At 38.0% G+C, this 144,179-nt stretch overlaps 1 protein-coding gene and 1 non-coding gene across 4 annotated transcripts; both read right to left on the bottom strand.

Moving 5' to 3' along the window:
- Positions 1 to 77,909: 77,909 nt before the first annotated feature.
- Trnav-cac (transfer RNA valine (anticodon CAC)) lies at positions 77,910 to 77,983 on the bottom strand. The gene has a single exon. It is a non-coding gene; the product is annotated as a tRNA-Val (tRNA).
- Positions 77,984 to 78,795: 812 nt separating this feature from the next.
- On the bottom strand, positions 78,796 to 142,158 carry Mkx (mohawk homeobox). 3 transcript variants are annotated; one of them, XM_047520959.1, is made up of 7 exons: positions 141,782 to 142,158; positions 139,466 to 139,735; positions 137,491 to 137,650; positions 129,988 to 130,141; positions 129,219 to 129,554; positions 81,423 to 81,456; positions 78,796 to 81,317 (listed from the first exon to the last, which is right to left on the bottom strand). In XM_047520959.1, exons 2-7 carry the CDS (start codon positions 139,651 to 139,653, stop codon positions 81,131 to 81,133), a joined length of 1,059 nt encoding a protein of 352 aa, XP_047376915.1. In that variant the 5' UTR covers positions 139,654 to 139,735; positions 141,782 to 142,158; the 3' UTR covers positions 78,796 to 81,130. The 3 variants fall into 3 exon arrangements, with proteins under 3 accessions (XP_047376915.1, XP_047376916.1, XP_047376917.1); XM_047520960.1 differs by lacking the exon at positions 141,782 to 142,158 and having other exon boundaries at positions 139,528 to 139,715; XM_047520961.1 differs by lacking the exons at positions 78,796 to 81,317; positions 81,423 to 81,456 and adding an exon at positions 126,565 to 126,923.
- Positions 142,159 to 144,179: the final 2,021 nt, after the last annotated feature.

Raw genomic sequence — 144,179 nt, 5'->3', positions numbered from 1 at the left:
AAAGTTTTATCTTTTTTTCCCTGATTTCTCTGTGGCCAAAAACAAAGGCAAGATAACAGATTCAATTATCTTACCCTTGATTTTTAAACCCCATCTCTAATGAAGGTTGAGTTGATATTAAGAATTTTCTTCACAAGTTAAATGGGAACATCACTAAAAGAAGATTATGCTTATGTAGTTAAGGTCCTGGTTTGCAGAGTTCAGTCTCAAAGGCAATGGCAGAAACAGGGTTGGTGTCACATCTGGAAATGAGGCACTAAGGATGAGAGGCCCATGTATTCCCTGGTCTCTGTATTAATGTACATCAAGGACCTGTCCTTAGGCCCTTCTGCACAGGGTAGGGTAGTGGTAATAGAAACTTGAAATGTAGGTCTATTTCATTTTCTGGAATAAAGTCACCCAGTCCATCACTTTGCTTCTAGTAAAAATGTTAAGACCTTTTGCTGTGATGCTTTTTTCAGGAATACACGGATTTTTAAAGAGAGCTCTACATGCTCATACATTACTGGTTAAAAGGCAAACCAATACAACTGCAGAGAAGGTGATTTGGAATTCTCCATCACATTTTGAAATACATAATCCTTTGACCCCATAAATTCTACCCCTCAATAGTAGCAAAACATTGAAAAAAATCTAAATGACCACCAGTAAAGAATTGATTATATAAAATATTGTTCAGTCATGCATTGCAACAAATGAGACATCTCTAAACATACTCATTACAGAAAGACTTTCAAATCATTTGCTCAAGGAAGGAAGCAAACTGTAGTCATGTATGCTTGCATTTATATAACAGAGATTATTTATGTATATACTTGAAAATGCAGGGAATGTCTAAAAAAGAATATAAAAATGGTATCACTGCAAGTTAGAGAAAGAAGGGAGACTTATTCATCTTTGATCTGTAAATAATCCAAATGTATTAATTTCCAAGCATCTGGATAAAGTTTAGATATGTTTTTGTCATTAATTTCAAATTTATTTCTATTGTGGTAAAAAATTATGTAAAATTTCAGCCTTTTGAAATTTATTGAGCTTTGTTTTGTATCCAATTTTGTATAATCTACTTCAGTGAACATCCTGCATATTGGGGATTGTGTTCTATAAGTATCAGTTTAGATAAAGGTGATGTATAACATAGCTCTTATATTTTCTATTCCCTAATGATTTTTTATTTGTCTAGTCATTCTATCCAATTACCTAGAGTGGGATTAAAATTGTGGATTTATTTCTTTTCATTCTTTTTGCTTTTGTTTCATGTATTTTGAAATAGGTATATAAACACTTAGGATTTTGTCTTCCTGATTAATTGGCCATTTTGTCATTATGGAACACTTTATATTTAGTAATTCTTTTTTCTTTTCCTTTTTAAAATCTGCTTTGATAACATAGACAAACCAGCGTTTTATTGCATGCAATATTTTCAGCCTGATAGATTTGAAAATATCACTCATCAGTGTTTTCATATTCATTGTGTGTCTCTTATGAACAGCACATAATTTGGTTCTGCTTTTAAAAAAATCAAGTCTGATCATTTTCATAAGAATATTTTGTATTTACATTTAATATTATTACTGATATACTCAGATAAGTGTCTATCATTTTATGATTTGTTTTCTATTTATCTCACTGTTGTTTTTGGTTTTCCTTGTTCATGCTTTCCCTCTAAAAGACAACCTCAACTTCAGAATTCTTCTTGAAAAAGAGAATCATAGACTTCATTCCATTTCTTGAATATTTTACTAAAAATATATGGCTATGAGCCTTACTCATCTTCCTAAAACATCATAGTGTTAGCAAATAGTAAACTAGTTTCTTTTTTCTAATTTCTTTTCTTCCTTTACACTACATGGACATCAGAGTCAACTTATCATTGGTATCATATGTTGACACTATAGTTTGTTTCTTCTGCTTATATTTTGTTGGACAAAAGGGGAATAGATTCAGAATTTGCTTTGAGTTTCTGTAGTTTGAAGGTTTTTAGTGTGAGTCATGAGTAGAGTCCTAAAATAAAAATTGATCTCTTTGGAAATGACAAAATTCCACCTTTGCTCCCTCAGAACTGCTGCTATGCTGGTTATGATCCCCCCCCCCCCCCCCCGCCACTTCAGTCTCTCAAAAAAGCAGAGAAGTGAGAAAACCCAGAATCCTTTTTCCCAATTTCTTCCAGTTTGGGCAATGTCTATTTCTTTATGATTTAGTGAGTTTTTTTTCCAGTTTGGGCAATGTCTATTTCTTTATGATTTAGTGAGTTTTTTTCCAGGACCTATCACTAAAGAGACTTATTGCTTTTGGTGTGAAATTTATAAGAGCAAAATTATAAGACAAGTTTTCCAAAACAGTTGCCACCATAATTTTCACCTCTGCATCCCAGAAACACAAATTGTTGTATAAGAAACACAAATAAGAGATTTTCTCCAATAACAATAACAACCAAAATCCCGTAAATGCAAAAAATTAAATAGATTATAATTAAGGAAATATTTTAAACAAGATTCAGCTGTTAATCTAAATGTTGTTGTTTTATCCTGTTCATAATAGCTTTGGATTGAAAAGTTTGAAGGAGAATGCCTCAGGTAGGATGGAAATTTATTAATTGTGCAATGGTCATCTATATTTTCCTGAGTAGAGGTGCATTTCAGTTGGCTTACATAATTGTCATGCTAAAAATAGAAGGAATGAGGAGTCTTTAGTTAAATAGACAATTGCAACTTAGCTCATGTCATCCTGGAATATTTTATAAATTTAAATATTTATTGCAAAATTCGATTGATTGGAAAATATTAGAATGAAATTTAATGTGATTTGGACTGGAAAGTAACTCAGTAGCAAAGTACTTGCCTATCATGCATGAGGTCCTGGGTTTAGTCACCAGCACTACAAACAAAAATTAACATAGAGTGAGACAGACATTATTACCTCATGTACGTGTATGACTGCATGACTGATGTGATCCTGCAATATGTATAATCAAAAAAATAAGAGATTACACTCTATTTATGTATGATCTATCAAAATGTATAAATACATTCTATTGCCAAGTACAACTAATTAGAACAAATAAAATAACATTTTTTTAAATCAATGGCATTTACTTTTAAGTAAATGGTGAAATTTGCTTTTCACATAATAAAGTCATTTGAGTAACTAAGACATAGAAAAGTATAAACAATCATTACTGTTTCCTAATAGGAATCATTACTGATTCCTATTCTTTATTCCAAAACACCTCTCAAAGGTGTTTTGATGATCAAATAATTCAAATTTAGAGGACAAAATAAGATGAGTCTCAAACTTAGAAACAATGCTAGTCACATTGTACAAATGTCATGGAATTTTTTGCTGCATACATTACAATGTGGACCAAGTGAAGGAACATGTGAAAAAGTCACAGGTCTCTTCCTTTTCTAAGAAAGCAGCACAGTATTTTTGGAAGTAAGAGGACATTCCAATATCACGTCAATATAATCTTATGGGATCACCACTGTATATGCTGTTCATCATTAGCCTAGGTGTAATTATGTGGTAAATGACTGTAAATATTTTATTTTCAAATGTGTAATAGTATACACATATACAAAATTCACGATGTAGCAGTGTATGATGGTGCCTGCCTGTAATCCCAGCAACTTGGAAGTCTGAGGCAGGAGGGTTACAATTCAAGACCAGCCTAGGCAAATTAGTGAGATGCTGTCTCAAAATTACAATAAGGGCTGGGGATATGGCTCAGCAGGAGAGCACCCATGGGTTCAAGCCCCAGTACCAAATTTAAAAAAAAGGGAAACAGAAAAAAATAAAAAGTCCTTGGAATGTAGCTCAGTGGTAGAGCACACTGGGTTCACTGGGTCAATCCCTAGTACCACACACACACACAAATCTCACATTGTTCAGGACTAATCTAATGATAAAAATTATTTTCTTTTTTATTACTTTTAAATGACATAAATAAATAAGTGCCTGTTATAAAAACTCAAACATATAAGAATGATCAAAGTTAAAAGTTAAAGCTGAGTTATGTTAGTTTTCTATTGCTGTTTTAACAAACTGTCACAAACTTAGGAGACTTAAAAAAAAAAAAAACACACAAATTTATTTTTGTCCCTTCTGGGGACTCTATGGAAGACTCTAATTCCTTGACTGTTCCATCTTTCAGATCCTGCCCTCATTCCTTGGCTTGTCACCACATCACATCACCTTTTCCACCCCTAAACCCATTGTCACCATGTCTTTTCCTCTTCTGTGTCACCTCTCCTTCTACCTGCTATAAGGATTGTGATTACATTTAGGGCCCATTTGGATAATTCGAAACAGTTTTCCCTTCTCAGTGTCCTTTACTTAATCATACCTATCAAGTCTCTTTTGCCATATAGGGCAGCATATTCACAGGTTCTAGGGATTAAGATGCCAACATCCTTGTAGGGGATCATTATTCAGGCTCCACTTCACTCAAGACCTGTCTCCGTTTGCCCCACGGTTGTCCCTTCCTTAGCCAGAGCGAATCACTGTTAACATTAGTGGTTATGTTTCAAGACCATTAATATGCTGCACCCAGATACTCACATGTGTTGAAGGGCTCTTCTCCATCTGCACAGAGAAATCAAGAATCACTACATTATACAAGAAGTTTTATTTGTGATCTTATCACTTGAACAGTCATAGAAATGTGAACACATATCCAAAATGAATGCAAATTATAAGCATTATGAAAAAAATTGAGGTGACATTCTTGTCCAATCACTGCTATCTAGACCACAACAGTATTTTAATTCATCATATTTTTTTTTATTTTGTTTCTGTAGCAGAGTGAAAATAGTTAAACCTATAAGAAACAGATCCCAGTCCTATTTCTTAGGTCTTAGGATGACAAATGAGAAGTAAATCTCTATTTCTAATTAAATCCCAGTGAAGTAGGTAAACTTGGGAAGAGCTAACCCAAAGTCTGAAGCCTCAAGGTGGTGGGAAAATACTAAAAGGTTAAACTATAGTCAGTGCTATGACACGCATCCTGATTTTCCTTTGATCATCTTAATGAATAAATGTCTTTTGAATTTTTAATTAGAAATTGTCATTTTGTTCTTAAATACATCATTTTAGAGAGCACAATTTGGTTGAGCCATGTAAGATGTTTGGGGAGAGTTCAGTAAAAAGATTTCCTTTACCAATTCAGGAAAAAAAAATGAAAAAGAATGATGTCTAAAGTAAAGATTCACTTCAGTGGATTACAGAACAATGCTGTAACAATTTCTATTCTCCTATTTTCCTTTGGCAATACAATCCCTGATTTTTTTTTTAAATCAAGAACATGAATGCTCAGAATAAAGTACATTTGTCAGCCTCCCTTGGTAGCTGTGTCCATATGAGTATTTTCTGGCCAATGAGATGGGAAGGAAAGTGATATATATAATTTTCTGGCTTGTGCCCTGCTTCTTCCTATATCCTGAGGCTTAAAATGTGAGCCCAATAGCAAGCCTTCTTGGACATATTATGAGGACAATGCTCAATGTCAGGACAACAAGGTAGACACAGCTAGGTCCCCAGACAACCTCAGCAAAAAGAACCATTCAGTTCTGGGCTGTTCAGTGAGAGAAAAAGAAACATTGATTTGCTTTAAGTCACTTTATTTTAGGTCTGGTTGCATGCATCCAAACTTAAATCCTAACTAATCCTTGAACATTTAAATTTTGGCACACAAGAATGAAATCACTGGAGAAAGTCCTCTCTTCTCGTCAGTTATTAGATGATAATCTTCAGAAGTTACGAGGTTGCTGAGAACTATTTTCTGCCAAACATCAGGAAGCTTGGAAGCCAGGTCCATGGCTTAGCAACGTGAAAGCTTATAGGTTTGTGGCAGGAGTGATGTGGCAAGCAAACTTGAAGGTGATCCCATGTTCTCTTCCTCCTCATAGTCATACTTTTGCATACTCTACTCCACTTGAGTGTTGGTCAGACCCATAACTTGCTTCTAAACAACAGAATATGGCCAAGGTGATGGCCTGTCACTCCCATGATTATATTACATCACCTGACTCTGTCTTGCTGGCTAACAGGCCCTAGAGACTTCTCCTCTCTTGCTGACTCTGAAGAAGCAAGCTGCCAAAACTCCTAAAGCCACAAGGAATTGATTGCTGCCAACATGAATTGGGAAGCAGATCTTTCCCTGGTTGAGCCTCCAGATGAGTGCCAGCCCTGGCCAACACCTTGACCTCAGTCTTCTAAGACCTTATGCAGAGGACCTCGCAAAGATGTGCTAGACTACCCATTCTGAGACTCTGTGCTGACTCAGCAACTGTGAGGTAATAAATATGTGTGGCTTCAAGTTCCTATATTTGGGGGTAATTCCTTACCCAGCAATGAAACAGAAAACAAGTGGCTGGGAAGTAATGGCATGTGACTTTTCAGTCAGCCCACACATGACTTTAAGGGAGTAAGAGATTTTAGAGGCAATTAGTCCCATAGAGGAGAGAGAATTTTTTTCTCCACATGGTAAACATTCCAAGTTGATTTAAGTAAAAGAAGAAGGTATTATGGAATACATTTCAAGGATGAAACACATAACTAGAGGACCTTGGGATGATAGTAAAGGATGAAGCATATCAAGTACAAAGTACTCTCTTTTCATTTCTATCAAGGTAAATGAATGAGTAGTATTGATACCAACAGTAAGACAGAAATATACTAGCTGGGAGCAAAATACATGGAAGAGATGTTAAGAATGAGACATTCTTGTGAGTGAACTTTTTAAACAGCATTTTGACTATGAAAATACACAAAGTTAACCTTTTCCAAAATAGAAACATTATGAGAGAAGGAATTGTGACATATAATTGCATACATGTGATTCATCAGGAGTTAATTATTTATAGATGTCCAGGGGTTCAAAAAATAATAATTGATTGGGAATGTACATTTTTAGACTTGAAATTTATAAGAGGTTAGTCTTGACAAGAGCAGGTTCCTTCCTACAGAATTAACTGGAGAAAACATATTATAGAACAAAACATGAATTCCAGAAAACATAAATAGCGTGAGAAACTTGTGCAGAGATAGAAGGAAGTCTTTGAGGGCAGAGGGTATCTCCTGTTATTAGGAGATGTTTAAAGAAAAACTGTAAACTCAGTCTTTTCCTACCAATCTTTAGTGGGATGACCATTGATGAATTGATTTCTGCAGAAATAAGCCACATCAAAGATGGTATGAACCTGTCAGGTGAAGAATTAGGGAAAATCTGGAGATTATCTAGCCCTGTTGGTCACCTTCCCCTTCTTCCCCCATAAAATGCCATCACTGTTGGGTCTCAACCCCAGAATTTTGATTTAATTGATTGGGGCTGTTCGCCTGAATGCCAGCATTTTTAATGCCCAATAAGTAATTATAACTCAAAAAAGTTCTGACCTGAAGATACTGCCTGGTGACAAATGAGGGTGATTGATTTTGGTTTTATAGTGTCTGGACCTTTCTACCCTTAGGATCATTCCTGCTCAATCTTTGCATTTGGAATTACAGATCCAAGGTTTGGGCTTTTGTAGGTTTTGAGCCCTTTTCCAACATACATTTTAAGGTAACTATGGGAACACATGGCTCCATTACCAAATAATTAAATGCTTATGGAGAATAATTATCTCAATTGAAAACAACAAATCAGACACCACTTGAAAGTATCAGAATAAGTGAACAAAGATACTTAAACTTAATAATACATTAAAAGACATCATGAGCAATATAGGTCATATAAAATCAAACCATAAAACACAAAATGAACCTAAGGCAATATTATGTATGAAAAGTAAAACAATTTGAAATATAAACATAAAAGATGGTATAGGGGATAGCTCAGTGTTTAGCATAAGTTTACCCTATATGAGGGAGGTCCTGGGTTCAATTCCTAGTACTTTTTTCTGTTGGTGGTGTGTGCCAAGGATTGAAGAGGGCACGTGACCACTGGGCCCACATTCCCACCTCTATTTTGTATTTTGTTTAGAGACAGGGTCTCACTGAACTGCTTAGTGCCTTGATTTTGCTGAGCCTGGCTTTGAACTCACTATCCTCCAACCTCAGCCTCCTGAGCTGCTAGGATTACAGGTGTGTACCACTGTGTCTGGCTTCCATTACTTAAAAAAAAAAAAAGGTATAAATAGTATAATGGATGTAGGTGAAGAACAAACTAATGAGTTAGAATAAATTGAGAAATAATCCCAGGAAGAAAACAGGAAAGTATAAAATTCAGTAGTGTTAAATTGTAAAATAGATCTCCAGAACTTATTCATCTTGGAAATCTGAAACTCTGTACCCATTAAACAACAATTCCCATTTCCCTGTACTCCCCCAGGCCCCCAAGGTAACCATCATTCTACCTTCTTTCTACGAGTATGTCTATTTAAGTTGGATCATACAATATTTGTCTTTGTGTGATTGATTTCATTAACATGATATTCTTAAGGTTCAGGATTTCCTTTCCTTTTAATGACTGAAGAATATTCCATGCATCACATTTTACTTGTCTAATCTTCTGTTTAAGCACTTTATGCTTGCTTCTACCTCTTGGCTATTTGTGAATAATACTGTTTGAGTTTAAAGGGCATCAAGAGCTAAGCAGTATTTTAATATTTGTGTCAGATAATGCTAAATAGAAAACTCAGGGTGGTTGGTAATTTGGGAACTGAGTTCGAAGGCCAGAGAATTAAGTTGATAGAAACAATGATTGGATTATGGTTCCCCAGTTGGCAACACCCTCATAACTCTTCATAATATGATGACAAACACAAGCAAACAAACAATGTAAATAAAGGAGAACTACATTTGAACCAATGATTAGCTTGCATTTTCTAGTGAAGGCAAACATTTTTATCTGGCTTTTTTCACTCACAATTATTGTTCATTCATGTTGCTGCATGTATCAGTAGACCTTTAGTTATATACATATATAATGTATAGAATATTATCTTTATATTTACTTTATTGATATGCAACATTCAACTTACTTCTCTCTTTTTTAGAGTTTACATAACATTAGGAAATATATGTAATTTTTATATATCTAAAATATTCATATAGCACTGAATCATACCTATAATACATTAAACTAGTGGAGAGAAAAGTTTGATTAAAAGGAAGCAAGAATGAATTTGGAAAAATATCAAAAAGGCTATAGAAAATAATTTAAACATAATTAGAAGAAATCAATTTAAATGTATACTGATACAATAAATGTAAAAAGATGACACTATAGATTAAAGACAAAGATTCTCAGGATATATATCATTCAATGATTCAGTGCTATTTTCATCATAGTGAAAATGCATTTCAAAATAAGAGAATAAGTTGAAAACAGGAAGCAAGAAATAACACCTATGTCTCAGTAAATGGAATTAGCTCTCAGTTGATTTCCTAACAGCTACATTGAAGCAAGAGAAAAGTGGTAAAATATAGTTGATAGGATGAGAAAAATAAACTGCCAATTGAAGTTACTTACCCAGAGAAGTTATCTTTCAAGAATAAGAGTATATAAAGTATTTTCAGACAAACCAACATAAGAGGATTACAATAGAGTGCCTCTCACTAGATGAAATTCTAAAGGATACTTTTTGGGAGAAAGAAAAATGATTCAATTCACCAAAATGGGTGAATTGAAATATAAGAATAAATAGAAATCTATTGATAAACAAATAAGCAGTGACTGCATGAACAATAATAATGTCTACTTTGAACTATAGAAATAATGTAGTATTGAAAATTGGAGAAAAAAATTATTAGAAACATTATAAGTATCTTCCATTACTCAGGAAGGAAAAGTTGAAAGAGATGGAGTAACATTGAGTTGTCACATATGCATATAAAATAGCTAGGGAAAACTGCAAAGAAATTCATAAAAAGCATTAAACTAGTGGATAGGAAAAGTCAGCCCAAAGAAGGCTAGAATGGAGTTGGAAAAAATATTGTAAAGTCTATAGAAACACACAAGAGGATCAATATCTAAGGATTAATATATAGATCTTGTTTTCTGATCCTAATGTCATTAAATTAAAAAGCAAAACCCAAACTGTAGGAAACAGTTCTGTATCAGTCAGTAAAACCAAAAATATGCATATCCTTTGATCCTGTGATTAAACTCTTAGTTTTCTATCTTTGAGAAAACCTGGTATGGATGAATCAGGAGACATGTACAAGAAGCTACATCAGTTTTAAAAATGCCACTAGAAAATGCATACGGAAAAAATGTTCACCAGTGGAAAATAGATAAAAACAATATGGCCCATTCTTACAGTCAACAATAATCATTTTTTGAGCATGTATCAACATAGACACAAATCTCAAAAAAGTTATTTTCATGTCCTTTCATCTAGACTAAATTTGAAATGGTATAGGGCTCAATGTTACATGCAAATGTGGTAAGAGGGAAAAGCTAGATCCAAAATGCAGGATAACAACGGGATAAATTCAGGAAAAGTGCTCACAGAGATTTGACATTGTTTTTGTCTTTTTACCTAGGTGCTGAATATACCATGTGGGGAGAATTTTAGGATGGTTCTAATGGTTTCTTCCCCCTGCTGTTATGCCTGTGATTATGTCATACAATATAGTTAGAGGGGTTTTACAGATGTAATTAAGGTCACTAATCAGTTGATTTTGAGTTAATCAAAATGTAATTTACCTGAATAGGCTAACTGTGACTACACAAACTCTTGAAAGCAGAACATTTTCTGCAACTACTTGCAGAACAGGAAGTCAACGATTCAAAGCATGGGATGGATTTGACATGCCATTGTTGGCTTGAAGATGGAGGGCTCCAAGTCAAGGAAATGAGAACATAAATCCTATGCAAGGAAATGATTTCTGCCAACTAGAGTGAACTTAGAAGCTAAGTCTTCCCCAGAGCCTCTGATAAAAATTCAGCCTGGCTGACATCTTGATTTCCTCCTTGTGATACCCTGAGCAGAATTTCTGTCTCACCAGGCTAGACTCCAGACCTACACAACTGTGAGCAATAAATGGGTTTTGTTTTATGTGTCTAGGTTTGTGTTAATGTGCTATACAGCAATCAGAAAGTAATACATGTGGAGGTTTATATTATTGTAATTGTACCTTTTACATACATTATAAATATTCCATAGTGTGATTTTATTATTTAACAAACTTTTCTTATAGAGTAAGGCAGCAATTAAGTTTCTTGACTTCAGTGGTCCTTCTGAACAATTCAGATGTAAGAAGTGGGTAGGGATGGGTATATGAAAAGAATGTAAAGATTTGACCCACCAAATAATGACAATGTGTCTTAAGATAAACCATGAGTTGTAGACAATGCCTGAGACCTTTTTATAATAAGTGTTTATTATAGTGCATAAGTTACTAAGCAGAGATTATAATATTGGGCCAAGAATGCACACTACTATTTATGGAGACCCAGATTTGGGAAAATGATTCAGTACTATTTATTCTATGTAATGATGTTATTACTGCACTAAACATAGGGGTTGTAAAGTGATTCTGTATGTTAGTTTAAATGTGTAAATATTTCTCTTATGGAATCCTTATGTACACTGATGATGAATATTTTATTTTATAGTGTTCTTGAATTAAATCCATTACAATCAAAAGAGGCATTTGAACCTGGCACAGCTGCTAGTATCCTGAAACCATCAGGCATGGAATTGCTACTAATAATACCAGTGAAATAGGGATGTAAAATTCTGGAGTCTTAAAAAGGCAACTCTGCTGACTCCAAAAACATTTTAACAGATGTGAAATGAATGGCACCAAATAAATAAGACCTAATGTGAATAATCAGCCACAAGATGGCATCTGAATACAGATGTATTTAAAATCTAGGACAATACTGTAACTTAAACACTTGCATAAATCAAACTCTTCCCTTTTCCATTCCCTTCTTCTCATATCACAGTGAGATTATTTCTTTGGTAGTCTAGCAGTCATGAAATGTCTTACTTATTTTTCAACTCATTGGTTTCTCTTGTGATTGTTAATCTTATGTGTTAGCATGACTGGGCCATGGGATGCCCAGATATTTGATCACACATTATATTCTGTGAAGGTGTTTTGGGATGAGATTAAACTTTTAAATTGGCAGGCAGAGTCAAACATTTGCCCTTATGATGTGAGTGGGCTTCATCTAGTCAAAGGCCTGAATGCAAAAAAGACAAAAACAAAAACAAAAAACCCGAAAAACAAAAATCAAATGCTGACTTTCCACAAGTAAGAAATCTCCTGCTTGACAGCCTTCTAGTTAGCTTTCCAGCAGTCTGCCAGCCTTTGTATCCAAATGGGATATGGGTTCTACAGATTTTGGACTTTTCCTGCCTCTGATATTTCAAAGAGCCAAACCTTTCAACAAATATCTTTACACACACACACACACACACACACACACACACACACAATTGGTTATGTTTCTCTAGAGAACCCTAATTTCTCAATTTGTTGATTTGTTTATTCTCCCCACTGTAATGATAGTTCCATAAATGGAGGAATTTTGTCTTGTTTATTATTAAATCCCCAATATTCATAATTTTCCTTTGTAATTGTCCGATTATTTGCTAGGTGAAAATATATTGTTGGAGTAGTGATGCTTTAGGATGTGTTGGGTGTGATACTGAAGGGGCCAAATATGTGAGCTTGAGGAAACAGCATTTACTTGGATAAGTGGTGAAATAATGTCATGTATTGATATTAAAAGTAAACTTGATGATTTTTAAAAGAATCAAGGCATGCTTTTATTAATAAAAGGGGAAGCTAATGTAAACTCTGCTAAAAAGGAAGAGCCAATATATTCATCAGCTTTAAACACAATTTGTAGATATTTGGAAATTACTTATGTTGAGATTTTCACACAGAAGTCATGCAACTAGAAATGAAAAATAAAGGAATCAGTGTCAGTTGTTAGAGAGAGATGAGTAAGATGGAAGGGAACTTTAAAAATGTTTAATCGATGGTTGTCAGAACTATGAATGTGAAGCAAGGGGATCATGTGTCATGTTTGTGAGTTGCAAAGTCTACTGCAAATCACCATGTCTTGGTACAAAAGTATGTAGATATTTCATTAAAATTAGTCTTACCAAGTAAAATAAATAAATAAATAAATAAAAGAAATATGTCTTGGGTAACTTACTCATTCGATGAGCTGTCAGAAAAATGTAATTTTTCTCTGAGCACAAGTTCTTGCTGATGCTCATTGATGGCATTTCTAGCAGATCCTATGGCTTTCAGTTCCTTTTCAACTGTGAGAAAGGTAACATTTTTGGATATTAAGTCTAGTTCTAAATAATACAAAACTTTACAGCATTAGTTTTTTTGTTGCTATTACAAATACCTGAGAAAAACAACTTAAAGAAGGAAAGATTTATTTTGACTCAGAATTTCAAATGTTTCAGTTCCTGGTCAGCTGGCTCCATTGCTTTGGGTCTGAGGTGGAGCAGAATAAAGTCCCACCTCTAAACATTGGTGTATCAGGTATTAAACCTTCAACACATGAGTCTTTGGGTATATTTTAGAATCAAACCATAACATTCAATCTCACCCATTTTATCACAGATTATTCTTCAGCTCCAACATTTCTATTTGGTCGTTCTTACAGTTTCTATTTCTTGGTATTTCTATTTTATGGTGTTTTCACTTGAGTCATAGTGCAATAGATTGTAGCAGGATCACGTGGCTATTTCTGGGGTTCAGAGTTGGCAGACCTGTTACCAGAGTCTAGGAAGATGTGGATCCAGCCTGGTTCTTGGATAGACAGGACTATTTCCATGACCTTGGCCAGTAGGACTGGCACTGGAATAAAGTTTGTTTCAGGGTTCACAGTTGAGCCTACAGATGGTGGACCTATTACCAGATGCACAGATGGATAGGGCTCCCACTGGGTCATCTGGTGGGTCCTTAGGTGGGCAGGACTGGCCCTAGATGGTAGCTAAGAGGGACCAAGTCACAGGAATGCTTCAGTGTCCATACCTAGGAATGAGATCTGAAGGATTGCCTCATGGGGTATGGACAGGAGTGCCTCTTACTGGGTCCCTGAGAAAGTTCCTGGGCCATGGCTGGGAGATGCTGCAACTGAGTTACTGGGCTGTTTCAGGATCTACAGTTGGACTGAAGTTGAATAACCTATCTCTTAGGTTACACATGGGTGTGTTTCCCATTAGATTCCTTAATGAAACAAACTTCCCTTGTACTGCGGTTGAGAGGAGGTAGAACCAAGTCACAGGGTTGTTTCAGGATCTGCAGTTGGGTCAACATCAGCAGGCCTGCCTCCAAAGACTTGGACAAGTATGCCAATGACCAGGTCCCTTTGGCAGGCAGTACCACTTCCAAACTAGTCTAAAAGGGACTAGCACCAAGTCATAGGCTTTGAGAGTCAACATCCAAGATCAAAGTCAAATGGGCCTGTTACCCCAGACATCAATAAGCATAACTATTCCTGGGTCCCTTGGCAGATAGTGCTGTGGCAGGACCAAAGCCAAATGATGCTGTAGCTGACTCCATGGGAGAAAAGGGCTGTTTTGGGGGCCTTTAGCTGGGACCACAGTCAGTGAGTGCCCTGAGTGCTGGTTCACCTTCTCAAAATGACCTTCCGTGGTCTTGGGCTTTTCTGAGGCTTTGCATCCTACTCCCTGGATGTCAAAGCTCCCACAAAAGCACTCAGAAATAAGTGCTTTTGTAAATGGCTGCCAAATTGTTTTTTCCATGGGAGGATACAAGTAGCCTCCTATTCCACCATCTCACTATCACTCCTGCATTTATCCCTACTGATTGAGAGTTAGGCTGTTCCAGTGTTTCGTTACTATAAACATCATACTTTCTATTTTTGCAGTCTTAAAAATACCAATTTGCACTAGCCAAGAGCTATGTGACAATACCCATTTTCTCACACTTTTGATAATACCTATAAATCTTTTCAATTTTTGCCAAATATACAGACTCCAAAATTTATTTCCTTCTTTTTGATTGAAAAAAAATTACAAATGAAATTGAGCACTTTTTCATATGCATATTGAACTTATTTAACTTTTATTTCTTTTTTTCTTCTGTAGTAAACTGAAACTTTTTCCTCCCCAAACATTATGATTTTGGATGTTCCATCAGGCCAGTGTTGGTGTACATTAAGTGGATAGGTTAAAGCTCAAGTTTTCAAGAACCTCCTTATCCTGTGGTAGGTTACTGTACTTAAAGTGGTTTTTATTCACAGACATGGGCTTATTTTTAACCAAACAATTATGCAATGTCTTTGAGGGTGATATTATCCTAGTGCAATTGATGTATCAGTCAGTTGTACCCCTAAGCACATAGCAAGTGTTCAGGCTGAAATGAGGGGAAGAGCTTAGGATGAGGCATGATATTTTTACTGGAACAGATGTTATTAGGAAAGACTGATGTAGGATTAGATCTCCTCAGGTATTGGTGGGTGGTGCAATATTTATTGCTCTTAGATTATAAGAGCACTGGGTTCATGTGGCACCAGATTAGCTGCTCCAGAAGTCATTTTTTATTCAGGGGCAAGGAGGGAAGTATGGAGGACTCCACCTTGAATTAAAGTGACTGTCCTCAGGCTGAAGTGTCACCTCCACCACATGGTTTCTAGATTAGGATTTAAAATTGAAAAAATAAGACTATAGGATACTCAATAAAATTTGAATTTCAGATAAATGAAATTTTGCTACTCTAAGCATATCTTATGCAAATGAAATACACTAAAAAGTATTTGATATTTATCAGAAATTTAGATTTAGTTGGGTATGCTTTGCTTGATCTGGCTAATATCTACTAGACTGATGAATTAGACACACTTCTGACATAACTTTAGATTCCCAGGACCCAAGTTGTGCAGCATATTGTATTTAGAAGCAGCCTTCTTCAGGAATAATTGTCCTGCAGTAGGGATCTAAGAGCCCAAATGTCATACTTTGATTTTCCAGCTGAAGTAAACTTTAGGAATGAAAGATAAGCCAACCCTGGAGGACAAGTATTATAGGCTTTGGAAGAATTGCCACTGTAGCAAGCACCAAAATTGCCTGTTCACATGAGAATATGACCAGAGCCACATTAAATAAAATATTCACGGCCACAGACACAGAGCCCAAAGAGAAAATAAGAAATTAAGATGATTCACTATTCTGGGTGGGAAATGAGGGTTTGTTCAATAGTTGCTGGGGCTATACTGCAGACACATTAGCATGAACATAGCCTTTTTTAAAGTACCACTTTCTGAAGGGGGTACAGTATAGATAGTAGCTTTATTGCTTAGATATGTTCATGCCCAGTGCTAAATTTGACTTCCCATGGATGATTTCTTGTAATGGAATTTAAATTCCCAGGTTGTGGACACTAAACAACTGACATAGAAAAGTCAGTATTCTGGTGAATTGGGTCAAAATTTTCTCCATTTTCTCCTTTTTCAGACAGCAATGAGTTTTTGCTTTGGACTTTGGCAACAACAATCACTGGGTTTTGGTAATCTAATTTTATTTAGGATAATTGCCTTTAGGGTCTATAAATTTGCTTACTTACTAAAGTTGGTAGATGTAAAATCAATGCTGTGATATTCTTACATTTCTTTGAATACATTGTACCTTTTAAAGGCAGGACATAGGAGAGGCTGATTCAACTCTATGGTCCAGAATCAACTATTGCCATGCAGAAGAAGGCAGCCCAGTCTGCTGCTGCTGAGCAATCTTTACTCCAACCAAGACTGAAGACCCTCTAGTACTGAACAGAGTCTGACATTAGGGAGCAGGATGGACATTAAACTTTAATTTCTTTGGAATTTTAACTCATGAGGGTGCAAACTTTATATTATGTCTTTTGGACTGTAAGAATTTGGAATTTCAGTCTCTTTGGGATTTAATCTTCAAATTTTAATTTCTCAGAAGGAAATTTATAATGGGGAGGTTTAATGTTAAAAATGGAAGCTACTCTATATTACTTTACTATTTTACTATTTAATTAATAAAGAATTTTATATAAACAGTATTAGAGTATCTTTTTAAAAATTTGTTATTTGTTCTTTTTAGTTATACAAGACAGTGGAATGTGTTTTGACACATCAGACATAAATGGAATGTAATTTCTCATTCTCCTGGTTGTATATGATGTAGAATCACACCTGTCATGTGGTCATATATTGATAATAATGTCTGATTCATTCTACTATCTTTCCTACCCATATATCCTCTCCCCTCCTTTCTCTTCCCGCCTGCCAAATCCAAAGTACCTCTATTCTTCCCTAGCAACCTCCCACTTATTAGAGTCTCTTAACATTACTGAAGAATCTCTGACAATAGGGCTGAATATAATTGGATTGGAAAAGAGAACAGGGAGTGAATTTTTCATCCTCAAGTACAGATTGGCCCAAAGAAAGGCATGAGAGTATTTAAACTATTCCAGACCAAACCAAAGGATGCGAACCTTACTACTTAATTGTATATTAGCATAAACTAAATATCAAAATCTGATATAAAGGTTGCAGATAAAGATATATAGTTGGATCTCATTGTTTTCAGTAGTTTTGTTCTATAAAGTTGTCACAAATACTGAATTAGCAATTTCTGAACCATTGCTCTTAGAAGAAAGGCAGGATGAAGTTCCTGTGAGTCTCACAATATTTTTGTCAAATCAATCAATACTAACCTTGATTTATGTGTGCTTCTGTTAGGAGACACCTTATTTAATGTATACTGTTGGTCCATTAACATTGAATTCATGGACAACTCATTTCTATAACTCATGCCTGATCAAAGCTTATGTAACCCATGTATTTTTCCCTGTGAGGCACATTACAGCTGACTATTGCTCAGAAATACTGAACAGCATGTCAACACTGTTTGTAGGCCAATTTGATCAGCCAAATCATTAAGAAAAACCACAATAATGCAAAAAACACAGCATCAAATAAACTGCAAAAAAGGACATTGACTTTTTCTATGGAAGCTTGTTCAAATCCATCTAGGAATGTGTCCATCTGGTAATCTAAAAAAATTTTTTTTTTTTTGCTTTTCCACATATATCTGTGAATAATTGCAACAGTGCAGTGAATATTGATTGGGTCTCAAAGCATTTTAGTAAGTTAATTTGCAAATGCAGAATCTTCAAACAACAAAGATTGATTTTATGGTGAAATTTAATTCATATTTGCAATGCAACCCAACTTGTGAACTAAAAACCCAGACGAAGACAAATATAAACCATTCTGAAAGGTATTAAACAAGATTTGAAGAAATGGAAGCCTACCATGTTTCTGAATGAGAAAATTTAACATAAGATGTAATTTCAATCAGAATTCCAAGGGGTAATTTTTAAATAGACAAATTATTTCTAACTTTCTGTGTACAAATAGATATACAAGAATTGTCCAAGGTTTTAGAAAGAAGAGAATACTAAAATCTTCTATGAAATTATTATAAACAAAATAATCATTTCAATTCATTAGAGGATGATATTGTTCCAATCTGCACACCGTATATACAAAAATAAATTTAAGATAGATGGGTTAAGGTTGGGATTGTGACAGAGTGGTAGAGTGCTTTCCTAGTATGTGTCAGGCACTGGGTTCAATCCTCAGTACCACATAAAAATAAATAAATAAAATAAAGGTATTGTGTCAACTATAACTGAAAAAAATTTTTTTAGAAAAACATAGATGGGTTAAAGTTTTTGATCTTTTTAATTGCAAATATTTTACTTATTTACTTACATACTTTCATGGTACTGGGGATTTAACTCACTGAGCTACATTCCTAGTACATTTAATTTTTTTTTTTTAATTTTGAGGCAGGGTCTTGTTAAGTTTGAGATAAAAGTAAAATCTAAAAGACAAAACAAGTCTGGGAAAAGCTCTTTCACATATATGAAAGACCAATTGTTAATGTTATTCAGCTCCTACAAATCCACAAGAAAAAAGTCAACCTAGTATGACAAAAGATGTGAATAGAAATTCATTAATGCATATGAAACAACCAATAATCATACAAATATCCTCAACCTGACATATAGAAATGCAATTAAAAATAATAAAATGATCTTATGCCTTATCAAAGTAGTAAAAAAAATTTTTTTAAAGACAAAAGAAGTAGTACTCACAGAACTGTGGGAAAACAGGTATTTAGATCTACTATTGGTTGTTTTCAGCCTTGTTCATATAATTTTTTAAAATAACATGGCAATATTTATTAAAATGTTAAATGTACATGCTTAACCCATCAACAGCAATCGTAGGAATCCACTTTCCACAGTAAAAGCACACCCACACACATGTTTATTATCCAGTATGGCATTGTTTATAAGAGGAAAAAAAAAAAAAAACAACTGGAAACCACTTGAATGTTCACCAATAAATGGTATGGCCATACCATGGAATAGTCTGCATCTATGAAAAAGACTGTCCACATACATTTTTTGTTTTTGTTTTTGTTTTTAAATGCAGTGACTCTTTCTCAAGATCATGCCTTTAAGAACTTGAAAGATCTTGCTCCAAATTTCTCCAGAAATTCTCTTGGCTTTGCAGCGCTGGCAGCATTTCACATAGGATAGTATTATGGAAAAATTGTGTTTGTGATCCTGCATTTAGTAGCAAAACAGGTGTCCCTCTCTGGGGCCACCCACACGGTGCTGCTTATGTACTTAACGGGTTCACAGCTTTTCCCTCGCTCCCCCTGAGAGGCAGAGGAAATAGCATCATCCTTCTACCATACCGTTTTGGGTTTCACTGGCCTGGTGTGCATAGCCCCAGACCCTTAGAAATATGACCACTTGGGTGGAACCATGTTTAAAAGTTTTTTTAAAGAATGATTTAAGAAAGCCCTTGGGGGAGCGGGTCAGTGGGGATAGAAAAACACTGTATGGGTTTTTCAATAACATCTTGAACTTATAACTCTGTGAAATATTGTCCTTGAGCCATTAATGAAACCCATATTGCACCAGTGGCCTTGATGTTGAGCACAGGGGGGGTGGGCAGCTGTATTTACTGTCCTCCACTCTGCGCTCCTCGTTATGTTCTGTTCCTTTTTGTATGAGACAACTTCTGGGACCTCCATTGCTTATGTGACATTTCTCCTAGGAAGAAGTGGTTTAGAAATTCAACTAGGATTTGTCGCATGCCTGGCACTGCCACTTGTGGAGCCCAAATAACTTCTGATGGCCTCTGGTTCTGCCCAGTTTTTTCCAGTTGGAGTCGATGAGAAGCCCCCTAGAGCTTGAACTGTTAAAATGAGCCCAGTGGAACAGCAGTCCTACAAATTAGTGGAGGTACATGGGGCCCAGAGGAAATTAGAAATCTTAAGAGGCTGCAGATTTCTAGACTGATAGAGACAAGAGATATTTTCCCCCCACCTACTTTATAGACTGAAAGGAAATATGAAATCAAGAAAAGAAGACTTACTTCAAGCTTCTGATAGTTGCTATCGGCTTGGGGGTCCCTCAGCAAAGGCTCTCTGAGTGTGGTCTTTGGACAAGCTGCACCAAGTTTCACTCAGGAACTTATTAAAAATGCAGATTTCACAGAGGCTCCAATTCAGGAGGTCTGGAATGGGACCCAGAAACCTGGATTTTAAAGGCTTCCAAAATATAAGGCTTTCTAAAATGTAAGAGCAATTCCACTAGGCTCAATGTACGTGCCCCAAGTACATTTCTGCTTGAGCCAGTGAGGCAGACCTGCCAGGCCATCCAAAATAATTAGATGGCTAAGTTTTGAACCTTGAGCCCTTAAGTTGTCCACAATATTTCATCGAAAGGCAGAGTTGTTCTTCCTGATATTTGAAGGCTTGTGACTTCTAGTACTGTTAAAATAAAAGCTGATATTTTGTCTGAGTTCTATGCCTACATAAGCAAATCAATGATTCTGGCCTTCTGGAGAGTTACTGGTTTTCTTTGGGTGAGCAGATTTGATTCTTTGTCCTCATGGCCTTTCCTTTGTCTGCAGAAGGCATAAGATGCTGGCATCTGCTGAGGCTGGGAGAGAACAAATAAGAATGACTGATTTTCTTCTTGCAGGGAAATGGATTTTATCTTCTGAATAAACTGTGGACCCATCCTATGGGAACATTTACATACACCAACTTTCACATAAATTATTAAAGATTTTGGAATTCCTTAACTCCAATTTAAGAGCTAGGAACTTACCAAAGATATTTTCTGGTGGATCTAGAATTTAAAATCTCTAGTCTTCAAGAAAACAGCAGGTGGGATAGAAACAACACAGTTTATAAAATTCTGACAATTGTTGAAACTGCATGATGTTTGCATGAGGGCTCATTAATCTGTTTTCTCTGGAGTTTGCAAGTGAAAACAATGAAAAATATTTTTTAAATGCCCAATTTTCCTCTATCCAGTTTAAATATGTTATCTCAGTTATTGAGGGAAGCTGGAGTATCAACTAAATGTCAAAGAAGACCCATCAAGACACATGGCTAAGATGCAATTTCCAAATTCTGCAGCTGTAAAAAGAAATTCTATATTACACAACAAACATCAGGTTCTACTTGTAATTTATAACCTATTCTAGTTTCCATGAGAACTTATTATCAGTTAACTATTGGTTGATATAGGAAATTGCCACAGTGTCATATGACACACCATCTTCAAACTTATTAATTTAAAAAAATAAACTTTTTTTCTGGATCATGTATCTGCTTATTGACTGGGGTAGGTTAGCATCAAACTTTTGACTGATTGGGGCAGCTGTGAGGATTTCAGCTGTTCAAGTGTGTCCCAGGTATTACTCATTTTCCTGGGATTGGTGAGCTACCCAGGGCACGTTCTTCTCATGACAGAGGCTCTAGAAATAAAGTCTCTGCTGGCACTTGCTGCTAACATGCTGTTGGTAAAAGCAAGTCACATGGCAGAACCCAAAGTCAAGGGGAGGAGATCATTCTGCCTTTGAAAGGAAGAAATGGGAAGTCATATAACAAAAGGACAGAATATAGAAGGGTCAATAATCTATTTACCATAGGGTTAGTCTATTGGTTTTTCACTTCCAATAAAAAAATAGTTGCTTCCCATGGGTATTGGAATTGATCCAAGCCTCAGTTTCAGGCAGAAGGGCCCATGGGAAGCCTCTTTCCCCATTCCGGATCTCCCCTGATTTGGCTACACTTGGCTTTGGCAGGACTATTTCCAACCTGGCTCTGAATTCTCCTAAAATTACTGTGTCAGTGACTAGATGGTTATAATACATAAAATCCAAAAGGCTGTCAAATTGGATGCAGACGTGTAGGGGATGAATAGGCACATTAATAGGATGGATGTACATGTTAAAACCCACTAGTCTGTGCTTTCGGAAAGCTATACAAAGTCTGTTAAGGAGATGAACTGCTTACCCTCTGTTAAAAGACATCCCAAGAAGTCCATTCTCTCCTCTGGCACAGTTTCTTTTCTTTAAGTCCAGAGAGGAAAAGGTAACAAACTTTAAACCTGAAGTTAAGGTGAAAGTTCAATATATTTTCTTTCTCCCTACCCTCCACAATCAACTACTGTTAATGAAGATTTTTAGTTACTAGAAGGCATATTCCATATATATCAGTTTTCCTTTGAGGGCTTTCTGTTACAAATTTCCATAACTGATAAATTGTTACCTTTGAGTTTAGACAGGCAGAACATCTGGGCTAACATGTAAAAATAGTTACTGTTCTTTTCTAATGAGAAAATGTAAGCCTTGTTTGTTCTATCCATTTAGGGAAAAGTTGTGGTAGGTGGATTATAAAAATGGCCCCAATTTCCACCTCTTCACTGACTCACACACCAGTGTGACATGAAAGCAAATTCCTTCCACCACAAGATGAGTCTGTGGAGCCAGCCTTTTGATTTGTTGGTCCGATGGAATGCTCTAGAAGAATGATGTACCAATTCCAAGTCTAAGTCTGAAGAGCCTCTGTGTACTTTTGCCCTCATTCTGAACCCTGCCCTTCAGCCATGCAAACTAGCCAAGGCTAGCCCACTGGAGTATTAGAGACCACATGGAACAGAGATGGCTCATCCCAGCCTTCCCTCAGCTGACTTCCTAGCTGACCCACATGAGCCTAGTTAAAATCAGATAAGCCTTTCAAATCAGCCTCTGCCCAGTTCACCCATAGAATTTGTAAACAAATATCAATGTTCAGTGTCTTATGTTACTAAGACTTTGTGATAATAAGCAAGGGATATGAGGAAGGGACTCAAAAAAATCTGAACAGAGAAAATAATTTTCTCTTCTTGGTGGATTTAGATGACCTTGAGAGCTAGCCTTAAAGAGAGAATATCAATATAAAGAAAATGGATTAACAAATTTTAACATGCCTCTATGTTGGCTAATGATTACATATGGCTCCGTTAGCAGATAATCAATTTCACAATATATTCATTCTTTATTATCCATGGGGAATTGGTTCCAGGCCCCCCTGTGTACACCAAAATCTATGGATGCTCAAATCCTTTATATAAAATGGAATGGTATTTGCATATAACCTATACAATCCTCCTGTATATTTCAAATCCTCTTTAGATTATTTATAATAATGTATTAGGCCAATATCTGTTGCTATAATTTTAAAAAACCTGAGACTAGGTAGCTTATGAGGAAAAGAAATTTTATGTAGCTCCCAATTCTGGAGGTTCAAAGTCCAAACACCTCAGTACTCAGTTGGGCAAAGGCCTTGTGCTGATGTTATCATGGTGGGAATTGGTGAAAAGGAGAGCTCACATAATAAGACAGGAAGATAGAATGGGGAGGGGGGGAGTCTTATTCTTTTATAAAAACCCTCCAATCAGGGTCCTATGAGAAATACCTTAATCCTAAGAGTAGCGCTTCCAATGACCTAATGATCTTCCTCTAGAACTCACCTCTTAAAGGTCCCTCCGTCATCACCCCAATGGGGACCAAGCTTCCAATACATGACTCCTTGGAGAAAAAACTATATTCAAACCATAGTAAGTACAAATGCAGTGTAAATGCTATTTAAATAATTGTTATATTTTATTGTTCAGGGTTTAATAACAAGGAAAACCGTTTGTGTATGTTCAGTATAGATGAACAATTTTTTCCCAGTATTTTCATTCTGAAGTTGGCTGACTTCACAGATGTGGAACACACAGATATGGAAAGCTGACTGCATTTTACAAATATTTTAGTGCCAGGATACTTATATAGAACAAAATCCTAAAATGAATGGGAGCTAACGTGCTGACGGAAGGACAGACTGAATGTGGGGGAAGTGTAGTGACATAGGGAGGCATGCCCTGAGTCATTGCATTCAAACACCCTGTTCCATCTTTACTTGCTTTGTGGGAAGAGTCAAGAGGATTCCGTCAACCAACTCCGGGTTCTTGGGAGACTTCTTCTCAGGAGCCACAACTTAGCACGGTCAGGTTATGTTATGAGAACTCAATTCGTTGTGGTCATTAGCATTCTGGGTAGGCCTTAGATAAATGGAGGGACTTTGTCTTCTGAACTGATGGGAAGTCCATCAAAAGGCTCATCTATTTTCCTCCCAAAGCATAATTCTGAATGGGAATTGAACTCTATCTATTCTCAACGATGGAAGACAGATGGGTCTGAAACATGGGGCTACAATTCTGGAAAGTGAGGCCTCCTCTGAGTTCCCTATTTGAAAACGACATGCAGGGCATTATCAGTCAAAGCCACTGACACCCAAACTCCAGTCCCTCAAGTCCAGCGAGCTGCATGCACACCCAGAATGGTCACCTGTTCTGTTCTTTACGTTCTACCTTCCATCCCATAGTGACCATCAAGAAAAACGGGGAAAGTCAACTCTGCTTCATGAGAGGGTAATCACCTGCCCTACATCCCCTACCCTCTACTCAAGCTGCCTAGAGTAATCTGGTAACACACTGCTTGTATATAAAAGGCACTTCATACTTTAAAATATCTTATTTTCTAGTATCTTATCTCATTTTAACTTAAACATAAAAAAAAATGATTCAGCAGGAAAGAACAGTTATTTCATAGACAAGGGAAACTGGGACATAAAAACACAGGGGTGACCCCAGAAATCTGGTAACTAATTTTCAACCTGATTCCTGGATGACCCAATAAACAGTCAGCTTGTACATGCGATGTTGACTCATAAACTTTTAAACATTGCTCTAGTGTTGAAAAATCACTGCAGAACACATCTTCCCAGAGCACCAGAATTTTCTGGTATGGCTTTTTACTTTGCTGATTTGAAGCTTTCTATTTTGATGCCTTAGAATGAGTGACAACAGAAGAGAGGGGAAGTTTATTGTAAATGCTGCCGAATACAAGCAATCAGTTCCACAGGTATTGTTTTCAGTGATCTTTTTCCACGTGCAGCTCTCAGGAAATCTCATTACTATTGATTCCCTTCAATTTTAAGGTTACAATAATGTTCTTCCTCTTCCCAAGGGAAATGATGATGTGCTCTGACTGCCACATTTGGAATTGTATGAATAATTGTACAATATCTATATACATATCTTTGTTGTCACAGCAAAATACTCAATGCAGTTGAAACGATTTGTGAATGCCTTTTTCAAAACCCTTCCAGATGTGTCAAACAGTAAATCAGATTTTCCTCCTTCTCCTCCTCCGTTTTTGTTTTTGTTTGTTTGCTGGTATTTGGTTTTAATGTGGCAAGCATTTTGGGGTTCTATAGAAGAGATTACTGGAAGAGGTTTACTCTCTGCTACCACTGCCCCCCTCCCCTTTCCAAAGAACTCTCATTCAATTTTAAGAAGTCAAAAACTTCCTGTGTTATTTTTTTTGGATTTGCCCTGCAACATTCAGACCTTTGTCTGGGCCAGAAGAAGAGTCAAGGAGGCTCCCTCCAGACTGGCAGCCAGCTTTCAGTCTCCCCTTTCCAAGTGAAGAAATAAATTAAAACTGACACTTGAAGTGTGAGAGTGCCTGCTGTCTTTAGTTTTGCATCCATGCAAGCTTACTTATTTTTGCTCCAACGTGAAAAGATTTATGACCCTAAATTATAAATCCTGACACTCTTGTGTTACATGGATGCACTTAGATTGATTTCTCACTTTCTGATGGCTTTGAAAAGTTTTTCCTTTTCAACTCTAAACCCTCAAGATCAAGAAGGGTCCCTTTTTAAGGAGGACCTGGCCAATGCCATCTCCAAGAAAGGCTGTGCTTTCACAGCTTGTCTTTAATTAGGGCCTGGGGATTGATGGATGGATAACCTTGGCTGCTGCTATATTTACACTTTGTTGGCCCCTTTTCTCTCCCAGAGAATTGAAGTGAATATATGAAAATGTGTTTCTAAATAAAAGCTGGCAAGTAAAGTGTCAGCCTGGAAATAACTTTTTCAAGGCATTAAAAAAAAGTAAGAGTACTTCATTATTTGAAGTTTTCAAAAGATAACAGATGATGGGTGATTTGGCTGAGCTTATGGTATTGGCTCAGCAAGTGAGAAATTGCATTGATTTTGCAAAACAGAAAAACTGACAAGATTTTTATGGACAACTCATCCAAATAGACATAGGAAAGTGGGAGACCCTTATGTGCTCTTTTGCTAATGCACAGCTCATGACTTTTCTTCATAACTAAGCAAGAGGAGAAGTTGGTCTAATGGGAGCAGTAGTTTTAGGAGTTAGAATTGGCCCAGGCCCCATGGGTCCTGTTGGAAGCATAAGAGCTCACCCTGGAGAGCTGGGTATAATAAACTTAAGCATCATTGAAAACCTGGGCATATTCTGAAACCTGAGCAGAATTCTTGGCTTCTCCCTTCCTGCTTCCTTTACTCAGGCCCAGCCTCCACCTTCCACCTTTGTGGTACATCAACCAGATTCTTGGGGCTGAGGGAGATGGTGGTGATGAATCTGGAACTTAACCTTTACACAGGAGATCAGGTGTTCAGAGTTAGGTGGCGATGTGTCAGTTTACCTGTGACCTCTTGAAGGATGGAGATACACACACACACACACACACACACACACACACACACTCGCACACACACACATATCAGAAAAAGAGAAATAATTTAATTGGAAAAATGTTTTATAACATTGTACTTCTAAATTTTAAAACAAACCTAGGTATATTTTGCAGAGGGGATAGCCTCAAATGCCTGGACCAGTTTCATGAAGTCTGTAATCGAGGTTTCTGAAGGATTGTTCTAACCACCAGGAATCCTGCATAACTTGCTTCCAAGTTCCCCCCAAATGAAATAACTGCCATGAAGAGTTCATTTGGAGAGCTCTTCTACTCACAACAACAACTTTGCTATTGGGATACTTCAACCCATCAGCTAGGATAACTGTCTAGATGAAACCCAGTCATCTTTTTAAAAGGCCATTTAAATCATGCCAACTCTCCTGCTCACTTAAATCTCTCTGATGATTTCCTATGAGCAGAGAACAAAACCCAAATACTGTGGCCTATATCACCCACATGATCTATCCTGCTTTTCTTTCCAACTTCATCTCCTGTCTCCTCCCCACATCCCACCAAGCTTGATACAGTGGTCCTCTCTCCCTCTCCCATGAGTGGGCTCACTTTTACTTTAGGAGGTGTGCATTGTGCAGGATGTTCTGTTGCCAAGACCTTCATGTAATTGGCCACTTCCTATCACCCCTCTCTCTGTTCACACATCTCCCTTCAATGAGGCTTTTGACAACCCCCTGAGATGGTTTCCAACCAGTTCTCCTATCCCAAGGCTGCATTCAGAAACATATCATCTTTTGCTACCTTTTTTCATAGAACTTAACAGTATCAGAAGCTAACTTGCTCATTTAAGTGTTGACTTCCATATTGTCCTTCCTCCTCCTCCTTCCTTGGCCCCAGAATTAAACACTGGTAGAGCAAAGAAGGCCTTTTCTACCTCATCCTGCACAATATCTTCCATCCCTGTGATAACTCCTGCTACATGGAAGGAGCACAGTGAACATGGATGAGTGAATGAGTAATGAATGAATGAGCGAGCCAGCAGGTACTCCCCCGGTGACTGATAATCAACAGTGAGCAAAACTGACACCTACCTACCTTCATGAGGCTTGCAGGCCAGTGGAGAAGACAGAAAGCCAAATGTTTAGCCCACATACTGTTCCACAGTAAATGCTGTGAAGAAAAAACTCAGGGCTCATGAAAAATTTTAATAGGAGTCTGGTCTAGTCAAAAGGAGTCAGGGAGGTTTTCCTGGAAAAGTGAAGTTTGCAGATATTTGAAGCATAAAAGAGAATTTTTCCACTTGGTAACTTGGTGTTAATTTGGTTATTAGTCTGTTAAGAAGATAATATACCAAGTGAAGGGAAATCAAAAGCAAGTAAATGGCCCCCATGTAGCTGCTGAGCCTCCTCCAGCCCAGCAGACCAGATTCACAAGGGTTTTAACGCTTGAATTCACTGACTTCCTCGTTTCAGTTCTTTTTCTCTCTCCTTTTTGAATTTCTAAAAAACATCAAGAAACTCTCCTCACCAAGTAAACTGATATTTTTCTACCTACACTTGCTTTTAGCTCCTTGAATCGTTTGTTTCCACAATGATACTTTAAAAATGTCTTTCCCCACATAATTTGATCTTTTTATTGTATCAAATGGTGCTGATAAAAACCCAGCCAGGCGCTGCCAAAAACATTTTTGTTTTTCCTTGAATTCAGTTTGCACTTCAAAGGAAGTTTCTTCATTTAAATCAACTCCTGAGAAAGGTGGCTACTTAGAGCCATTTGAAGTTAGGCAAGTGTGTTAACTTTCTGTTGCTACAATAAAAATACGCAAGAAAATCAACTTAAAGGAGGGAAGGTTTATTTTGCCTCATGGTTTCAGAACATTCAGTCCATGGTCGCTTGGCTCCATTGTTTCTGGGCTGATGGAGAGGCAGAACCTCATGGTAGGGAGCACATGCATGGGGGAAGCAAAGCTGCTCACATGATGGCAAACAAGAAGGAGAGCCAAAAAGAGAAAGATTGAGCTTGCAGGGCGTCAGGGACAAAATATCCCCTTGTAGGACGTGCCCCCAGTGACATGCGTCCACCAATGAGGCCCACCTCCTAAAATTTTCACCAATCCCCAAAACCCATGGAGCCATAAATCCATCAATGCATTGACCCATCGATGAGATTAGAGCCCTTAGGATCCAATCACCTTTCAATTCCCCAGCTCTGAACACTGCTGTCTTGGAAACCAAGCCTTCCACCCGTGAGCTTGTATGTTTCAGATCCAAACCATAACAGCAAGTTCTTTGGCACTCTTTAATTTTGTTTTTTCATTTTACACTGACAATTTATAATTGGCTATATTTCTGGGGTACAATGTTATGTTATGGTTCATTCATAAAGTGTGGAATAATTAAACCAATTTTGTTAATAATTAAATCAACCATCACCTCAGATAGCGAACACTTTTTGTGGTAAAATTTGAAATTTACTCTTCTAGCAATTTTGAAGTGTACAGTACTTTATTATTTAACTATATTCACCAATTGTTCATTAGATCTAAAAAAACCCTCTTTTTGTAACCTTTCAGATTTTGTACCCTTTGACCACCATCTCCTTATTTCCCCAATTTCCAATATCTGCAACCATCATTCTACTTTCTGTTTCTATGAGTTCTGTTATTTTAGATTCCATGTATAAGTGAAAGCATGCTATATTTGTCTATGATTGGTTTATTTCACTTAGCGTCATGTTTTCCAGGTGGTTCCATGTTGTCACAAACGACAGAATTTCCTTTTTTTTTAAAGGCTGAATAGTATTCCACTGTGTATGTGTACCAGATTTTCTTTATTCATTCATTGGTTGATGGACACTTAGGTTGCTTCCATTACTTGGCTATTGCAAATAATACCACAATGACTGTGAGAGTTCAGCTATCTCCTTAACAAACTGATTTCAAATACTTTGGATAAATACTCAGAAGTGGGACTGCTGGATTGTATGATAATTTTATATTTAGTTCCTTCAGGAATATCATATGGCTGTTTTCCATAATGGCTATACTTATTTTATTCACCAAAAGTGTGAGGGCTCCCTTTCCTCCACATCCTCACCAATATTTCTTACCTTTTTTTTTTTTCTTTGAGAACATTTATTCTGACAGGTGTGAGATAGTAGTGATTTTAATTTTAATTTCTCTGATGATTACAGAGGTTGAGTGTTCTTTCCATATATATGTCTTCTTTGGAGAAGTGCCTATACAGGTCTTTTGTCCATTTCTTTATTTTTATTTTTTGATTAATTGTACCCAATTTGGTGCAACTTTTCATTTCTCTGGTTGTACATGAAGTAGAGTCACTGTTTGTGTAATCATGCCTGTACATAGGGTAATCATGCTTGTCTTATTCCATTATCTTTCTTTCCCCCTGACCCCCCTTCATTTCCCTCTACACAATCCAAACATCCTCCATTCTTCCCTTACCTTCTCTATCCCCTGTTATATATCATCTTCCACTTATCAGAGAAAGCATTCAGTCTTTGGTTTTTTGGGGATTGGCTTATCTCACTTAGTATGATATTCTCCAACTCCATCCATTTACCTGCAAATACCATAATTTTATTCTTCTTTATGACTGAGTAATATTCCATTGTGTATATATACCACAGTTTCTTTATCCATTCATCTATTGAAAGGCATCTAGGTTGGTTCCACAATCTAGCTGTTATGAATTGAGCTGCTATAAACATTGTTGTGGCTGTGTTACTGTAGTATGCTGATTTTAAGTCTTTTGGGTATAGACCAAGGAGTGGGATAGCTGGGTCAAATGGTGGTTCCATTTCAAGCTTTCTAAGGAATTTCCATACAGCTTTCCAGAGTGGCTGTACCAATTTGCAATCCCACTAGCAATGTATGAGTGTACCTTCATCTCCACATCCTCACCAACACCTATTGTTAGCCATTCTAATTGGAGTGAGATGAAATCTTAGGGTAGTTTTGATTTGCATTTCTCTTATTACTAGACATATTGAATATTTTTCCATTTGTCTGTTGATTGCTTGTAAATCTTATTTCATGAAGTGTCTGCTCAGTTCCTTAGCCTATTTATTTATTGGGTTATTTGTATTTTGGTGTAAAGTTTTTTGAGTACTTTATAAATTCTGGAGATTAGTGCTCTATCTGAAGTGCTTGTGTTAAAGATTTTCTCCCACTCTGTAGGCTCTCTCTTCACATTCTTGATTGTTTCCTTTGCTGAGAAAAAACTTTTTAGTTTGAATCTATTCCATTTATTGATTCCTGCTTTTATTTCTTGTGCTTTGGGAGTCTTGTTAAAAACGTCTGGACCTAAGCTGACATGATGAAGATTTGGGTCTATTTTTTCTTCTATTTGGTGCAGAGTCTATTAGTCTAGGACCTAATTCCTAGGTCCTTGATCCATCTTGAGTTGACTTTTGGACAGGGTGAGAGATAGAGGCTTAATTTCATTTTGCTGCATATGGATTTCCAGTTTTCCCAGCACCATTTGTGGAAGAGGCTATCTTTTCTCTATTGTATATTCTTGGGACCTTTGTCTAGTATGAGAAAACTGTATTTATGTGGGTTTCTGTGTCCTCTATTTTGTACCATTAGTCTTCCTGTCTATTTTCATGCTAATACCATGCCATTTTTGTTACTATTTCTCTGTATTATAGTTGAAGGTCTGGTATTATGATACCTCCTGCTTCACTCTTCCTGCTAAGGATTGCTTTGGCTTTTGTACATTTCTTAATTTTGTTTTGTTTTCTTATTATTGAGTCTTTTGGACTCTTTATTTATTTTGAATTTTAACCCTTATCAGATATATGGCTTGCAAATATTTTCTCTTAACCTGCAAGTTATCTCTGTGCACTGTAGTTTTCTTTGCTTTGCAGATGCTCTGCACATTTTTGTCCTTCTCAGAGCACAGTCCCATTAAAAGGGGGGAAATTAAGTTGAACCTGGAGCTACAAAGGCTGCTTTAGGTTTTGGATATTTTCACCTGGGAAAAATCCATTGTTCCTTACCTATCTCTTAGGGCTCTGCTCCGGTGAGGTAGGGTCTTCTTTTCACCTGTGTCTCTACATCAAAGTGAATGAAGCGTTGAGGTGCCTGCTCCTGTCCTCCATGCCTGGGTTAGCTGTACATTTCAAGGGAAGGACTTCCTGTCACAAATCACAGAAAGAATTCTTTTATGATCAGCTAGGAAATGCGAGTCCTCTGGACCAACCGTTTGAGGTCTAGCTGCAAGATGGAATACACAAGTTTTTCATTTGTTTCCCACTCTCCAGCTGGGCAGAGGATAGAGCACTGGAGCCTCCTATCTGCGGAAAGGGCTCTGTGTCATGGACCCGGTATCCTAAGCTCTGAGGAGCTCCGTACCTCACATGCCTGCCTCTTAAATAAAAAAGCAATGTTCCTCTTATATCCCTGCCAGGGTCTTGTGGTTACATTAAGGTGCTCACTCCTCCAAGGAAGTGATGTTTAAAATCTGTGACCTTTGAACAATTACTTGAATGTAAAGTCAACGTTATCTGAAAAACACAAACTTTCAGGTATAAAATTCCAATCTTGTAGGCAGCAATTACAAATAAAGAGCTCCCTCCCACTTTGTGGGCAAGTATGCTTAGAAGTCAAGGAGAGAAAATATTCTCAGATGAAAATTTTTCTGAGATAAACTTTGGTCTTTGCTTTAGGTAAAAACTGAAATGGAAAGAAAACATGTCCAGAGAAACAAAAACCTTAGAACAGAGTTTTGGAAATGAAGTCCTTTTAGACAGATGGATATAGTTTTGGAATTGTTTTTGGAAATTGTTTTTTAACCCTGTGACCTGAAATTTTGCTTCAAATGTTGCAGAATAAAGAATTCTTTTGGTGTCCCAAATAATGTTCTGTTAAGAATTCAACATTTATTTTATCAAAAGATATATTTGATCTAAGAAGATAAGAATATTTTCTTTCTCTTTGAGTTTCTTTAGACTGAAAGAATCTCAATTTAATATGAAAAAAAAAAACTAACTCATGTGTTCACACTTTGAAGGGCAGCTAGCTCATTTAGCAATGACATCTCAAATCAAATTGAATTTATATTCATAGCACTAGGGTAAGTCCTTCACCCTTTGTTTCAGCAATTTATAACACACTGGAAATCAGGTATTTTTAATGGATTTTTTAAATTCCACCAAAGATCTTCCACATGCTAAGTATCTCAATATATGTTTCTTGTTAGAAGTACTCAGCATGTTTTAGCTTGTGGTTGTTAAAGTTATTTACATGGCCCAAGGTCAAATGGTGTTGTTTCACATTTTGCTCCTCAGAAATGCCACTGGACTTCATTGTTTTTATAGCAAAAGATCAGTTTCAATGAGGTGGTGGAGAACTTCACTTCTAATGCGTCTGTTCAGCAATATATTCACCAGGCATTCAGTCTGCTGGAGAAGATATAAAAGCACAGGGTCTGTATCTGGAGTTTCAATGTGGTGGTTCCTGATCTGAGTTGTGCTGGTTCTCACATTGTCTTGCTAGCGCACCAGCAAAGGAGAAGGTCAAGTGTAGCATTCTTTCCAACAGAGGCAATGGAGCAGTGACTTTGCTTTGCTCGAGGATTATGGAAGAAATTGAGATGTCTGGAGGTCATTGATGGTAACCGGAGGAGAAAATTGAACTGAACAGGCTGCTTCCACTTAGTGAGGCTCCTTTAGGAGATTATTTACAAGTCTCAGAGTCCAGCTCTGGTTGAGCTCAGTTTTACGGAGTTGGAGCAAAGCTGTAAAGTAAGCTGAATTCAGCCCATCCAACATTTGAAAGGGCAAGGGAGAGAGGAGGGGAGAGAAAGAGAAGAGGGAGGAGAAAGAGGACTCATTCCAAAATCGGCCTAATTTATTCCTTTCCTCTGTGTCTTTGTCCTCTTGGCTCTCATCTCTTTCACTAAGTCTGCGAATGGAGTGAATGGGGGTGAATGGCCAAAATGGTAGCCTCCTTTGCTGCTCTGGTATTAAAGCCTAGAGATGTAGGCAGCCATTTTCCCTTGGATCATGGATGTCCAAAGTCACATTCTATTAGCTCAGCAGCACATGCAAAATAATAACCATAAACCCAGAAATGTGCTGTGGAATTTTCTCCAGCTCTCTTAACGAGCTTTGCAAAGCTCCTCTGTCAAGGAGAGTGGGGAATGTGTAATTTCAAACACATTTTTAATAGTTTCTCTTGGCTCTTTCTGAAGAAGAGGGAGGCATGCTGACGCGGTTCTAGGAGAGGCAGCAACTTTACAAGAGTAATGTTAAACAAATCACCCAGGTGCTGGTAGCACTTGGAAAGCACGGGGAGCTGCCTGGGAAGCTGTGGATCATCAGACAAAGAGCAGCACTGGAGTCCAATGTGTGATTCTGGAAGTCAACCTAGTGTGGCATGTGGTGGATAGAAATGCAGACAGGCAGCTCCAGTGATCTCTGTCCAATTCACTCTCAGTTGCATCCTCTTTTCAGAGACCCTGTTCCTCTTATAACCAAACAAGATGTTGGGAAACAGAGAAAAGAGGTAGCACAGTGGAACTTGTATCAGGTGGTAGACCACCAAGGAACATGAGCTGCAATGCCTGAAGCTCTTGGTTCTCAGATGCAGCAGCAGAGGCCTGATACAGTCCAATGTCTTAGACACAACAAAGAGGACTCAGAAAGCCTGGAGACCAGTGGATAGGAGAGGCATGACTTCCAAGGCCACTCTTGCTGAAGAACCCTCACAAAAGATTCATCTCCAAAGACATAAGGCGCTGATAAGAAAATTTTATACTCAGGACAAAAAAGTTACATCAAATAGAAACTCTGTATTCACTACCTTTCTTCATTTCTTCACCAGTCGTTTAAAAGTCCTTGACCATGTTTTTTTTCGTTGTTTTTTGTTTTTGTTTTTTACTTTTGGTAGTTGTAGATGAACAGCATGCCTTTATTTTATATGTTTATTTTTATGTGGTGCTAAGGCTCAAACCCAGTGCTTTACACATGCTAGTCAAGTACTCTGCCATTGAACTACAGCTCCGGCCCATATTTTCTTGACTAAAAAAATCAGAACTCATGGTAAGATAACAAGCAAGTCAGAATATTTGAAATTGGGACTATTTTGAAAAACCCGTGACTCTGGTCAGTGTGACACATGTTTGATTCAATGAATCTACTAAAGTAATAATGATTTTCAAATCAGGAATGCCACCTTTATTGAAAAAGAAAATTCTATTTTTTATCCAATATCTTATCATGAAGAAGTTATTTCTTCATAACCAATATCAATGTATTATCTCTTTGTAAGGAAGAAAGGAATCAGGAATCACTGAAGCAGGGGTTGAGAAAAGACACGGAGGAAAATTTGTTTCCAGCTCCTCATTTGACAATGATGAAATGGTCTCAAAGAATGACAAAATCTGTGGCTGAGAAATACAGGTCCCCGTGTCTAAGCCCAGCATTATTTCTACTGCATACTGCAGCCCATTTATCTGTTTCATCTGGGCCAATTCTGCTCCAGCTATTGACTCTCCACCATCCCAGAGTTTCCAGTGGAAGTTAGCAGCCTGCTTCTTTTACTCCCAGACCTTTAGCAGCATTGCAGCCCAAGTGGAATCCTCGGAAGGAAAATGCTAAGTGGAGTCTGGCTTTGGTACAAGTAGGCTAATCATGGTCGGAGCTATGAGAAAGACACGAGCTCTCTGTACTACCATTTTCCTCCCGCAACCTCTGAGCTTGTCCTCCCAGTCTCTTTGGGTCATCTATTTCTCTCCTGACAAAAACATCTGGTTGTTTCAAAACTGAAATTTTCATGCATTTCAACTCATGCAGGAATGTTGAAAAGCTGTTCTAAAAAACATAGCTCCTCCCTGTGCCAAACCAGTTGGGCTGGAATGAACAACTGTTGTTATAAATCTCTACTCTGCCTTCTTCAACAGCCCGAGAAGGCACAAAATAGAATGTTTCATGAGACCAGCTAGACGGATTGAATCAGGCCTGCCCAGAGGAGCCCTGAGCCTTGGCGTATGGAAACACCCCTTTCTCTCCTCTCCCCTCCTGCTCCTTCTTTCAGACCATTTCTGGGACTCTTGGCAAGTGGACAGCATGTCAGAGTTCTCTGTGTTCACAACAAATTCCTTTGTGTCCTTAAGTGGAAAAATATTTTATGGCATGGCAGAGCAACTGCTTGTTCTGTGAGTGATTCACAAAGAAAACTCAGCGACCTAATGATGTGTGTCCTCGCCAAGACCAGGGAGGGAAAGGGACAGGAAAAAAAAAGTGACCTAGAATCAAAAGACTGAGAGGAACCTTGGAAGTCATTTAAGATGCTAGGCCACCTTTCCTCCCGAGAACTCCCAGCAATAGGCTGTGGAGCTTCCTTCCCTGCTGCCCAATACCTCAAACGCATAACTTTTAATTGTTCTTATCCACAAAATAAAACATCGTCTCCAAATTCCACGCACAAAATGTTCCATCCACTTTGCTTTAGTTTTCTATTCAGTAGTCACTCTTCCTTGGGAATGTGAATTCTCATCAGTTCTTCTGGTGCAGCTCTTAGGGCTCTAGATAAAGTGCTACACTTCTTTCTGCAAAGTGTCTGTCAGCAGACGACTTTGCTTTTACCACCACAGAGAACTCACTGCTTCAAGAGGCAGCCCTTGTCATTACTAGGACGCTTGTCATTCTCTTGTTCAACAATATTGTCTCCCTGTCTCTCCTTATTTCTCCCATTTGCAACAACATCCTCTCCACAATAGATCCATTTTTTTTTCCCTCTCAATTCTCATGTTTTTTCAGAACTTTTCCCAGTGTTCCTGCTCTGAATACACTTCGGTTATTCTTAGTCCTCCAATCTTTTCCATGTGAACTTCTGCCAACCTGGGTATCCTCCATTCTGTTCTTTGGTGATTCACTTTTGGAATATTAAACATGAGACTTTACATTTCTTCCCTGTTAAGTTTCATTCTGTCCATTTAAATCAGTCTGTGAGATTGCCGACTGCATTTTCAATCTTGAATCTGTGTTCTATAGGACGAATTCTCTTGAACTCTTTCACTTGCAATGTTGATATTTTCTGGCTTCTTAAAGTCACTGATTAAAAAAAAAACTTAAAGTTTAGAAACAACAGGCCACTGTTTTTCAGATTCACTGTTCACCACCCATTATGAACTCAGCTCATATTTCACTATATTTTCTATAAAAAGTATTGTTGGGTATTTTGCCACAGGCTTTGCTGAAATCATTGCACACCATGTCCACTGCAGTTTCCTTATCTGTCCACTTGGAGACGTCAAAATGGAGCTAAATCTGATATAGAGAAATGTATCTACACATAGGAACCTATTGTAGCCATGTAGGGAGAAGTCTTCTATTCTAAATAGAGAGAAAAATCCTTGTGAATCTGTTTGGTCAACTTTCTTTGCTATTGGTATCCTCCCTGGTTCCCTTTGTGGCCACCTTATTGTCTTCATTCAAAGTACTGAGTTTTTTTGAATATCAAAGAATACTCAGGTCCCATTAGGCTACCTTCTTAGATAACACCTCTATTTTAATAGTAGCTCTCTGTGCCTTGGCCTAAAAGAGTATAAAGGGAACTTGTGGTAATACCAGTTACTAGTGCCATCTCACTTCCTGGGAGGCTGCTTATTCTGCAAAGCTGGACTTACTCTCTATATTTGACTTTGTGCCTCTGAACTCTCCACCCACAATCACATTTGTGAGCACACACACCACACTATGGGGATCCTCACTGTCCCTAGATTAGTCTCTTTTTAGCCAGTATTGAATATGGCTTCAAGGGGCAAGGAGGAGTAGGGAGGGAAGGTTGGTCAATATTACCAAGTTACAGTTGGCGTGTTAGTCAGCTTTTTGTCACAGTGACCAAAGATACAAGGTAAGAACAACTTAGAGGAGGAAAAGTTTATTTGCGACTCATGGTTGCAGAGGTTTCAGTTCATAGGCAGCTGACTCTATTGTCCTGGGCCCAAGATGAGGAAGATCATGGTGGAAGGGCATGGTGAAGGAGTGCTGCTCTGTTGTGGAGACCAGGAGACAGGGGGAGAGGGGAAGAGGCTGCAGGGAGGATGAACCCTTCCAGGGCTCACCCCCAGCGACACACCTTCTCCAGCCACACCCCACCCACCTACATTTACCACTCAGGAAGTTCATTTGAACTAGGGTGGAGCAATTAGGTTGTAGCTCTCGTAATAAAATCATTTCGCCTCGTACACTAACACAGGAGCTTTTTAAGAATACCTCATAGCCCAACTACAATGTTAGATAGTAGAAATAAGTTCTGATGTACACACAGTAGGGTGATATACATTATTAAAGTATTTTGAACATTTCACCACATAGAAATGATAAATGTTTAGGTAGTTAGATTTATCCTGATTTGAACTTTACACAATGTATAAATGTACTGAAATGTTATGTTATCCCATGATTCTGTACAATTTTTTTATCAAGAAGAGGGAGGGGGAGAGAGAGAGAAAGAGAGAGAGAGAAGAAGGAAGAAAGGATGGATAAATGGAAGGAAGGAAGGAAGGAAGGAAGGAAGGAAGGAAGGAAGGAAGGAAGGAAGGAAGGAAGGAAGGAAAGAAAGAAAATGGCCTCAAGGGTTTTTTGCCTTCAAAGCTTTATTTAAACCATGCTGATCCAAGGTAGAGGAGTTTGGGTTCTAAATACTTCCATCTCTTCTTTTCCTCATTGGCTTTTCTAAGACTCATCTTTATTAACAACAAGCAGAACAGCTCGTTCATCCATTTAGTTGGCAGAGTCATTAAATTCCTACTTCGTGCCAGTCTGAGGTAGGCACATAGGATTCAGAGGTGAACAACATGGAATCACTGCCCTTGGGGTGTTTTGAAGACAGGAATCACACACATTAGAAACCACGGTTTGAGGTGGAGGTTATAGGAAGGACAGGCGAGTAACAGCTGAGAAGTCACTCCAGTGATGGGGAAGGTCACACAGGAAGGGGTGACCTGAGAGCACCTAAAAGCCCAGGAGGAGCTCGCTGTAGCTGGGGACTCCCCAGAGTTAAGTGCCTGGAGCTCTTCTGGATGCTCCCAAAGTTGAGTGTTCCATCTGCATCTTGGATCTAATGATATTTATTTCATAGCCCCACTCAATTTAAACCCCGGCACTGTCCCGGCCTTTGTTTATCTACAGAATATTTACCTAACTGCAGGGTCATTTATTTTTTGTAGGGAAAATGTCTGTAGTGCTTCCATCTCAATGCTGGAGTTGCCAGTTCTTCCCACTGAGTCTCCCCTTCCTCTTCAAAACACCAGCTATGCTCAGCAGTGCCCCGAAGTCGCCTGTTATAATTAGAATTTCTGACTTCTATCCCAAGGGCATTGGATTTAAGACACTTGGGCTGGGAAAATGTGTTTTTGACGCCCATCACCAAGGCTCCGTTTATACAGCCTGGCAGGATCAATGGAGTGCACTGTGCTTCTCCCCCCTCTCTGGGGGCGTCAAGGTCTCCTGGCCTGGCCTGCCTTCTGGCCACAGACGCCCAGGGCCCACAGAGCCTGGGCAGCCAGAAGAAAGGAAGGTGAAAAGCAACTTTATGAGAGGGATTTGCTCTGACTTGTCCATTTCAGTTTCTGGCTGTTTGGGAAGGAAATGCTACATTCTCAGGGCAGATCTCTGCTCCTGTCTCTTGTCCCTGCCTTGGCCCCTCCTCCTAACAGGACAAGGCACATCTTCCTCTCTGTAGCTGGACAGCCACTCTGCCACCTCATCAGACATCATTTATTTCCTCTTTCTCAGGCCATCCCAGGGCTCGTGGCCTCCAGAAGCCCCTCGGTGGAGAGTGAGAGGTTTGCACAGAAACTCAGAGTCGGGGCGCCAGGGAATACATCTGCAAACGTGGAAAATTTCCCATTTGCATTCTCCCTAAACATTTGACAAGAATTAAAGTTTCCCCCAGGGGAACTAATTTCACATATTGAAACCAAACTTTTTTCCTTCTTATATTCTCTCTCTCTCTCCCAGTCTCGGATTCAAAAGGAATGACTTCCTCTGAAGTAAAGCCACTTGTGCTCGACGTGCGGTGGTAAACACCGCCTGCCTAGTGTGCCCCCGGTTTAAATTAGGGTGCTGTGGCCGGCTCCGTGTTTACTGTTCTGAATGCGTTTCAGACCTGTCACAAGTCATATCCTACCGTGGCACCGAGGCCTGGCCAAGGCAAAACCTGTTTTCCCTGGAAAAATAATAAAATGCGGAGCTGGGTTCTTTTAAAATGGCTTCTGTTTCACAATTCAAGTTGAGTTTGCTGTCAGGAAATGATTACCCTTTAGGCTTTTAAGGTGGAGGAAGGGGGTAAAAAGGGGAGGGACAGGAAGGGAGGGGGAGGAGGGGCAGGAGACTGAGAAGGCCTGATTTAAGGGGCTGCTGTCTTCTGCCCCAGTCAGGCTGGCTTGGGCTGAGCACTGGCTGACTGGGTCCCCATGAGGCCCTCAGCTTGTTCCTCCATGTCTGATAGCAGGCAACGCTCCAGGCATGGGAGAATCTGTGCTCCCCACAATGCAGCAGCCATCGGGTTCTCTGGTGGTGGGGTCACTTATGCAGCTCTGGGCAGGGCTCCCTTCAAACAGGGACAGTGTCCAGCATAAGTAGACTGAATATACATCTGTAATGAAGCCAAGCAGCCACTGGATGTCAGCAGCTGGTGTCATTTTGAAACCACGGGGATGGGCTAGGGAAGATTCCAGGCATCTCGAGGCAAATTGGGCTCCAGAAAAACAAAAATGGAAATGAGGAGCATGAGGCTGGGGAGAGGAGGGCCATGGGTGGACTGAACAGAGATGCGCAGCCATAAATATGCATGTCTGCCAATGTGGGTTTCAGGTTGAATGTCGATGCACACACAGGCGAGATTGTAGTATGTTGGTGAGCATCCCCAAAGGGTGGTGAGCTCAAATACACATTTGAAACCTTCATTGGAAACACATGCTCAATTAACAAAAACGAAAGCATATCTTAGAAAATTAAACTTGCACCTAAGCAGTGAATAAGTTGGCTCATTTTTATTTACTCGCTGTCCTAATGTTTTGGCTGTGGAGGAAGTCTAGAAGGTTTTCAGACACACTGAGTCCCATGGCAGGCTTTCCAGAATCAAGCTACAGCTGGGGACAGGATGGAAAACCGGAGTTTTTATGTAATACCCTGTATGACCCTACTTATCCAGTTTGGAAAAGGGATTTAGAGAGAAATTATTCATTTTATTTTAGATTTGTTATCATGTACATATAGAGAAATGCATCTATCAGCTCAGTGAAGTTTCTTAAACTGAGCACATTTGTGTAATCAGTACCTGGATCACAGGAAAAAATAGCAATACCACAGACATGTCACTCATATTCCCTTTTATGTACTACCCCTCCCCCTTAATCATCACATCTTACTTTATCTTTTTCTTGCCAGTCACTAAAGATGATGATGATTTATTTTGCACCAGCACTTGAGGGCAAAATGAACCCTAGTCCCTGCTGCCATGATGTGCCATGTGCCTGGTCCCCTTTGCAACAACCATGATGGTTTTTCTTTCCTGGCTGTGCCTGTATCCTCCCTCAGGCTCCCTGATGCCACCCAGTCTTCAGGGTCCAGCTCAGACATTATCCTCAGAATGTTTCCTGATCTCTCCTTCCCCACATTCTAGTAACATATGGAGTTTATTAATTCACTCCTAGGTGCTGAGAGTCAACCAATACCAGGATCTCCACTCTCAAAGAACTTCACAATCTCTAGGAGCTGAGAGGAGACAAAACAAATAAACACGGTTGATAAGAAAGCCCCCAAAGGAAACACTTAGCTTTCATCTCCAAAGATGTGGGACAGCTTTCTAAAACAAGAGGAGCCTAAGGAGGAACCTAACAGACTCATTTAGAATGGAGAGGTGACTGGAATTCAAGGTAGTGAGAAGAATGAAAAAAATGAGAAAGGGGTGCGTGTTGACCAGTTTTCTGTTGCTGTAGCAAAATGCCTGATATAACTTACAAGGAGGAAAGTTTTATTTTGCCTCATGTTTTCAGTGGTTTCGGTCCATGGTCACTTGATTTCATTTTGGGGCCTGTGGCATTATGTCATGGCAGCAAGTGGTGGTAGAGCAGAGCTATTCACTACATGGCATCTGGGAAGCAGAGAGAGAGAGAGGGGTAGGAATTGCCAACCTAATACCCCCTTCAATGGCACACATCTAGTGATCTAACTTTCTATTAGGTTTTACTTCCTAAAGACTCCACCAACTCCTAATAGAGTCATAATTACCACCAAACCTTAACGCATGGGCCTTCGGGGAACATTCAAGATCCAAACCCCTATAAGTTTTGAGGTGAGGTTGGAAGGATTAGGTGGTATCAGGCCATGAAGTGTATGTTCAATGCTCTGGGTGACTATATGTCCTGGTTTGACTTGCTATAGTTCCTGTTCACATCTGCAGTCCCAGGATAACTCCCTCCTGCACTCTCAGTAGTGATTGGTCTAAACAACAAATGATATACCATTCCATTTAATCCATGCCAGAAATCATGACCTTAATCCAAAAGGCCCATGGAGGCAGTGAAGTGCTTCGAGAAGGGAAGACAAGTGATCACTGCATTTTATTTTGCAAGCGTAGGATAATGTTTCTGACCACAGTAAGAGAATGGTTTTAATAAAAGACTAGTAGAGGCAAGAGAGATTTTAGGAAACTGTTGTGTTAATCCAAGGTAGAGATGATGGTAATCAGGGAAAATGTTGATAATGATGATGGGTGGATTCAAGATACATGGGAGATATTGAGAGAGTGAGGAATAGCGGGGAGGTGGTGATTTTATTTACTCTGTGTTCATTCACTATTTATGAACTGCCTTCTAAGATTTTAACCTGGATTTTGCTGGGAGCCTGGTGCCATGGTTCTAGGAACACAGAACCCTTGCACAAGCTAGAAGAAGGGAATTAGAACCATGTCACAGCTAGGTGTCTCCCTCTCTAGAATGCACAGCTCTCCTATTCCAGCAAATGGCCCAGGTTGAGGCCAAGGTCAGAAATGGGGTGGAGCAATTCTGGTTTGGGGTGGTACAGCTTGGCAGCAATGGAGTCCTCTGCCAAAGCATTGCCTTTAGACTGGGAGGTGGGTTTATATCCTATAGGGTTGAGGAATGTTACAGGCTTGTGAACTACATTTTAAAAAATATTTTATCAACACCTCTAAAGTGGAACAAACTCCAGTCAATGCCACATGTGTTTTCCATGTGTTTTGCGACTGCAGAAAGTAACCAAACAACTCTGTATTGAACTTGTCAGAATATAATCAAAAATTCTGCTAATTACTTCAGCATGAAGCCTACTGACTACTCTCCCTTAATCATCAGAAGCAGGTCCTATTAGTGAGCACCACAGCTCAATAACACCACTTTATTGTGTTTCTTGGACAACTGCAAAAGTTTATCTTTCACTGCAAGTTTTTCTCATTTTTTGGACCCTTTGTCCCTGTAACAGTCATCATTACTAACTACATCAAGGGTACAGACTGGGGAAAGTACCATGTAAAGAAATTCCTGAAATGGGACTAGACATTCATGTTGGAGTCGGGGATTTGCCAGAAAGTTAAACTCTAGCAAATGAATTGATTGTTCTAAGCTGCTGGCTTCATTGCTTAAAAGCACAGTAAACATCAAAACCTGCCAGTGTGTGTGCATTCGATTTAGCTCGTTTGCTTTATCTCTGAGTGGCCAGTAATAATGACAGGACAAAACCAAAGGAGTTTCAAGCTCCAGGGAAAAATTAAGAAGTGTATAATATTTACAAAGAAAAACATTATTTCTCTTTGATCTTAACTGAGTCTCATTTCAGTTCCCTTTAAGCATCTGCATAGTCTGTGGTGGTGGGGGTGGGGGGCAAAAAAGAAAGTGAAAGCATTGAAAAAGAAATAGTAAGTTGTCCAATAGAGAGAATGCATAATTATTCATATGGATATGAATGAACCATGGTGCAGAGCCTGTAAATGTTTATATTTGGTTTTTAAATGAAATATGGTAAGCCCCATTTACTATTCAGACATCCAAATTTATAAAACAGATTTTTTTGTTATTGTTGTTAGTGGGAAGAGGAGGTGGAAATGGGCTAGGATAGGAGTTTATTCATAATTTTTAAAAAAAACCCTTCACTTTGCAAAATGGATTCACTGAAAGCTTCCTTTAAATAACAGTCCTGCTGGTGCATTTAATTTACCAAAAAAAATCAATTTTAAACAGAGTTTTAGGAATAAAGTCTGGGTTATACAGTGGAAATGTTATAGGCATTTTAAAATAAAAACAGACCGGGGCAAATATTCAAATAAATTTGCATTTCTTGAGTAAACTTTTACTGGGCAAAAAGTGGATAGTGGCTTCAGACTGTGACGGCAGGGTCAATGTGGGGAGGGAAAATCAAAGGGGATAAATTAAGTAGGACTAGAGGTGAAAACAGACTGTATGTTTAAAAATGGGTCATAGAACAATCTAAGAATTGAGTTTTAATAGGAGATCTTGCTTTCATAAAAATTAACGTATTTTGCTAACTCAGGATGCAGGTAACTTCCGTTACACTTAAGCATACAGGTAATTTCATCTCCCATTCCAAATTTCTATTGAAATAATCAAATAAATGTGCAACAGAGAAGTCTGTGTCCATTTTTATCTGGTTTCTATAAAACAAGCATACCAGTTAGAAAAGAAGAGAAAGCAGAGGGAAGGTTGAGCCTGATAACTCCATGCTATTATTCCTGGGAAGACCTGTAAGTGTTACTGGAAAGGTAATTTACACAAAGTAAAGAATTTAATAGTAGTTTGGATCTAGAAACTTAGATTATGTCAACATTAATTTGGAGTTGGAAGATATGAAGTAAAAGGCTGTTTGATTTCTTGTTTAAAAAGATAGGAGGGCAAGCAGTGAATAGATATTTCTTGATATTTCTTGATTGACTGTGACCAGGAATTTAGCAGCAAATATTACTGAAAGGTAACCTTCTGTGGAATGACCATAGGAATAGAGAAAGAACAAAATTATACCATAAATCATGTTAGTAGGGGGAAATTTGCTTTTATGTTGGCTCTTTTTAATATACAAAGACAATTTAGGGAAAATACTGAAATTTACCACCACATGCAAATATTTTGGTGTGGGTAAATATAGCATCCAGAGAACACATGCACTTTTCTGGCATGGTACATTAACCAGCTTTTGGTTGTAGAGAAGAGGGTAGAGTTGACTAAGAGGTGGAGAGAAAAAATGTAGCCTGTGTGAAAGCCAAGGTCCAGTGAGAGAAAGGAGTCAAGTTAACTCATCAAGAGAAAGGTCATTTGTGAGAAAACTCTAAAGTCAGGTTGATCAAAGAACATACAAGAAGAGATTGGCCTCATTAATTTTCTGGGTTGCTATAATTCATATCTTCAGTAAAGGCTGTGCAGAAAGCTAGGCAATAAGGAAGAGCTTGGAATGAAGTTTGGAGTGGTGTGAGTGTTGGGGAGGAATAAAGCAAAGAGGGAAAGGGAACACATCTGGACAAGAATGAAGCTGTGGTGTCGCCCAGTGCTGGGGAGTGCTACTAGAAGATACTGAGTGGAAAGACAGACATTCAAAAGGAAACTTCTTCACAAAGACTTAAGTCCTTACAAACTTGTCAAAATCTTGGAGAGGACGTCTCACTGAATGTGGTGAACAGGGTCAATGGTTTTATTCTAGTTTTGAATATCAAGAAGCCATGGACATCTGGGATAGGGAATGTTTATAATATTAGAATTAAAAAGAGAAATTTATCCAAAAGTAAAATGAAAAGAAAAAATAGCCACAAAACATTAAATCAGATAAAAAATTTAGATCAAATAAAGCAATTATCACATTAAATGTGTGTAGTTAAACTTGCTATTAAGTGATGAAGACTCAGAGACTTGCACTTCAGGCACAATAAGTGGATCATAGTCTCCTAATGGTCCCAATGCAGTAACTAAAAACAGTCCTGAAATTCCTGAGATTATGTTTTCAAAAACAAAGGAGATTTGTGAAAATGAAAATACTAGATAAGTAGGAATTTTACTTTCTTTGTTGAGATTGTTTGTCAACTGGTTAAAAAAAGAAATTGACTACACATGCTGTTTACAAGAGACAGACTTTAAAGACTGTTCATGAGAGGATTTATTTATAAGGGCACAGGGAAATGGAAAAAGAAAAGAAAAAAAGATATTTCCCCCAATCCTAATAAAAAGATAACTGATAGCTATAATTTCAGATGATAAGATTTAAGGCAAGAAATGTTAATTGGCTGCAAGAAATGTTAATGATAAAGAAACTAATTCATCAAGACATTTGCATATACCTAGTAATACAGTTAAAATATATAATGCAAAAGTTGCTAGAGCTAGAGGTAGAAATTGATAATACACAATAATACTTGAAAACTTTAATATATCATTCTCAATAACTGATAGAAATCAATATCAGTAAGTAGGAAAAGCATCTGGACATGACAGAAGAGTAAAACATGGACGATCTGAACTTAATTCACAGATAAAGAACCTCACATCTAACCAGTACAGAACACACATACAAGTTTGTATGAACTTTTTCCAAAATAGACCATATTCTGGATCATAGAATGTGTCTTAAAAAATGTCGTAGGACTAAGAGAGTATTCTTTGGGCATAGAATAATTAAACTTGTAATCAATAACAGAAAGGACAGTAGACTATTCTCAGCAACAATAAAATGTGCATCAAAAAGGAAATCACAACAATTATGAGATATTTTAAACTGAATAATTTAAAAATGTCAAAATGTGTGGAATTCAGCTTTGAACAAAGAAAATTTTATATTTCTAAATGAAATATATTAGATAAAGAAAAGTTGGAAAGCAATGATATAAAATACTACAAAATACTACAAAATAAAGAACAAACTAAACTCAAATAGAAGGAAGGAAAAATAAAACTAAAGCAATCAGTGACATACAAAGCAAAATTATAACAGAAATTAAGTCAACAAATTGAAAGTACGAACAACTTTAAGAAAACATTCATCAATAAATATTAAAACTATCATCCTTCCAGATAAGCGGATGATGATACATAATGGGAGGTGGGAGGGAGGCAAGAATGGAGGAAGGAGGGACTGTATAGAGGGAAAAGAGGGGTGGGAGGGTTGGGGGGGAGGAAAAAAACAACAGAATGAATCAAACACCATTACCCTAAGTAAATGTATGATTACACAAATGATATGCCTCTACTTCATGTACAGAGAAACAAGATGTACCCCATTTGTTTACAATAAAAATAAATTAAAATAAATAAATAAATAAATATTAAAACTAATCAGGCATATATTCTATAATCTAGCAACTCCAGTTCTGGAATATATATTAAGAAAAGTGAGTTTTTACATGTTCCCAAAGAAGATAAATTACGAAACATGGATTAGGTGTGTGTAAGAATGCTTATAGCAACATGTTTCATAATAGCCAAAAATGAAAATCTAAATTTCCATTAATAAAAAAATAGACAAATAAATTCTGGTAAGATCTTAGTATGAAATACTATATAGCAACGAAAGAGCAATGATGTCTGTAAATGTCACAACACAATAAACCACACAGATATAACGTTGAACAAAATTAACTAGAATAAAATGAGTCCATACTGTGTGCTTCTATTTTTAAAAAATTCAAAAATCAATCAAAAGCTATCTATGTTAATAGAAATTAAAATGATATTTTCTGTGGGGAAACATGACCAGGAGAGTGTGGTAGAGATGTAGAGGCACTTTCCAGATCCTTCTGTGGGGCATGTTGTCAGTTGAAAGCCTTCAACTGGCAAGTGCTCCAAGGATTACATTAGCAGCAGAGAGTTGCCTCAACTGAGTAATGGTAAAGGATAGCCCGAAAGAAACATGCAGAACAATTTGGATGGGTCCTTTTAGTTCCAAAACTGATTTGGCTGAGGCTATTAGCCCACATCACACTTTTACATATCCTTCTACCCAATTCTGCTTCCCTTCCTCACTTTCAAAAGTATTGATCCCGGAGCTACTCCATAACAAGTGTCCTGGGCACTAACTTCCATCTCAGAGTCGGCTTCTAAGAGAACCCAAACTGCAGCCTAGGGTCAGAGGGGAGCCTGCTAGGAAGGTCCTCGAAATGGTCTATAATTTGATTTTGGAGTTGAATATACAAGTATGTACATATGTAAAAATTAATTCAAGTGTTCATTTAAGATTTGTGGTATGATTTAAAATCATACCTCTAAAATAGGAAGGAAGAGGAGGAGAAGGCAGAGGAAGAGAAATGACAAAGACTTAAATTGGGTTTTAAAATGCAACTGTTTTAAAAAGACATACCCCAAAATAAATGACAGAGAACATTTAAGAAACAAATAATGGAAACAATGTATTGAACACATGAGTTAATCTTCACTTTCTAGAAACTTCAAAAAATGTCTGAAAAGAACATGCGAAAGGTCTAAATCTACAAAGACAGAAAGAAAAAAGGGTAGTAAATTATGGTAAGGTTATATTACTAACATTTTGAAAACAGGAAAATGGAAATTGACTTAAAGTAGAGAAAAAGTTGAAAACTTCTTTTGTGGGCAGAGAAATAGATAGTAAACAAACCAGTTTCCATACATAACTCCTGAGAAGCTTAGGAATTCTAGGTAGTAGGTTATGAAGACAAGACTCTAGAGTGTAGCTGAAGTCAGAAGATTGGTTATGTCCTTGTACTAAGCAGTCACACTCCCTCCCCTGACCTGCACAGTCACATCCCTACTTCTCCCCATGATTAACTGTCTGGATTTGGGATGTACCAGACATGGCAGAAAAGTGAGCAGGAGGTGCCATCCTGAAACAGAGTACTCAAAGGAAAATCAGCATCCTCAGCAGTGAGACCTCTGCCCCTCTTCCTTCACATGACTTTCAGAATATTAACAGCCACATCAACTCTGTAGCAGAAGAGTTGTTAATTCTTTTCAGGGAACTGACCAGCCCAGATGAAAGATGGCTCTCATCTATTCCTGCAAGAGCCTTGTTCTCTTGGAGTTCAGGTAACTGGCTTTCAGTAAGACTTCAGTTTGTCAAGGTGGCTGAAGATCCCATATCCCTGGGGACCTCAGAAACAAAACCCAACCTAGTCTCCTATTAACCTACTGTGAGTTTCCTCCTGCATTTGGGAGGAGATTTGAGACGATTTAATTTGATATCAAAAAATTGTTAAATGCCATTAACATTGGATTATAACTGAATCAAGAATACAGCCAATTTTTTAAAAAGGAATATTTTCAAAATATTGAATGAAGTTACACTGAAGTGTACCTTAATTTAATATGTAAATCTTAACGGGAAGTTTTCAATAAAATCAATCAAATTACCCTAAATTTCACCCAAAATAATGAACATAAAGCCACTAACTTTTAAAGAATAATGAAAGTAGACTTATCATAGAAGATATTAAAATTTGTTATAAATTTACATATACTAAATGTCCAAAACTCTTCAGCCAGAACATACAGATCAATAGAAACATTGAGAATTAAATATGAGACTAAGTTTAATATGTAACAAAAGTGACTTTCATAGCAGTAGGAAAAAAATGAGTTGTCCAATAATGTCCAAGTTGCATTGATAATCATTTCAGAGAGGAAAGTGAAATTATTTTAGAGTCTTTCTAATGGTTGATTGGTGAAGAGTTCATGAGAGCTGGGTGTCCTATGTCAAGGTTGGTAACCTTGACCACTCCCAGTTTTCCTATCAGTATATAAAATGTGGTTGAATTAGTTGCCTGCTAAGATCCTCTCCCAGTTCTAATGTTCTGTACTCAATCTAAACTGAGATGATTGCAGTTTTTACTTGCTTTTTCAAAGCTCAATTGAGCAGTGGCATTTGGTAAATCAAAATAGCAAGACAAAAATTAAAATAAACTCGTCTGGCTTTCTCTATTGAAAGAAGACGAAAGATGGCTGAGATGGGTCCATTCTGAGCCTCCAGGGCCTGAGGGACACTTGGAAGCTTTTTGACATGCACTGTTTGTTTTCAATGGGAAATTACTCAAAATGTAATAAGGAAATATTTTGCTGAGTAAATAGATTCGTTTACATCTTGTGGCATGGACGGTTAAAAAGAATCCTGGCCTTTTAACTTACTTGGCTGAGATTCCTAGTCGAAAAGAGGGATTTCTCTTTTCAACAGTATTTCTGTCTTTCCAAGGGGTTATTCCTCCTCCTGCTTTTGATATTAGATATTTTAAGACACTTGAAAACCAGAGAGGGAAAAGAGATTTTCTTCTACTGTGATGAGGAAGAAAATTATTAATGTTTTGTGGTCAGAGCCTTCCTGCATACCCCTCTGCCTCTCTAAAGAGAATTCAGCTTTGCCAACTCAGAGCCTCGGGGTTCTCTATGCAGAATTGAGGCGATGGTGAGACAGAGACACAACAGGACCAGAGAGGACCTGGGGTTTGCCTTGGACATGACAAGATGACAAGAGTATTCATGAGAAAGAAAAGTGGTGGGTTTCAGAGAGGGACCGAGAGAGAACAGAGCAGCAGGATTGGGAGTTGAGATGGAGGTTTCTGGGGTCACTGGTGATTTCTGTGGTGAATAAGGAGTGGAAGAGACCCAGAGAGAGGATTGGGGCTGATTGGCTGTGTGCTGAAAGTGTAGCTCCCTTCACATTTCTTGGCAATTTCCCCCCTCAGTCAATGTTGGAACTGATTTCATTTACATTTTTCAGCAGAGTGTGGTTCTTTGAATCAAAACGTATGTGCTGAAGCTGGGCCAAGGGTGCGCTAGTTATATTTGGGTTATGATACAAGAGCCAAAGGTGGTATCATTCTTGGCCCTTTTCTCTTGGCTTTGCCCTATTATTTTTGCCTAATCTAGAGGTCTCCTATTCTCTGCTCAAGGACCTTCTATGCAGCATGCTGCCCTTCACCAATTCCTTGAATCCCAATTCAGGTAAAAATGAATTTTGAAAAGTATTAATTTAAAATGCTACTAATGCTACTTCACTGTCATCTGCATCTGTGGAGTTTCTAAAGAAAATCTGAGTAATCATGCTTTTCAAAATTCCTATCAAAATGACTGCAGACACCCCCACCCACCCCCACACACTTTACCAACTGTCTATCTATAGATAAAATGATATTCCTTTGAATGACAGAACCAAAATCTACAGAGGAAATATTCCATGCTGGGTCCTTGCTTTCTCATATATCCTTCCCCTGCTTCCAAACACTATTCCAGTGATGTGAATATAGCAAAACAGACTCCCCTCCCTTCAAAAAAAAAATCCTGCTGCCATGCATTAAACATTTAGTGGACACACACACACACTTACACACACATGTTACCCACAAACAATCTTTAGATAGTGGTGAATATTAAGAATGAAAAATGAAGCAGGTGTTAGCATAGGAAATATCTTATCAGGACGAAAGAAGATAGTTGAAATTTTAGGCCAAGTGGCCAGAGGCAGGAGGTCTCACAGAGAAGGTGGTGTTCAGGTAGAGACCTGGAAGAAGTGAACCAAGGAGCATCATCTCAGTAGGAACATGGAGAGGGAGACTTGAACAGGAAGTTGTCTCCAAGAGAGGCTGGAAAAACTGACAAGGAAGGGAGCAGTACAAAATGATTTCAGAGAGGTTGCAGTGCCAGGGGGGAGCAAATCTTTTTGGATCTTGTTCGTCATAGTGGGGACTTGAGATTTTACTTTATGTGAGTTAGGAGATTATTGGAGGGATTTGAGCTGAGTAGGGACATGATATGAATTTCAAACAGGATCACTTTGGCTTGTATTTTGAGAATAGACTAAAGACAGGAAACCAGCAAGGAGACCAATTATGAAGCTCTGTGACAGTCTAGATGAGAAAGAATGGGAACTTGCACCAAAGTAGTAGCAGGGCAGTAGTGAGATACCAAAGTCTGAAGTACTTTCAAGGAAAAGCTGATATGATTTGCTGACCATTTGGATACAAGATGTGAAAGAATTAGAGGAATCAATGATGATTCTGGTTTGGGGTAGGACAGAGTTTCTATTATTTGAGAAAGGGGCAACAATAGGTGGATCAGGCATGGGTAGGAATTTCAAGAACTCAGATTGGAATATACTAAGTTTAACAAGAAATCCAAATGGAGATATTGGGTTAACACTTATATAGATGAGTTAAGAGAAGTGGTTTGGACCACAGAAGTAGGACAAGAAGTTAACATTGGTGGATGGTATTCAAAACCCTAAGAAAGTTTATGATCTCCAAAGAAATGTCTGTAGGTGGACAGGAGTGGAGACCTACAGGCTGGGAACTAGGTACACTAAAATTTAGAAGTCGGGGAAATGAGAATGCTTCAGAAAATGAAACTGAAAGATGTGGCCAGAGAGAGTCTTGGAAGGTCAGTGAAGAAAGCACTTTAGAAAGGATGGCATGATCAGATGTTAAATCTGATCTTTCGAGTAATGTGAGGACTAAGATTTGGTCATTGGATTTAACAAAATAGAGCTCATCAGTTACACAGACAAAAGCAATTTCTGGGAATAGTAGAGAAGGAAATCTTATGAAAGATTTCATGATATAACACAAAGAGGAAAGTTGGTATAAAGAGGGAAGAATTTCTAGAGCAATATTTTTAATAGACAAGTGAAAGCAATACCTAACACACAAGAAAAGGGGTTGACCTCAGTCAGTTGTCCTTTCATAACATAAAAGTAAGCAAGAAAATGGAAACAAAAAATACTTTGTGGATGAGTATGGTGGTCGAAACTAATGGAAGATCTTCTGCTTTCTTAGTGAAATAAGTAAAATTATAAGTTGAGAGGCAGGATTGAGAAAGAAACAAAGTGGTTTTTTAGAATAGTGGAAGATTGAGCAGATTCAGAAAAGTGTAGTATAACCTACAAATAGCATCAAGTGTCCAGTGATCATAAATTAAACAAGACCAATGAACATGGTCTTGCTTTTATAGATCGCATGAAATAGTTGCACCAGAGCAGGTCCAAAGAGAATGTTGGATTTAATCAGGGTTAGAATTTTGCTATGGGGATATTCTGAGCAATTTTGACAATGTTTGCTTCATATATTTTGCTGATCTAATATTAGGTACATAAATGTTCATAGTTGTTGTATTGATTTACTGAATCAAAACTTTTATTAATATACAATGCCTTTTGTCTTTTGTAACATTTTTAAAGATTTAGTCTATTTTGTTTGATATTAGCATAGCTATTCCAACTCTCTTTTGGTTACTGTTTTGCATGGAATACCCTTTCACATGTTTTCACTTTCAACTTATTTGTGTTTTTTGGATCTGAGTATCTTCTGTACAGTATATGGTTGAATTTTTTTTCCAGTGCTGGAGATCAAATCCAGGATCTTGTGCATCCTAGGCAGATGCTCTACCTATAGTTTAGCCCTGAATCATGCTTTCTAAATCCATCCTGTCAATCTGTATTTTTTGATTGGGGAGTTTAATTCATTTATAATTAATTACTGATAATGAGGACTTATTCATTTGTCATTTGTTTGCTATACTCTGTATGGCTTTTAGTCCTTCGTTTCTTGCATTAATACTTCATTTGTCTTTAGATGAACTTTTGTAGTCAAATTTTAAAATTCCTTTTCCATTTTCTTTAAAGCATATTCTATAGCTATGTTTTATTCCTGTGGCCCCATGGGGATTATGTTGAATATCCTAAACTTATAACACTCTAGTTTCAGTATACATCAACTTAACTTTAGCAACATACCAACATTTGGGTCTAATATATTACCTCTTCCCACATTCCTTTTCAGTTAGTAATCCCACAAATTACATTTTTATGTACTGTGAGCCCTAAAACATAGGTTAATAATGATTTTAAAAATGCATTTGTGTTTTTAAATCATGTTAAAAATCAAAATTACAATAAAACTAGCCTTTATAATTGCACACATACTTACCTTTCCTAGAGAATTTTAGTCTTAATATGCTTTTTAGTTATTATCTAGTTTTCCTTTATTTCAACCTGAAGAAATCTCTGTGGTATATTTTGCTTGGCAGATTTGGTGGTAATGAACTCTTTCAACTTTGTTTATCTGAAACTGTACCAATTTCTCCCTAACTTTTGAAGGATAGTTTTTCTAGGTATAAACTTGTCGATTGGAAGTTTTTTTCTTTAGTTACTTTGAATATACTTTTGAATAAATTTTAGCACTTTCAATACTTTGACACTTTAAAGGTTTCTGAGAAGTCTGCTACTAATCTTGTTGCAGATCCATTGTATGTAATGAATCACTTTTTTCCTACTTTCAATATTCTTTATTTTCTTTGTCTTTTGACAGTTTGATTATAATGTGTCTTATTGTGAGTCTTTTGAGTGTATCATATCTGAAATTTGTTCAGCTTCTTGAGTTTACAGATTTATATCTTACATCATATTTAGGAAGTTTGCAGCCATTATTTCTTCAAATAATTTCTCTGCCTCGTTCCCTCTGCCTTCTCCTTCTGAGACTTCCACAGTGCATATGTTGGTGTGCTCCCTTGTGCTCTACTTACTTTTCTTCAGTCTTTTTTTTTTTTTCTTTTCTGATTATTTAACTCAATATTTCAATCATCTGTATTCAAGTTCACTGATTCTTTCTTCTACCTGCTCAAATATGCTTTTGAGTTTCTCTAGTAAATTTTTAATTTTAGCTATTGTCATTTCCATTTCTAGAATTATTTTTGTTTTGTTTTTTAAGTTTTCTGTTTCTTACTGATGCTTAATGCTATGGTTTGGCTATGAGGTGTCTCCCAAAAGCTACATGTGAGACAATGCAAGAAGCTTTGGAGGAGAAATGATTGGGTTATAGACTTAACCTAATCAATGAATTAATCCCTGATGGGTTTAATTGAGTAACTGGAGGCAGATGGAGTGTGGCTGGAGGAAGTGGTTCATTGAGGGGGGTGTGGCTAGGGGTATATATTTGTATCTGGCAAGTGGAGTCTTATTTCTCTGCTTTCTGATCACCATGTTAGCTGCTTCCCTCTACCACACTCTTCTGCCATGATGTTCTGCCTCACCTCAAGCCCTGAGGAATTGAGCCTACCTATTGTGGATTAAGATCTCTGAAATCATGAGCCCTCAAATAAACTTTTCCTCCTTTTAAAATTGTTCTGGTCAGATCTTTTAGTCACAGCAGTGAAATAGCTGACTAAAACACTTGTATTTTTTTCACACATCATTTTCTTAATATTGTTCATGTCTTATTTTGCTCTTTAAGAATTTCCAAGACAGATGTTTTCATATCTTTGTCTAGTAGATCTCTCATCTTTCTGATATTCCTCAGAGACATTTTCTTTCAATTTTTTGCCCTTCAAGAGGGCCATACTCTTCTGTTTTTTTTTTTCTGAATTCATTGTTGTGGCTTTTGTGATTCATTGTTGTTACTGCTGTTATTTAAAACTGGACTTTCAAATATGATAATATGGTAACTCTGAAAATCAAATTTGACTCCTTCTTCAGAGTTTGCTGTTTTTCTGATTGTTTTATTTATTTTTACTATTACTGAGTATCTCTATGCTAGGGATCAGCCTAAGGTGTAAATTTAGGGTCTTCTTAGATCTTCTAGTTCTTCTCTGAGTTTGTATCATTCTTTAGACTTATGCAGTGACTTTCTAAATTTCCCTTCATGTGCAGTTGCTTAAAAATATCCTAATCCTTAAATATCTAATTCCCAAAAGAAAGAGAAAAAGCAAACAAAGGGGAAAACCCAGGCTCTGTTTCTTTACATTTCTTGGAAGCCATTTCAGTTGGTAGATGGAGTTTGCAACAATGGCAGCCTAGCTCTCTATCTTCACCTCTGCGATCAGAAACAGTAATTAGTTATCAAAATACGGACTTCAGATATTCAGTGGACAATGTCTTCTCAGCTGCCCTAGCTCCTACAATTTTCTTCAGAAATAGTGGCAAAATTGGCACAGGGCTGATAGCTGGAGGTTGAGATGGGTAATTATTACAATGTCAACTGCTGAAATTGATCAAAATTAACCCTGATTTGCAGGATAATTGTCTTGATAGTTGGAAGCCTTCTAATAGACTCCAGTGTTCCAAAATGATTATAGAGGTTTTGCCAGTGATACGGATATCTAGGTGGAGAGCTGGATTCCTGGCACTGCTGGTTCTGCTGTCTTCCCTGATGTCATTCCTCCACTATCAGTTTTCATAACACTATAACCAGCAAAGGTGTCACAAAATCAGGTTACGAAAAAATGCTGGATCACTGATTCAACAAATAAATCACTCATATCATGAATATCAGTTGGCATTTTCATTTATTTGGATTATGAAGAAAGTGAAGCAATTAAGAAGTAATCGGAACCTCACTTATTTGTTTATACAGAGATATATCTTTGTTGATTTGGATAATGGTTCTTGAATTCTGAATGAATGTTTCCTCAAATTTTCTGTGCTATTAATACTGAAAAAGTAAGACAAAACTCCATTTTAATTTTAACATTTAAGAATTTTCTCATTCTTAACACTTTCTTTCCACTTTCTTAAATCTAGACCAGATCAGAAACTATTTCTGTAAAGAACCACACAGTAAACATTTTGGCTTTTTAGGCCATATGGTCTCTGTTGCCACTACTTAACTTTGCTGCTATAGCACAAATTAGCAATAGATAATATGTAAACATGGCTGTGTTCCAATAAAGCTTTATTTATGGATTTTGAATTTCATATGTGATTTTCAAATGTCACAAAATATCATTATCTTTTTATCCCAGCCAAAAAACATAAAAACCAATCTTACCTCATAGGTTTTACAAAAATAAGTGGCAGACTGCCTTTGGGTTATAGTTTGCTGATCTCTAAAGTATTTTAAAAATAACCACAATACTAAAAGAAATGAAATTCAGTTCTGATTTATGGCATCTGTCAATTTCCATCACGTGAATACTCCCACTTGGCTAATTTCAAGCTACTAATGGGATGCCACTGAATGTGAAGATGAACCCCTTTATCACACCGTTATATCACCATTTACTTTTTTCACCATACAGACACAATGGACAAAAAGAAACTTAAGAACATAGCAAATAATAGCAGATAAGAAAATAGTTATGAAGTAATACATTTCGAATAGTCAGGCCTCCATATCCATGAGTTCTGCATCTCTAGATCAATCCAGCATCAAAAATGTTTGGAAAAAAATAGTACAGAACTTACACAGAAGTTTTTTTCTTGTCATTATTCCCTAAACAATATAGTATAATAACTTATATTTACATAGAATTTATATTGTATTATCTATTATAAATAATCTAGAGATGATTTAAAGTATATAGAATGTTATGTGTTGGTTGTATGTAATACTATACCATTTTAGATAAGGAACTTGAGACTTGGTTCCCCAACTATCCCCCTCAAAGACCAAGGGACAACTGTATTAGTTCTCTTCATTTTTTATGTTTATATATTTTTAAAAATTGTACTTCTTTGTGGGGTACATTATGATAATTCAAGGCATGTATACAATATATATTAATTTAATCAGGCTAATAAGCAGCTCTATCTCATTACCTTCACTTATTAAATATTATTTCTAATTATAAATTTGTATAGGTTAGTTTTTAACAATGGCTGTTTTTATCAACTGTCTCAAAAAAAACTCCTGAAATTTTAATGATCAGTTCTTGCAAGTCAGTATGAAGCTGCCTCCAACACACCCAGGTTCTGGGGACTTCCAAAAGGCTTCAGTTAATGGAGTGTAGTCTTACACGTAGATGTTCCTGTTTCTACTTGTGCATTCTTTTTGAGGCCCAGGTGTTGTATCCCATGGGGGCTCGTGTAATGAGGGGTGAAGGGCCCAGTGTCAATAACCACCCAGACACCGGGAGCCAGGTAAGAGCAGGCGAGAGCTGCTGACTCATTTATTGCGGAAGCTGCTGCTTCTTTTATCGAGTACCTATCCAATCAGCACGTCACACCACTCGAAACCACCAATCATTTAGTCTCCTAGAACCACCAATCATTTGAGGATTTTGTATTTTGCACCAATGGGAATATATTACTCCACACACAGGTACTTTATCTTCCACAATGTCTTCCCTAAACCCTTGAGTAGATGTGTTTTCTGAGGTTCGAGAGTCTGATTGATATCCCTTTTCTGTGAGTTAGCCCCACATCAAATTCATCAAATTCTGTGACCTTGGAGTTGAAACTGAGAGATTGCCAGTTATTTTTGGCTATGGCTAGTAGCATAAAATGTGCATTTCAGAGCCATTAGGGCAGAGAAACAAGAAAAGTAAATGCAAGAAAAAAAAAATGAATTAGATGTTCATGAAGAATGGTTTTCAGTTGTATGAAAATGGAAAGATTTCTTTGGTTAGCAAATTTCCTGCTTTAGGTGCCCTATTAATGCCTAACTGCTCTTGAATTCTTTGGGTATGTTTTCGCACTCAAGTTGCCTTTGGTTTTGGGTTTTTGTTTTTTTTTTTGTTTGTTTTGTTTTGTTTTGTTTTGTTTTGTTTTTCTTAAGCTAACATAGTCCTTTCTATAACTTGTATCCCAAATAATTTAACTACATAGACCTTCCAACCAAAAGTAATCCGCCCATTCCTGAATCCTCTCTGTATTTTACCTGTCAGTCTTTTCTACCTTATGTAACAATTATTTATATGCACATTTTATCTCCTCAATAGTTACTGAAGGAATCTTGTTACTTTTGAAGCTCCTTTCACTGACTTTGATGAAACAAGGTGAAATATAGGAAAAATACAATTTTTAGATAGTTAAGATAAATTTCAGATATTACCTCTTTCCTGCAGAATATTACACATCTATTTGGAGAGTCAAGACATATTATACAAGAGAAAGTTATTATACAGAAAAAGGCAATGATACAATTCATCTTGATCACCAAACTAGAAGAGGAATCCAGAAAGATTAAGCACATAGTTACCATTCTATAATTATTTGTGGGATGAAGAAATGCAGCAGTGAAGAAAGCACCAGGGAGTGAGAGTTGGATAAAGGTGAGCTTCTGCTCTGCAGGAGTTCTCCAGCTAGAATGGAGGAAATGCATAGCTACACATGGTTACAGCAAGGAGTTGAGTGATATGCTTGAGGACCACATGGAGTCTTTCCAGAGGAAAGCATCTTAGTGCTCATTAATGTCTTGGCACTGCTGTCAACCTTTAGAAATTATTATTTATTCAATAGTATCAGAAATGTACTACAAGTTGAATATCCTTCATCCAAAAGTGTTTAGAATAAAACCGTTCCATATTTCAGATATTTTTTGGGGGGGTGACAGTTATGTGTTTGTATATGTGCACACACACATATACACATACACATGTGTGGATATATAAACATATACACGTACATACATGTATGTATACATACATATTTAGAATATATAATATTTCTATATATTCATGCACACTCACACACGTGTGTGTGTGTGTGTGTGTGTGTGTGTGTGTGTGTTGTGATGAATCTGGAGTTGTGAGATGAAACTAGATTCTCTGCATCTGCTGGCAGGTTAGACCAGAGTTTCTCTGTTTTTGGCAGGTGGGGTCTGCTGCGGTTACAGGTCTCTACAACCAAGAGTGTTGCAACTCTTAATGGTGGGCTATGCCCTCCAGGGTTGCAGCAAAACCCAGAAACTCACCATCAATTTCTTCTTCTTTCTAGGTTCTTGTCTGAGGGAACCGATAACAGATTTTCCATCTAAGTATGCTAGCGGTTTATATAGAACTTGGGTCAATGCTATGGGTCCAAACTTATGCTAATCAGGATTTGGAAAAGTACTAATGCTACTGGGCTAAAATTATGCTATTTAGGGTTTGGAAAAGTACTAACACTATTGGTTAGCCCTGAATCCCTTTCAGTTTTGCCCTGCTTCCATTTTCTCCCTACCAAGAGGCGGGAGGTTGAAGTCGGTGAATCTTGCATGCTCAAGCCGCGGGAGAGGGTGTCCGGAGCTGTAGAACTCGGTGGAGCGGGTGCCTGCATGAGGGGAACCCAGCCAGGCGAGATGACAGATCAGTGCGCCTTGGCTGGCCTGTAGTGTTGGTCCATCCCACCTCAGGCCCACTCCATGGCAGGCTCTGTGTGGCTGCAGCTCATGCTTACCACCTGGTCCAGGTCTTTGATGCGCAGTTTCACCACTCTGCTCAGCTGCCGCTTCTCGGCAGGGACCAGAGGACCAGCTGCTTGGCTTGGTGGCCAGGGAGCCTTGTCAGTGATACCTCGGGGATGGGACTGAAGTCTAAACATGAAATTCATTTATGTTTCCTAAACACGCTATACTCATAGCCTGAAGTTAATTTCACAAAATATTTTAAATAATTTTCTCCATGTAACAGTTTCATGATGGGCAATTTTCCACTTGTGGCATCATTTGAAACTCAAAGAATGTGGAATTGTGGAGCAGTTTGGATTTTGGATGAAGGAAGCTTAACCTGTATTATTATCAACTGTTTGAAAGATGGAGATATCAAGGTACAATGAGTTTAAGTAAATCCCCAAAGGTTTTCAGTAAGTAAGTGACTGAGCCAGGGACACAGGCAGGCCAGTGGCAGAGTGTTCTTAAGCACTGAGCTATGCTACTTCTATATCTCTGTTGGTAGGTGTCGGGCTCTCTCGTGACAGGGAGGATGTTCTATCCTGCTACAGGAAACAGGTGAAGAACTTGCAGATGGATTGGGATGTGCAGAGACTGACCTGGAGTCAACTGGAATACTTCAAAGAGAAACTTGAACGAAATAAGACTCTCTTAAATCATAAAAGATCCCGTCTAACACTATCACAGTCTTTTCTCAGGATTGCATTTGAAAAATTCCTGCAAATTTAGAACATTTTTTCTGGCCTACTTGAATGACATTCTCTGGGTATAATTAATATCTTCAGATTGATTTTAGGTATTAAATGTACCAGAAAACACTGATTTCAAAGAAAAAATCTTCACTCTTTTTGTAACACAAACAGGAATTGTGGGCCCCACTTATATTTTAATTGCTTTTCCTTGCATAATGGCCTTGGGTCTTTAATCTACTAAGAAGTGGAGTAAATGAGAGTGTTGGCATGTTTTTTCTCTGCTGTCCTGTATTAATACTGTTTGGGAAATGCTGTAATAAATAGGTAACATTTGGGCTAGGTTATTCAGCCTTTCACCCAATCTCCAAATCTTCCCTTTCTGCCAAGTCCTGGCCCAGGAGTCATGACCTTTAGAGACTTTGTGTAATCAAGATACATTTTCACTCTGTTTTTTGGTTGACTTTAGCCAATGGGAGGGCAGGAAAGAAGAGCAGTGGAATATTTCTCACCATACCACCTACTCCCTCACTGCTTTGTAACCCACTGTGAGTTGGGCCTGCATTCTTTCATGGTAACATCTTCTATTGAATGGTCTCTCCTCCCTGGCTTTGCTTTCACTGGACTGTTCCCGGTCTGTAGAAAGGTGTTCTTGTTCTTCCCAAGCTCTGAACCCTAAATTCCCCTGTCAATTCCCTTAATCTTGCTTTTTAATAATCCCTACATTATGTTCTCTTTAGAAGTCCATCTAACAGAGTCTCTTGTCTCCTGGGGCTCTGGCTGATCTGGTAGCCATGCCTAATAAAGTTTCCTAGGTCTGAATCCAATTCTCCTTCCTGTGGCTACACCGATCTAAATAATCTGATCCTGCCCACACCTCAATTTCATGTTTTACCACTCTTCTTTTTCACTGGGCTTTTGTATCTGAATCTTCTTTTGGTTCCTAGAATACATGCTGACTTCAGCACTTGCTGCTCTGTGGTCTTCCTGTGACTGGCTCTTTCTTGCCATTTGGAATTAATTGAGACATTTCCTCTGAGAAATATTATAACTAAGTATACCAGACAACTCTTCTAATTGTGCACCCTGTACCAATAATTATTTTGGAATTTCAGTAGTGAATTCCTATATACCTTGCTGTTACTTTCATTCTAATATGTATTTTTATGAAACATAAAACAGAGTCAAAGAATATTTCACAGAACAGACAGTGTGGAGAATTCTCATTCCATCTTGTTCCTAGAAAAAGCCCAAAGAGCCCGGCCCTGAGAGAGCACTCACGTCTGCAGAAGGCCCTACTGCTCCTCACAGAACGAGCGCAGTGTTTCAGCCAGGGTGGCTGCATAAGGCAATGCTCTGTTGGAAGCTGGTTAAAAAATATTTGTGAGAAATGTTTTCCTAGTGTTCACAGCTTAATGGAAAGCTGTTATTTTAAAAGTGCTGTACGGGCCCATTGTGCTCCTCAAACAGGTTCTCTATGAAACAGCTCAAAACGAGTTTCAGGCCCTCTGGAGACGTTTTTGATAGAGACTAAATTCAGAGTTCCTGACTTGGCCACATTTGCTCAGGGAGACAGCCTTGTTTGTCCTGCCCTGTAGCTATGAGGTGGAGCTTCCTGAGAAGCCAGCCAGTTCCACGAAGGTCCGTTGTGCCTGAAGGCTGGTGTTTCTGCTGCCCTCACAACGCCTGTAAATCTGCCTCCTGAGGCTGGGTGACCTGCTGAACTATAAGACTGTGACTAGTTACTACAAGACACACTCTCCTCACAATCATCAGTATTAACACTAACCTGTGCCCCTGTCATGATCTTTGGCAACATTGGGAAGGACTTCCGAATAGTGTTTTTAGTATTCTTTGCCACTTGTTTCAGACATTACCTGGTTTATACAATAATATAAGATTGTTAGTTTGAACATCAATGTTATCCAGATTAACTAGGCTTCTCACATTTCATAGGCAGATACTGCACACAAAAAACATGTAGTTCAAGGAGATTTTTTCATAGGAATCTCAGACTCACTGCATTAGGGTTCTCCAAAGATAACCAGTAGAAGATATTATTTTATTATATCATATCATATTACATATATGTCATATTCACACACACACATATATGTGTACACACATACACACACACACACACGAAAGGATGTATTAGTGGAATTGGGTCATGTGATTATGGAGGGTGAGAACTCCCATGATAGGCTGTGTACAAGGTGGAGACCTGGGATGCTTGCAAGGTGGCTCGGCCCAAGTCTGATGACCTCAGTAGGAGGGAAGCTGATGGAGTAATTCTTAGCCTGAGATCAAAGGCCTGAGAAACTGGGCAGCAGCTAGAATAAGTCCTGGAGCCCAAAAGTTGGAGAACATGGAGTTCTGATATCTAAGGGTAGGAGGAGAGTGTCTAGCACTAATGTAGGGAGGGAGGGAGGGAGAGAGAGAGAGATAAAGAGATAAAGATGAGAGAGGGCAGGGAGGGAGAGAATGAACACACTCCTTTTGTTCTTTCTGAGCCCTCAGGCTATTGGTTTGTGCCTGCCCATCTTGAGGGCAGATCTTTCTCACTCAGTCCACTAACTCACATGCCAATCTTCTCTGGAAACACCCTCACAGACATACCCAGAAGTCATACAGTGAAGGAATCTCTTAATCCAATCAAGAAGACACCTAAAATTAACCATCATACACATCAAGTTCACAAAGGAATTCAATTCTTACTTCCCAACCCTAGTGACCTGGTTTACATTCAACGCTACCTGGGTTCTCCCATTTGTCTGGTTACTCAGGACAGAAGAACCCCAGTACTGTCCCAGTTACTTCTTTCCAAACATTCCACACCCTAATAAAAAAAATCTCCAGGATTCTGAACCAGAACTGTCCATTTCTCTCCGTGCCCCTGCTACCATCTGATCTGAGACGCCTATATCTTTAGGCCTGACAATTGCCACAACCTTCCTAGCTGTCCTCCTAGTCTCTGTTTAAAACATTCTACTTACCATAGTCAGAGTGATTTCTTGCTAATATTCAAATGTGATACTGTGACACATACTTGCTGGACACTCCCTTCTTTCAGCCTGGAATCTGAACACGTTGTCATGAAAAGCTCTCTTGATCTTGTGCCACATCTCCCAGTTTTCTCAGGAAGCTCCCAACCCCGCTCCACAGTTCTCCACCTTCTTCTCCCTGCCATGCGGGTCATGGTTGTACCTGGTTTTCTTCCACTTTTGGACCCATGGTCTTTTTCTCCACTTTAGAGGCCCTCCTTCCGCGGCACCTCCTTTATCTAACATCAGCCTGACCAGTCCTGCTATCTCCCTCAGCTTTCCCCAGGCATCCCCACACAGGAAGCCCTCTCTGACCACCACCAGTCCTGAGCAAGGCGAGGTATCCCTCCTACTTGTATCCCCTATATAATCTTACCAACCCTGTAAACCCTTTCTCTGTCCTACAAGTGCCTCTTATGTGCCCATCTTCCTAGTGGAGACATAGCTCCTTGGGGTGGGGGACAGCATCCTCTTCATGTTGTATCCTTAGAGACTTGCAGAGTCCCTGGCTGTGTTGACTTGGCAGAAAATAAATAGGATATCAAACTCTGTGAGTATCCTCTGGCCCAGAGGTAAGAATAGATGATGCAATAGAGAAGGGGTGCTGTCTTGGAGTAAATTTGACTACTATAATAGATATTTAACCCATTCCCTCAGACAAAGACAGTCATAGCAAGGGTGTGGGAACCCAGACAGCAGCCTTGGGGGCTGAGAACTTTCTAGAAGTGCTAAGGGTCTTCTTTCAACATATCTTTTAGGAGGCTGTACAGATTCATCTTTACATGACCTCAGGCATCTTGAGTTGTAACCACCATGAGTGTCACCCAGTAAACCTGCTCAGAGATCCCAGCACAGTTTCCCAGCATACTATAAATAGACAGAACCATTATTATGGATTGCAGAGCTTTACAACTAGACCCTGGCACCAGGAATGTGCTTGAATCTTTGATATTAGCTTAAGATAAATCAGGTACATTCCAGCTTGGATGAACTCCTTTTTGTTCTGACCAATATATACCTTACTTCCGACCTTATTTCTGGTCCACTTGGTATTGCTGCTACCTATAACCAGGCCTCCATCAGTAAGACCTCCAATAAACTGTACTCTATGCAACCCTGGATCTGTCTGCCTGTTTCTTTGGTCTCACAGCACTTTTATGTTTGTTCTCTTATACTGGGGACCAGGTTGTTCCAAAATATAGGCTGAGTGGAGTGTGTGCCTCCAGTCAGCATTTGGAATTATAAAATTCCTAGGCGGCATCATCAGAAAGAAGTTCAAACACAATGAGAAGCACTGGGCTGCCGGCTGCTACCTGGAGGGGACACTGCTCCCAGTGAGGCAAGTCCATGATAGAGCAGGCACAGCCACAGCAGGAGACTCTACCTCCCAGGGCAGGAGCTAGAAGAGAAAGTTGGCCCAAAGGAGAAAGGCGATCCACTGCCAGGAGAACCCCAAATCCTTTCCTCGTTCCCCTTGTGAAGGGATTGTGTGAGTTTAGGATGTAAGGCACCCGGAGGAGCATCCAAGAGAAATCTTTTCAGGACAAAGATCAGGCCTGTATAGAACGCTCATTATTCAAAAGGGCAGAATGGAGACAAGTTAAGGAAGTTGATAATGTGGAGATTATTTTCTTTTGCTGCCTGTGGTCTTGCCCTGCTCTGCATCAAAGCATTTCTCCTTGGAGGTACCCATCAGAGATTGGAAGGTGGGAGGAAGGGAGAAGCTGAGAGGTGGTCTCCTGCTTCAGAAGGCTCCCTCAGCAGTGGCTACATCTCTGAGGCTCCAGTCCCCCAGGACAGCCTGTCCATGTGTTGTACCAGCACCTTCAGGCCAGCCTGCCCCGTCCCATCTTCTACCAGGTGTTCTGGAATCTGGACTCAACTCACATATCCCTCTCATCTCTTCAGTCTTGGAGTAGCAACTTGAGTGTCCCTGTTTAACCTTCCATCTCCTTCTTCACCTCTGTACCCAGTTTTCTGTGTATAATTTTCCTGTTTAAAATAGATATCTGAGTGTTTATGTTTTCCTTATTGAACCCTAACTTATATAGGGCCTAGAAAGAAATTCTCTAAAGTTAGGAAAGAATACTCATAAGGCAAAGGGAACACACTTCTGTAAAAGATTTACTACAGGAAAAGAAAGTCTATTGTAGGCAGCATCTGCTATGGACTTGTCATAAAATTTTTAAAATATGGACTTTATGAAATAGGATTGAAGTCATTAAACTGAGATTTTTAAAAATAGTAAATGGAAGGAATGCTATGAATTTCAAGATGAAATAAAAGATTTGAATTTATAGCTCATAAAATTGAATTAGTCATATGAAAGATAGGCTTAAGAAAATTTCCCAGAATGTAGAGAAAAGGGGAAAAAATGTTCTAAGGAGATGATTTTGGAGGTCATCTTTGTAAACTTAATAAAGAGTCTTATATATTGTTGAATACAAGTTTAGATATTTACTATAAAGCCAACAGACTTTTGGGTTGTCAAACAGTTGAATTTTAAGCAAAATTTACATGCATGTCACAGTTTGTTTTGGACAATTTGAAAACCTGTTGTAACTTAGATTGCCTGAGAACAATGAATACCAAGGGACATTTCCTGAATTCTATCCTCAGAGGTTTTGAGGAAATCTGGGACAGGACCAGAGAATGAAAATATATATATATTATTTATATTATATTTATATATATATATTTATATATTTATTATATATTTATTTATATATATTTTATATATTTATTATATATTTATTTATTTATTTATTTATTTATTTATTTATTTTATTTATTTTTAATTTCAGTACATTTTGACACAGGGCAGGACCAAGTTTTTAAAAGGACAGGTTTTAACAGAAAAGTTAAAGTACTGCACCCCCTGGTGGCAACATACCCCACTTGCAGTGTGTGTGTGTGTGTGTGTGTGTGTGTGTGTGTGTGTGAGAGAGAGAGAGAGAGAGAGAGAGAGAGAGAGAGGGAGGGAGGGAGGGGGAGGGAGGGAGGGAAGGAGAGAGCGTGCACTGATTGTTAACATAGCACACAATTTCTTTTTTGGTTGAGTTAATTCTATTGAGCAAAAATTAACAACTGACTGCAAATATTTTGACAAAGAATGGGACCATTAAGCAAACTGGGCAAGAAAAAGTGAAGAAATTTCGACTTTAATAAAGAAAGAAGGCCAAGACATTGTAAAATTATCATGAGAAGGGCCTTCTCCTGGTCAAGAGAAACCCCTTAGTTTGTTGCTCCCAGATTCTCTCCTCTATAGGGTCATGCTGACCACAGGGACTCTGCCCCTTTAAGACACTCAGACCTACACTTTGGCAAAGAGTTTCTTGCTTTGACTTTTTGAGAAAAAGTATTTAATCATGGATGGAGACAGCCAAAGAGAGATACATGCTGAAAATGGAGGCAGTTCACTTTCCAGGTAGTTTGTGGTCCAGAGGTCGCAGCCCCAAGGTGGACTCAGGGATCAATTTCACCCTTGTTTTGAGACTTCCGGTTTGAAAGTACCATACTTCCATCATTCAGGAGCAGTTCCCTCAACATTAGACCCTGTGAAGTCCAGACCAGGAAAAGTAGAATCCTCTCTCACTCCTTCCTAGTCCATACTCTTGGCTCCTGTCCTCTTTGAGGTTTTTCCATCTTGCCTAAGGAAGGCAGCTCAGGAATCCCACCATCTTTCCAGAGAACCTCTGCCTACCAGTTTGAGCCTCATAGATTCAACAGCTTTACTGTTGAACCCTATTTATTTCATGCAACAGGGTACCCAAATATGGAAAAGAGTAGTTTTCCTAAAGAAGTTTTTGCACCCGGACTGTTGGTTTTGCTTTTTTATGATTTTTGTTTGTGTTTACATCAGAACTCTGACTTCAACTTAGAGCCAGATGACCACACAGCTACATAAAGAGAAAAAAGGAGAGAGAAGGGCAGGCAAAGATTGAAAGGGAAAGTAAGAAAGTAAGACAAAGGCGTGAGGTTCCTTTGGAGAAATCATGTGGTTGTGGTTACATAGGGCATTTCTGGGGACAACAATGGCAGAAAAGAAAGTGAAATGTGATTCCAGATGCTTGACTGTTGCTACACTTCCTACTAACAGCGCAGGGTGGGAAACAGCTCTGTTCAGGTTTAATGCCATCAGACCAGAAGCTAAATTCACTGACTCCTTTCTGATAGGATTTAATGAACCAGCTCAAAGCTGAGACAGTTTCTCCACTGGTCAATGGTAAAAGTATGGAAAATTCCAGACAGCAAATAAACAAAAACCTTCCTGTGCGATTGGCTTTGGAGTGCATGATATATGATGGCAGGGTTTTCAGTAGCAGATTTCCTTCCTAATGATGTTTTTCTTAGGCTAATAGTCAGTCCCCCTTCTGCTCCAACACAGTATGGCTCCTTGCAGCACACGCTGCATGTGACGCTGCCACGTGGCTCTGCCTCTTTTGTAATGCCTACTTCACCTGCTTATGTGAAAATTTCTGATGATTCTTCTTGACTTTAAGCAGATATACGCAATGACTTTCTACCTCTGCAGTGTGGAGGTGAATGAAATCATTATGACAAGGTAAAATAACTTTAAATATATTAGCATGACAGTTTTCTCCTGCTGGACTCATGTGACAAATGTTATTTTCTGGGAAATCTGAAAAGAACTTTTAGATAAACTAGTTTCAGTTCTAACTGAGAGTCACTGGTCTGGAGTCTCAAGTTACTAAAAGTCAGTTCTCTGAAAGCAAATTTACAAAATAACCAATTTCCTGGATGAATAAGAAATTCCCCAAAAGTTTCCACCTCTATCTTGTTGCAGCCATTGAACATATAAATGAGTGACATCAAAACATACAGATGACACAAGACTGCTTACTGTCTCTTCTGCTCCTGCAGACATCATTCTAACCCTGGTATCTGCTTTTTCAGCAGTATCTGCTGCTGCCACCATGATCACTAGGTAAGTTGACAGCTCCAGCTGAGAGCTGTTCTGTTTCTCATGAAGGGCTACTGGAAAGTAAAGAGTCATGGCTTCTGCCCAGAAGGTCTTCGTGAATCCAGTGACTGTGCTTTGTTATATGTCAGTAAGTGTCCACTGGAATTGTCACACTCACCTTTATGTCATTCAACCTCAGAAGGGAGACAGGTAGAGGCCATGAGAACAATGGAGGCCCAGTGGGAGGAATTTGATGTCAGATGACTCCAAGAAGGAGGGAGGGAGAAAGGAATGGAGCAAGATTGGAAGGTGAACAAGATGATACCAGGGAGAGAGCCACTGCAGGATAGGTAGACAGTCTGAGTAAGAAGGATCCTGTGGCAGAGCCCTAAAGATGAACATTTTACTCATGGTGTCCTCAGAAGGTAACTGTGGAGGAAGTGGCAGTCCTAAGAGACTTCAGTATTTGACACTTGTAAAAAGTAGTATCTTTTTTTTTGTACATTTTAGATATAACAACTCAGTGCTATTAATAACCTTTACCATATTATATAGTGATCACCACTATCCAGTTCCAAGACTTCTTCATTATCCCAAATAGAAATTCAGTAACCATTAAGCTATAACTCTGTTCCTCTTTCCCCAGCCTTTGGTAATCTCTAGTTTAATTCCCTAGCTTACTTTCTGCCTTGAGAAGTTGGCCTATTCTAGGTACTTCATCTAAGTGGAGTCATGAAATGTCTGTCCCTTTGTGTTTGGCTTATGTCACTTAGCACAACGTCATCAAGGTTCATTCATGCTATAGCATGTATCACAATTTAATTCCTATTTATGCTTGAATAATATTTGACATCTCTTTTTCAACAATGTACTCTCTACTACTTCTAATACCTTTGCAAAAACCCAGAATCCTTGATGAGGTCTATTTAGCCCAAGAGTATAACTGAAGTCTTTGTCTTAAGATCCAGGGTTGGAGATACAGACCTGACAGCTCAGGCTGGAACAGGGAAGAGTTGCTTCCTTAAGAGATTCATTCCTTCTTTCCTAGAAACTCTTCACCCCATTGCCCTCATTTGACCTATGGTGCTTGGGCAAGCTTAGAAGAATGATCCAGCAGGGAGTTAACTATATGGAGAAAGATGGTACAGTATCCATTTGAATCTCTGCCTATACCTTAAAGGAAAATAAAATTTCCTAATTTGTGGTTATTTACAGCACTGTAAATCAAGCAAATGCCATGAAGTGCCAATAAATTTTTTAAAAATCAGCCTTAAATAGCTAAACTCTCAACAGCAGCTCATAAAGTGAGGCTTGGCAGTTGTTAGGTAGTTAAGGTTAAATTGACAGTCCTTTGGGGAGTTAAGATATCCAAAAAGCAGAGGTGGTTAAGGCTATAGTGATAAATTGTTGGGCTTGTTGGTTGAGGAGATTTTATAGCACACATTTAAGCTTAACCGCCTGTGAGAAAGTGAACAGGAAATAGAGGTTATCACTTCTTCGTAGTTACTCCATTCATTATGGACCTCGGGGGGTCCTGAGACACTAGGAAAGTCAAGACTGAAGCTATTTGAAGGAGGAAATCACTTCTAGGGAACATGATATTGTCAGGCTAAATAAATAAAAAGTGTTAAGAGAGTTGTAGGAACCTAGCAAAGGTACAAAAAGGAAAGTATAAAAAAAAAAAAAAGAACTGTCACAACATGAATTTTTTAAGACCCCAATAAAGAAAAATAGTAAGAATGTAGCAATTTTCCCTGAGGTTTCTCATGGAAGCTGTTAGTGCAAAGTTATACTTACTCTACTCCCTCTGCTAGAGTCACCCACAAGCATGGAGAAGAAGAAACACAGGGCAGAGTTCCATCTTGGATGAAACTTGGCTTGGAACCAACTACAGAAGATGATTATCTGTTATATACAGTGAAACTGTGACCAAGTTGAGGGATTATATTAAAGTTGATGTATTTCTCTCTACATCTCCAGAATTACTCTAAATCTGCTCTAAAAATTGAATAAAACAAAATCCTAAAATATCCAACAAGTAACCCAAAATAATCCCTTACTTAGAAATTCAACAACTTGAGTCATGAGCAGACCACAAGAAAAAGGGGTAAATTCCAACAGGAGTTTAGTTTCAGCAGGGCTGAAAGACTTCTTTTCTCCTACCCAGAAGCAGACTAGAAGGGAGATAGACCTGAAAAGTGAGAGAAAACAGGAACCTTGTTTTTGCAATTGCTGACCTGAATCAGTTGACTCAGTTAGTTGAACAAAGAAATAATCTATGAGAACTACCATATTTCACTGTGAGTCATTCAGTCCCTGCCTGGGAGATCCGCCCAGACTGGAGAGGATAGTTCTGCCCTCCAGAGACACAGAGCAGACTTGGTAGGAAATATGAACATGCTGTGCTTCTAAAACACAAACCTGCACTGGGGCTGCTGGGACACCGTGCCCTCCTCACCTCTGCAAATATTCTTAAGCAAGTAGAGTAATAAGTATCAGGGACAGAAAGTGAAACTTAAATGCTCTTCTCAAAAGGGAGAAAAAGCACACATAACCAGCAAAAGACAAATGAAGAACCTGCATGCAAAGCAATTTTCCAAGAAAATTTCTGACAAATAGACTGCTCTCTGAGCTCAGAGAAGTTAAAGAGGATAAAGATTTAGAAAAGCAAGCTTAAAGAAACAATAAATAATAAACTAGCACAGAGGGGATAGCAACAAAAGTGAGCCTCCTAAGGACAGGAAAGAAGTGGAAGCTAATTAAAAAGACAAAACTAAACCCTGAGACATAACAACACAAAGAAAACTTGATACTGCTAAAAACAGACATGAGAGATGGACATAAGGGATTTCATTAGAATTCCACTACATTCTTTTATTCACATTACTAAATCCCCCAAACCCACCACATAGTACCCGGCATATATTGGTACACAGCAAATAGTAGTGGCATAACTGAATAAGGCAAATTGGTAATTTTGAGGAAGAAAACAAGAAAAGGGGACCTTAGGAGATCATTTAGAGATAAGTATTGTTTTCCTGAAATTATTTTCTATCTGTAGATTCAGAAGACACAGAATGTTCCAGAATAACCCTCAGACATATCCTGGTTAAGTTACTATACTTTTAGAATAAGCGAGAAATTGTTTGTGTATTCAGGCAAGGAAAAAAAATAGAAAGAAAACCTAGCAGACAATATAACAAGAAGGACTGTAAAGAGGGCTTAGAGTTTCCCACACCACCATCTGATTCATAGTGCCCTAGTGACAGGAGTACTGAGAGAAAAGTAAGAGCCAGACATGCACATCCCACTCAGTTATCAGAACATAAGGGCACAGAAGATAGCTTCAACGTGAGGGAACACAGCATTCCCCACACCATCTTAAAAACAAAAAATAAAGACAGAATTCATCTAGGGAAAGATAAATCAAAATAAAGAGCACAAGAAGGGGCGGTTGTAAGTGGAAGGATTCACATTAAGCTTTACACCTATTTCAGTAAGGGTGAGAATTCTGGTTTCAGAGAATAATTTGAGTAGTATATACCGACAATATAAAATTTAAAAGAATCTTTTAAAATGGCATGTGAGAATAAGATGTAAAATAATTCTAGTTACTCTACCTTTCATATACATTCACTAGAGAGTACTTAGAGTGCATAGCTCAAGAACTCAAGCTTGGGAAGATCAGCACACATGTGCACCTCACCTGTCCTGCCCCTCGTGGCCAACTCCAATTCAACCAACTCAGAGAAGCCATCTTGAAATTGTCAGGCATAGCTTGGGGAGTTGAGCAAGGTGTTGGTTCTACAAGAATATGGATGGATACATATACACACATATATATACATACACACATGCATGCATGCATACATACACACACATATACATATATACATATCATAGGGAGGGAGGGAGAGAGATCATTTGTTTGTTTTCCTGTATAGGCTAGAACCTGGATTGCTACAGAGAACTTCAAGGTGAACATCTATCTCTAAGTGCTCAGAGAAAGTTTGGTTTGTGTTATGGTTTGGATTTGAGGTGTCCCTAAAAACTCATGTGTGAGACAATACAAGAATGTTCAGAAGTGAAATGATTAGGTTATGAGAGAAGTATTACCTGGGTGGTTCATTCATTTGGCAGGTAGGGTGTGACTGGAGGAAACAGTAATGGGGAAAGTAACTTTGGGGTTTTTATTTTGTTCCTGGTGTGTAGAGCATTCTCTCTCTCTCTCTCTCTCTCTCTCTCTCTCTCTCTCTCTCTCTCTCTCTCCTATTCCTCATTGCCATGTCCCAAGTTGACTTTGTCTGCCACACCCTTCCACCATGATGTTCTGCCTGACCTCAGGCCCAAAGCTATGGTGTCTGCCGACTGTGGACCTGAGACCTCTGAAACCATAAGCCAAAATAAACTTTTCCTCCTTTATGTTGTTCTTGTCAAGTCTTTTTGTCACAGCCATGAAAAAAGTAACTAAAATTGCTTGTGAAAATCTCTGAGAATAAGGAGGTGCTAGGAAGTACGAGGTCTTAACCCTCAAAGGGCTGTGGAAAAGTTGAGCAGCTGGCCAAGTTCTTCCTACTTTTGCAGAGCAGAAGGTAGCTCTTGGTTCCCCACTTAGAGATTATAGTGTATCAGCTGGTCTGTCTTCTGAGCACAGGGCTGAAAGCATCTGCTCCAATTAACAGAATTTCCACTGTTTAGGACAAACCTGGGTTTCAAGTTGAAGAGCATCTTGAGCAGGCAATGAAAAATCAAGACCAAGCTTCCAGAAAGGAATAACACAGTACCTAGAGTAGGTGGGTTCTACGAAAACAGAAATGCTGGAGAATTACTACAACTTGACAATAAAGAGAGAAATAAACAAATGCTTTTAAGGGGATTCAATTGTAGCATTACATTAGGTATTTTTCTGGAGGAATTTAAACTCTAGATGAGTTTTAAAACAGACCATGGCTGTTGCCACCATTTGTTAACCATTGTTACATGGAGCAGGCAGAGAAAATAGACAGCAGTTTTACTTCTTCTTAGTTATCTTGACTAGCATTAAACAGGACACACATTGTTACACATACACAGACATATCTGACAAAATATTCAGAATGTATTATAGAACACTTAATGAACCATAAAATGCTTCTGAAAATCTACCACAATGACTGAAACATTAAAAAATGAAAATGTCCAAATTGGCAAGTTTGTAGAGAAACTAAGATTCCCATATTCTTCTTCTGGAAATGTAAACTGGTGCTATAACTATGGTAAACTGTTTGATAATTTCCATTAAAAGTGAACTTTTAAAGTTCCACTCCTAGCAGAAATGCATACATAAATTTACCAAAAGAACCATACAGGAATGTTTTTAAAGTGTTATTCATCATAGCTCCCAAACCAAAAAACAACCCATATGTCCACCAGCAGTAGAATGTCTAAATAATCTGTGGTATATTCACATTATGATGCAATAATATTGTCCATAAAAAATGAATTGCTGTTGTATGTACAAGATGGGTAAATCTCACGAACACAATAGTGAACAAAACAAGAAAAATATAAATATAACACTGTGCTTACATTTACTTAAATTTCAAAGGTAGGCAGAAATCAGAAAAATGGTTAATTCTAGAGGAGGGATCTGGAATACTTACAATTTTCTCAATTTTGATTTGAGTGCTGTTTACACAGTTACATTCTCTTTATAAAAATCTGAATTGTACACTTACGGTTTGTGAAAGTTTTCTATGTTTAAACTAAATAAAAAGATCCAGAAAAAAAAACTATTAATAATAAAATCTCTTAGTAAATCTAGAAAGAAATAATATTGCATTAAAAAGATAAAATGATAAAGACCCAAGAAAATTCTGAGGAAGAAGAAGGTGGATAAAGAATTCAAAAGTAAATACTTAGATTAGCAAATAATTTTGACACAACCAACTAAGTTTTCATTGGGCAGGAGTGGGGAGGTGGAAAGGGGGAGTGTTTGAGGGACAGACAGATACCTAGCTTACTTGTTATACAAAACAAATTTCAAATGGGTTGAAGATTTAAATAATAACCATAAAACTAATGGCAGGAAACATGGACAAATCTTTTCACAGTCTTGGTCCTGACTATATGCCAGGTATTACTGTAAGTACTCTGTGTGTAATAGCCAATTAACCTTCACAATATTAGGAAGTAGGTACTATTGATCATGTTAGGAAAAACAGAAATGCCTTATTGTTGGAAGTATAAATTGGTAGAATTTTTCAGTGGTAATTTGGCAAATCCATCAAAAAATTAACATACCTATCCTATCACATGAGATATTAATTCTCCTTCATAGTATCAATTCCTTAGTGGCCTAGTGGTTGGGCACATAAGCACAAGGATGTTCACTGAATCAGTGTTTTTAATGGTGCTCCTCCATGTGAACCAACTATATCTCCAAGGGCACTGATTTCAGCTGACTTTTTTTTTTCATAGAAAGATTTTCTTAATGAAGAAAGCAGTGCATTGATTTATGTTAGGTACAAGTCCCACATCTCAATATTTAACACAACTTGGAGTAGCACTAGTTTATCATAACTAAACACTGGAAACAAGCCAAAAGTCCAACAGGTATTTGCTAAATAAATTATAATAGATCCAAAGATAAAATCATATGCATTCATTTAAAATAATGAAATCTATATGTTGGTTAAAAATATGGACATGATGAAATGGAAATTTGTTTCAGAGCAATATAAACATAGTAATAAGTGCAAGATTAAAAGGTATAAGTTTGTATATGACTTGAACTTCCAGAAGCATACAAAAGACATTATTGACCATAGTTATCTTTGGGATATGGAATTGTGATCATAGAGAGATAGGGCCTGGAGCTTTCTGTTTTGTGCCATTTGATACTATTAAATTTTTCTACAATTAAACAATTACATCTATAATTTTCTAAAATAGTAAACTTTAAAATTTTTGTGTAAAAGTCAAGAATACTAGTCACCCTCTGACTGAACAAAAAAAGAAAATCAAATCAAAATGAAGATGACTTATATGTAAGACCCCAAACTATAAAACTACTAGAAGAAAACATTGGAGAAACACTGCATGACACTGGACCGGGTAAAGATATTTTTGTAGAGGATTCTACAAGGACAGACTACAAAAACAAAAATAGACAAATTGGAGGACATCAAACCTAAAAGCATTTTTGCATCCATCAACCAATAGAGTAAAGGAATGAGTTACTGAATGGGAGAAAATATTTGCAAACTATACATCTGATAAGACATGATTATCCAGAATATATAAGGAATTCAACTACATTGTAAAAAAAATAAGATAAAAACAAATAATCCGATTTTTAAAAATGGGCAAAAGACCTGAGTAGACAATTTTCTAAATAAGACATTTAAATGGTCAACAGACACATAATAAAATGTTCAACATCACTAATCATCAGGGACATATCTCAGCGAGATACCACCTTACTCTAGTAGGAACAGCTGTTATCAAAAAGATAAAAGTTAATAAGGACATAGAGAAAAGGGAACATTTACACACTGTTGATGGGGATGTAAATTCATATAGCCATTGTGGAAACAGTAGAATAGTTACTCCCAAAATTAAAAAATAGAACTAATGTATGATCTAGCAATAACACTATGGGGTATATACTTGAAGGAAATGAAACCAGAATATTGAAGAGATATCTGTATTCCCATGTTTATTACACTGCTCACAATAACAAAAAAAAAAGTAAATAATCTAAATGTCCATGACACATATGTGGCTAAAGAAGTATCACACACACACGCACACACACACACACACAAGCACACACACATGTATATACGCCATATGGTATACACATACACACAATCAAATGCTATTCAGTTTTTAAAAAGAAGGAAATGTTATTTGTGACAATATGGATGGAGTTGGAGAAAATTAGGTTAAGTGTAATAAGCCAGACACAGAAAGACAAAGACCACATGCAATGTAAAACAACTGAACTAAGAGAAGCAGAGAGTAGACCAGTGGTTATGAGACTGGGCAGAAAAGAGAACCAGGAGAGAATGGTCAATGGGTACAAATATCTAATTAGACAGGAGGAATACGTTTTGGAGTTCTATTGTGAGTTTAGTCAATCATAGTGTGTTGAATAGTTCGAAATAGGGAGAAGAAAGGATTTTTAATGTTTTGCTACAAAAGAAATGACAAATATTTGTGGTGATAGATATGCTAATTGCTCTAAATGGATCATTCCACAATGTATAAATGTACAGAAACATCATATTATACCCTACAAATTTGTAAAATTATTCCATGTTGATTAAAAATAAAGTAAAAAAAATACCAATCAAATATTACAAAGAAGAATATCAACAAATCATTGCAGGTCAAATTTTCCCAAACTGACTTTGTGCTAAAATTTGTTTTTGAAGACACACCGACACAATATTTATATGGGAAAATTCATATGGAGTCATTGTATAAAGATGTAAGAACACATCAACTGTCTTTTCCAAACCAGAAACCTACTTTTCACCTTAAAAGAAGTTTATTTTGGCCAATGCACATACCTCCCAAACTAAATCTTAAGTCCATATGAGTCTCAATGCCATGAAGTTGTATAGTCAGGATCCTACCCCCATAGCATGACAATCAATCATCTAATTCCGGTCATAACTGTTACAAAAAAATCCTAGACCAAGATATTCTTAGTTCTCAGAAGGACCCAAAGATGGCAGACAAAAATGGAAGGATCCTTTATGCTTCATAGAAACCACAATTTATATTTCCAAAAATATGGATATTATTATGGTCATATTTAAATTATATGGAACACATTCATCTCATAGTCATTTGTATAGTTCCATCAAGTTTGCAAAGCACTTTTACACCTGCTGTTTCACTAAATCCTCATGATAGATATTTGAAGTAGATGAATTTCATAGATCTAATTTGGTTGATGCAAACACTGGGCACAGAAGACATGTTTACTTCCTAAAGTCACTAAGGAGTGAAGCAGCAAAGACCGGGATGTGCCAGCACAAGTTCTTAACCACACCCCATACTGCCTTCCAAAGCATGGCTGACCTACAGTACGCCTGACAGCAGAGTCTGCTCAGCTTGTTTTTGCTCTGTTGTTTATTTGCATGACATTATGCCACCGAGTTGGTTGGGTGTGTATAAAAACAGATGATGGCTGCTGCCACTGTTAACATGGCTACTTGGAGCAGGCAGAGAATACAATCAGCAGTTTGAATTCTTCTTGGTCATCTTGAACAGTATCAAGCAGTACAAATAGAAAAGCAATTTTTTTTTTTTTTTTTTTTTTTTTTTTTTGTGGTGCTGGGGATTGAACCCAGGGCCTTGTGCTTGTGAGGCAAACACTCTACCAACTGAGCTATATCCCCAGCCCAAAAAGCAATTCGGGTTCATTGGAATGAGGGAAGCTATTGCACACATTGTGTTTCCTAATGGCACATCTGTTCTTCCTTACCTTTGCTCTACTTTATGCTTTTCTCAGGAAGTTCTGAGTGATGATAATATATTCATCTTCTTTAAAGGTCTTTCTACCTCTGATACCAACTTTCACGATTTCTTGGTATCTTTCATGTCAGATATCTTTCCATTCACAAAGTTGCTCTTTTAATCCACTCATATTTCATTTATATTTCTACTTCCTCATGCATAAACCCTATGTAGAGGAATTATTGGCTAGGCCTTGTTAAAGGCATTTTATATGCCCTATAAAATCTCAATTCTCCAACAAATGCTCCAAGGTATCACTCCTCACTCCCATTTTGCAGATGAAGAAACTGAAGCTTAAAGAGACAGAGTTTAGATCTTACAGTAGTCAGAAGCAAAGCTGGGATTCAAATACAGATCTGACAGGGTTCAAAGCCAACGATTTCTCTCCAGTATTGAGCTCATCAGTACAAATGCTTATTGGATTACCTACTGAAAGAAGGAATTTAGTAAAAATGTTCATTTTTAAATGATGTATTTTAGTAGTCAGCATCACACTTTCTTTTCTTTGAGTATTAAAAAGTGGGTTGGTGGTCTACAGTGAAGAAATTCAAACCTAATACAAGTGCAGTGCTCACATATCATATCCCTGGACACAATCAAAGGAGGATTGCAGAATATAATGGACCCTTCTGTTCTACTGCTTTCTCCACCTGGTCAACTCTCAAAGGAAAACAAAATTCATATGATCACTGAGGTCTAGAAATTAACTTTTATTTTAAATCTGTCAAGAACTCCTGGCAGTTATTAATTTTATTAAAATGATTACAATATGGCAAAATAAAGAAGAGAGGTAATTCTATTTCTCTACAATATAATTTATGAGTTAGATTCTCAACTGCTGGCTCAGCATTGTTCACGATTCTTTTAACGGACCGGGGAACTTTAATTTCCAGGAAATGTCAAAGCAGCAAAAGAAAAAAAATAATAAATTAAAAGTAATTACAATTGAGATATTTCCAAAGATGTGCTAATTATAAAATCTTTTTGATGTGTTTACAGGTCAGACTCCAAGCTTTGGTACTTTATGAAGAAATCATGCAAATAGCTATCCTATGTTGGCTTGTCATCTATAACACAGAATGAATTTGCTCATATTTTTAAAAAGATGGCAAAAAATTAATCATGACTAATTCAAATAAAATACACCAGCATTCCTTCTTCTAAGTGAAATATGTTAAAACAAAAACACTTTTATTAAAATATTTAATGCCAGAATAACTTATAATAGTATGAAAAAGAGTGAAGTATTTGTCCTTAGTTTTCATTGACATGGTCACATTTTGGCAAAACTGTTCTGTGACAAATCCGAAGTTTTCATCATGGATCTCTAACTAGCTAAGGATGTAAACCAAAAGAACTTGTACTTCATCTGATCATACAGTCATAACTTACATATCTTGCTTTGCACTTACTGTTACTGCAAACTGCAATTTAAAAAACAAAGTAAAAATATATATATACAAAATATTTTATATCAAATTATCTTCATTACACTAAATAAACCCAATCCCCAAATGCTATGTTACATGAAAAAGTGTCCTACAATTTATATCAAGACTGACACTGTCTATATATCAACCAGGGCAGCCTTTGGTTTTTCAAAGCATTTTGCAAACTAAAGAAAAATATAACCACATGGCTGTGTTTTTGGCACTCATTCACACTCACAAAAATGCTTTCCAGTTAAAAAAAAATTACAAAACAGACTACATACCCAGAAAAAAAAAAAAAATCTCACCATAAAAGAGTTCAATCCTTTTGACTTCTCTGTTGCACATACACTGTATTGTATTTGGCATCTCCACTGTTTAAGTTTCAAGTCTTCCCAAGATGATTAAAATATTATTGTTTGATTAAAAAAGTTACTCTTTCTTGATATTGATCATTCTCATTCAATGGTAGTCTAATTTAGAAACAAAATGTTCTTTATCTTAATGCATGATTTCAGTTAATTTTTACTTAACTGTCCTCGTTTGGTAAAATTCAGAGACTGTTCAATGTTTTATTTTCCATGTTTTAAATCTAAAAATCAGTTTTATGTGTGTATATGTATATGCATATAGAGATGCATTTCCTTCATTGTCTTATTCTCATTGCAGTACAAACTGTCCATTAACAATTATCATTTGAAATGAACCAAATAAAAGCTTTTACTCATTCCATGTGAAAAACAGTTTCCACCACACAAAAACATTGAATTCTAATGCAAACAGTATTATGTTTTTAAACTAAACTTATAGGTTTAGTTTTACACAGGAAAAATGTCAGTTATTTATATAATAAAGTTTTTTAAAACTTCAGGAAAACAAAATCCAGATTATTTCTATAGGGCATTGTAGTACTTTCTAGCAGCACTTAGAAAATGTTTTTCTGATTACATGTATTCACTAAAATTTTAAATCAGTTTGAAGGAATCACTTCTTAAATGTATAGATTATGTGGATCACCACACCTTTCATTTGGGAAGATTGTAACATTTCATATATGCAAGCAAAATACATGCATAAAATTCTCACTGTCATTCTTAAAAGCACACTGAATAAGTTTCAACACTGCAGACATTTTTTAAAGGAACATTTCATCTGGGTCGAACAGATTTCCAAGTTTTAACATGTGGACTACTGAATATATTTCAAGGGCTTTTAGCAGTTCTAGTTTCAGTCCTGAAATGGTTAGGTCTGTCTGGAATGATGCACACAGACTCATAAGCATATGGCGTTGGCATTTTGAGGCATAGCTGTCCCACTATGCCCACGTTGGAGCTTATTTTTGGTAAGCAAGGCACTTACTGTAATGGTAATGCAGACGTTTTATGCATAGTTTGAGTAGCATAAAATAAGTTAATAGTTTTGATTAAAATGAGTTTTTTTATAATTTATATGTCTTTTATAGAAGCAACTAAATGGTATATTTAGGATAATTAAAAATAAGAGGAGGTTTGAAAGGGAGTCACTTTCACTCCTGCTCCGGCTCTCTGGATGAGGATTTATGCAAAAACACTGACATGAAGAACATCCATTGAACAAGCTCTTAAAACTGCTGTGCCAGAGGCACTTTGACTGTCTTTACTTCTGCTATATGGGAAGACTTCTGAATGATGCAGCTAGTGGTTCCCTGCAGTTTGTCTTTTCCCTGCGCAAGATTGGTTAAGGCCATAGCTGCGTTGATCTCCTTCCAGTATGTGTCATCCTTGCTCGGTCCCTTTCTGTTAGCTGCACTGGATTTAAGCAAAACAGAAAGAAAATGATCAAACTCGCTGCAGTTTGCATGGACAATGGCCTTACAGTGATGCACTCACAACAAACAAAATCATTTTGCTCACCTGTCACCCTTACTGGATCCATTTTCCAGAGTGTCTGTAAAGAGAAGCAAAAGATCAATTACTTTTCTCTTTCTCTTTCTTTTTTAACCTCAGGGATTCCATCACTAATGATCAGGAAAGATAGTTGAAAACTGGTTACATTTTTGCCAAGATAAATATGTTTGTTAAGATGCAAAAAAAGTATTAATAATAATGATGATAGTGATAATGACAAAATGAGTGCAGACAGTGAATAAAGGTAGCTTTTCAGAGATACACAAAACCTGAGGTCAATTTACTGTAAGAAATTGGGCCTTTCCATCAGGAGATGGACAGTTGAGGGAAAAAGGTGCTGACCATACTTGGGGCCAGGTGCTAGTCTTATCTCACCATTCACCTGCTGTGTTACTTTAAGGCCTATTATAATGCTTTCGAGGTCTGGGATTCAGTTTTCCCAGCTATAAAATAAGGAGGTTCCTAGAAGGAGTTGATGGTGCCTCTGGTTCAATATTTTGTGATTTCATGGAAATCAAACCTCAGAAAAAGGAATAACACATAGTTGTCTTTGGTTCGTGAGCAAATGAGTAACAGATCGAATGCTGACAGCAACCTGGAGGTCCTGGCCCATGAGAAGAAGCCCGAACCAGTCTTCAGTCTCCAAAAGAACTCCCGTTGCTGACTCAGGAAATGGATGGGGATGCTGGCTCCTGTGTCTACATTTTCACCTTTGGTTTACATTTGCTCCCTCAGAACACTGATGATTCCCAACACCACACGGATAGAAGAAAAGATGAAAACAGGTTTTTGATTATATTTCTCTGGGTATTTCCTTTGGCTAAAAGAATATGGTATAAGGAACACAAAAACTGATGTCTTGCAGGGAAGGAGGTATGGGAGTAAGAAGGACCACCTGCATGGCTGGGGAAGGGCCGACAAAGGAGTAGAGCGAGGTCTCCCCATCAGTTTGAGACTTGGGATCTACATAGTGGCTAAGCCACTGTGGTCATCCTCAACAGTAAGCACTACAGAGTAGCTACAGAACGGGGGGTTGCAGTGCACAGAGGAAACGTGAAAAGTGCATGCTCAAGGCCCTCTTCCCATTCTGTGGTCTTTGGAAAACTGTCCTTTCCTGACGACATTCTCCTGTTTTCAATTTTTCCCCCCTTCCCCAATATTTCTCAAGGTTTTTTTTATTATTATCTCTGCAATGTTCAAGGCTCATTAGTTAATGTACCATAACGTCCACTTCTAAGCTCTAAAAGAGTCACACAAAGTACAAGAGGCTTGACAAGAAGAACATCAACATGACCATAGTATTGTCCAACCAGGACATTTCCCAGGGCAGGGATGGTTGAGAGAAAATAACCAGGCATAGTGGCACATGCCTGTAATCCCAGCTGTTCAGGAGGCTGAGGCAGGAGGATCCCAAGTTCAAGGCCAGTCTGGGCAACCAATCAAGACCCTGACTCAAAATAAAAATAAATAGATAAATAAAGAAGGTTGAGGATGTAGCTCGGTAGAGCACCCCTTGAAGTCAATGCTTAGTTCTATTAAAAATCACATGACCACATAGGCAAGGCAGCTAAGTTTCGATGCCTTGTAGGCAGAAAAAGAATGAAAAAGCCTGATACCATGTCCTGAGTCAGTCTTGAAGTGCACAACTTGAGACAAGATGGGTCACCATGAGCTCCTCCCACACCCCTCGCCTAGGAATCCAGGGCACTTTGAAAAAAAAAAAAAAAGTGAACAAGCAAAGTAAGAGCACTTTATGAGCAAATGGCAAGATCTTTGTGAAGAAATAAGAGATGGGTGCGTACCCCAATGCACAAGAGCATTTTAGTCTCTTCGCTCTCCTTTCATTGAATATTCAGGCAGATTTTGTAAGGTGTTAGGGAATCCTTTGGGTAAAACAGTTGGATCTGTGAGCAGCTGTATGGTTACCCGCTGGAGCTCTATCAGCCACCGAATCTTGCATCTCTCCTAGGTTGACCTGGATGATCAGTTCCACCTCTGCTGCTTTGGATAATTTGGGGATTGTAAAATCACCCATGTAAATGGAGGTAAGCAACAATAGTGTTTAGTTTTCTGAACTCTGACAATTCTAATTTACAGGTCGGGTACTATGTGCCAGGCAGAGTTCTAAGTGTTTTGTGTTTTAATGTATTATTAGTAACTTTACATGGATACCAAGTTTCTGTGTCTGTGAAGTCATTCTTTGTTCAGTCCTATCTCCTATAAATCTTAACTCAGTAATGACAGGGACAAGGCGCTACTAGAACAGAAACAAGTCAAGGCCTTTGTTTGGGAGAGGAAAGCCAGCAACATTGGACACTTTACAGAGGAAAAAAAATGAGTTTCGGCCTTTGCTCAATTTTGCCCACAAATTGCAACAATTCTGTTGCCAAAGTGAAGCAATAGGTTATGGAGATACTTATTCAATGGAAAGATTTGTCAAATGCAGGATGAATTCCATGAAGCTTAAATAACAGTAGGGAGGTAATGAAACATAATTTAGAAAAGACCGTGTAACTGAGGCTCCAGTTCATAAATGAAGCGAGTTCCTATATACAAAGGAGAACGGAATCTGGTTCTCTATCCGAACGGTCAGCCTGAGAGTGGTTACTATTTGGACACATGAGAAGTCAGTGGCTACCAAATATGTAATGGGATATGGAACCCAGAAATGACATCAGTACATGTAGACTTTGTGTGGAAGGAGAACACGAAATTCACCACTCAGGCCCACGGAGAACTTCTGTTTAAGATGAGGAGCGAATCCTGTGTTCTGCAATACCGTGTACAACCGGAGAAGGCTGCCACTCCCTGTGGCCAGCTCCTTGAATTTGTGCTGCCGAGAAACAAATTTATTGCAGGCAACTGTGAAATTATAAAATTATACTTACTCTTTGGGTGTATGTGTTTTACACTTTGATGGCTATGAAAATATCTTTCAAGTGTAAAAACACAGACACCAACCCCTGTTCGGGTATTCTTAATTAGTTTCACAAATCTTAACAGTGTCCTAGACAAGATTCAAAAGACTGAATCCTCTATTTTATTTTAAGGCAGGTAGATACATTCAATATCATTAGGTGTCAATTAGGTTCCTTTTCAAGAACAGAGAAAAAAAAAATCTTTATAAAAAGTAATGAAGAAACATCCTGTGTCACTATCAATAGTTGGGCTTGGGAGCACACACTTGTAATCCCAGCAACTCAGGGAGGCTAAGATAGGAGAATCCCAAGTTTGAGGCTAGCCTCAACAATTTAGCAAGGTCCTAAGCAACTTAGTGAGGCCCTGCCTTGAAATAAAAAATAAAAAGGACTGGGATGAACCTCAGGTTGAGTGTCACTGGGTTTAATCCCCAGTACCACAACAACAAAAAATAGACAGTGTCCAAGCTGTGTGCCGCAAAGCTCAATCTCAAAGATTACAAAGAAAAAACTATCGCCACTCCTGGGGGGTTTCTTATCCAGGGTCATTTGGGTACAAAATGTAAACTGGTATTAGAAGGGCACAATTTCTCTGTTGCTATTATTGATGGGCTGCCCTGGGACACTAGGATATTGTGCAGGACCACCTCCTGCAGAGTAATGAGTTCCAGTGCACAGAGCAACCAGCAAAAGGAAGATGGCAACTAGGCGCCCTTATACCCTGAAACACTTGTGCTTTTGTCAGAGAGCAAGAACTCCAAAGAGCTGGCAGTTTGGGGAGGTTTTTTCCTATTCACTATGCTATCTGGAGAGATGGTCCACCTATTTTAGGGGACTATGATATCATTTGAGAAGAACTCAGGAAATTTACAATTCGCTCCTTATATTAAGTGGTGGTATTAAATGCTGTGACTTTTTTTTTCTTATGCCCTTTTCCTTTGAAGTAAAAACTTGCTTGCTCTTTTCTGGTTCAATCGTTTTGTGCCTTTTCAGCCCATAGTCAGTATTTAAGAAGCAGTGGGTCTGTTGTCCCCATCACTGTTGGACACGGGGATCAGGTCACTTCAGCCCACTGACTACAGGTGGTCTCACAGGCTCCCCTCCAGAACTGGCACCTAGGGGTTGCAGAAATAAGCCTGTGGGCAGGAGAAGGAAGGACTCAGAAACTTGCTGACGTCCAGAGGGCAGTCAAAAGTCTAAGCTACCTCCTGGTCTGCAGGCTCCCTGGTGCACTTCATTAGCATGCACAGTCTTGGGGTCTGACTGCCCCACATTTGCCTCAGCTGTATCTCCTACTCTGCAAGTAGCTTGGCTTGGCCTCCCCAAAGTCTGAGCTAAAATGCCTTTTTAGATTCTAAGGTTCCAAAAATCAGCTATGCTGTCAATTACCATAAAAGCAACTGGTTGGCAGGAACTACTTATTGAACCAGCCAAAAGAGCGTGTTTTAAAGACCAAAAAAGAAAAGGAAAGAAAAAAAGAGGTACATAGTTAGGAAAATCTTGGATGCTGTAAAACCTAAACCATGTCAAAATCTAAAGTGGGGCTATCCTCAGTTTGGACATGTGTTTCCTTATAAAGTTAAGTAGAGAAACAATTATACAAAAAACTCAGTTTTACAGCAACTCAAGATGTGTAAGCACAAAGTTCTGGGGGCCAAGGCCTTTCCAACTTTGATAAATACCATTTAGAAACTCACTGATTTTGATATATATATTCCTGAAGTAACATTTGTAGCCATAAAAAGGGACAAAAATATGGCCAAATATTTTTTCTCTGAGATTGGTTTTTCCAGGTTTAAAAAATAGGTCCTAAAGTTAGTCATGTTTTAAAGTATTTATAAAATACTACCCACACCACTAAAATGTAACTAAAAGTAAGTATGATTAGGTATGAGTATTTTTTAATTATATAATAAAAAAAATCAGATACTATATGTTTCCCTAAACTAAAATGGAGAAAGTGGAAGATAAGAAACTTCTGGAGAAGTTATTTACCTCACCTAGCAGGCCTGGCCTAACACCCTTACAGAGAAATTTAAAATTTGAGCCCTTTATCAATGAGTTAAAGCAAACCAGAGATCCAGCTGCCTAAATACTGTGCTTCCACTCACTCAAGCAGTCTGGGGAACATTACTGGTGACAGCAGGTGTGGACATCCAGGATATACTATGTTTTTGATCTCAGAACAGCAGAAAGCTTAGGGACACTAGATCAGATTCTGGAGTAATTCACATACTTGGAACAACTGAGGGGAAAAAATAAGATTCTGGTGAGTAGGGAAGATATAGAGCCTCACCTGAAGATTCTAGAATTCTCATTGCTCCAAATTTGCAGGATTTTGCCCCTGTACCAAGGGATCCCTGGTTTCCCTGCTCCTACTGCTATGGTCTCGACTTCTACTTCTCCACATCACAGGTCTGGCTGTGCTTACCCACACACCTCTAGATTGGTTCCATTGTGACTGTACCCACCCCCCCTTCTCTTCTAAATAACATTTGTTATTCTTCTCTAATGAGAAAGCAATACAGGATTACTGTAGAAAACCTGGGGAAAAGTATAAAATAAGGATAACTAATATTAACATTTGAATATATGTCCTTTCTAAGCTAGTATTATTTATGTGTTTTAAAGTGGGGTCATTCTGTACATGTCTTATAACCTGCCTTTTTTCACTGAATTTCCCATTTTTCCTTGCTCTGTGTTAGTAAATAATAATCCATTGTTTGTCCTTCCCTGACATGGCAGTGAAATAGAAACAGCTTGAAAGCATTCAAAATCCAGCTCTATCCAATTTAATCTTGAATATTGAGAAATATTGAGAAGCAAAGAGAAGGGGTTATCTTTACAATAACAATTACTAGCATTTATTGAATGCAGATTCTTATGCTAGGCCCTATGCAAATGTTTTCTGGTTAAACATTTACAATAACCCTAGGAGATGGCACCCTCATCCTTATTTACAAGTGACACTATGACATAGGGGCCAGGAACTCTGAAGGGACTGAGATAGGAAACGGGAGCTGTGAGACTCAGCTCCACGTCAGCTGACACGGAAGACCATGTTTTAACCACAGCATCCCAGGATCTAGGTGATCTCTGTGGACAGAGCAACCTGCAAAGCCCAAAGCAAGGCCAAATGCATTATTTTCATGGAAAGGCTATGGAATGATAATCTATTAAAAGATCTATTCAATTCTTTTTCTGTACTTCTTGCTAGAATTTCAGACCACAGAGATAAAAAGGAAAAACAAACAAACACTTTCTTTTCTCCTTATGATTTAATCTATAATATCTAGGGATACATCTGAATGACAAAATAGGGAATCTAAATAATTTCTCTTGAGTGTTTCCTCACACTTTAGAGCAACAATTTAAGAGATATGATATCCCTGTAACCACCTTCCATTAGCCCAGAATGAATTACTGTTAAATAACTCCGAGACAGCTGTTGCTCCTTCAGTTTTAGTGGAAATTTTTGTGGTTATCCTCTCTTTGGGATGGAGAGTTTTTGAATGAGTAAAGATAAATCGTCCCAAGCAATATCTGCCAAAACAGGAAGGGGGAAAAAGTAAAAAACAAAATACTAAAAAACTTGTAACACTTATCTGTGAATGACTAAGCTGCTTCTAACAGCTCCACTGACCAAACGTGGGTTCCACTTTAAAAGTTCAATATAACCGGAAGAGACTACAATTACAGCTAGGTAGCTATCAAGGCCACTGCTTATAGAAGAATTAGGAGCCTGACTTTTGTAAGCAATGGGAGCTTTGGAAGCTTTCTAAATAGTGAGAATTGTAAAATAAATCCCACTTCATCTTTATGGATAGATCTGGTTTTTTTGGTTTTTTGTTTTTTTTCTATTTGTAATATACTAGCTAAATTATTCATCCTGGAGCCTTAAAGAATAAGTGGCTTCCAAAATCATTTCAGAGTTTAAAGAAAAATCTTTTCCAAAAATTAAGCCAGTGTTTCCTCCAGCCATGACTTCCACCATCTGGCCAAAGATTCTTTTCCTTCCTGCTACCTCTCATGTGGGCTGGCCCCCACTAGGGCTAATGATGGCCAGATGTCCTGGATCCTCAGGATCCCCACCTTCAGCTGCCTTTCTGTCAATGCATCGCCCCTTCTAGCTCAAGCCAGAGAATAAAAATTAGAAGCCACACCCATCTCATTTGGACCAATGGTGAAGAGCTCCCTGGTCAGAATGGGGGTATGTTGACAAGTCCAATCTTCCAGGATAGGTGATATTGCCATTAACAACAACCACACAGAACATCTTTCTTGTTCCAGGAGTACGGGTGCCTGTAGGTAGACCTGTAAAAGTGCTGCTTGGCTCCTGATCCATTAGCGAGTTATAACTTTGATGACTTTTCCTTATTAGGCAGAGCACAAGGGCTTGAGGCCGGTGGCTCCTCATTAATTCTCTGTTGTCTTTGTTCTGGTAGAATGAACAGCTATTCTGGCCTCATCCATCTGGGCTGGTGGACTAAAAGTGCAGGAAGTGGGATTTGTAACTTTAAAGTGACTTCTCAGAATAAATAGAATACCACCCAATGATAATGTTTCAACTCACTTTCAGTCTTTTCCACTAAACACATTAAATTTTTCTTGATGCTAAATTATTCTGCATAGTCCCTGCATCCAAGATTGCTCCTCTGAGCTCAAAGCCTCCGCCTTTCCCAAGTCTAAAGCTTTCAGTCTGAAACTTTGCTTTGAAGATCAGAATGTAGTCTATGGGGAGGAAGGTGTTGGTGGGTGACCAGACAGAGGGTCTGGAAATGTTAAATATTCTCATTTCTATTCTTGGCTCCTGGTATTAACCACAAGGGTGGCCTACTGTGAGTCATAGAATTAGCCTAGCACAGTGGTCAGAGCCCAGCCTCTAAACCTGACAGTATGAGCTGAGCCTCTGCCCTCCACTGATTCTGTGGGGGGCTGGCCAGATGCTTGACTTCTCTATCCTTAACTTTTTCATCTATAAAATGGGGACAAGAATTCCAGATTTAAGGGGGTAATTATGAGGACCACACAACTTACTATTTTATAAGATGTTAGACAAGAACTTAAGCACATTTACCAAGTACTATATACATACTTACAAAAAAATTAATCTCGTCTCTCATTTTAATTTTCTATATCTAGAAAATAGGGTTGAATGCAGTCATCAGGAAAATTAGTATTGTTTAGGGATTTTATATGAAAACCACTATATAAGGTCAACATAATTTAGCTCTGGGAAAAGCCCATTAGCTCAGATTAATGGATTAAGTGTGCAGAATCTATCATCTTCAAAGACAAAATGGCTTTCCTGATGCTCTTCTGTGCCAAAGTACCACAACATGCCAAGACAAAGAGTGCTGGAGCCACATTAAAGAATATCTACTAACCTTGGGTTTCTGATGGATTCTGTTACTTCATTTTCTCAAGGGGAATATTGGAGATGTTACCCCAAATGCTTCATCCATGAAAGCTATGTTTCCAGCCAAAGTCTCAGAAAATGACTTCCGAGCTATGCAAGAATAACTTCTCTGTGAGCCTGTGTGCTGCAAGGAGCATTGATTGTTTATAAAAGCACTCTTTTTCACATGCAAGTTGGGTCACTAGTTTTAAACCAAGATATACTTACTCTGATCTTAGCTAAACTTTAATTTTGTCCCCACATACTAATATTGATATTCATCTTCTAACTTCTTAAATAGCACCAGGGCTGTTTCTCCCAAAATCAACTTTGTAAGTTGCCACACTGCAGTTCTAAAAGAGTTGAATTATTTAATAAATATACAGTTGAATGGCATTAGGCTACAAAAAATACTGATGTGACTTTGTTCAGCAAAAAACTTTTTAAATGGAAAAAAATGTGCATTTATAATAATCTAGAAATTGGCTGGAAACTTTGGCTCCATCCATGCATTTTCAAACTCTTCAATATCTCTAAAAAACCATAAGAAAGTATTTTTCCTCTGATATATGAACTGCAGTGTATCTCTGAATTGGCTCACATTATTGCCATGCTTTCAAATTCCTCAAATTACCATCTTCAGAAATGACACTTCAAACTGGGAGATCTTGGTGTTAAACCTGTCTGATTGCATTAATGCCAGAAATGACACAATAAAAGAGATGACATTCACAAACTTCTTGGCTCTTTCAAAAGAATAACAAATGACAGTTGCCCTAGTCTCAGTTCAATGGCTTGTATTTATTACAAGAGAAAAAACTGTATTTTAGACGTAAGATGAACACGATCACCAGTCTTTCTATATTTCAAATACACTTCAATATTCTTAATAAACTCAAACTTTAAAACTGTAGTTGGCATAAGAGTGATCACACAGTTCTACCTTAATATCTGCTATTTTCTGCTTTAAATTCAGGAATAGTATTTAAAGGTGGGCATTGAAATGAAAATGGGGAAGATTTGGCTGATGGTATTGAAGGACACAGAAGTGGAAAAGGAACCACGTGTAAAGGTGAGTTCAAACGCTTTGCCTTGCACATGGGATAGCTGCTGTGGCTGTAGGTCTGGGAGATCTTCTCATCTCGTGGACTTCCTCTGACTCATTTTGACTATAAGAATACCAAATAACTCCTCTCCATGTGAAGTCGAGCCAGAGGGATTTACTCTGAATTTTGCCTAGGGATGTACATCCCTAAACAAGCAGAAATGGAGCCTGCAGAAAAAGAATAGACAATTCAGCCCTGCTCCTATGCTTCACTGGCACATCTACTGACAATGGAGACCAGGTTCTGGCACGTGTGTACAGTTGGGGACAGTTCCTGCTGATGGGCGAAGTGGCAATATTTGCTTATGTTCCTTCCTAGCCATTTATTAGGCTCACAATTATTATAACATGGTATATTTTAAATATGTATAATTTTATTTCTTGTGTATAAGTTCAAAATAAATTTAAATGAAAACATATGCTTAATTCTAAATATGTCATTATTGTCACATGGTGCATCCTAAATATATACACTTTTTATGTATCAGTTAAAAATAAATCCATTTATTAAATTCCAATGGCATTTAGATCCTATTTCACTATTTTCATTTAAACTTAGAAGGCAGGGGATTTCAAGAAAAAAAAAGCAGGAAAAAAGTTGATCCTTTGTGGGAAGGGACAAAAACATTTTATAGTACACATGTTACCTGCTTGTATGGTAATTGATCTAAGTCACAGGATTTGAACTAGGACCATAGCAAAACAGTGAGCAGACTCACTAAATAAGGGACCTTTGGCAAGCTATTTATACATCTTGTATCTGTTTCTCTGCTGTAAAAAGGGGATGATGGTAACACCTACTGGAGTTGCTGTGAAGATGAATTAGGTAATAGATGGAGAGCTCCTGGAAGGATGCCTGGCACATGGTTGGAGCTGTGGCATTATGGTTTCTGGAAGCCACATTCCAATCCTCCTATTGCCACTCAAGTTCCATGGGGGTACCAAGCCTGTTCTTGGGTTTCTTCTCCCATACCCTAGGCCTGTAGCCCATTTTCTTGGGACTCTGCAAAGAAGAGAAGAAAATTCGCTGGGGAACATCTCCAAAGAGCAGGTCCCTGGATCCCATCTCTGAGACTGATGACGTAGGCCAGAGATACGGCCTGAGAACACAAGTTCTGCATGTGTTTGGATGGATGTGGTAAAGTGGTTGCCCTGCAGGAAAAGCTGCTGTGGGAAATTAGAAGTGGACTGCTATTATAAAGAACAGTGCTGGATTCCCAAGTATCCTCTCAAGTATAGCTGCTCAAGGCAGTATTTCTTTGGAACATTAAAAAAAAAAAAGAAAGAAAGAAAGAAAGAAAAGAAATCATTATTGAATTTCTAGTATTCCAACAAGGACCAAATATTGGTCTTAAGACTATGTCTAACAACCAAGTTCTTGAGTCTACCTTTCAATAGACAGCAGATATAATACTTTTATGAGAACATGTTATTCAGGAATGCGTAACCCCAGCTTCAAAAATACTTCTTATTGTCTCCTTCCTTAAACCATTAACATATTCTTTGGGGGAAAATGCTTCATTTTCCTTGCATCACTTTTGCCTAATTATTGCAATTTTTTTTTGGTGGGGGGGTTCTGGGGATTGAACTCAGGGGCACTCAACCACTGAGCCACATCCCCAGCCCTATTTTGTATTTTACTTAGAGACAGGGTCCCCGTGAGTTGCTTAGCACCTCAATTTTGCTGAGGCTGGCTTTGAACTCAAAATCCTCCTGCCTCAGCCTCCTGAGACGCTGGGATTACAGGCATGCACCACTGTGCCCAGCTCATTATTGCAATTTTTACTAGGCTATGAAATATAACTGATGGAGTCATTAGTAATACAAACTTCAGAATAAAGGAACTCAAGATTTCCATTATAACTACAGAATGCTTAATAAACATCCACCCTCCTTCTTCTAATTGGCATAGTTATGGTAATAATATACTGTTATAAGATCTAGGTTTTGAAAATAAACTTGGTGTCCCAGTTCTATATTCCTGTGATGGTGGAGCCTTTTATTTTTGTAAGTCTTCTCTTTTATTTTCGTATCTTTCCTTTGGGAAAATAAGGTGACAAATAGTAATCCACATGAGGTCATCAAAAACAAATTATTCAACCTAGCATAGAACTTCTTTCTAGCATCGGATAATAAACTTTTATAAACTACAGTAAACTTGGTTTCTGCTGCCCTTAGTAGAATATTTTATTCAGGCCTGCTTCCAAAAGAAAGGAGTATTGTTTTATTGTACACGGACACAGTGATAAGGTTTTGCAAACAGAGTTATTTTTGGTCTGTTATTTCTAGAGCAGCCCTGAGAGACGGTTGGATTTTTAAGGTTTCTAAAGAGGAATAAGGATATGGAGAACAGAACCACCATGAAAACAAAGTGGCAACTACCAAAATCAAAATCACTGAAGTAGAGCACAGAGATACTAAAATGCAGCACAGGTAAACCCATGATAGTGGTTTCAGTGGTGAAGGTAGATTGATAGTTTGCAATCCAGGGTGCTGCTATTGACTTTGCTTTCAAACAACAGCAGAGCATCATAGCTCCTGGAACCAAAGGCTGCAGAAACTGCTGTAGTTTGAATACCTCCCCTCAACTTCATGTGTTGGAAACTTAATCCCCAGTGAAACCGTGTTGAAAAGCAGGGCCTTTGGGAGGTAATCAGGTCAAGAGTGGATTAACAGCATTATCCCCGGAGTGTATTAGTTATTATTGATCTGGGCTCCTGATACAAAAGATGAGTTCAGTCCCTAACCTTCTTGCTTTCTCTTGCTTTCTTGTCCTTCTGCTTCCACCCCAGGGGTTATACAGCAAGAAGCCCCTCACCGAAAGTCAGCACCCTAATACTTGACTGCCTCTCAAACTTTGAAAAAATAAAAATAAAACTTCTCTTTGTAAATTACCCAATTTGTGGAGTTCTATTTTAACAAAACAAAACAACTAAGACAAGGACCAAATTGCCTATGGTGGCCATCTCACAGAGCCAGGAATGGAGGCTGAGATCTGAGAATGACACTCGACAGGGAATTTGCTGACAAGTGGGCTGAGCTCATTCCCCCAGAGCACATGGGGTCATTCTGTGCTGAGACAACCATGTGCTCTGGCCTGCCAAGCATCAGACATAGCAAGTCTGAAACAATAAAGCTCCTCACTACAACTTTGAAAAATGTAATATTCAGGAGGGGCATTTCTGTAGGCATTACAAGACATTCAAAACATAATGTAGCACTTAACCATGAATCAGACAGTAAAAAGAGAGAGAGAGGAGAGACAGACAGACAGACACAAGCACTCTTGGGACCTTAAAAAAAATTTTTTTTTTAAAGCAAAGCTCAATAAATACCAGGAAAGGAGACCGAGTATAATATAGAGAATAGTTCTTGCAGAGTCATTTCATGGAAGTTTAAACACAAAAGAATGATGCGTTCACATTATTATTCAAATATATTTAAATGCCAAGCAGCTGCCATACATAGTGTTATAGATGTTATATGTTATTATAAGTAAATAAGACAACTTAAAATTTTTTTAAAAAATTTGTTTTAGTCATTAACAGTTATTGATTTAGAGAAAAGGACAATGCATCTAATACTTTTTAAAATAAAGCAATCCTCTGTTATTCCTTACCTTTTTTTTTTAACCTTTGCCACATCATTTGATGATTTGAGAGAGAAGAATAATATTTTAACAATCACAAAAAATATAATCTTACCAGTTTTAAAATAAACAAAGATGTGGGGGAGGGAGAGAGGAAGGGAGTCAGAAAACTGCAAAAGAAAAAAAAAAAAAGAAAGAAAGAAAAAGAAGCAAACATTATATTTCCAGGACAACCAGATCCACCTATCCATATTTGGGGGTTTGGTGATGGAATATACTCTACACATGCTCAAAAGTAGTCTAAAAATTAGATTTCCCAATTCCAAATTCTCTCCAGACTTCCAGAAATATCTGATGAATGAGCAATGAGAAGCAGATAGTAGTTACTGTCTTGAATCAAAGTATTACACAAAAGAGCCTGGCTCTCATACACAGGAGTAAACAGGCTACATATTTTTGCCATAGAAATACAAACAAATTGCCGTGTGTGTGTGTGTGTGTGTGTGTGTGTGTGTATTTGTGTGTGTAATAACAACCAGGAAAATCATACATTCCTTGCAGGATTCCTAAGCTCTTGCAGGCATGAGGCCGTCTCCTCTCTCTAGTAGACCGCAATTCTAGTTATTTTTCCACCACTCAGAAGACGTAAGCAAGAGGGGTTTGTATAGGCCAACACGAGATTCATGGGCAGAATAGCTTCTCACAAAAAATCAAGAGCTGCAAGGGCCCCTGAACTGAGGAATGCACCCCACCACCAGTGCTCATGTCTTCTTCTATCATTTTAGATGTCTATTTAGTTAGACGCATCAGAGGGTAACATCCGCTCTGTCATGCATACGGTTTGCACATGGGTCCAACAAACCCCAGGGAGTTGAAGGCATCTACAGGACACAGAAGGAGAAATGCTCCTTTCCGGCCACCCACAATGGGAGCTGGATGCAAGACATTACAAAACACACATGAGGAAGTGAACCATTTTTTCAGGCCTCAAGGCGATATTTAATTACACAGTCCTGAGCACAGACAGGCCTAGAAGGCAGGAAAGGAGAGACTGAGGTCAGTCAGGCTCTTCAGGAGAAAAAAAAAAAAACTTTTTTCTCATATTTTACAAATTCTAAATAACTAGATACATTATCCAATTGATTTTCAGCTCACTTTAGGAGGTTTTTAAAAGGCATCTTAGAACACAGTTTACGAATACACAGACTTTTACGTGGATGGGAAAATACACAAAAAAATGAAAGAAGAAAGGAAGCTATGGGAGCCATGAGGGACAAATGTTGAAAACATCTATGAAAAGGTCACACTCGATCCCCCTTATCTGCAGCTTCCCTTTCTACAGTTTGTAACTCAGTCAATCTTGGTCCAAAAATATTAATTGGAAAATTCCAGAAATGAACAATTCATAAGTTTTAAATCGCACACCGATGTGAGTGGTATGATAAAATCTCCCTCTGTCCCACCTTGGCCCCGAGTCACCCCCTCTTCCAGCACATCCTCACTTACACAATAACTGCCTTGAGTCGCTTAGCTGTCTCCATTATCAGCTCATCACAGCAGTGCAGTTCAAGTCACCCTCACTGTACTTTAATACACAGGGCTTCCTACTACCCACTGTTTTGGGTATGCACTGGGGGTCTTGGAACATATTCCCCATGGATAGCGGGGGATCACTTGTACTTTAGGACAGGAGATCAGAGTTTATGATTAATTGAAGAATGATGCAAATGGAAATTCCACACTCACTTTTGGAGTCATGGAGGTAACAAAAGAGAATAAAAATTAGTTACTCAAATTCCTAAAGCTGCTTTCTAGTGGGATTCATGCCTTTTTTGGTTTATCTGGAATTGAACACACATTTCTACAGCTAACCAGTGCAAACCGTGAAGGGGCCAATTACTTTTGTATACTTTATTACTTTAACAATAAGGTACACCAGAAAGAGAATAGATTTGGAATCAGCGAGACTGGGTTCTGAATCTTAGTTCCACTTAGTTCCTCTCTGAGTCTCATTTTTTAATATGTAAAATTAATATAAAAGAAGAAAATAATTAGGATCGTTGTGAAAATTAGAAATAATCATTATAAGATACCAGACACCCAGTAGTGTTTAATATATAGCAGCAAGAGTGATACCACAATTGCACATACTGTTTTTGTAGTAGCAGTAAACTTTTGGTGAGCATTGAAGGCTTACCTTGAAATGGAACAGATAATAAGTAATGCAACAATTCAAAATAGTTTTTGTTATTTGAATTGCCTAAGCCATGTTATGTCTATGATGCTCCAGTGTGGAAAATTCTCAAAAGGGCAAGCCTGCATAATTATGGAAGCTTCAGTTTTACAATGACCTGGTCACTGAAGATGGTTAATAGCCATAATATGCAAAACATTATGATGTAATCTTTTTTTTTAATTTTTTTGTTTGTTCTTTTTAGTTATACATGACAGTAGAATGTATTTTGACATATAATTGAATGGAATCTTTAATGACAGTAAGACTGAGCATACAAAAGCAAATTCCAGGCTTATGTCAGCTACTGATCTTCTGCTGCTCACTTTTTGGGTTGGTGCATGGAACAGTCATCAGATTATCTGTTTGCATATAAATCACTCAATCACATAGGTATGATACAGGATTTTACACTTGGGGTACTAGGGATTGAACCCAGGGCCTCATTCATGCTTGACAAGCACTCTACTGCTAAGATACACTCCCAAACATTGTTTTACTCTTAAATGCCTAGAGAAAGTTTTAAATGTGAAGATCTTTACTTAAGATCGAGTATGGCATTTGAATTCATGGGGAATACCTTTGGAAGCTCACAATTTTTAAAAGTTGTTTCTCTAGAAATTTCTATGAAGATCTAACTAACTTGTATACCTACCTTTTCGAAGGGACAAAATAACTACTTAAAACACAGATTACACAAATTGCTTGAGGCTGGGGCTATAGCTCAGTGGAAGAGCACTTGCCTAGCATGCTCCAAGCTGTGGGTTCAATCTCCAGCACCATCAAAACGAAATATAAATTACCTAAAAGAAGTTAAATATATCACTGCTTCATCCTAAATCAGTGTACTCAGCATCTTTTGACTGTTGCAGGAATGTGTAGATTATTTCTAATATTTCTGATATTTTATAAATAGATGGACAATTCTAAATTTCTTTGCATTGCCTTCCTGAATAGAAGAAACACTGGCTTCCCTTGGATTTTTTTTCCATCTTTGGATATCTGGATAACTTTGGATAACTTTCACAGACAATGTATAACCAAATTACAGTGAACTGAACTTAAGTGAGAACCAAATGATCTTTTGATGTCATGGAAAACAACACTTTGTGCATAGAATTTTACCTCTCCTCTTCCCACTTTGTGGTATAATTAAGGGCCAGGCCATGTTAATACAATTCATGATAATAATAACCATATTAATAAAACATTTTGTAAATCATGAACATATAATTTATCTATTTACTGGGCACACATATCATTTTTAAAGCAGTCCCCAAAAATGAGACTCAGAAAAGTTGAGTGACATTTATTGAATGCATGCTGTATGTCAGCCCACTGTGACCCTAGAAATAAATATTATAAAAGACTCATATTGCAAAGCAGTAAATGAATAACTGTAATGAAAGCTGTGGAATCCTGGGGAGGGTGGAGTAATGGCAGCAGGGACAGAGGTTATGAAGGTGCTCCAAAGGAGATCATACACATGGGGCAAGGGTGCCGCCGGCTTCCAGCGGCAAGAAGCCTCCTTGATTCACATCAGCCTGACTGACTGATGTCATCCTTATCTGACTACCACATCTCAGAAAAGATGAGAAAGCACAAGCCTGAGCTACAACAGTCACTGAGATGAGGGAGATAGCAGCAAGCATTCAAGTAAGGGAAGAGTCTGTGAAAGTGCCATGTCATGACACCTCTGCGGAACACCCTCCCTGGTATAGCTGAAGGGAACTGTGTGTGTACAGAGGCAGCTGGAGATGAGCCACGGCAGATTCACAAAAGCCAGGAATTGAGGGTTTATGGTCTGGTGTACAAGATAAAAGATGGGAACTCTATCCTGAAAGGTATGAGCAGCCACTGAAGGACGTTTAACAGGGAGAGGATCTGATTTAGACAACAGAAGATTCCTCTTGCCCTAGTGTAAGACCTGATGGGAGGAGTCCAGAGGAATGCGGGCAGGAACCTAAGGGAGAAGTGAAGAGTCCTGGGATTGAGGAAGTAGCAGCATGGATGGGAAGGCAAGATTTGAGAGGTATGAAGGAAACAGACTTGTTTAATGACTGCGGGGAGGGGGGCTGTGGAGCCAGAGGCAGGAACCAGACAGTTCTCAGATCCCTGCCTTGGGTGAATGGGTCGTTGGCAATGGCATGTTCCCAGTTAAAAAGGAAAGGAAGAAGGGTGAGTTTCAGTTTGGAGGAGGTGGGACATAAAGAGCTTGGTTTCAACATATTGAGAGTAAGAGATATCTTGATCTTGAAGCACAGATGTTTAAAAATGCACGATGCAACTCTTAACAAGGAAAGGGCAGTGCTGGAGTACTTAGCAACATGTTTGGAAATATTTTGATAATTTCTTCTCAAAGCATTCTTGTCAATGTAGAAATCCAGCAGCATACAGAGAAAAGGGGTACTTAAAATAAATTTTAAAAATTGATGCAAACCTAACTACAGAATAATATCTTTGCATGCAGATTTAAATATTTTCCCATATGCTCAGCAAATATTATTCAACATGTAATTTTAAAAAAGTGTAAAATACCAAAGTCTTGAAAGATGAATTATTTAAGAATCATTACTAGTTACAGAGGCTTCATACATACTGCATTTATTCTCAAAAGGAAAGAAATAGTTTCTCTAAGTGAAGGAACAGAGAGAGCAGAAGATTTATCTGGCTGACAGCCAGTCAGAAAATATTGAAAAGCTAGAATTTTCAAGGCAAATCTCTACTAATCCATCTTTTACCAAAGTACTCACTTAAAGTTCCACCTTTTGACATGAAATATTTAATGGGAACTTTACATTAGCCACAAAGTACCCTTAAAATTTTTAATATTGAACTCCATTCTAGTCTAAAAGAAGGTCTTAGGTGACTGCAAAGAAACATGTTTTATTTTTTTTTAAAGGAGAAGGAAATAAAAGGGACTTGTGGGAAGCATAAAGCAGTTAATGAGAATTTCTACCAAAAACCAAAAGTTAAGGACAACACAGTTGCTTTGCTATTGAGGACAGATGCTTTTTAAAGAAAGGATAAATCAATAAAGTTCATTTACTAGTGGCATTTGGAATCACAATTCTAATCTCTTCAAATGGTACAAAAACTAAAAGCAAAATTGGGTTCCTTTTAGACAGCAACTCCATTTGGTTGGCTTCCACCCTCACCTACCCAGTTTATATTTAGCTCCCTGACCGGGAAGGTGGTTTTTAGTTGGGTGCGTGCATGATGACCATTTGTCCTGCATCTAAAAATTAGAACATAACAAGCTTCTAATCATCACTTGTTAATTTGAAGCAAAAAGAATTCTTTTTTCCATTGAAAGCAGATTGTAGTAAAAAAAAAAAAAAATCAGCATTCTCCAAGGTCATATGCTATTGGCAAAGCTCAAAAAAACCTTGTAGTCCAACTTGCTTATGTTCAGCTGTGTTTACTTAGACTTAACTTGACAGAGTCTGCCTCTGATTATACAGCACAGTCATCTGCCCACAGATAAATAGATATTACACAAACTTTTGGAGGGAATGACATTTGGCCTCCATAATTTTGGAATAATTTACTATGTACCCTCAACTTGAAACACCAAAATGATTCACAATATGTTTTTGGGATTGAAACATAAATATTTCATTTTACAAAGGGAGCAGTCTCCATGACCTCTATGGATTTTAGGTGATTTACTCACAAAATATGGTACCACTTTGGAAGGTGTGGAGGCAGTCTGAAACACGCAGTTTCAGGCAACATTTATTTCAGTCTTTTCAATAACCATCAAGATTTCAAGGAATTTTTGTAAACAAACTGTCACTTAAAGAGAATAACTTTCCATCAATTTTTGCAACAAGTCTCCAGAACAGAACATGCATATAAAAATAAGAGTTAAGTAAATTATTTCCAGAGACGACGTCTTGGAGTAATGTTTACGTTATCGGTAGAAAGCAAAAGCTCCATGTTTTACCACTCTGTCTTACACTAAAGGCAAAATTTGGCTTTTAGAGTAAGGTAAACCATTTCCACTGCATAGAGACTGTTCCTAATTAGCTAAGAATTTATTCTGGCCCATCATATTTACGTTACTTGCTGTTGTATTTACACAACAAAAGATACCCATGCTTTCCTCTCCAAACTGAGATTGTTTTAAAGGTTGGAAGTACTTAGATTCCCCAGCAATCAACCAATAAACCAATCAATCATCAGATTTTCATTGCTGTTTTTGCGAATAGCTCACGATACAGTAGTGAACATGAAGAGAGTATGTCCCTGTCCTCTGAAGTTTATCAACTGAGAAAAATCATAAATTGAATACAGACTGTCATTTTCTAGATTGTTCATTTAATTGATAGAATTATAAAGACTTTTCCCCCACTGAAACTAAATTTTTTTCTTCCCTGACTCCTGTTGTATTATTGAATTAGCTTTGGGATGAAGCCTTTCATGTAGAAAGGCAGTCTGGTAAGCGAGCCACAATACTATTCTGTGCCATGTCCCTCTAGCAATTCATGCTATGTCTGCACAGGGCTGAGTTTTTGACTGATTCACCAGATGCTCTCTAGTTTGGCTTTTATTCTAATCCACTGAATTCTCTTTGATAATCACTTTGTAAATTAAGCTAATGTAAATAATGGCACTGTTACTGTTGGAATAATTGCCACTTAAGTTTTAATAAGTGAAGGCACGTTCCCACCTTTCTTATGCTTTTGCTTTGAGATTCACAAATGGCTTCATATATATACATATATGCGCTTATATGTATATATGTACATATATATTTATAATATAAAATATATTCATAAAATATAAAGATTTTATACATACACACACATACACACAAAGGAATGTGTTTTCAAACGTGTGTGCCTTTAAGGTCAGCAAACAAATCCATAACATGTGCCAGACACCGGAGTGTCCTTGTAGCAATCTCCATGAGAGAATACATTAAGGCCTCATTAGCCTTTAATGCAAAACTGATCCACAAATATCTCAGAAAGGGCAGATTCCTCAGATTCGAAGTGCAGTCATAGAAGCAAATCCAGGAAAATGAGGGAGTACGAAATTGTCTTCTGAAGCCCAGCCACATGACAAAGCCAGAGACATCTCCAAAGCCACTGATACCGGCCAGCAAGCCAAGCGAAAAGGCTGCTCCTGTTGGAAAAAATAACTTTCACAGAGTGACACTGTGTCCTATGGGAGTGTCTAAAAGAGGGAGGTAGGGGGTGTTAAAAACATAGGCACACACCATAGAGGGCACATTTTACTTTTCAAGTTAGATGGCTGCCAGGGAAGAGAAAGGATGACAATTGATAAGCAAAACTTCCAGAAACCAAGCCCTTGAAGAAGCGGAGCCACTTGCTGGGTGGTTTCTTACAAAGGAAAAGTATGTTTGCGCATTTTATCAGATTGGACCAAGACATGTAATTCTGAACAGAAACTAGTTATAGAAGCTCACTTTTAAATAGGAACATGAAAGTCCTACATACACAATTTTTTTTTCCATTCAGTCAAGGTTATCATGCTGCAGTGTTGTGTCTAAGGAAGAAAAGAAGAATCATGGAATCTCTAGACATGGCAGTTCCTTCTCTAAAACACCCAATTTAACTCAGGAGAAGAAAATGTCATGGATCACCACCCAGAATTAGTTTGCAGAAAATTTGCCGTTGAATCAAACTTACGTTAACTGAAGTAGGGGGATATATTAAAAAGAAAAAAGAAAAAAAGGAAGCTTTCCCAACCCAAAAATCTTGAAAATTTTCCTTTATTTTCTGGTTTCATTTTTTCCCAGAACTGAAACACCACAAAATAACAACACCCTAGTGCACTTACTTCCAGCTCAAGTCAGGCAGCGCTGAGGTACATAAACATTTTTTATTTCACTTTTTTACAAGAAGGTGACCAACATTTTCTTAGCCTTCCAAAAAGCTTCAGGTTTGGAATATGTTTTGGTTAAATGTCAGCAAAGGAATTTGCTCATCGTTCAAAAAACACTTTTTCTTTCCAACCTTGGAGTATATGTAGAAACTGTGTTGTGAATGGAATTAGAAAAAGGCTCAGAGCCACAAAGGGAAACCCAGTTTTTATAATTCCTAAAAGAAAGTTGTAGAAACAAGTATTCTCTATAGGAGGAAATAGAAATAATAAGAAGCATTTATATAGCTCAGTGGACAGACTGCCTTCACAATTGCTATCATCTTTGAATCTCACAACAGCCCTGTGAGGTAGATATTTCTGTTTCCTTCATTTTATAGATATGGATATAAATCAGAGAAGTTAGACAATTTACCTAATGTTTCCCAGTTAGTAAGTAGTAGCAAAAAAAAAAAAAAAAAAAAAATTAGAACTTGGCTCTTTAAAACCATAATCTGTGTGGGAATTAATTGAAACTCAAGGCCAGTCTCTTACATAATGGGAAAACACCAGAAGTGTTCAGAAGTATTGCCATTAAAGTCAGGGGAGGTGAAAGTCAATGCAATAAGCCAGAGAAAAACACTCATGACAAAAAAAAAAAAAAAAAAAAAAAGTAAAAAAAAATTCAGAAAGAATGTAAAACCATCCCTCTGCAAATAAGAAAACTGCATTATAAAAACAAAAAATCAACTAAAAAACTGCCAAAAATGATAAGCAAATTTGTGGTGGTTGTTGAGTACAATGACTTTCTTATGTAAAAAGAAAAACTAACCTGTTAGAAAATGTAATAGAATAAAGGACTCTACTTGTAACAATAAAATAACACAGAAGTAAAATGCCTAGGAATAATTGAACAATAAATGTACAAGACCAATTTACAACATCCTAAAACACTACTAAAACCTGTAAAGGACATGAACAGACAGACCAAGTTTTTGGATGATTCTACATCCTAAAAATATTGATTTTCTATAATTAATTCATAAACATCACACAACCCTAATAAAAGAAACAAAAGAGTTCTGTTTTTGAATAGACAAGTTGGTCCTAACATTAATATGGAAAAATAAACAAGAACAGCTAGAAAACTATTTAGAAAGAACAGTGAGAGAGAATAAGAACAACCAGATATTCAACATGTTCTAAAGTCGCAATGATTAAAAGTGTGTAGAACTAAAGCATGAGTAAAAAAAAAAAAAATCAGTTGAGAATAATGGAAAAACAAGATAGACTTAATTTAAAATAAAGTATTTCTAAAAAGGAAGGGAAGAGAAAGATTGAACAATAAATGCTATTAGAATTACTAGGGAACTATCTGGAAAAAATTAAATTGGATGTTTTCATCACATTATATTATACTACTAACTAAACATGTTGCAGAGAAATTAAAGAGTTAATGTAAAAACCAAGTCCATGAAAATATCAGAAGAGAAGTTGGGATATTATTTCTAAAATTTTGACAGGTAGAAGTTTAATCTCATAAAATCTAGAATCCATGAAAAATTGATAAATGTAATGACATTTTAAAAATGTACATGGGAACCCAAAAACTGTTTGTTCTAATTATAGCAGCATGTTACAAATGACTGTTTTTAAAAGTGTTAATATTAAATCCTTTAATTTATCCTGAATACTGTATTGTTAAATTAGTGGATGGAATTAGCAGTCTATGAATGATTAATTTGGTATGGATGTCTTGGGTGTGCCAGTTTTGTGTGGAGTTTCAAGAATCCATCAAGCTTAAGTTCTACATGTCAGAATATTTGTACATTTTTAAATAAAGGTGATAATTAACAGGTTTTGAAAAAAAATGTACATGGGAGAAAATAATGATTAAAATTACATGTGTGTATAGAATATTTGTGACAAATATTATAGTCTAATCTTTCTCCCTAAAATGCTCTTCAAAATTATCAAAACACATATATGCAGAAAAAATAGAATCACCAGTGGCTGTTAAGTGTACACAGATCCTCAGAATCATTCTTCACCAATCAAATGGACAAAATAAATTATGAATTTAAATAACACCATGTATAGAGGCTGTGAAGAAACAGGCACTCCCATCATTATTAGGGTGAGTACAGAATAACCAAACCTTCTGTGGGCAATTTGGAGTAGAGATAGAATGCTACATAGCTACAAAAAAGTAACTCCGTGTGGTATTACAGGAAAATTTCCCACATACATTATAAAATCAAAAAGCTGAAAATTACCTTTTTAATGTGAAACCAAGGAACTTTTTATTGTTGGTATCTGAACATAATACCAACCTTGACCAATTTTGGTGGTGGTTGTTGTTCCTGGCTGTGAAATAAATATACTGGTCATTACAGTACAAATGAAAGGTATAAAGAGTTCCAGTTCATTATCAGACTATTTCAAAGAATACAGTTTGATAATGAGCTAGACCTATTAAAACTATTTCAGAGGATACAATTTTGATGAAGGATTTTTTTTAACTCATGGCAAAATACACATAAAATTTATCATTTTAACCCTGTTTAGGCATACGGTTCAGTTGTATTAAGTACACTCACTGTTAGGCAACCATTGCCACCATCTATCTTTAGACTCTGCTCATCAAACAGTAACTTCCCATTCCTGCCCACCTCCAGCCCCTTGTAACAACCATTTTTTCCCTCTCTCTCTATGAATTCAACTACTTAAGATACTTCATGCAAGAGGAATCAAGCCATATTTATCCTCTTGCAAAGTTTCAAGTGTACAGAGATATCCATAGTTTCCTATAACATTCCTATGAAATTAGACATTCCTAGAATCATCTGCAATGGAAAAGCTGAATATGAGCTAGGACTTGATTTGTGGCCATGTACTTTGCCTCCTGTTCTTAATCCTTGGCTTAAAAGAACCTCTTATTCCAGATTCACTACTAACTGGTCCTAGTAAGTACATTCCTGTCTCGCCAGCTCATCCTTAGCTTCTCCATAAGCATGAGAAGGAAATGTTCCCTTGATGTTGCTCTCTCAAGCACACTTCAACACTATTTTTCTGCTATCGTTTTCTTGCTCACAGAACTCTGGAAGAAGAATGGATAGGCTTATCCACAAGTTCCACAGTTCTCAACAAATGAGGAAAACTGGTTAAAGACTTGCCTAGTGCTACTCATCATGGAATTCACAAATTCCTTCAAGAGCCCATTCTGACCCTAATTTCTTAACAATTACTTCCTGATATTTAGAGATTCTCTCATCCTTAGCATGAAGAATTGAATTCTGAAATAAAAGGCATTCCCTCTTATATTCCAATTTTCCTCTCTTTAGCTCACCCCTTTCTAACCAAATCAATTCTTTAAATGTCTTCCCCTGACATTACTATGAGGTTTTTAAATCTCTATGTCCTCTAGATTTTTTTTCCTATTATTATTTCTTCTGTCTTTTCTGCATCACCATTATTTCTTATTCTAATTTTATTTATGCTTTGTTTTTGTTGTGGTTTGTTCTCCAAAATCAGATCTTCTAATGCTTATCTCAAGAGTTATATCAGACTTAATCTGCTCTATAATCAATTACTAAAATAGCTCATCCTTCCCAGAAAAGAAATGTATATGTAATTTGTCTCAAGTACCCAAATGTGGTCAAAATAAAGAGGCGAATAAAATGCCTTCTGACTCTGGCTGAGTTTCTCTACAAAGGCAGAAAGGAATTGAGTGAAAAATCTAATCATGAATAACCACCAAGAGAAGACAAACTGTGTCCAAAGCTGCTCCCATGAATCAGTAGCCTGATACTGCTTCCTCCCAGTCTTTTTTTTTATTTGTTCTAATTAGTTATACATGACAGCAGACTGCATTCTGACTCATTGTATACAAATGGAGCACAAATTCTTATTCCTCTGCTGTACATGACACATAGTCACACCCGTACCTGCAATCATATATATGTATATAGGGTACTAATGTCTCATTCCACCATCCTTCCCATTCCTGTACCTCCTCCCCTCCCCTCACTCCCTTCTGCCTGATCCAAAATTCCTTCACTCTTCCCTATCCCCGCCCCCATTATGGATCAGCATCCACATATCAGAGAAAACATTCGACCTTTGGTTTGCTGAGACTGGCTTATTTTGCTTAGAATGATATTCTCTAGCTCCATCCATTTATCTGCAAATGCCAAATTTCATTCTTCTTTAAGGCTAGGTAATATTCCATTGTGTATATATACCACATTTTCTTTATTCATTCATCTGTTGAAGGGCATCTAGGTTTAGCTATTGTGAATTGAGCTGCTATAATCATTGATGTGGCTGTGTCATGGTAGTGTGCTGATTTTAAGTCCTTTGGGTAACTATACTACAGAATAATAGTAACAAAAATGGCATGGAATTGGCACCAAAATAGACATGTAGACCAATGGTACAGAATAGAAGACACAGAGACAAACCCACATAAACACGGTTATCTCATACTAGACAAAGGCACCAAAAACAAACATTGGAGAAAAGGTAGCATCTTCAACAAATGATGCTGGGAAAACTGGAAATCCATATACAGCAAGATGAAATCAAACTCCTATCTCTCACTCTGCGCAAAATTCAACTCAAAGTGGATCAAAGACTTAGGCACTAGAACAGAGACCCTGCACCTAATAGAATAAAAAGTAGGCCCAAATCTCCATCAAGTCAACTTAGGACCTGACTTCCTTAATAGGACTCCTAAAGCACAAGGAGTAAAATCAAGAATCAATAAGTGGGATGAATTCAAACTAGAAAACTTCTTATCAGCAAAGGAAACAGTCAATAACCTGAAGAAAGAGACTACAGAATGGGAGAAAATCTTTACCACACACACCTCAGATAGAGGGTTAATCTCCAGGATAGATAAAGAACTAAAAAAGCTTAACACCAAAAAGATAAAAATTTCAAAAAAATAATCCAATTAATAAATGGGCTAAGGAACTGAACAGACATTTCACAGAAGAAATACAATTCATCAACAAATATGTGAAAAAATGTTCAACATCTCTAGCCATTAGAAAAATGCAAATCAAAAGGACACTGAGAGCCCGTCTCACTCCAGTCAGAATGGCAATTATCAAGAATACAAGCAACAACAAATGCTGGCGAGGACATGGGGGAAAGGTACACTCATATATTGTTGGTGGGACTGTAAATTGGTTCAACCATTATGGCAAGCAGTGTGGAGATTCCTTAGAAAACTTGGAATGGAACCACCATTTGAACCAGCCATCCCACTCCTCCCAGTCTTGATCAAATTAAGAGCAACTAGAACTACAAGGACCACAGCAGCCATTCCAATTCCAGGACATGGCGGATAGGGCCTCTGTACCTCCTTGCCTTCTTTTATTCCTCTCTCCCTCCATCTTTTTCTCCCTCCCTTCCTTTACAATTGACTTCAATTTTTTAAAATTTTATTAACATGCAATAATAACTAATATTTATGGAGTAATCATAGTGTATTGAAATTGTGGTAATTAGTATTTCCATTTTCTTATCAATTCCTTATTTTGGAGCCTCTGGGCTCCTCTCTTGTAGTTCTTCATAAAATACATAATAGTTTACTGTAAACTAGAATCATCACACTGTGCTGTGCAACACTAGGAATTATTCCTTCTGTCTAATGTGTTCATTACTAGAAGCTGGGAAGAGTTGAAGGGTAGAAGGAGGATGGACGATGGTACCACAGCTTCTTAACTATTTCTAAGTGATGTAATTGTACTGAATTGTCTCCCCCAGAAATGGAATAAATTCTAGCCCAATCATATCATTGCTATTCACGTAAGATGGTAATAATGTTTTTTAATTGCTTAATCATAAGTTAAGAACAAAACCATAACTGAGACAGATCTCAGGCAACCTGTGCTTTGAAAGTGAAGACCATCACCAGGGAGAGAAGTTCCATCATTGGGAAAATAGTGCATCTCTTAGAATCAAATTTGCAGAATGTGTCCAAATCATATTTCAGAAATTATTTTAAAAGACTCCTTTCTTAAAATCAATATCCACTTTTTTAAAGACACTTTATGCCATTCTGGATTCTTATATCAGGACTTTCACTTTTCCTTACACTACATGTATCCTTTTCTATAAAGGACAAGACTCAGGATAATAAGCATGAACCAAGGTAGTTTTTGTTGGATTAACTGATTTTTTTTTCCTGAATGTTTCCATGCCACTCTCTGTTTCTCAACTGGCCAGATGAAGGGAATATTCAGGTCCATGAGCATGGGCTCCAACAGACCTCTACATCAGTTGTCCTAACTGAGACCCAACACCAGAGTGGCCAAGAGGATACTGTGTGCCCAAATATTGACTCTGCTCCAAAAAGGAACCCCAGTAAAATTCTACCCCAAGAAAACCAGAAATTGCAATGCTGTCTCCAAATGGATTTCTAAACCTGGGACAAGGGATGATGGTTAGGTTTTAGGAAATCCTAGAACATCTAAATTGATAAATACGCATAAGTGAAGAAAATTAACTGCCATTTAACATCACAAGTGCCTAATAAGGAAGGTGAAGGTCATGAGCTACAAGGTCCCGTAGGTTTGCCTAGCTCCTTGGTTGGTGGTGTGAGCATGCAATGGTTAGACTAGAAAAGGGACTGGGAGGAGAACCTAGAGAGAGCTGGATTATACTAAACTGTAAGAAAAGAACGGGGAGATTCTAGGTAGGTGGAGATTAGAAGATGAAGAGGAAAGATTGAAAGGGGGAAGAGTAGAGCTAGTAAGATGCTGTGAGCTGGGGACAGTGTGGGGTGGAGCAGGCAGGGAGGTGCCATGTGGGATGGGTAATGGACACTTAGGAGCTAAGGCAGGACCAGGATGTAGCTCAGTGGTAGAGCATGTGCTTAGAATGTGTGCAAGCCTGGATTTGATCCCCAGCACCAAAAATATACAAAGGTAAGTAAGGCTACATATGAAGTCATATGAATGCCATGAGAGAAGGCCCTCTTTCATTCTCTCTGAATTTTCCATCGAGTCTACCACACACTCATGCCTTCTGAGAGTGGGGGTCTTCTGGCATTTGAGGAAGGGAGTACATTTCATATCTCAACATGATGCAGAACAGGAGAACATGTGTGGAATGGCAATTCAGCCCATAAAATGTGCTTTGGAAAGTACGCAGTACCATATGCTTTGACGACAGAGCCCTTAGGCGTCTGCAGTAGTGTTCGATCGTCCACAGCAAGAGCTAAAGCATCCATGGGAATCCTACTTAGGCCTAAAGGATCACAGACACCCTCACTGCCATCTGGGTTTTGCAAAAGTTGTGTGCGGGGGTGAAGGGAGAGGTAGACGTGCCTTCTGGAGAAGGAACTAAAACCTTTTATCCAATTTTTAAAGCTATCCACCTACAAAAGGAAGAAAAGCTCCAAATAAGTTAAAAGCCACTGTTTTAGAGGTTCACCCTGTAAATGATTTTTTATTTTGAGTACACTTAACCAGGATGGAAAACACCGTAAAATCGAGTGGAAAGAGCCTGAATCAAGAGCTGAGGGACTTAACTTCTCTTTCTGGCTCTGCCATTAAGTAACTGAGCAGCAGCAGGTCACCCCCCCACCCCCCACCCACACACACACCCTCTGTGAAAGTGAGAATAATTATCCTTATTTTTACCTCAGAGTCGTAATGAGAATCAAATAAAATAGCAGATGTTCAGACACTTTCTACAGTACATGGGGCAACACAATATATTATTAGATCTAATCTGGCATGAGATTTGCTAATCTAATACCAGAATAGTAAATACAAAAATGAACTTAGTAAAAATATTTTTATAATTCAATCATTGATAATATCCCTTTTCTTGCCATAATAAATAAAGGCACTCTGCTTAAAATATTATTTTTATGGTACATCCAACTCTGGAAGCTTCACTGTGTTCTACCTTCACTTAATTTGGGTCTATTTTGTGTCTTTTCCTACCTCTTGGCCTCTCCTCTGTAGGTGAGCGCATTATATTTGTGCAGAAGCAACAGAGGCTTCGCTGGCTTTTTCTCTGTATGGCAACGGGCATGACATTTGATCTTACGCAGGGATTAAGTCATTCATGGGTAGAGCCCAAAGAGAGGAATGGTTCCAAAAACACAACCAGCTTCGCTGGTACTACAACATCCAGAAATTCAGTCACTTCTGCTACAGTTATAATTTGTAGTCTGTCTGGCACGGAGAAATCTAACTGCAGTCTCTGTGGTTTAAATAAAATGTATCTACAGCAGCTTGGAGCCATGTTTTAAAATGTTCCATGTTATTTTAGTTCAAGGACAAGCTTTTAAAATTAAAAGAAAACTTTGGCTTTAATTATAGACTAAGAGTGAAAGTTATTTTAAAGGAATGCTATTGAGTTCCACTGCTGAAGAAAGCATTCAAATTATTTTTTTTAGGAATTAATTCTTCTCTTAAAGTAACAATCTCCATTGCTATATAGGAAGATCAAAAAGAGAGAGCACACATACACGCATGAGGAAAACGTTTTTGTGGTTTTCAAACTCTGATAGTCATAGTTTATCCAGTCACTATTGTATTTTCCTGTAATTTCAGTTACATTTTAGTACTAGGATGCAGTATTTTAATAGATGTTACAGCTGACACACTGACAGACCTAATAAAAGGGAGTGGATATTGGTTTGCCCGAAATTAAAAAAACAAAAGAAAACCAAAACACTAGTAGACTTTAAATTTATCAAACACAGAAGTTGAAATATACTGCCCAGACAACAAAACAATTCACTGCAGGATTATTTTAAAATACCAAGTGTTGGCACTGTCCTCAAAACTTGATTCCATTTAAACTTTATGTTTTTGGAATTCATCTATGCCGAAAATCAAGGCACACCTTTGTTTTCTGTGGATTATGGAGTAGCCTGAAGGAGAAGATTTAAGTCAAATCCACAAGCAGGGCAGGAAGTAAAAAGCTAAACCCCAGGCTCTGGGCTCCGCCCTCCTCCTCACCTGGCACAGGAAAGAATTTGACTATAGTCCTGTGGTTTCCTCAACCATCATGCTGCCCCTTATAAAGGAACAGCTCCCCCTAATAAAGAGCCTGTCACTCTTGTTGCTTTAGTTCCTTCACTTGGACTTCATAGCTCTCAGGAGAATTGCTACAGCAGTCACTTGCCCCTCTGGCTACCCTGCTATGTCTCCAGATTCTCTCTTTTGTCTACAAAGATGCTCTAGGCACCCCCAACACCAGTGCCACAGAGAAGGCCCAGTCCTAATATCATATCTGCAACCTCAAATACCCACACTATGACTCTGAAAGAAAGATCTTTAGGAAGAAGATGAAGGGATGAAATAACTTTTGGATTGAAGGTATTTATCAAAGATGAGGGACCAACAAGGTTAATCCTAACCTTCTGGAATGATGAAAGGATTTGGATGCTCAGAGTAGCTAAGGAGTCTCCCTTAAAACTCTCACACTGCAAGTCCTTTAGAGATTTATAAATTCTGCTTTCAAAATATCCCATGGGAAATGAAGATAATAATGGCACCTATTTCATGGAATAGTAAGAGGGTTGAATAAGAAAAAAAAAAACATTTAAAATGATTGGCACTGTGCACAGTTCATAATAAGTACTCAGTAATTTCCAATATTTTTGTCATTATTAAGCTGCTTTGATAGTTCTATTTCCATATCTCACTGATATCAGCTCTCCTGAGATGCAGTTCTTCATCATGACAGGTACAGCCATTAACTCAGGAGAGCAGACAGAGGACTTTCTGCAATGGGCTGAGAGTTGAGCACAGCATAGGACATAGGATGTTTTGTGAGTAGAGGCAAAGGAACCAGGTGGTAGAAGAAGACAGTAAGGCAGGTGGAGAGATCTCACAGAGATAAATTACTATCTTTGTAACTTTTTCCAGGTTTGGGGAAAAGTAAAACAATGGTTGACAGCAAGGTTTTAGAGTCAAACAAATGTGAGTTTGAATCCGACTCTGCAACATCACAGTTTATAGGTCACTTTCTGCTAAGTACTTAGGACCACTCTCTCATCCTTTACATGAGAACAGCAATACACATAGAAGAGAGTTACTGTGAGAACTGAATAAAATATAAAGCACCTAACTCAATATGAGGTCCATATTAAGTATGTGATAGATGGCAGCTTTTATTACCACATATACAAAATGTACCACACTCACCATCCTGCCGTTATCACTCAGCACTCATTGAATCACTGTGGGTTTTTTTTTTTTTTTTTTTTTTTTTTTTTTGTTGCAGTACTGGGGATTGAACCCAGGGCCTTGTGCTTACATGGGGAAAGCACTCTACCAACTGAGCTATCTCCCCAGCCCTCACTGTGGATTTTCTAACCAGCTTCCTTGGAAGTACACTGTCAGTGGCCTGATATTCATCTTCAAGGAAAGAGGTCTACTTCATGTTATGAGACCTGAAGAGAAGTAACCTGAAGAGAAGTAATATTAACCAATGAATAGAGGACATATGAATACTTTGGTGCTCATATGCAGTTATATGAATATATGTGTGTGTGTGTGTGTATACATATATATATATACACACACACATATGTATATACATATATATATACATATGTGTGTGTGTATATATATACATATATATATGTATATATGTATATGTATATATACATATGTGTGTGTATGTATATACATATATATATGTAGATAGTTTCAACTTGCTTATTTAGACAGGATTTGATCACTCAATTTATAGGTCCTTCATGCAAAAGTATTTAAAACAATATGCTTTTTGTACTTTTAATTAAAAATATCACACTAACAATAGTGTTTATTGTCTAAAATTTGAAGATGAACAGGCAAACCCCTTCCCCATCCCCTTGCTACATGATTCATGTGGGAATAGGAAGGATTTTGTCCTCTTCAACTTCTGCTCCTGATCCTGTATACATTTTGTATATCTGTAAATATGTTGTTACACGTGAAAAGAGACTTTACAGATGCAATTATCAGTCAGTTGATTTGAAAAGAGGGAGCTTATTGTAGGTTTATAGGTGGGCTCAATGTAATTATGTGGATCCTTAAAGGCAAAACTTTCTCCTGGTCAAAGGCAGAAGGGGAAATCAGGGAGTTTCAGCACGAAAAGGATTCAGTGTACAGCTGCTGGTTGGAAATGACAACAGACCAGAGACAAGAGATGAGAAAAGGCTCTAGAAAGCTGAAAGGGAGTAAATGGTGACCTCAGTCTGACAACCACAAAAAAATGGACTATGCCAAGGGCCTGAATAAGTTATACCACCAGATAAGAGCCCAATGAGACAAATACCTTGAGATCAAACCCTCAGCACACAATCCAGCCACGTTGCGCCCAACTGCTGACCAGCAGAATTGTAAGATAATAAATGTAAGCTATCAAACTTGTGGGAATTTGTTACGCAGCAATAGAAAACTAATTCATAGGCATAAAAATTAAAGCTATAGTCATCTTCACAAACCTGACACTGTTAATGAATTAAAAAACACCATATCACACTCCTGATGGCTACACCTAAGCTATTAATTCCTGGCAATGTATGTGCCAAGATCTCAGGCTGGCCTTCTGGCATTTTCTTTGTCCTTCTTACTGCAGGAGGTTCATTTAATATTTTCTTAGAAAATGTGCCTGGATATGCTGCTTTCTCTTAGCATCTCCAACAAAATGTATAAAGGATCAGGAGAAGCCCCTTCAGGATTAAAGGCAAACTTAAGACCTGAAACTCTAAAACTACTAGAAGAAAATACAAGGGGAAAAGTCCACAACCTTGGTGATGGCAGTGATTTCTTCTAGATGAACCTGAATGCATAGGCAATAAAGGCAAAAACAGACAAATGGGATTGCATCGAACTAAAAAGTTTCTGCACAACAAAGGAAACCATAGAGAAAGAGGCAACCCATAAATTGGAAGAAATATTTATAAATCATGCAACAGGTATTTTGGCTAATTTCCAAAATATAATTGAAATTCAAATTACTCAATAAGAAAACAAATAACCGTATTAAAATGGGAAAAGGAGTTCTGTAGACATTTCTTAAAAAAAGACAGACAAATGGCCAACAGATAAATGAAAAATGCTCAACATCTCTAAGTGCAAATTAAAATCACAATGAAAGATCACTTCATACCTGTCAGTTTAGCTATTATCCAAAGGATGATAGTGTTGGTCATGATAGGGAGAAAATAGAATCCTTGAACACTGTTGATGGGAATGTAAATTCTTATAGCCATTACTGAAAATGGTATGAAGATTCCTCAAAAAACTAAAAGTAAAATTACCACATGATCTCATATGATCTATTGGCTAAGAATTAAGTCTGGATATTTGTTTATGCTTTTTTCCCAACAACAAGGTTAACTAGTAGTAATATGTAAAATCCTTGACCTCATCAGAGTAACTCTAGTCCTTTTAAAGGATGTACCAAAGCATTAATTATATAATCCAGGGAAAGACCCACTGGCTATGACAGATCCTACCTACTTCTGTGAGAGTAAATTCACTAAAAGTGAAGAATTCTAGAAATGCTAGTTGCTCCTATAAAACAAGCTGCTGGTTTTGTAAAGATCTTGGGGGCAGTAGCCTATTTAAAATTTATTTCTGTATAACCAGCACAGTTTCTATATGTTGACAGAAATGGACAGTCAAGCTTATTAGTAGAAAACACATATAAAAATAATCTGTGGTCAGTCCCACTGCCCAGACATAGAGGTACTGGGAAATAGTGAACTCAGTCACAGTCAAACAAGCCAAGAGGGAACCTGAACTTGAGTGTCCTGGGCAAAGACAATGCACTTTATTGTTAGGAGAGAAAGAAGAATGAGAAGGAGGAAGATGAAGAAAGTAATTAGGGGAACCCGAAGATATTTTGACATTTTTCAAAATAAACGTACAAATTTTAATATGTTATTAATATAATGTTTTTGAAACATGATAATCCTTTCCCCTGTTCAATTTTTGTTCTTATGTATGATTTTAATCAACTACATTTGTAGCACTAGCTAAAAATTATTAAAGTAACTCAAGTACAAAAGGGTATAAAAACAATATAAAGCATATGATATGTAATGCTCTATTAATTGATGATTTTGCTTAAAGGAAAGATTGGCAAAAAGCAATGGAATTTTTAGCTCCTTGTTTTTACTTAAAAATCCCCAACAGTACTCATTTAAAAAAAAAAAAACTTAAGTTTTCCACTGGAAAGACAAAAAGAAAAGTTAGTTTCTACCATGTCCTAACACATGTTTAACTACAGAGTAGAAGAGTATCCATCTGAATTCCAATCACATTTCAAAAGTGTCAAATTTATTGGGTGCAGAATTGCCAAGTATTACCATGTCATATTGTAAAAATTATAAAAAGTGTATTAACTAAATTGTATTTAGATCTTTATTTCAAGCACTGTAGTTTAGGAGGTCTTACCTATCATAATGTATTGTGTTTATGCAGTAAAACGTATTAGGAATTTTGCAAGAGCTCCCACTATCTCATTCTGTAGACAGTCACTTTGTATTTATTATTCCTTGACATTCAGAGTCTATGCATAATTTTGAATGTGTGCCAATTCTCACTAAAAACTCTTAGAAACAAAAGAAACATCATATGGCTTTACAATAAAACCATTAATTAAACCACTTATTAAAAGTCTATATTTTTAAGAGTTCCCCTTTGAGACAGTGAACTGAATAAGCTTACTTCATTTCTTCCTCAAAATCCCATTAAAATTATAGAATGTAAACAAAATCAAATACATGCCTAGCAGTGCTGGAAAACAATAAAATTATCATTGCCAAATCAGAAAACTTGAGAAATTCTTGAAGGGTAAAATCCATATAGCATCATGTTGGTGGGAAAATCTAAACAGATTTTTAAAATTTGTTCTTATTAGTTATACATGATAGTAGAATGTATTTTGACATATTAAAATATATGGAGTATAACTTCTCATTCTTCTGGTTGTACATGATGTAAAATTACATTAGTCATGTAATCATATATGCACATAGGAAAGTTTTCTTTACTTGTTGGCTCAGGAATCGTCTTCCTGAATAAGACTCCTAAAGCGCAAGAAGTAAAATCAAGAATCAACAAATGGGATTGAATCGAACTAAAAAGCTTCTTCTCAGCAAAAGAAACAATCAATAGTGTGAAGAGATGAGCCTACAGAATGGGAGAAAATCTTTGCCACCTGCACCTCAGAGCATTAATCTCCAGGATATATAAAGAACTCAAAAAACTTAACACCAAAAAAACAAATAACCCAATTAATAAATGGGCAAAGGAACTGAACAGGCACTTCACAGAAGAAGAAATATGTACGATCAGTCAACAAATATATGAAAAAATGTTCAACATCTCACAGTTAGAGACATGCAAATTAAAACTGAGATTTCATCCCCCTCTAGTCAGAATGCCAATTATCAAGAATATAAGCAACAATAAATGTTGGTGAAGATGTGGGGGGAAAGGTACACTCACACAATTGCTGGTGGCACTGCAAATTGGTGCAACCACTCTAGAAAGCAGTACGGAGATTCCTTAGAAAACTTGGAATGGAACCACCATTTGACCCAGTTATCCCACGCCTTGGTTTATACCCAAAGAATGATGTATCTTAATGGAATAAAATTTTTCCCAAGAATTCAAGGACAGGTAAAACACTAAAAAATTTATTAAAGAATAACTATGTGAATAGATTAAGAGGACAACTCAATGACAGTCTTGGAAATTGTGGAATTAGCACTTTACAAATACAAAAACTATTCAGTTGTGTATGACTTGGTTTTCTTTGCAGGGGCTGGAAGGCAGAGTGGTCTCATTAACTATTTAGGAATGAAAGGAGAATCCTTTAACTTGATAATTCCCTTATCCTTTCCGATAACCAGAAACCTCCAAACATACTTAATGGCAAAATATAGGAAAAATTCCCTTTGATGTTTGCTATCACTGCCATTATCCAAAGTTGTTTTGTAGAATGTTATCATTATGATGCAATAAATGGAGAGAGGGAGGAAGAAAAAGAAGGAAGAGGATAAATACACAAAATTGTCACTATCTGAAGATGTACTTTAACAATCCAGCTAGATGAAAGAAAAATATACAAAATGCAATAGCTTTCCTATATATCAGTGATTACTATTATAATGTGAAATTAATCAGAATTCATTCCCCATAGAAATAATAAGAATAACAAATAAAATATCCAGTAGTTAACTTGATGAGAAATATGCAAACTCCATGTAAAGAAAACTACGAAAACTTACAATGTCATAGAAGATGACCAGAATAAATATCCCTAAGTGGGAAGACTTGCTAGAACAAAAACAAAAATATTTAACAAACAACTCAATGCTAATATTCAAACTAACATCCAATGCAATTCTAAATTAATTTCCAAGATTTTTCAAAGGAACTTGTCGAATTTATTTGAAAGCTCAACTGGAAAACTAAACTGAAAGTAGACATACCCTGCCATATATCAAAATGTACAATAAAACTGTAGTCCCAAAAATGGTGTACTGCTAATATAAGAACATTTTTAAGTTTGTCAGAATATAATAGGAGTCTAGAAATAGACATACATATAACCGAATTTAGTATATAATATAGGTAGCATTACTAGTCAATAAAGAAAGGTAGTATTCAGTCAATTGTGTTGGGACAATTGGCTATCCATCTGGGAAAAAAAACAGAATCCAAATCATTACTGCATATAATTTACAAAAATAAATTGTAGATATATAAGTGTTTAAAATATAATTATAATAATAAAATGTTAGGTGCTGGGCATGGTGGCACACACCTATAAACCCAGCAGCTCAGAAGGCTGAGGCAGGAGGATCGTAAGTTCAAGGTCAGCCTCAGCAATTTAGCAAGGTCCCAAACTACTTAGGGAGACCCTGCCTCAAAATGAAAAATAAAAAGAGTTAGGGATATGGCTCAGTGGTTGAGTGTCCCTGGGTTTAATCCCCAGTTTCAAAAAATAATAACAATAATTTAAAAAGAACAAAATGTTAGAAAAAATATAGAAGCATACTTCTATAATCTTGGGATTTCTCTCCCTAAAAATGGCACACAACATAAAGAGCACCACACAAAGCCTTTTGGCCTCCTAATCCACCCTCAGGGGCTCAACATCCTCCCTGGGGAGGGGGGTCCTTTGTCTGCTACTGTGAAGGTTTACTGTTGCTTACTGCTTCTTGGATATGTTACCATGTTGCTGCTAGGAGCCCAAGTTCTGTTTCTAATAGAGCGAACATGATATGCATTTATCTACGACTTTCTATAAACTGTGGGCTTCCTTTTTTCCTTATGAATTTCTTAGAATCACAGATTGCCAGAAATGTAAGGGACTTAGAGATTATCTTGTCGCACACCTTCATTTTACAGCAAAAGGAATGGAGTCTTGGTTGATAAAAAGGATTTGCCTCAGGACAAACCCAGTTGCTAACAGATCTGCTCCTGTCAGAGTTCCTTATTTCTAGGGCATTGATCTCTGCTCTTTCCACATTAGAACTTGCAAGTGGTCATTTCATGCAAGTAAGGAGGCTGACTGGAGAGAAAATTTGGGCCCAGCAAAGTCATTTTCCAAACCACATTTGAAGCAGCAGAAATTTAACTGTAGTCAAAATACAGATTACACTTGTAATGTTTCAACGGAGGCTCTGTTTGGTCTTTTACAACTATCATTTTAATAAAAGCAGTTGAGGGACAGGTGAGGTCAAATAGAGCACAGCCCCATCATGAGCCTTTTGATTCTTCTCTGAGATTCCTCAGCATTTCACCAAGTCAGTGTGTGTTAGTGGGTAGGGATTAGGAATGGTATTTGGGGGTTGGTAATATGTCATGAAATCATAAAGTTGAGCTTTTTTATATTTTCCTAATGAGAGGAAAGTTATTGTAACTATAAACTAAATTTTACTGCTTCAATCATAGTAACTGTGAAATAGTCCTCAAATACCTTTCAAGATAGTTGAGAATTACTATTCCAGATGATTTATGTTTATAATTTTCCAAGTATATTTAAGAACAAAAGTATACATTTAAAAAAATCTTCAGGAAGAAAAAAAGTACACAGGTTAGATAAACTGGAGGCCCCAGGAGTAATGAGAAAATCTGAATTGGTGCCTTATTTCTTAGAAGGTCTAAAATAAAGGAACCCGGGAGACACAATAACAACTAAAACAAGAACAATGGAAGTACTGACCGGGTTGTGAAAAAGCTCCTTGATCTGGCTAAGATAGATTTGGCAGCTCAAAAGAGAATTATAGGAGGAAAAACAAAATACAGCATGAACAGATGCAACCAAACCAAAGATAAGAGGACTTGGAAAACAATAATGTCACTCAATCTTAGTTGCAAACTAGCGAACGCTGTGTGCAGTCCATATCACAACCGCCCAGCTTCATGCTAGGCTAAGACATCACAGCAAAGGCACCTGGCACCAAACAACTTCTGGCCAGGGATTTTACGTTCAGAAATGTAAGACCTAGTAACATTTAAGGAATTCTTGCTCTTGCCAGATAGCCATCCTCTTGCCCTGAAGCCATGTGACAAATGATCCTAAATACCACTTTGCCTTTTAATCCATCTGCTGTCTAAATCAGTGTAGAAACTGGAAGGACAGCCTCTGAATTTTGGCCCTTAGCAAAAGGGTACATTTAGTGTCATAATGACAGTTTTGGCAGAACAGGGCATTCTTACTTGAAATGTCTCTGCCATACTGAGATTTGTCCACCAGAACCTGAGTCTGGCTCCACTGAAGGGACAATCAGTTCTTAACACACAGGCAACTATGTGAAAACTTAAAGAGCAAACTGTTTCTTGGAAATCTCTCTTTATGAATGGTTGTCTCTGACCCACCTTTCAGCATTTTAAAAGGTTTCATTTTCATCTGAGGTCTGTGTTTTTCCATTTTAATTTTAGATTACCAAAATATTCCTCTCCAAACAACTATTGTAAAAAATTTTATTCTCTTTATTTAAATGAAACCGGATCAAAGGCAAAATTTGTGGAATACACACACACACACACACACACACACACACATGTATGTATAGATACATATATATATATATATTTGAACACATTCCCTCTATCAAAGATGTATATCTTGATCACCACATCAAAAATGCCCCAAAGTCATTGTGAAAAAGTCAGTTTTTCACCCTATCTGTAGTCCAGAGATTCTGGAAGATTCCATGTGCCTTGAAGAGTTTTAGACTGCAGTGCCCATAGTCAAAGTGCGCCTAAATCTGTGAGATGGTGAAGTCCAAACTTCAATTTCATTTTTCCTAGGTGCCTGACCTGAAAAAATGTTAGAAGTGCCACCACACAGCACCTCACATACCCTGCACTGCTCCATCCTAGTGGGCTGCAAAAACTAGTTCATGATTCCTCTTTTTGACTAGGAAGACTCAGAACTGCTGGAAGCAGATGAGCGCTGTTATTGTTAAAGCTAAGACTAATCCATCTGCCTCAAACCACTTTCCAATTGGCTTGTTATCATCACTCAAATTGTTTCTGACCACTTCCTGGTAATGACTTCAGCATCTCCAGTGATGCATGAGGCAGAGGGAAGATATCACTGGTCACTTTCAAAAGCTACTGTGTTTTGTCAACCATGTTCAGTTTCTACAACTAACACATGCCACACACACACACACACAACCACAGAGAACTTTGGCTACTAATACTGACTATGAGGGATCTTCTACAAACCATTCCTATGTCCTTTAATATCCAAAAGACAAGCTCTATGTACTCTATGTGTATGACTACCACAGCCCACAATTTATAATATCATCTTGTATTCAGATCTTTCTATGGTGGCCATTAAGAAAAATTTTTAGAAATGTGTGCACACCTGACTCAAATTCTCAAAAGTTCAAAACTAATGATTTAAGTATTTGTTAAGTAAAAATCAGTTAAGTACCTGAAATTGTCAAAAGCAATTTGACTTACTGTACTAAGAATCAGGATCACATTTCCAAGCAATGAAGAAATCATATTTAAAAATCCACTTTCAGTGCCTTGGAGAATATCAAAAGTGATTTCCTAACCTGCAAAATAAGGTACTGAACTGAAGGATCCTTTAAAAATTGACTGCTGGATTTACAAAAGTCCTTGTTTATTTACATTTTCAGTACAATGAACCTGAGAAAAATGAGGCACTGAAACTGTCAAAGAGAGAAAAGCTTCTTTATGCAAACAATATTTAACATGCATCCTTTATTTAAACCACAATCCAAGAAAAAATTTGAATTTTGTGAACTGGGAAAACAAATTCATTATTACCTTTTTTTTTTTTTTTGCTTCCTCAAAACTCAGAATTATAAATGATATCATTTATCACAGAAAACAAGAATACAAGCTTCCAGAATTTGAAAGTACCAAAACTCAGGATTGGAGGAAAACACATATTTATCCTGAGTAAAACTCCTATTACATCAAGAAGACAAATTTTGACATAGAAAAATACCTGTTTAATTTTAGAAACAAAGTAGGGAGGCAGAAGGGGAAAACCAATAGCAAATAACAAAAAAGGAAAAGAAAAGAAAAGAAACCACTTCCATATTGACTAAATAGAGTGACTTGTTATTTTCACAGACAGTAAAAAATTGTTGACAACCATGTTTTTTCTCAGGCCACAGATATGTCAATGGATCTTATTTGGTCTCATCAGTATTGTCAGTACATGAAGAGTTTACAAACCTAAGAATTAGTGAACATTATGAACTTATATTCCTTATACATGGAAGAAGGAGAAGAAGAAAAAAAGACCCTTCTATGCCAGCTTTAGTTTGGCTTGAATTTTTATGACTTATTTAGAAGCCCCAGGGAATGAAAAAGTCTCTTAATGGAAATACTGACACAGTCTTAAATATAGTGACATGAACAAGCACTTCTATGAAACTACTAGGCTGTGAGTGACCACTTTTTCAAGTTTGCAATGCACCGAGCATCCAAAAATCAATTGTAACTGACTTACTGATAAATGCCAGTAGAAGAATAAAATCAAAATACAGAGAAGGCCTCTGCAGAATGTCTCACATTGGCGAACTTCTTTTTGATAGGAAAATATATAAAATGTATGGCATTTTTACTCTTACATATAAAGAGAACAGAAAACGTCAAAATTTTGCATGCACTGTCTCCCATTCTGACATGTGATTTAAAATAGTCTTTCTTTTGTTGTTAAAGTGGTGGTATAGATGGAACCCAGGGCCTTGCATATGCTAGGCAAGTGCTCTACCACTGTGCTACACCCCCAGCCCCAAAAGAGTCATTCTTAAAAAGTCAAAACTTGTTTCAGGGAACTTGTTAATCCTGAAAGTGAAGAAGAATTTAAATGTGTGGGTCTAAATCCATGCTTCATTTCCTAATTCTTACTTCCAAAGCTGTATACTAGGTAAAGATAAACAAAAATACCAGTACTTGGTCTATCTGCTAAACTTGTTATTTTTCAGTGTATTTTCATTAAACTAGTTAACCTTTTCCATTTATCATTCATGCATTTTGCTGCAGGACTTTCTTTTACTTAAAATTAATTTGGTTTCATTTTATACTTTCAAAGTTTCAATCTTGGATTTCTTAAACATTTCATTATTTTAAGCTTCATTTTGTTTAACCCTTTTCCTGTTTTTTAAAATCGTAAGGCTTTCTGTCTTACAATTTTTTTTAACTAATATAAACTTATTCAGTTCCCTTTTCTTTCTCTTGTCATGTTGACATACACAGGCCAACATATCCCTATGTGCATTAAAATGTCTTTATGATTTAAAGAGCAGACAGACTAAATCATTAAAACACTAACTCATTCACTTAAGAAACATTTATGGAGCAAATATGTGAAAGACACCTTACTTAGTGTTAGGGGGCCTATAAAAATTAAATTAATATAACACCATTTCAGGACCTCATGGAACTTTTAATACACACAAGACAGTGAGAGAATGTGGCCACATTTCAGAAATAATTTGTCTATAGTCAAAAAATTTGAAATCAGTGTTGCTATCTTAAGAAAGTACGACCGTGGAAAAGGATAGAACTATCCAGAACTATCCAGATCAAACACAGTTCTTAAAAAAAAAAAAAAAAAAAAAAAAAACTACATTTCAAACTAAGCTAATTTGCCACATATTTTGAATTTGTTTGTAAGTCACGTTGTTGTCTGAGGCTGAAAGTCTCAGCATCTCCATTTTGACCTTTTCAGGCTCTCCCATGATACTAAATAACAAAGAAAAGTGAATGAAAAGCCACCCCTTTTTTTTTGAGGAGCCAGCAAATTTCCCAAACTACCAATATTCCTTTCTCTTTTTTTGTCTGCTATTAATCTCTCAGTTCTTCACAATAGGCAGACCACTCCTGAAATTCCATTTAAATTCCATGAATGAATCCATAAAGCAAATGCAATTTTCAAAAATCAGATGACTTTGAATTTCAGAAAGTAAATGTGCTTTGCCATTATCACCACTGTTAAATATTAAGAATCTATAGCACTTAGAATAATGCTTCAGTCCTTATAATTCCACAGTAACCCTGCACATACCCAAAGACCAGAACTTCTATAAATCTTATTTAAAAGACCACCGATTTGAAAGAAGTAATTAGGAAAGTTCCCTTTTCCAAAGGTTGTTCAAAAGAGTTAGAGGCAAGTTAGGATTGTGATTAACCCTAAGGGTACCAATTTGAGAGGGTAGAAGAGCATTAAGAATCAAGAGAGGACTTCTAAGAGTACACCCCCAAAGCAGTGTTTAATAGTATAGTTTCAGAAGAGCAGAAAATTCCTTTTGTAAATTGGTACTTAAATTTCTGCTATCTGGAAATTTCACTTATGTAGAATGCCTCATTCCCAGATGGCGTGTAATAGGTGAAGTACAAGACAAGAAATTGGATCAACTTTCAAGTATCCTTTAAATGTCACTCGCTGGAGTGCTGATAGAGGGTTTTATTATTTTCTGCTGGAGAATATCAATAGTTGTTCGTCTGCCAGGAAAAGAATGTCTGGAATAATCCAAAATGGCAAAGCTTAATTCTTTCACTAAGAAACAAGAAAGTGACAGCACAAAAAGGGAACAAAAATAAGAGACAAGTAGCTAAAATAGACTTCCTGGTCAACAAAACCTCAGAGAAACCTAGCACAGACATAGAGACCCTCGGACCTTAGGCTCAAGGCAGCCCCCTCTTGGCTGCCACAGGGCTGTTTTGAAGCTACCTCCATATACTAATCCTGACTATTGACACAGATCAATTAGAGGCGATTATTCACTATTCAAAAGGTTTTCCAAAGCATCTTTTAAAACCTTTTTTTCTGGTTCATTTAGATATGTCCCATTGATGAGTGGCCCAGCACGAAATGCAGGAGGGCCTTCACTGAATGGCTTTTACAAACATTCCTGTCCATGAATGAATGCCTGTGGGAGGACCTGAGATACAAACAGATTATTCCTAGAGGAGGACGTGTTTCCTCAGTTGTTAGAACTGACAGTGTGTCTTTCTAAAAAGAAACAATACTATAAATTAAGATGAAATCCCAGTTTGATCCAAGGGTTCCTGAACTCATTAGCATACCTGGATTTTACTACTGCTACCAGTTTAGATTCTAAACTACACAAGTGTGCAAGAAAGAGAAAGAAAAAAAGAACAGGGGGGCATCTTCTGCCTTTGAGAGTCATCATTAGCCAAGAAAAAGGGTTTAGAAATGGGAATTGATCTTTGGTATCCTCCCAATTTCTACTTCCTCTTTCTACAGCAACCCAAACACCTCAATCTCTCATTTTTCTGCAATTCTCCAACTGTGAGGCAATCTAAATAGAACCTTCCTCCCATAGTATTCCACCAACTAAGTAAAGTGACTTCTTTTTTCTCTCAATCAAAATCTTCATTTCTTCAGTGATATTTAGCTCAGTCAAGCAGAGGGGAAGCTAACCTGATTAATTCACACTAACCCAGAAAACAGTCCTATTTACCTAGATGTTTTGGTTGTACCATATGTATAAGACAGTTTAACAAGATGTAGCTTAAATATTTAGCCTCTCGGGAGCAGGTATCATTTATGAATTATATACCAGCAGTGGAGCTCAGAGAAAAAGTATTTGAATGTTACACATTTATAACTTGTTCATTTGTGAACTGTGAAAAGAAAAAAGAAAAAATGAGCTAAGGACTTGCCCTCAAGCAAAGCAGAAGAGGGGAAACCACATTTTATTTCAATGCCTATTTCCCCCTTTTCACACTTTTTAGAAACTTTTCTCACTCCTTTATAGAGAAGGTTATTTAACCAAGACTTTAGTCTTGGTTCTGAGGTTAAAGTCAAACTCTGATCCAAGTTAGGTAAGGTTCCACTGGGTACTTGCTCTATAAGGTGGCATGGTTGGTCCCCTCTGGAGAATATGAGGACAGAAGATGGGAGTGGAGAGCAATATGAAGATTAGAGCTCTTATCCTGACACCTCAGAATCTTCTAGGCGCCAGACACCTAAACCTAAGCTTATAATTGGAATTCACCCCATTAAATGTCTGAAAATTACTGTTCATTAACCTATCATGATGAAAATGGATTGCAACTTTAATTTACATGACTTCATTCAACAAATACACCAAGTGCCTAATTTCCTTGAGTGTTACTTAATTGTATTTAGAAGCAATGGCTTTAATACTTCCGATCAATTGTAATGTTATAACTACTGTTGTCAGAAGTGTTTCAACCAATATTTATTGAAAGGCTACTCTGCCCCTACCATGACTGCGGAAGACTGCAGATGACAGAGACCTAAGACTACAGATGACAGAGACCTAACATCCACATAAAATCAATAAAAAACATGGACATCTGCTTTGATGGTTTCTAGTAATATCTTCACTGAAGATGACTACTTTATAATCCACAAGGCTTCTCCTTCCTAAGATTCAATAAGAATAAGTGAAGTAAGACTCAATGATCCATTATCCTTCCACACATTAACTTTTTCATTTGGCTTTTTGATTCCATATATTTAATGAAACACATCATGAGATGGCAATTCTTATACAAATGTGGATGGATAAAATTTCTTAGCAAAGAAAAACTAAGAACTTGTACTTAGAGGTGTTCTTAAAAGACACTTGGAAAGTTAAAATCTTTGTACTACTGGAGCACTGTGGAGGTAGGGGTGGGTGAGTTAATAGCAGACTTAAGAAAATTTCTGTTTAGGTGAGGGAAGAATTGAAGGAATTCAGAACAAGCCTGTATGCCAAAGAAAACCATAGCAGTTACTCAGAAGGCACCTCTTGAAGTCCCATTCTACTATTTATACATGCATGTTAATCCAGCTACAATTGCCCAGATGCTGTCACTCAGTTCTCACAGACGACAGCCATTTACTGTTTGGTCTGAAACTCAGTAGATCACTCTTAGATCATCAGTCTTTCTTAATTTTCCATCTCTAAAAATAAAAAAAAAATTAAAACTCTTTCTCTTCTTTACACACATGATGAAAAACCAGAAATTTACATATCTTGGTTGCTTTCTAATTGGTCACATAACTAAAAAATAGACTTGTATTTAGAAATAGAATTTGGCAAATGAATAGTCCTTAATATGGACCAAGTGCACTTGGAATGTTTTAATAGAAACGAATGTCCAAGATATTTAACTTTGAAAAGCACTAACTACAAGCACGCTACACCCTTTAACTTTATATTTTGTCACCTTTGAAAAGACTATGCATTTTCAGAAGCCTTACCAAATGGATAAATTTCATAGGGCATATGACCTTGTTTTTACTGGGCAATGTAAAGAAATTTCTGAGAAAAAAATTATTTTAAATAACTAATTACAAGTTAGCCTACCTTATTAAGTTGATTTCATTTTTTCCAAAAATCTTTCCTACTTTTGTCCATGAGCATTTGTATTATCATAATTGCATTCAGTGTTTCCACAATTTTGAATTTCATTTCACTTACTACTACATTATAAATATTCTCCTGTTTTTACATATTCAGTATCAAAAATAAAAATTTTGACTTTCATGCTATCTTAATCTAGTTTGGGATTAGGATAACATTACATTTTTACAAACCTGGGATACTTCTCATAATTTTATTTGTTCCAGAAAAATATATCAGACATTGGAATTATTTTTTCAAAGTCTGGAAAAAAAGTTAAAAACCAATGGATCTATCATGTGATATATTTTGGGAACTATATTTGCCAAAAACCTGAATTTTTCCTAAGTTTTGGTCATTAAAAACTTTTCTTATTTATGAATTTAATTCATGTGGTCAATACCAAATCATTTCAGATACACATTTACATACACAATTATTGTCAAACAATTGTACATAATACTTCATCACGGTTTTTAAAAATATTTTTTGTTGCTAGGTGTGGTAGCACACACCTGTAAATTCCAATGGTTCAGGAGGCTGAGGCAGGAGGATCTCGAGTTCAAAGCCAGCCTCAGCAACTGTGAAGCACTGAGCAACTCAGTGAGACCCTGTCTCTAAATAAAACACAAAATAGGGCTGGGGATGCGGCTCAGTGATCAAGTACCCTTGAGTTCAATCCCTGGCAACTCCCTCCAAAAAAAATGTGTTTACTATGTATTGGTTGCCACATCTCCTTTGTCATTTCCAGCTTTAACTTGTGTCAATTTTTGCTTGCTTATTGTACTACTGCTTTTAAACAGTCAACTTTTAATTTGTTGATCTATTTTTATCTTTCCATTTTTTAAAATCCTTTTTGCAGTTATCTATATTTGAATGACTTGAGTTCTATTTCTTTCTCTGAAAATAAATATTCACAAAGCTCTGAATTACCTCCATCATCCGCTCTGGTCACATTAGTTAGATACTAATATGAGGATTCTTCATTTTAATTATTGGCTAAATGGACTTTTACCTTTTTTTTTTATCTCTTCCTAGATACAATGATGAGTGACAAAATTGTTTGTCATTTCCAGCTTTAACTTGTGTCAATTTTTGCTTGCTTATTGTACTACTGCTTTTAAACAGTCAACTTTTAATTTGTTGATCTATTTTTATCTTTCCATTTTTTAAAATCCTTTTTGCAGTTATCTATATTTGAATGACTTGAGTCATGATCAACTTTTTTTTTTTTTTTTTTTTTTTACCAAACCTGCTATTTCATCTGAATGTTTTGGACAGGTAGAAGTGAATTTGTTATTTCTGGAATGAAAGTACAAATTTCAAAGCTATTCATCAGTCCTATTTGTGCTTTCCAGGAATGAAAGTAAAACTTCTGAATCAGTTGAAGTCAGACCTATACTTTTCTTTCACAAAAAATTGGCACTAGTGCTAATTTGTGTTCATTTCCTATCACTATTAGCAATCAAAACATGGAAGGGAAAAGATGGAATACAAAGTATTTGCATGACTGGCTGTAATCTAGCACTTTCCTCCATTGTAAGTTTTTCATAAATGGCAACAAATACCTTCTCTAAGTATTGTTATCATTAAGATTAAAATCATCCTTAAGAATGAAAACTTTTGTCCATATTTTTAAAATTGAAACTATCTCAATATCTCTAAGACCATCATCTACTAACAAACAGATCCACCAAGAGTTTAAAACAAAAGAAAAGCTTTTATACCTGAAGTTTGGACAAAACATGAGTAACCTGATGTTGTTATACTTGTTAAGATAAATTCCTGTGCTGCAGTTTCATTTCTAATTTACACAAGGTATCACAGTAATCACACAGAACGCACAGGCTTACCTGTGCGATAAACGAAGGTGCCTTCTGTTTCTGATGATGAGGGAGACACCAATTCTTCCTCAAATTCATTGGAGCTAAAAGATCCTGAATGGTTTCTTTGCCTTGTTTTTCCCATCATGGCAGTGTTTGTGGCCATGACGTGTCTCAAAGAGTCATTAAGGTAACGGTTCAACAAGCTGCTCTTATATTTGGGGGGTGACACGTAGTCCTCACTGGCCCGCGACTCTGGCCTCACTCCAGTTTTTATCACTGAGCTCTCACTCTTAATCACAGGATGATGAGCTGGAGTGTTATAGCCCCCTTCATTCATGTGGTTTCTTGGAGGATTTTCTCCATCTAGGGGGACGAAATATCACTAAATATTACTTACACACACTTTCTGCAAGCACTTGGTTGTCATATTTAACCATTACAAATATATATAAAGGAAGAATATATAAAATGTATAAAATGATCTTCGATAGACAAGATTAATTTTTAGGCAAAAAAAAAAAACCAGGCATCTATGCAATCTCTCCCTATAGTATTTTAATTTTAATGAATTTCAAAGAAAAGGTTATTCAGACACACACATGATAAATCTATAAAGAGGAAAAGGCCATAATTCTGTTAGTCATTTACAGTATTGTAAAAATGAAGTTACCTCGTGCAATAGAAGAGAACTGCTATGGCACCAACATATTTTGTGTGGTCATTCTTAAAAATAGCAATCTAGGTGAACTTATTGTAGAGGCAAGCAAAAGAAAGCAAAGGAAATTTATTAACCAACCTTCAGAACAGGAGTCGTCACTGCTTACACTGAGCCGTTCAGCATTGCCTTGTACATACTTGTTGTATAACTTTATTCTTAAGGCCCAGCTTAAATCTGGCTGCCGCACAGTATTCTTAAGCCGACGTCTTGCATTAGCAAACCAATTCGACACCTAAAACAGTATTATTTTTCCATTAACGAAACATACAAACATTACCCATTTTGCAATTATTTTCTCATGAAGAATTTAAGCCTCTCTCCACATCTAGGATCATCAGACACAAGAGGACTAGACATTGATATCCATTTATCCCTTCAACAAACATGCTGAGCACATACTGTAAAGAATGAGACCTTTGGGTCTAAGAAAAACAGAGGCCTTGCCAGCAAAGGGTCTTAATAAAAAGTAAAGTCTAGCAAGAGAGGCAGGAGAATATACAAATCACTGTCATAAGAAAGAATATGATAAATAGTAGATAAGGTATTAAAACAAAATGAAGCCAGGTGTAGTGGTATGTACCTAAAATCCCAGCTACGTGGGAGCCTGAGGCAGGATCATTGGAGACCAGGAGTTCTACCCTGGACAACATAGTGAAGAGTACCCCCCAACTCAAAAAAAAAAAAAAAAAAAAAAGTTACAGGAATGCAAAGAAAAGAGGAATTATTTCACAGGTGACTCAAGACTTCATGAAGATTTAAGTCAATCCTTGAAGGAAAGCTGGCCTATGCTGGGTGGAATGGAAAAGAAAGTATCTTCCCAAGAAAGAGGTCAGGGAAACAAATATAAGGCCAATTTCAGAAATGAGAGGGATGAGATAGAGGGAAGAGTTAAAAGATGACCTTGAGTCCTCAAACCTGGGTAACCAAGAAAGCACAGCACCATTGTGAGGATGGGATGATGTCTTAGGCTTGGGGAATGTCTAGTTTGAAGTGCTAGAAAAGCATACAAGCAAGATGTCCAGCAAGAAAATAAAACTGGTATCTGAGACTTCAAGGAGAGATCATATTTGAGAGGCAGAGGCACAGAGGTGATCACTGAAGCTGTGAGTGGACAGAATGAAGAGGGTCAAGGGCCCAGCTTAGGAAACCAATAGTGTCTAAGGAGGTAGGACTCTTGAAAGAGCAGGGGTGGCAAAACCACAGGACACGGAGCAGAGAAGCAGGGGGAGGAGAAAAGCCAAAGAACACCCATTTTAAGCTGAATGTCAACTGTTTCTTAAGCACATGGGTGAAGGCAAAGAAATAGACACTCCAAAACAAAGAAAAATTACTTCCGTTCTTTTTTTAAGGTGCCATTGGATTTCCAGAGGCTAAAATGACACTTGAGGTTTCTTCTAAAATACCCAAGATATCATCAGTATACAAATTTTTAAAAATGGAAAGGATAATATTTGTTTTTAAAAGAATGAAACATGGGAAGAGAATTCAGTTTTTCTATTAATTTGTTCCAGAACATGACTCCATGTTACTATAATGGTTTGTGTGGCACTGAAGTTTCCTTTTCCTTTTCTTTTCTTTTTTTAGAGTTATACTAGAAATACACATTTTTTGCACATTGCCCAAGCCCTAATTATTGAATAAAACTGTGGTGAATTCTGCTTAAAAAACAAAAAGCAGAATTACATTTTTTTCTCCCTGTCTCCATGGCTAACACATGATTGTTTTCCCATATAATTTCAGTATGTTCAATATTGCCTCTTTCTGCCTTAAGCAATGATAAAATCCTTTCACATTTATGAGCAAGGATGTAATATCTCACCATGGCACTGCAGAAGTCTAAGTCTTCGTCAACTTCTTGTCGAGCTGAGCTATTATTACTATGATTCGATCTGACTTTAAATTCTCACTGGGACTACTCATTCAACCACTATATACATTGAGTAGCTTTTGTACATTAGCCATGGTGTTAAGTGCCAGGACTGGATAAGCTTTGTCCCCTGCACCCCAGGAAGGACTAACAGTGATGAATGTGACATGATTAACTGTGATACACAGGTGGCTATTCACTATGGAAGCACTAAGCACCTGGTCCCTTTCTTCATTACAAACTTCCCATATTCTTCAATTCACTGCCAAAACTTTTGTCCAAATCCGTATGACTACTAAATAGGAATTTTGGAATAATCATCTTTCAAACTTCCCTACCTTCTGTTCTGTTCTTTTAAGTGGATCTTAACAACCATCATGAACTTCAAACTTTGATGCATCATTTTGACTTAATCACTTAACTTCTTCAAATCCTCGTTAATGTCCTATTATCCTATAACTGTGGTCTAATGACAAGAGATCAGGTTTCCTGTTCTGAATTTGCCAGAAATATGCTGTGTGAATTTAGTGAAGTCATTCGACTTTTCTGAACTTCAAATCCTTCATCTATAAAATGGCTTAGATTGTTCATAATAATCTTTCCAACTCTAAAATACTACGACCTGTGAATACAACTCAAGCTCTTCTAGGCCGGAGTTAATTCCCTTTATAGTTGGTACAAATCTACCTTCTGCTCTTACCACTACTCTCTCTCTAGTAATCAGATGTGTGTAATTATGTCCTTCCAAGAACAGCTTGAAACTTCTCCTATGCCTGTATTACTCATACGTAATAGAATCCAAATCGAAAAAGTTCTTGTTACTTTCTTTACTAAACAGCATATAATTCAGACTGAACTAGTTAAATATTAACTACTCTTAATTTATACTGTACCCATACAATACAGGGTAAAATCCTATTCTTGTAACACTCTTCATATAAGACAAATGCAATTGCCTTATAAACTTAAAAAAATTAGTGAACTATACTTCTAATGTAAAAAAAATGAAGAACTTTAAATGTCATGGAGGATTAACTAGTTTTTCACATATAGGGGTGACATCCTTTTAATGTTTTACATACTCACAATTTTTATCATGTTATAATAGTTATAAATTAGGAAATATTCCAGAAAGATTTGCTGCTATCTAATATAAGCTGTTTCTAAACTGATATCATAAGTTTGACTGGTACCCAATCTGCTAATATATTTACTTTGCCAGTATTTTATTAACAGAAATTTACAGTACAGATGGATATAGTCTGAGGTGTTTAATATCTACTTGCAGTAAGTCCCTGCAAATAGAAGGCAAATCATAGGTTAATGAATTTGCATATCTTTTGCAATTTCTTTCTGATTCATTAGTGCAAATTCTATATTTCACTGAAAGTAAAAAGACCAGTTCACATTTTCTGTCTTTTACATACTATCGATCCCCTCAGGTTGTTACTCAATTCTCTTTAAGTTGTATTTTACATGAAACAGGCCTTTAGCCCCAGGGAAGTTCTAGGACAGCATTTTAAACTCAGTGCTTTAAAAACCTCATAATTTTTAGCGAAACCTTAAAAAGTCAAACATCTAGAAATTGGAAGAGAAAACTAAGCAATTTTCATCATACTCTAACAGAGGTGTTTACATTCATCATATTGACAGAGCAATCATTATAGTGAACCCAAAGGGATAAACTGGCATCTGTCCATCTCTGAACACACTGAACTAACAAACTTCTTCTGAGTTACTCAACTGAAATATGGAGTACTTCATTTCCATACTGTGAGAACTGACACTTGGAAAAATGTGCAAGGGACAATGTGAGATTTTGTTAAATATTTAACAATTACTGTGAGCTTTGTATTATTAAGACCATACATATTTCAGAAGAAAGCACTCAACTCCAAGCAAAAACAGAGTTATGTCAACAGAGGGAGGAAAATCTTGCAACACAAAAGTTTTAAACAAATTGTATGTGGACACATCACAGGAATTTGAAACTTGTATTATAAGAGGAGGAAGTATCAACATGCAATTATTATTCCTTGGTAAATTCCATATATTGCAATAGTACAAACCAATCACATATGACTTTGTATTATCCCATAATAAAGCTGTTTATATTTTGAAAGTCCATAGTATGTTTTTATGTTTGAACAATGAACCAAGCATGATGGAATATTTTGTACAGTTCAAATCAAAGCATGTGCACATACACACAAAAAAATCATCTCCCCGTTAATTTTATAAGAGTTTATATCTCATTAAGAAGATGCCAGAATAATAATGCAAATGAGAGTTAAGCATAGTTATAGCAAAGTAGGATAAACTACTAATTCAAGTGGATACAAATAAATAAAATAAATGAAAGGTGCATGAACATTTCTTTCTGTTCCATTTTTCAAGGATGAAAAAATGTAGGTGCTGATTAATGCCTTTGGAGTTTCTATTTATCAGAAGTACTAAAAAATCTTTTATCTTTTGAAGTCATCTTTTTATTTCTAGGCTTCAAGGGAGTAGTTGACCAAGTTTCACATCCTTCCTTATCAATTTAAAAGTAGCAAAATGAAGGAAAATTAATTTGTCTGAAAAGTCTGACACAATCAAAAGGAAAATATTAAGCATAAAAGAAATTCCCAGAATATAAGGTATTTTTTGTAGTTAAGGAATAAAACAGTTATGCTGACAGCTTGTTAATACAATCTATGAGAAATAGGACATAGGAGGCACTGTAATAAACAAGAAATAAGAGTTGGCCAGATAAAGGGAAACACTCTGAATTTGTCTGAAGACATAGATGGATGACATATTTTCAGATATTTTGAAAATAAAATAGTTTATACTTGTGCTTATTCTGCAGAACCATCATATAGCATTAAGTATAATAAGTTTCCCTCTGTGTACTCTCTATAATGGGATGGGTTTTAAATCTAGAACATCTTTTTTAGAGTTCAAGACATTCTTAAGCTGTCAGAAAGGTATGTTGGAAGGCTACATGATCCTTATAGATTTATTTCCCAAAAGGAAGCTATTTACCCTACAAACATGTACAGATAGTTTACTGTATGGAAAGCACTATGCTGGAGTGATATGGCTGTGAACCCCATGAATAAGACATGATACTCTTCTCAAGAAGCCTGACTTCGCAGGAGAAACTTATTCACTGGGAGAATCTGACTCATTACATAGACTAATTTGCCAGAATCAAAAGCTTTACTCAGATCACAGTTTTATATGTTTTTTCCAGATACAGTGTAAAGCATTTACATAATTTATGCAGTTTTCCGTAGAATCAGAATTTGCTTTGTATTTTTATACAAATCTCCATATATAGAAATAGTTATGTGTGTTTGTTGTGCATATATTTTTTACACAGACATACAATTGTTCCTAATTGAAAATAACTAGACCCAAACCAGCTTATGTATTAAGGTCCCTCTCTATTTCTATATATTTCAACATTTTCCATTTATCACTTTAAACTTTACTTATGGTAACATTTGAAAATCATTATACAGGTATCACTTATTATAAATAATATTTGCCCCACTTAAAAACTGCATATTTTTGTTCATCTTTATTTTCTAAGAACTAGAGTAAGAGAAAGGAAAGAGTGTTGAATGAAAATCTCATGTAAGTTAGAAAAATGTAATAGCCTTACCAAATTCAAACTGCAAAAAGAATTGCTATTTGTATTCAAACTATCAAATAATTCGATTATGTATTAAAATTATAACTGGGCTGGGGATATAGCTCAGTTGGTAGAGTGCTTGCTTTGCATGCACAAGGCCCTGGGTTCAATCCGGAGCATCACACACACACAAAAAAAGAGTAAAATTATAACTACTCATAATGCAGCTCAACAAAACTACATAAAAAATTAAATATCTCTCCTAATGACAAGTATTATTTTTTTATAACAAGGAAGTTCTAAAATGTCAAATATTTTTACTTTCTCTATGAAAGAATGACAAGAAAAGCATTAAAAAGGAACCATATAATCAACCAAAACAATATTTTATTGACACCATTGTAAAATATTCAAACAACTCTATCAATTGGTGTATGTTCAAAATAAGTAGCATACCTGTTCAAACTGAAATTGGAGCATATGCTTTTATTTTCATAAGCAAGTTTTTCTGATTGTAATAATTTACTTAGAAACTACCCTTGTAAATCACTTCCATAGTTTTATGTTAAACAGATAGCAAGCCAAGAACACTAAGTTAATTTTTCCCTCCAGTGCTACAGCAAATAACTAATAATAAAATTTCCTGTTAATAGGAAGAAAAACAGATGTTTCTCTGTACAACTGTATTCTGAAAATAAACAGAAAAATACATATTAGAATTTTGATCAGCCTGACTAGAGGCCAACTTTCATGCTTGTCAAACTTTCCAGTAATTCCTAAATGGCAAAAAGTGTCTGGGAAGCACTTTTAATTTTATCATTTTTTAAAATTTGGTGGTTCCCCTTACTGTAAATTTAATGGAATGTCCAAATTTTCACAATTTCGGCCATGGAGTACTGTAATATAAACAATTTCCTAGTCCATCAAGCTCTTCCTTCTCTTTTTGAATCTATCTGTTCTGTTTGCATGTATAAAAGTTCATGCCACCACGTTTATTAAAGAAAACTGGTGTGATGGTAAAAGCATTTGATCTGGAATTATATTATTGTTTTATTTCCAGATTTACCTCCACCCCTTACACTTAACTTCCATAGGCCTTGGTTATGCCGCCCATAAAATGCTCATAATATTAACTGCTTTACATCATCCTGTTTTGTGAATAGCAAATAAGATTATGTTCAGAAAAGCTAGTCAAATGTGAAGTAGTGTTTGTTCACTGGAGAAGAAACAAGCTTGCACCGTTTCTCTACACTTGACAAAGTAACCCAAACATCTGAAATCTGAAATCCTCCTCTCCTTAAGCCCAGCGGAAAAGCACCAGCAGCAAAATACTGAGGATTCCATCTAATACTATGATGATACTTTCCATTAAAAAAAAAAAAGTATCCTAAACCACTTCCTGCCTTTCCTTTTTCCTTCATCTTTCCTCCTACCCTCTGTCATTGGTAATTTTGAAGTTTATTCTGTATTCGAGCTTTAATATGCGGCTCCAATATGCTGCACCATGCTCTCTGGTTCTCAAAGCTGGGTCCAGGGCTAGTTGCGTTCAGGACTGGCAGCTTCTGCAACACCTGAGAACTTATCAGAAATGCAAATTATCATCGGCCCCACCCCGGATCTACTGAATCTAGAATTGCGGGGTGTGGCACAGCAATTTGTTTAAACAAGCCTGCAGGCGATTTTGATGCACACTAAAGTTTTAAAATTACTTGTGGATGGCACCATCTGAATTCATCATAACGTGGCTCTAAAGTCCAGATTTCCAACTTCCTTCTCATATCTCCACAGTTGACCTTCCATTCCTCTAACAGCTCATCCTTCAATCCCTCCTGAACCGATCATTTGCATAGAAATGATAGATGAGAAGAAACTCAGAAATTTTCCCCACAGTCAAATTCTGCACCTGTGCCTACTACTCAACATCCTTAAATGCAAAGCCAAGGTTTCTTGACCCGCCCTTCCCTCCGCTGGGCTCCAGTCGACCCCAGGGAGAGGCGCCACCTGCAGAACCGTACAAAAACTAAGTTTACAGGCTCCTCAGTCGCTCGCAGGGAAACGGATCGGATCCCGGGCTTTGATAAGTCGCGATTACCTGCACTAGCGTCATCTGTGAGCCGAGAGCCAAGAGAATCTTCTCGGTCTTGGTGGGGTACGGATTGTCACGGTGCTTGTAAAGCCACTGCTTGAGGGGCCTCGCCATGTCTTGCAGGGCCTGTCGCTTGTGTCTCACCTTCCCGCCATTCTGCCGGACCCTGGGACACAGGGAAAAGAGGAGGCCGCGGTGAGCGGAGCCATTTGGGGGCTGCGGGTTAGAACCCTCTATTCCAGGACGCATTTCTGGGGCCGCAGCCCGCATCTGGTGGTCAATGGTAGAGGAGCTCCAGCCTGGTACAGCAGAGCACCTCAGCTCGGTTGTGCGCCCGGGCTCTGCGTTACCCCGAGGTTGGGGCAAAGCAAGGGAAGAAAGTCACACGATTTCTGGATGGAGTATCAGCTCCTCAGCGTCTTTCTTTGAAATAGCCTGCTTGTCGCAGAGGGTCATATGGCAGTGCAGGACAGGACTCTGTTTTACTTGAAAGGCGGGATATCGCGAACCCAGCAACTCAGATGTTCAGGGGATCAGGTTAAGTGATTTAAAGAAAACTGTTATTAAGACTGAAGGTCTGGAAAACTGAACTGATTGTAACTCGTCCTTTGCCCGCTAGCACCACGCCCTTGAGCGGCCCTGGCACCATCAGCAGAGTTGGGTCAGCCACCCGCTTTCCAACGTCCTTTCAGGGAACTCCTTTCTGCCTGGCACCCCGGGTTTCAGTCACTTGTGGTCAAGGAAAAGGTCACCCACTGGAGAGCAGGAATAAAACAAAGAATGATGGCCGCTCCAGCTCTCGGAGCTCTCATTTTCTTCTTCTGATCCTTTGGGGGAAGGGGGAACTTTCCAAAGGAAAGGTTTGTGGAAGATGGATGCGGAATCTAAAAATCGCTTTGAGGATCTTTTCCCGACTAATGGAGGGTGAAAAGTATGAAAAGTTCTGACTCATCAGGTAAAGTAAAAAGACCCCAGGTAAAGCAAATTCGAAGTGGAGGAGGCAGAACTGCTAAGAGCCTGAAGCCGGACTTCTGGCGCTGCGCTCCCCGCAGGCTCCGGGAGGTGTCGCCCCGCAGCCGCCAGCTCGCTGGGTCGCTTCATGGAGCTCGTGCGCCTGCGCCTCTGCCCTGCCTTCTGGGCTTCTGCCTCTTTAAACACTTTGAAATGCAATTCCATCCGAACCACTGGTAGTAACATTTTGACGAAACTTAATCTCTATTTTACTAACCAGCAACGCCGCAGAACAAGCAGCTGATGCAATCGTTCAGGTGGAGGTGGCCAGGACGTATGCCCCTCCCAAGCGGGGCCCCTCCAGGAATCGCCGGGACCTGGCCGGGTGGAGACTGCCCTCCAAGCCCTGGCAGCGGTAGCAGATGGCCCACCCGCAAGTTCCCGGTTCCCAGCACCCCACTCACCCCGCTAAACCGAAAGCCGGTCCGGCAGGCCCGGGGCCTTCCCCTCCGGGTTCGCTGCGGGCCCCGCCGAGCTGCGAGCGCTCCTGGGACGCCCTGCGGAAGTCGACCTTCCCAACACCTAGCCCAAGGCCAGCCGAGCCGCGGGGTCTCCGCCAGGGCCGCCAGTGACAAGAAGAAACCTCTAATGCTGAACTGGGAATCCCCGACTACTTAACCCTGCTCTATTCCTCTGCATCCCGCTCAGTCCCTTCTGTGTTCGCGGCACCGGGCAGGGCAGAAACTACCCTAAGGTCCAGGTAGCAGAAGACTGGGGACAGTTCCAACTCAGTTTCCGACACCCCTCTTTGGAACCGTTCTAACGAACTGATCCCTCATGCTTTGAGATGCTAACCCCTCAAAATAAGGACGCATGGGCCTAGAAGGCGCCCATCTGCCCTCTTGGGAGAACTCTGGGACCCCGACCTGCGGGTCAGTGTCCACTAAGACTCCTGTGTGGTTCTCCCCCTCTCCCCACCACCACCCCTCCGGGTTGCAGGCCGATAGTGCTCCCGGTAGCGTAGGCATACCCGGTCCTTCGGTGTCTCAGGCCGAGGTTGTCCTTGAGGGGCGGGCCGTCGGGAATGCCCACCTCGGGACGGGCGTGTGGACTGTCCAGGACACCGCCATAGGGCCGACCGCCCCGCTCCCGCTCTGGAGCGCCTCGATCCTCAAAAAGCACCGCGCCGCTGAGCTTGTTGAAGACGATAGTGTTCATGGTGCGGGTTGGTAGGGACGCGTGGCGCGGCCGCAGCGCCTTGGAGCCGGGCCGCCAGGAGCTCCGCAACAGGGCTCGGGTTCTAGGAGATAAAGGTGCATCACGTTACTCGCTGACAGTACTCAGATTCCTGCAGGTCCTGGGCCCTGAATTTGGCAGGGGAGACAGGCTGCGGAGTTGAGGGGCGGAGCTGCACCGCAGCTTCTGGACCAGGGAACGCCCGCCTCTTCCTACCTGGCTATCCTCCCCTTCCATTCCACAAACACCACCACCATCACACAATCATGGGACAGGTCCCCACCCTTCTCCTTGCTCGGGCGATGAAGCACCCACCTCCGCCTCTAGAACTTCAAACATGAATAATTTACCCACGGAGGCACAGGAAAGTAATTCCCAAACAAGACTATAGATCTTTGGGAGAAGTACACTCAGAATAGCGGACCATGATAGGCTAAGGGCACCTCGTGTTATTTAATCACAATATCAGATTAAAGACACTGGGGTCGTCCGGAGGGGTTGGAAGAAAGGCAAGAGTTAGGGTAATGTGAACAACTGCATTTGCAAGACTTAGTTAATGAGTCACAGGCCATATCGGGATTTCAGAGTTTTTCATGTGTTCTAGATCCTGAATGGTTTGGTTGAAACCTTTGGGGTAAGGGTAGGGGAAAGTAAGGAACGGCCTCCAGAATTAGAAAGCTAAGTGGCATCAGGGACAAACATTCTCCCCACCCCCTCAGTCTTCCTATCATCCCGTTGGAGGACGCTCAGGGTTCTGATAGGTTCAAGACACCTGGGTCCGAGTCCCGGGGTTACTGTAGCCAGCGTTGCGCAGGTGGGAGACCAGAGATCCGGAGCCCATTTCAGAGGTTGAAAAGGTATCAGAAGCGTAAACAGGAGGCGGCGTGGATAGCGCACCCCTCAGCCTGAGGTTTCCTAGGTCAGCGAAAGCCTGCAGTTTACCTCCAGAGTTGCTGCCCGCCACGCGCGGACCTCCAGATCCAGCTTGTGCAGCCAGAAGACACCCCAATTAGCGCCCCGAGGTGCGCGGACGCCCTCGCCCACCCCTTCTCTCCGCCTTACGCTTCTGGGCAGCTCCCTTTTCCTCAGAGCTGTCTCCACTTCGCTGCCAACGCCCCCTCAATCCGCCGCGCGCGCTACTGGCTGCAACCCCCACCCACACACACTCACAAACACACATTCACTACCTCTCGGAGATCCTACACTCGCCAACGCCCCCCGCCCCGCCCTCCGGCCACTGCAGCAGTGGCCACGCGCGACATTTAGGACCATAGCCACAGTGATTAAACGACAGCCACCATCACTTTTCGTCAGGAAGCTAAAGTCAGACCTCTGCCGGTTGTCGCTTGTCCTCTAGGACTGAGTCCCCCCGTGCAAACAGGTACGTGCTTGGGATGTGCACACATCCTCAGCAATAAGTGTCAAAGCAAATTTTCGTGCTCGAAGTCCCTCTTCTACAGTCACTTTCTTTTTAAACCACTGCGCTTAGTGATTTGCGTTCATTCTGCTTTATTTTATACAAGACATCCCACCCCAGACCCTCCATCTGTCCCCATCCCAGCCCTGTCCTCTTCTGCAAGGGTGTGCTTTTTCCTAGAGAAGTCATGGCGAGGTTTACCTTTTCGGACCCTTTTTGCAACCACGGACTCCACGCGCGGTGTGGGTCTTCGGACAGCAGGCACAGTGGTAGGAGGTGGCAAAGGTCCCAGAGTTTGGTCCCATTGCAGTGGGTCCGGGGGCGCGTGATCAGCGGTTCTTAACTCTCCCCAGGATTCCCCGAGGGGTTCCCACCGTCTTTTCTCGGCTCTTGTGTTCCACACTTATTCAATTCACCCCAAATTGTGCTGGGGAGTGATCTGCCCCGCCCAAGGCCAGCCAATAATTTTAAAGAAAAGGATGAGGGGCCAGGTGGGTTTTCAGGCTCTTAGCAGACCCTCGGGCCACCCCTGACCACCACCTGGGCGCATCCCAACCAGACTTCGGAGAAAAGTGGGGGGAGGGCTGGGAGAGCCTAGGCTCTCGAGGGCAGAAGAAAGGGGAAGCTGGAGAGTCAGAGCAAGCCTCACGTTTCGCCGTACCAGGAGAGAACACAGCGGCGCAAGGGCTGTACCTGTAGCAACCGGTCCCGCGGCCGGCGGCAAGGCGGCTGGCTCTCCCACCTCGAAGCTAGGCGCATTCCCATCCCCGCCGCATGTTCGCCGCGCGGTCTTCAGCGCGCTCGCCGCCGCCACCACCGTCGTCTCGGCTTTATTTACCCAGACGGGCGCGCGCGGCCCGGGAACAGGAATACCGAGGCCTTCTCATGTTTCCTGACTGCCTGGCCCAGCCGGCGAACATCCTGCGGGCGCAGTATCCATGTTCCCGGGCGGGCGAAGAGGAAGCGTCCGCGCCCGCCGGGCCGCTGGAGCTGCTGTTAACCCCTAGGAGAAAAGCCGCCGCCCGGGCGCCTCTGGGGAGCCCCCGGCCAGCGGAGTCCTCCCCTGCCAGGCGCAGCTCCCAGAGCCCCTGACCTTGCAATCGCGGAGCAAAAGGGGCTATTTCCTTCGCACTTATGCGAGAAATTGGAGAAGCCGCCGGGAGCGCTCAGCTCCTGCTCGGGGAGCTGAGAGGCTGTGGTGCAAATCCACTGTCTTAGCTGGTTCGAGTGCTGGAAATTTCACCGCGCGTGGCTAGTCGGAAGAGGCCACTGTGACCCGAGCTATATTTTCCTTGCGATTAGCTGAAGTTAGAAATCTGATTTGCGTCTCCAACACATGAGCGTATTGCTGGAGGTTCTTGTGTCCTGGGAGCCTCTTTTCTGGTGTCACTGGATTTCTTGAAGTCCTGGTTGTCTGAGTCAAGGGCAGACATACTCCTGAGACAAGCGCTGAAGAAGTTGCACCCGCCACATGCATAGGAATGGCGGAAGGCAAAGATGGGTCAAGGCGAGCCCAGGTGCCTAAGCTAGGGTGACCCAAGTGTGGAAGACATTGAGAGCCCAGAACCAACGATCTGTATGCATCAAAGAGAATGGAACTTGGAAAAAATCTCGAGCTAGGACACAGTGTAAAGAGAGAGAATGACTACCAGATTCTCTTATCGATGATACTTTGCTACCCACCAAATATGAGGAACCAAGCTCCGGCTTAGGTGTATCTGTAAGCTCAGAGTTTCTGGCAGCTTAGAATATCCCTAAGGCGCTCGCTGAGCATCAAGCCGCTGCGCTCTGGATGCCTATCCTGCTGCTTCTGTGACACCTTTCATCTTTTTTAAGAGCGAAAGTAGATTCCCCCAAACTTAAAAGACATAGCATTATTTGCCCTTTTATCCTCTAAAGATGACTGACCAGTGCTGAGGTAGGGGCCCACCTAAGCATTTTTCTTTATTGTATCCTAGAAGTGTTTAAAATATACACTAAAACTGATCTTTCCAAGAATAATCACATCCTCGAATTTTCAAATCTATCATCTCCCAAAATATGTGACAGGAAACCAGGCAGTGACACAGTCTAAAGCGGGTAGGAGGGTGGGTTTACATTTTTGCTCACCAGAGAGATACATGTTATCATTTGATCACGTTTCCCAATCTCCTTGGTTCTCCTTTAAAACAGGACTTGTCCTTGCAGAGCTCAAGGCTATTCTTTGTCTCTGCACTTGTAGAGTCGGTTCAATAACAGGTTTCGCTGTAGAAACTAAAGACAGGGACACATCACAAGGTTTCAGTCATTGATTTTTCTAGCAAGTATGTTTTAGAACAGAAGGAGGTCTAACTGACAATTCATAGGAAGAAAGAGTCCCATACTCTTTTATGGTCTCTATGAGTGATAATGGTCACCAGACATTATAATGAAATCAGTTGTAAATGGTTCTCTGATGTATTCTTTTTGATCAGCTTTCCCGGTACAAGTAAAGCAACAAGCATGTATGCAGTTCCTTGCAATTTCATAATATTCTGATTATTGAGCTGTATGCTATATAGTACATGCTACTATAAGACAAATGAATTTTGTTCTTTTAGTACTTTAACAAGGGCTAAAATTTACTTTGTAAATTTTGTAAATTTATGAAAGTATTTACAAATTTTTAAAATGCATTTTGAGGACTTCAATTTAAGATATTTTGACATGTAAGATTTGTTTTCTTGAAACTTGAAATAAAATAAACAGCAAAAATGTTTCACAAAACTATTTTATTTGGTATAGGAATAATACACAGCTTAGTCTCAGGTGATGTCATTGAAACTAATATATGATAATTCCTTTAAACTGTAGTATAATAATTAGAATCCATACTAAAATGAAAGAACAATGGAGTGTCCACTTTAAAAATGAAAGAGTGTGAAGAATCCCTCTCTGCTAAACAAATGGGCATTTATTTTGTAATAGATCAAAATTTTACTTTTACAATGTTTATCCTCCATGCAAGAAGAAAGTTTCTTCTTCATCCACAATTTAAATATATTTATTATATTAGATTTCACCTTTTTCAAAATTGCATTTTACTTAGCTTCTTATGGTATATTCCAATCTC

This window comes from Sciurus carolinensis, chromosome 12 (assembly GCF_902686445.1).
Source record: "Sciurus carolinensis chromosome 12, mSciCar1.2, whole genome shotgun sequence".
Lineage (NCBI taxonomy): Eukaryota > Metazoa > Chordata > Mammalia > Rodentia > Sciuridae > Sciurus > Sciurus carolinensis.
The sequence above is the reverse complement of the archived record's forward strand: the minus strand, read 5'-3'. Positions and strand labels throughout refer to the sequence as shown.

Bases quoted from the DNA above. Each gene is read 5' to 3' on its own strand.
- Mkx (XM_047520959.1), bottom strand. From the start codon at position 139,653: ATGAACACTATCGTCTTCAACAAGCTCAGCGGCGCGGTGCTTTTTGAG. The intron at 137,651-139,465 runs GTATGCCTACGC...CCTGTGTCCCAG, and splicing joins CTGAGACACCGAAGGACCGG to GGTCCGGCAGAATGGCGGGA. The intron at 81,318-81,422 runs GTGAGCAAAATG...GCTTAAATCCAG, and splicing joins GGATCCAGTAAGGGTGACAG to TGCAGCTAACAGAAAGGGAC.